The 110,461-nt window shown below is 49.8% G+C and overlaps 3 protein-coding genes across 3 annotated transcripts; all 3 read right to left on the minus strand.

The window, feature by feature from the left end:
* Positions 1-10,740: 10,740 nt before the first annotated feature.
* Positions 10,741-23,859, minus strand: RSKR (ribosomal protein S6 kinase related). Its single transcript, XM_056865005.1, has 12 exons — positions 23,815-23,859; positions 22,682-22,897; positions 21,589-21,672; positions 21,440-21,508; positions 19,744-19,813; positions 19,209-19,316; positions 16,686-16,726; positions 16,382-16,409; positions 14,532-14,621; positions 14,353-14,441; positions 13,227-13,337; positions 10,741-10,975 (listed from the first exon to the last, which is right to left on the minus strand). The coding sequence occupies exons 1-12, from the start codon at positions 23,857-23,859 to the stop codon at positions 10,754-10,756; spliced, it is 1,173 nt and encodes a 390-aa protein (XP_056720983.1). The 3' UTR covers positions 10,741-10,753.
* Positions 23,860-31,512: 7,653 nt separating this feature from the next.
* BLTP2 (bridge-like lipid transfer protein family member 2) lies at positions 31,513-71,073 on the minus strand. Its single transcript, XM_056865115.1, has 37 exons — positions 71,051-71,073; positions 69,577-69,695; positions 67,826-67,886; positions 67,272-67,452; positions 66,131-66,153; positions 65,713-65,819; positions 65,451-65,575; positions 64,127-64,194; positions 63,889-64,021; positions 63,418-63,573; positions 63,089-63,252; positions 60,617-60,884; positions 59,796-60,001; positions 57,919-58,999; positions 56,110-56,301; positions 55,750-55,952; positions 55,198-55,316; positions 53,749-53,969; positions 52,950-53,140; positions 52,231-52,330; positions 51,932-52,134; positions 49,410-49,692; positions 48,150-48,307; positions 45,988-46,194; positions 45,074-45,173; positions 44,772-44,954; positions 42,681-42,802; positions 40,751-40,906; positions 40,514-40,635; positions 39,178-39,358; positions 39,014-39,100; positions 36,878-36,988; positions 36,627-36,762; positions 34,772-34,896; positions 33,975-34,076; positions 32,484-32,618; positions 31,513-31,769 (listed from the first exon to the last, which is right to left on the minus strand). Exons 2-37 carry the CDS (start codon positions 69,660-69,662, stop codon positions 31,587-31,589), a joined length of 6,279 nt encoding a protein of 2,092 aa, XP_056721093.1. The 5' UTR covers positions 69,663-69,695; positions 71,051-71,073; the 3' UTR covers positions 31,513-31,586.
* A 23,393-nt stretch (positions 71,074-94,466) lies between these two features.
* Positions 94,467-98,002, minus strand: SDF2 (stromal cell derived factor 2). Its single transcript, XM_056865284.1, has 3 exons — positions 97,840-98,002; positions 96,039-96,235; positions 94,467-94,768 (listed from the first exon to the last, which is right to left on the minus strand). Exons 1-3 carry the CDS (start codon positions 98,000-98,002, stop codon positions 94,481-94,483), a joined length of 648 nt encoding a protein of 215 aa, XP_056721262.1. The 3' UTR covers positions 94,467-94,480.
* Between the last annotated feature and the right edge of the window lie 12,459 nt (positions 98,003-110,461).

Below are 110,461 nucleotides of genomic sequence, written 5' to 3' on the forward strand. Positions count from 1 at the left end.
CCCACAGATTCCCCCTCCACAAGACCAGCCTGGCCTGAGAATGCCCCAGCTAGCCCCAGACCAGCCTTCATACCAACCATTTCTTCGACGGTGCCCATCATCTGCTTGGCTAGTCTCTCATGGCTCTCGTGGCTCTTCTGCATGGATTGGTGGAGCCTCCTCAACTTCTCGGACGAGTCAGGATACTGAGAAAACCCCAACACAAAAGCCTCTTGAGAAGCCACAACGGGAAGAGAAGAGCCAGCCCTGGAGGCCAGGCCAAGTTTCGCAGTGCTTCGAGCAGGCAGGTTCTTCAGTCATCTTGAATACTGCCCTACACCACTGAAAGGACCTGTCTACCTACCTACACACACACACTTCCCCAAACGTCTCTGCTAATGCAGCCAGGTATTACTGGAAAAGAGGAAGAAGAGTTGGTTTTTATATGCCAACTTTCTCTACCACTTAAGGGAGAATCAAACCGGCTTACGATCTCCTTCCCTTCCCCTCCCCACAACAGACACCCTGTGAGGTAGGTGGGGCTGAGAGAGTTCAGAGAGAACTGTGACTTGCCCAAGGTCACCCAACTGGCTTCATGTGGAGGAGAGGGGAAACCAGCCCAGTTCTCCAGATCAGACCGCACCGCCCCAAACCACCGTTCTTAACCACTACACCATGCTGGTTCATACTAGGAAAAGTCCCTGTATGATGGTCCTAGGGCCAAATTTTTAACAAAAATTTTATCTGTTACTATGGTATATTCGTATGAGGATAAAATCAAATGTCTGCTGCCTGACATCGATGCTTACATAACACAGGGTTTCTTTGTTTGCCCTAGCCACAAAGAAAATAAGATCTACGGTTTCTGAAGGAGCTATTAATTAAGTTTAAAACAGTGAGTACATTTTGCTATCTGTTATATTTTAATCGCTGATTTGTTTTCTTTATATTGCTGTATTACCATGTTTTAGCCAATTGTATGTATGTACGTACTACTGTTTGTTGTATTACTATGTTTTAGTTATTTGTGACGCCGACAGCCATGTACAATTAATTTCCTTGGCTCTTGCTAGGAAAAGTCAAAGGTAGCAAGAAAAGAGGAAGACCCAACAAGAGATGGATTGACTCTATAAAGGAAGCCGCGGCCCTCAGTTCGCAAGACCTGAGCAAGGCTGTTAAGGACAGGATGTTTTGGAGAACATCGATTCAGTCACCGTGAGTCGGAAGTGACTTGACGGCACTTAACACACAGAGTCACGTCACTGTCTAAAGCCAATGGGGAGGTAAAGGTAACAGGGCTGCTTGGGACAGTCCATAACTCAGATTATGGAAATAGGGTTGGTAATGCCATGCTTTAAGAAGGAAAAGGAACAACCGTGAGGCTCCAGTGGTCACGGCACCCAACCTCTCCGACCTATTTGCACAGCTAGCACCCTTTTCTAAAGAAAGGGTCAAAGTCATCCAAGACGGCATTGGGCTGCCAGTGTTTACCCCCTCTAATAAGCTACAGAGAAACACAGCAGAGAGGAAAGAAGGCTCAAGCTGCCGATATCCTGGGAAGGAGAGGCAGGACGGAGCCAGCTTGAGGCAGGCTGTAGCCAGACACACCCCAGCACCCGTCAGCCACAATTCCCCTATCGGAGCTCAGCACTATTAGCTTGAGATCACTTTTAAGATCGCCAAATTTGGTTGGATAGCCTATACAATTAGGAAAACTTGGGTAAGCCATACATAGGCTTTTTAGCAATAACGTTTAGCCTACAAAATTAGGAAACTTGGGTGAGCCATACATAGGTTTTTTAGCTAAAGGTTTTATAAGATATTGCATAATTCTGTGATTCTACAATTGTAAATGTTTTTTCCCCATGAGTTAAATTGCTATTCTGGAAATCTGAATTATTGTATTCATTCTATTTTTATTGGTCTTGGACTGTACATTAAATAAATTTGTATTTGATTTTTATTTATCTTGAAATAATATTCAGATGCATTTAAGCAGCCCTTCCAGCGTTTTAAAGCATTTTAGATATGTTACCGGTTGCATTCTCTGCAACAGTCCTGCAAGGCAAGAGAGAGAGTAATTTGCCCAAAGCCACCTAAGGAGTCTGTAGTAGAGGCGAGATTCTAATTGAGAACTCCCAGATCACAGCTCATTCTCTTGGCCACTACCCTACACCACCCTCCCAGCTCGCCAGTATGCGGTGAAGTGGTTAAGAGCGGTGGACTCTGATCTGGAGAACCGGGTTTGATTTCCCACACTCCTCAACATGAGCGGTGGAGGCTAATCAGGTGAACTCGGTTGGTTTCCCCACTCCTACACACGAAGCCAGCTGGGTTATCTTGGGCTAGTCACAGCTCTCTTAGAGCTCTCTCAGCCCCACCTACCTCACAGGGTGACTGTTGTGGGGAGGGGAAGGCGATTGTAAGCAGGTTTGATTCTTCCTTAAGTTGTAAGAAAGTGGGCATATAAAAACCAACTTCCAAGCCCCCCAGAGAGAGGGCTCAAGCAAAAGCAGATCCCCATGGCTTTCAAAAAAGATCCACCACCAATCCCTCCCAAATTAAGAGTATGCCCTAGCTTCAATTTCATAAACCTTCACCCACTTTTACACATGCTAGCTACATTGGATTTCAGGTATGCTGCACACAAAAGCGGGCAGGTGAAGCCAGTGTATGAGGAAACAACCTCCCCCCCTCAGTGTTGCAGCCAGGACTCCAGAGTGCTGCTGAATTCCTTGCCATTCCCTATGAGCAGAATAAACAATGCCGAAGAGTAAACCATGTTCTATTCTCATAACACAGGTCAGATATGGATTTCTGGGGCACAGAGATCCAGAGCACCTGATTCCAACCATAAGAACATAAGAAACGCCCTGCTGGATCAGACCAATGTCCATCCAATCCTGCAGTCTGTTCACACGATGGCCAACCAGGTGCTTCTAGGAAGCCCACAAACAAGACGACTGCAGTAGCAGCATCCTGCCTGTGTTCTGCCGCATGCGCCTCTGCTACTGGAGAGAATAGGTATGTCTCATGACTAGTAGCCATTTTTACTAGTAGCCATGAATAGCCCACTCCTCCATTCCCCTCTGAAAGCCTTACAGAAGAACATAAGAAAAGCCCTGCTGGATCAGACCAAGGCCCATCAAGTCCAGCAGTCTGTCCACCCAGTGGCCAACCAGGTGCCTCTAGGAAGCCACCAAACAAGACGACCGCAGCAGCCTTCTCCTACCTTCTTAGCCTCTTACCTCTGTGGGGGTCTGGGTAGTCGCATCCCTCTGCTCTGCGGCCGCCAAATGTGCCACCGGCCCCCGAAGTTCCTGGCATGCCCGGAGGTGGTGCGAGAAGGCCTCTATGATGGCAAAGGCACTCTCCAGGCAGCCCTCCAGCGCTGGTCGGGACAGGCCACTCAGCTGATTGCGAGACGGGCTGCAAACAAAACAGGCACGACTCTGATCAAAGGCCCAGGCGGCTCAGCACCCCCTTTCCAGGAGTGGAACGCTCCATGCTTCTGGGAAGCCAAGTGAGGCACAGAGGAGACAGCCTGGTTGTCTGGGCCTAGCACCTGATAATCAGGGCCACATTGAGCTAATGCCACCCTCTAGCCCAGTGGTTCTCAACCTTTTTTGCTCCATTCCCCCCTTTCACCATTGTTCAGAATATAATTCCCTTCCATACCAAGATAGTCTAACTCAAAAGGTGCATTCTAAATACTATGCAGATTTGCTGAATAGTGGTCCCAATTCCTCCCCGGAACCCTAAGATTCCCCCCGGGGGAATTATGAAGACCTCATCTGTGAAAGTAGTAGAAAAAGGCAAGAGTCCAGTAGCACCTTAAAGACTAACAGAAATATTTTCTGGTAGGGTATGAGCTTTCGTGAGCCACAGCTCACTTCTTCAGATACCTGAAGACATCTGAAGAAGTGAGCTGTGGCTCACGAAAGCTCATACCCTACCAGAAAATATTTTTGTTAGACTTTAAGGTGCTACTGGACTCTTGCCCTTTTCTATTACTGCAGACAGACTAACGCGGCTACCCACTGTGACTCATCTGTGAAAGACCTTCATAATGAGAACCCCTTCTCTAGCCAGGATTAGCTAGATTCAGTTTTTTTAAAAGCTTTCTGAATTTATGATCATTACGTCCATCCACGCACCAAATTTCTCAAGCCAACTATGCGCCATGCAAAGACATTTCGCCTCTCTTATCAGTCCTGAATAGAATGCTAGTTTCATAACACTTGGGAGGAGGAGAAAAGGTCTTTCCACCCTAGCTATGATTTTATCAGCCTCTTACATCTGTCCCAGCCATCAGTGTGGTATAGTGGTTAAGAGCGGTGGACTCCAATCTAGAGAACCGGGTTTGATTCGCCACTCTTCCACATGAAGCCAGCTGGGTGATCTTGGGCTCAACACAGCTCTCTTAAGACTTCTCTCAGCCCCACCTACTTCATAGGGTGTCTGTTGTGGGGAGAGGAAGGGAATGGGATTGATTCTTCTTAAAAGGGAGAGAAAGTCTGCATATAAAAACCAACTCTTCTTCATCATCGAATCCCAGAAAGTCCCATACCTGTTTAAGCCTGTTCAGAAGGAAGATACGGAATCTTTTTCACAGATGAGGTCTTCATAATGCCATTTTGGCCTTCACCATCTTCTCCTCAAAAGTAGACTTATCAGGCCAACACACGGCAGCCAGATCTTTGTGAGCTGGCAGCGAAGAAGGTGGCACCCACTGCCCACAGAAGGCCACCCACTATGACAGAAGCAACCTCAGCCAGTCAAAAAGATACACCCAGATGAGGAGCAGAACTTACTGTCCCAGCAGGCAGGCAGTCCCCGTGTTGCTGCCCTCGGTGGACGTTGTCTCCCCTGGGGAGGTGTTCACACCAGCTTCCTGTAGGCTTGGGGGTGTCTTCCAGGTGGCTGCAGATGCTGTAGAGACTGGGGTCATTCCTGTGCCCTTATCTTGAAACAAGGCAGAGAGCCTCTGATGGAGGGCCTCGAACACGGGGGAATCCGGCATACTCTGCTCCAGCCATGCTAGCGAGGTCATCCAGGAGTTGCCACAAGGTGACATGATCCCCGAAAACCCAGAAAAGGAGGTCTCTGGGGTCTGTGGTCAAGCATTGGCCGGGGGGGGGGGAGAAGATATGCCCATTAAACTTACAGTAAGATAGCAAAACAAAACAAAAATTACACAGGACAAAAAGCCCATTCAGTACATGCAATGCAGAAGGCAAACCAGAACAGAAAAAAATGCATTTACACATCCCCAAAGGAAAACTGAAGTCAGTGGGAGTGAGAAACTTATTGATCCATAAACAGGAGCAAAAAACCCAGAACAAAACCCCGTTCTGACTTACCAGGCCCTTGGACAGAGAAGATATTGGTGCATCTTATCCTATTTTAAAAGACACTCGCATCTCTGAATTTATATTCCCCACAATTTATACTCATGAATATTATAGATATACAACAGCATTTAAAATTATGCTATTTGGCACTTTTCTGAGAAGTATAAAGGCCTTCGTTTTCTATGAACAATACTTCTGAGAGACAGGACAGGTGTGCTGCAAACTGCTACAACCTATGCAGCCTTAGCACAAATATCTAATTGTTTGCCATATGACAGGTTGTGAAGAAAAAAAGAAGTTAAGAACAAAACCCACATATTATGCAGTAAAGCTTGCATAATATACAGGGCCCCACAGGATCCATAGGGGCATTATGTATTGTCCAAGTTTGTACAGATTTTACTCTGCAAGGCTGAATACATTGCCAATGAAATGGAATGAGTGTTTTAACAGAGCTTCGTTAATTATATTTATGCTTTTACCCCAGCCTTCCTCCAAGGGAGGTTTTTGAAAAAACAACCACCACCCTGTAAATAGGTTTGAAAGTAAATAGAGGACTCAAACGCACTAAACAGAAATTTGAACCCAGGCCTCCCCAATCCTAACCAGACATCTTTTACGAGTCTGTCACACTGGTTCTCAAAACATTCACGGTACGGCCAGGCGTTCCAGAAGACCTACTTCCTTGCATGCGTATGTTCAGTGTTTCTGACTCACGGCGACCCTATGAATCAACGTCCTCTAAAACGTCCTATCCTTAACAGCCTTGCTCAGGTCTTGCAAACCGAGGACTTCCTTTGTGGGGGTTAAGTGCCGTCAAGTCGCTTCCGACTCATGGCGACCCTATGAATGGAAGTCCTCCAAAATGTCCTAACTTTGACAACCTTGCTCAGATCTTGCAAACTGAAGGCTGTGGCTTCCTTTATTGAGTCAATCCACCTCTTGTCCGGTCTTCCTCTTTTCCTGCTGCCCTCCACTTTTCCCAGCATTACTGTCTTTTCCAGTGGCTTCCTCTATAGTCCATCAATTCATCTCATTTTGGGTCTTCCTTTTTTCCTGCCTTCAACTTTTCCTAGCATGACTGTCTTTTCCAGGGAGACCCAAAATGAGATGAATTGATATAGTCCATCAATTCATCTCATTTTGGGTCTCCCTTTCCCCCCCTGCTGCCTTCAACTTTTCCTAGCGTTATTGCATGCAAGGAAGTGCATGAAAAGTGTGTTAGGGACCACCCTATGATGGGCTGCCAACCTCCCGGTGGGGCCTGGCGATCACCCAGAATTGCAACTGGTCCGCAGGCTACACAAATCGGTTCCTTAAAAAAAAAACCAAAAAAAAAAACCCAGCAGCTTTGAAAGGTGGGGTCTGCGTCGTTATAACCAGAGGTGCCCCCCTCCCCAAACCTCACCCACCCCAAGCTCCAACCTAGGATCTCCAGGATTTTTCCACCCCGGAGTTGGCAACCCTACCCCTAAGGCAAGGGGGGAAGAAAAGAGCATCTCCGCCCGGCTCGTCCTACCTCCTCCAATCTCACTAGAGGCTCCTCCATAGCGTCACCCAAAGGAAACCTTTGCAGGGCTGCGCCACCCGCCGAACAATTTTAAACGAAACCCTTCTGGACGCTCATTGGTCAGGTGAAGACCCGGGCGTGGCCGCCCGCATGACGACAGCGCCCGAACGCGCAAGCGACTGGAGGAAGGGGCGAGAAAGGGGAGGGGCCTCCTCGTGAAGACACGCCCTTTCCCGGAACTCGGCCGCCCATGCGTTGGCCAACGGCGAAACGCCCCCGGTTTAATTGCAGTGGTCACGTTCATTTTTTTTTTATATATATATTTTTTTAATTTTCTTATTAAGTCACACACAATTTCAATATTGTCATCTTCAGAGTTACATAAAATAAAAACAATTTCATCTTCAGAGTTACATAACATAAAAACCATTTCAAACTAATCAGCCTAATCAGTAGTGACTTTTTCTGACTTCCCCTCTCCCCTCCTCTGTCATATTGATATCTATTTAATCCCCTCTGCATTTGTTTTCTAATTCATTATAATTCATTGTATCATTTCTATAAACTACATATTATCATCCTATATGCTTTAATTGTTGAATACTTCATCCTTTCATCATTAATCAATTGAATTAGATTAAGTCATAGCCTTTAACATTTCCCATATTTAATTCGTTTTTACAATATGTTATCCATGCCTCCCATTCTCTCATATATTCTTCATTGTCTTTTTGATTTACTAAAGCAGTGAGTTTAGCCCTTTCTGCTAGTTCAAACATTTTATTTATCCAGTCATTCTTGTCTGGTATCTCAGACGGTCACATTCATTTTTGTAGCCTCCCAGTTGAGCATCTTTTTACACTTATCGCTGCAAATTGCCGTAAACGTGTAAATTGTGTTTATGAACAATTGGTGTCAGAACAATAAGATATAATGATCGGTATTCCAATATGATCATTAATCCTAATGACGACACAATATGTTAGGGTTGCCAATTCACCTGGAGAAAATGATCGCTTTGGCAATTGGACTTTATGGCATTGAAGACCCTCCCCTCCTCAGGCTTCCCCCCAAAAAAACTCTCCAGGTATTTCCCAACCCAGAGCTGGCAACCCTACATATTGTGTTACTCTTATGTGCGTATGTTCAGTGTTTCTGACTCACAGCGACCCATGAATCAACCGCTGTTACCGCACTAGGTATTCCCAGCGATGTATCAAGAGTTTGAAAATATTATAAAAAACATTGCTTTAAAAGGGTTTTTGGATGCCACAGCTAAAAAATGGTTGGAAGACGTCTTCACAGCTAAAGGGGCCAAACAAAGTGCAAACAGTACTTTTTATAACATTTTCAAACTCTTAATACATTGCTGGGAATACCTAGTGCGGTAACAGCTCCTTTTAAAGCGATGTTTTTTATAACATTTCCAAACTCTTGATACATCGCTGGGAATACCTAGTGCGGTAACAGCCGTTGTCCTCCAAAACGTCATATCCTCAACAGCCTTGCTCAGGTCTTGCAAAACGAGGGCTTCCTTTATAGTCAATTCATCTCATGTTGGGTCTTCCTCTTTTCCACTTTTCCTCGCTTTATTGTCTTCTTCAGTGACGCTTGTTTTCTCATAATGTGACCAAAGTACAATAGCCTCAGTTTATTCATTTTAGCTTCTAGGGAGAATTCAAGCTTAAAGGGAGAGACTGTGGCTCAGTGGTAGAGCATCTGCTTGGCATGCAGAAGGTCCCGAGTTCAATCCCCAGCATCTCCAGTTAAAGGGACCAGGCAAGTAGGTGATGTGAAAGACCTCTGTCTGAGACCTTGCCTGTCTGAGTAGACAATACTGACTTTGATGGGCCAAGGGTCTGATTCAGTAGAAGGCAGCTTCATGTGAGTTGATCTTTTTGGTGGTCCATGGTATCCGTAAAACTATTGTTGCAAACAATTCCTGTATAATTGTTCTTTGTTTATGTATTAAACTGTTAAGATTTCCTGACGTTTGCAGCTAGAATTCCCCTTTGAAGGACTAATGCACAAATGGAGATCTCATTTGTTTTATTTAATTCGTTTATGTCCTGCCTTTCTTCCCAATGGGGACCCAAGGCTTCTTTACATCATTCTCCCCTCTTCCATTTTATCCTCACAACAACCCTGTGAGGTAAGTTAGTCCGAGAGAATGTGATTGGCCCACGGTCACCCAGCGAGCTTCCATGGCACGAGTAGGAATTCAAATCTAGGTTCCCTAGATACTAGTGTAATACTCTTAAACCATTATGCCACACTGGCTCACCTGGAATTACAACTGATCTCCAGACTACAGAGATCAGTTCCCTTGGAGAAAAGGGCTGCATTGGAGGGTGGACTCTATGGCGTTATGCCCCACTGAGATCCCTCTCCTCCCCAAACCCTCTCCTCCCTAGGCTGCACCCCCAGATCTACTGAAGTCAGCAACTCTAGACCTGGCCGGACCAGAAAAGCAGTTATTCTGGGCTTAGCAGGTACATGTCAAGAGGAAAGTCTTTTCCCTTCTGGAATTGGGCTCTCCCCCACCCTCCGCGCACACACACACACCCAACTGCAACCTTGGACTGCAACGTGCCCCATGAAAACACTCGGTGGCTGCATATAGATGAAACAGATTTATTGCTTGCTTGCATAAAGGAGAAAAAAAGACAGACAGGCTGCTGAGGCAGCTCCACCATTGTGGTGAACAGGGAGCAGAATCAAACCTGACTCCATCCATTGGGGAACGGGGGGTTGGCACAGAATAACTTAAAGAAGGAAGGAGCCTGTCCTAGGAAACACACTACTTTGTCTCGTACAAAAAGAAGGATGCAAAACAAATACGGCGCATTAGGATAATACAAGAAAATGCAAGCTTCTGGGTTTCACAGGCCTCTTCAGTATTAGACAGAAGTGGCAAGTGGCAAAATACTCCTGCTGTGCCTTTCATTCCACTCACGGAGGGATTCCGTTCAAAGGCCTGTGTGCTCTCCAACCTACGCTCATCCTACCCCGCAATACTGTGTGGCCTCCTTTGAATCTGATTGCCGAGGAGACTCCCTGGGTCCCGAACTTCCAAAAGTGGGGCAAACAGCATCTGTGTTATTGGCAAGGGGCTGGTGGGGGAGCCTAATCCAGCACACCTGCTAGTGCAGGGAGGGTGCCTGGTAGCCATCCCCAAGATGTGGTCCTGGAAAGCAACATGGAAGAAGTACTTCCTGCAAATATGTTGCTGTAACAAAGCAAGAAGAGGCTATCAGCAACTACCACAACCCTTCCTCCACCCACCACTGGTGCAACTGTCTCATTTCTTCCCTTCTCCCGCCCCCAGGCATGTTTAAGCACAGATTCCTAACATGGGAGCCTGAGAAACCACACTGGCCCTTCCCAACTTGACGCAGTGTCTTTAACGATGGCAGCAGAGTGAGAGGAAGAGGAGGAGGAGGAGAAGAGTTGGTTTTTATATGCCGACTTTCTCTACCACTTAAGGGAGACTCAAACCGGCTTGCAATCGCCTTCCCTTCCCCTCCCCACATCAGACATCCTGTGAGGTAGGTGGGGCTGAGAGTGTGTGACTAGCCCAAGGTCACCCAGCTGGCTTCGTGTGGAGGAGTGGGGAAACAAATCCTGTTCACCAGATTAGCCTCCGTCACTCATGTGCAGGAGTGGGGGAAACAAACCCGGTTCTCCAGATCAGAGTCCGCCGCTCCAAACCACCGCTCTTCACCACTACACCACACTGGCTCTCTGTTTTAAAAGAGGCCCTAGCTCAGTTGCCCTGGGCAAAGGAAGGGGGCAGCCAGAGTGGTCTCCCCGGTTGATCCTCCACTGGTTTCCTGAGAACTGGATGCTGCTCGTCAAGACAGCCATGGCCTAACAGAGCCTCCGGCACCCCTTCCCCTACCCAGCAGCCTCAGCCAGGCCAAGGCTGGCTCCCGGGGCTCAAGAAGTCACAGTCAAAATCCGAAAAGGCGGTGGGGTCCAGAACGGGGTCGCTGGCTTGCCGCAGGCGCAGCACAAAATCCACCGGCTGCTTCTGCAAGAGCTCGGCGTCAAAGGTCATTCCGTGGAAGAAGAGGTGGCCCCGGAAGTGGTGGGGGTAGCGCAGGCGTCGCTGCGGATCCTGGCACAGGAGCTGGAAGCAAGAGGACACCGCCGGTTACACAAGGGCCTGCGTGCGAGGGGGCAGCGGCTCATCTTGTCGCTCAGCTGAGTTGCCGAGGGGCATGACCCGCTTGTCAGCAGCCAGCAATCAGCTTAAGCAGAGAAGGTCAGAGGACAGTCGCTCTCAGAAGAGGAATTGAATGACTGAGGCGCTCTTTCAGCTAGCAGCGGGAAGTGCTGGGTCTGGCATCAGGCAGAAGCACAGTCAGGCAGGAGAACTTCAGAGAAGCGGATGCAAGGGGAGCTCCGTCACTGGTGGGGTTGCCAACCTCCAGGTGGTATTCAAAAATCACAGATGTAGGCTAATGATTCACTTATATCAATGTTTATAAATATAATTTCCTCAGATTACACTATTGCTTCATAGTGCCTTTTCAATCAACAAAATTAAATGTACAGTTTTATATATACAACAAGGCAAAATTCATAAAAAATCAAATTCAACAGAAATTAGCAATTGTGGTGTCTTTCTTTCATGAATATATGCATAATTCATGAAAGAAGGACACCACAAGTCAATTGCTAATTTCTGTTGAATTTGATATAAGTGAATCATTAGCCTACATCTGTGATTTTTGAATACTACCAATTTACAGTTGAATTTACATTTTTTTGAAAAAAACCTCCAGGTGGTGGCAGGAGATCTCCTGCTCTTACAACTGATCTCCAGCCGATAGAGTTCAGTTCACCTGGAAAAAATGGCTGCTTTGGCCATTGGACTCTATGGCATTGACGTCCTTCCCTTCCCCAAGCCCTACCCTCCTCAGGCTCCGCCCCAAAAATCTCCCGCTGATGACAGAAGGACCTGGCAACCCCATCTTGCCAACTGTGCAACATCTCAGCTGTGTTTCTGTCCCCTTCCTGTTTCCGCAAATTAAAAACCTGGGCGTGGCCAAAGGGCTTACAGCCGGCAGCCATAGAGCATGCTGACCACTGGAAGTTTTTTTCTGGGTATTGGTTATATTTTGTCTTAATTGTTATTTCAACTAGGTCTTTTTAAGCCACTTCAAGGCCCTATGGGAAAGAAAAGTGGGATAATAAGTTATCTAAATGAGCCCCGTGGCGCAGAGTGGTAAGCTGCAGTACTGCAGTCCAAGCTCTGCTCACGACCTGAGTTCGATCCCAACGGAAGTCGGTTTCAGGTAGCCGGCTCAAGGTTGACTCAGCCTTCCATCCTTCCGAGGTCGGTAAAGTGAGGACCCAGCTTGCTGGGGGTCAAGGGAAGATGACTGGGGAAGGCACTGGCAAACCACCCCATAAACAAAGTCTGCCTAGTAAACGTCGGGATGTGACGTCACCCCATGGGTCAGGAATGACCTGGTGCTTGCACAGGGGACCTTTACCTTTACCTTTAAATTACATAAACGAACTTCTCAGCCTTCAAGGACGTGGACAGTTCTAGGGGATACGAAACGTCCAGTTCTACAAAACTCTCCATCCCGACCCAGCTACACATCTACCAAACTGAAAAAAAATCTTGACTCTGCCCAATAAGAAATACGATCCTAACCTCTTCCGTCCATTAGGACTGCTCACCTAAGGGCATTTTAAGACATTCAGTTTACTGTAGCTGAATAGTGAATTATTTCGTGACACGCTTCATTGTTCACGTCCACTGTGAAATTGACATGGAGTTGACCAGCCAAGACTTCATAGTCGTCGCTACCAGTGCCTCTTCACACCTGGAAACTTCAAACTACATACCACGTTTTCAGCCTTTTGGGGGACTACTTTTGCCTTTTGGCAATCTGTTTGTGAGGCTTCTTGTTGTTGGTTTATTTGTACACCAGCACTTCTATGGTATCTTTTTGCAAGTCTCTACACGGACTATATTATGTTACTTCATACTGGTTACCCTTGTTTAATGTGAACTGTTTATACTGGGACTATCTAATTCCTATACTGATTTTATACAACTATCTACAAGTATAGAGGTGTGATTTTCTAGTTCCAACCTCCAGGTAGTAGCTGGAGATCTCCCGTTATTACAACTGATCTCCAGCCGACAGAGATCAGTTCACCTGGAGAAAATTGCCGCTTTGGCCATTGGACTCTATGGCATTGAAGGCCCTCCCCTCCCCAAACCCCACCCTCCTCAGCCTCCGCCCCAAAAACCCCCAGCCGGTGGCGAAGAGGGACCGGGCAACCCTAGCTGAATGGCAGGGGCAGCCAGACACATGCTAGAGAGGAAAGACGGAGGGAGGGGCAGCAGGAAAACGTACCTCGCTGAGAAGAAGACGCAGGCCCAGGCTGAGAGTGAGTGGAGCGGTGTAGCTGCAGCCTTGCACACTGCGGAGCATGGCCTTGTGGTCTCTCTCCGGAGCAACTGGGAACTGAAGGAGAGGAGAGTGGAGAGCTGGAAAGTTTTCTCCTTTGCTTGACATAAGCTTGAACTAAGGATCAACCCCCTCCCCATCCTCCCTCCCCAAAAACGTAACCAACAGCAGGTGCAGGAGTGACAAGAGAAAGGTTCACACAGCTTACGGAACTCGCTGCCACAAGAGTTGCCCACGCCACTAGTTCAGATGATTTCAAAAAGGGATTACCCAAAGGCCTATTAGTGACCTGTCAACGGCTATTAGCCTTGACAGCTGAATAGAACCTCCATATTCAGAGGCCATCTATCTGCCGCATGCTGGGAAAGGACGAACCCTGCCCTACTCCACTTGTGACTTTTCAGGAGCGTACGGCAGGCTCCCACGCATACATGCAGCTGCCTTATCCTGAATCAGACACTTGGTCCATCACGGCCGCTATTGTCTACTCAGACTGGAAAGGCTCTCCAAAGCCTCAAGCAGAGTTCTTTAAAAACATAAGGACATAAGAAAAGCCCTGCTGGATCAGAACAAGGGCCCATCAAGTCCAGCAGTCTGTTCACACAGTGGCCAACCAGGTGCCTCTAGGAAGCCCACAAACAAGACGGCTGCAGCGGCACCATCCTGCCTGTGTTCGACAGCACCTAATATAACAGGCATGCTCCTCTGATCCTGGAGAGAATAGGTATGCATAATGACTAGTATCTATTTTAACTAGTAGCCATGAATACCCCTCTCCTCCATGAACATGTCCAGTCTCCTCTTAAAGCCTTCCAAGTTGGCAGCCATCACCACATCCTGGGGCAGGGAGTTCCACAATTTAACTATGTGTTGCGTGAAGAAACCACAATGCATTGTGTGAACCTACTGTTTGGTTCTTTTCGATGGAGATTCCAGGGATTGGATCTGGGGACATCTGCATGCCAAGCAGATGTACTACCACTGAGCCACAGCCGCTCCCATCATGCCTCAAGACATTGAAGGGGCACCACCGCCCTTTTCCGTTCCTGCAGGGAAATGCCCATGTGCTCACCTTCCCACTGGCCAGGGCAAACAGCAGCACACCCAGAGACCACCAATCAGCAGCGTGGGCATAGGGACCACCACTCAGTACTTCAGGGGCTGCCAGAAAGAAAGGAGAGGAAGGTCATAACCCCTGCAGTAGCCATGAAGCCCACCCCTCCCCACCAGGGCTACAGCCTTATTACCTACCCATGTACTGGAGGGTCCCGCAGATGGTGTAGGCCCTTTTGCCCCAAGGCAGATGGCGGGAAAGGCCAAAGTCAGTCAGCTTCAAGTGCCCTGGGGGTGAAAAAGATGGCATGACAGTCCTGCCCGGTGGGACCCGCCAATGGAGGAACACAATTCCCAATACCCAATTGGTTTCAGAGCAGTGCATACGAAGTAAGACTGCAACACTACATAATATGGTCTTAATTGACTTTATACCTCACACAACACCTTACATTTACCCCAGAAAGTTAATGCAGTAGCTGCCAAGTGTTTTTATTCACTCTCTTTTGAAAAGAGAATTTAGTTCTTGGCAGGGAGAGAGAAAAGGCCATTTGCTGCCTGTGGAATGTAACCATGTCATGGTTCCCTCTCTCAAAAAAAGCAGGGTGTCATGGGATATTACTATCAGTTCTGCATCTAACATGTACAGCACAACACAGATTGGACCAGGAATGTTACATTAAGTCCTGATGCTTCTTCCTTTTCCTTATTTCCCCCCCCCCCTAACATCCAGCCTGAAGAAGAGTCCTGGAGACCTCAAAAGCTTGCAAGTTGTCATGTGTCATTTGGTTGGTCCTGATAAAAAGGTGTTACAAGGACTTTGTTCTCTGTTTGGGGTTTTTTTCTTTTGGACCAGCACAAATGGCAACAACTTCTCATATCTTTCACTCTGGCGGGGATGCCTTGCCCCGCCGCGACAAACAGAGACTTGGCTCAGGGTTGAGCAAACCCTCAACTCCCAGGAAAGACAAGACTCCAACGTTTAGGATTGGGTTTTATGGCAGCAGAAGTTAGGAAATACGGTTGTTGAAATACAAAGCCCTGCAGTCTGAAAATTAAGCCTGGCTCATAAATTTTGGGGCTTGCCATGCCTGATACATATGAGCTGGTAGTGATTAGACCTCCTGAATGGAGCAGAGGGGATGGGGCACGTGGTAAGGCATGACAACCAAAATGATTAGCATGCGGATCTGCCAATGAGCACGATCATTCCTTCCAAAATGATAAGAAGAAGAGCTGGTTTTTATATGTCAACTTTCTCTACCTTTTAGGAAGAATCAAACTGGTTTAAAATTGCCTTCACTTCCTCTCCCCACAACAGACACCTTGTGAGGTAGGTGGGGCAGAGAGTTCAGAGAGAACTGTGACAAGCCAAGGTCACCCAACAGGCTTCAGGTGGAGGACAGGGAAACCATCCCGGTTCATCAGATTAGAGTCTGCCGCTCATATGGAGGAGTGGGGAATCAAACCCCATTCCCCAGGTTAGAGTCCACTGCTCCTAACCAGTGCACCATGCTGATCCTGTTTGATGATGCAAAACCTCAGCTGGACCAACAGCTATTGCAGGGCTGCTAGCCCCATGTAGAGCTTCAACGGGGGACCCTGGTAAAATTTACCTAAAGATGCAAATGCTCAGGGGGGAAAAAACAAAAAATATGAGGGAAACGTTCTCCAACAAGAACTAAAAAAAAAAGGTTTTTGGCTTTTCCAACAGACGTTTTGAGGAGCTTAAAAAACTTCTAGAAAATATTTTCCTTTGGAATGAATAAAATGCATGCTTTTTAAAACAAGAATTTACTGAAAACAAGCAGTCTGAACATATTTAAGACAATCAGAACCATTAGATAATGCTATTTTAAAGGTATATTCATTGTTTAAATCTGACTAACTTTGTCTGCTATCTGCCTTAATACACACTCTTGATTAATTCAGTGTTTTAATGGTTTTAAACTTGCTTGGCTCAGTTGCACAATGTCTGGCCCTGAAATTGTGCTCTTAATTATAAAATTATGGGGGTTTTTTTTAACCCACCAACTAAGAAAACGTACCTCGTTCATCCAGGAGGATATTTTCCATCTGCAAAGGAGAAATAGCCAAAATAAGGCAGGGCCACCCAGCCTAACCCACTCTGTACCCCCCTTAACTACATGCTGTTCAAATGTAGTCCCACACAGTCTCTCCTCCCTTGGGCAAGAAACAGCCATCCCCTGGAAGAGGAAAAAAGATGGGCGAGGAGGAGGGATACGCGGGCAAATGCCTCCCAGGGGAGAGAACAAATGTATTTGGAATAAAATGCTCTACCCAGATGAGGACAACCACCACCACTCCCTGGGAAAGAAACATGCTTTGTACCTTGACGTCACGGTGCACAATTCCCAGGTTGTGAAGGTATCCTGGGAAGGGGGGGAAGAAAGAAGAAAGAAGCTGGGGACCCACGAGGACTTCCGAGAAGGGGAAATCTCATTCCCACTTCGGGTGGTCCTCACTTCCCCTCCGCTTCCTCCTGCCCCTTTTGGCCTCCACTCCATGCCTGGAGAGAGACTGTTGCTGTCAGGGGCACAGTAGGGTTGCCAACCTCCAGGCACTAGCTGGTGATCTCCTGCTATTACAACTGATCTCTAACCAATAGAGATCCGTTCACCTGGAGAAAACGGTCCCCTCCCCAAACCCCATCCTTCTCTGACTCCGCCATAAAAACTGCCTGCCGGTGGCAAAGAGGGACCTGGCAACCCTAGGGCCCAGCTTTCACCACCTGCTCTGCTCTTTCTCCTCCACTCCTGCAAGCCTAAAGGGAGCTGCCACCTGGAAGGAAAGATGACTGTTGCCATCAGGGACAGCGACTCTGTTCCCTTTTCCTTCTCTGTTTATTAGTTTGTTGCTGCCAGGTAGGTAAGTTGTTCTTCTGAATGTATAAATTTATGGCCTGATGCTTTCTTGTATTGTTTAGCCACTTTTGAGTGGAGAAAAGCAGGGTAAAAGTATCCAAATAAATAAATAATAAAATCTCAGCTTCCTTTCTCCCCTGCGCTGGCCCTCCCCACCATCCACCTTCCCAACTTCTTTTTCTTTTTTCTTCTAGTGCCCTTGCTTAGCTGGCTGCATCGCCTTTTCTGTAGAGTTGCCAGCTCCAGGTTGAGATATACCTGGAGATTTGGGGGGGGGGAAGCCTGAGGAGGGCGGGGTTTGGGAAGGGGCTTCAATGCCACAGAGTCCAATAGCCAAAGCGGACATTTTCTGCAAGGGAACTGATCTCTATCGGCTGGAGATCAGTTGTAATAGTAGTAGATCTCCAGCCATCACTTGGAGGTTGGCAACCCTACTTTTCTGGTACCCCCCAAATGTCCTCTCCACTGCCTGCCCCATATGTTCTCCCCTCTAGTCACCCACCAACCAGTCACCCACCAACCAGCCATTCATCCCATCAGCTCTTTCTCGTTCCCCCTCCCATCCCATTACTTTCTCTTCTCTCCTCTTTCCCCTCCTTCTTCCTTCTGTTGTTAGGCTCCATCTTGAGTTGTTTTATAAAAATGCCCCCCAAAGTTTCTGTTCCACTGCAGCATCTGTGCATGCCTTCTTTCATTTGGGAGAAGGTGATTTTTAAGAAGAAGAAGAAGAGTTGGTTTTTATATGCCAACTTTCTCTGCCACTTAAGGGAGAATCAAACCAGCTTACAATCTCCTTCCCTTCCCCTCCCCACAACAGACACCCTGTGAGGTAGGTGGGGCTGAGAGAGCGTGACTTGCCCAAGACCACCCAGCTGGCTTCGTGTAGGAGTGGGGAAACAAATCTAGTTCACCAGATTAGCCTCCGCCGCTCATGTGGAGGAGTGGGGGAAATCAAACCCACTTCTCCAGATCAGACTCCACCACTCTTAACCACTACGCCACGCTGGCTCTCTCAACTGACGTATCCACCCTAGCACTTGGCGGCCTCCTTTTGCACATTTGTTTTGAACGGCAAGGCAGGATTACACTTGGGAATTAAACTGAATACAAGACAAATCCTTATCCCCGGCCCCCCCTTTCCTCAGCTGACTCAGTCCATATTTAACCAGGAGACTTCAGAATGGCTCCGCTTGCTAAGAGCTCCAAAGATACAAATCAATTGGGGGGGGGGGGCTGGAGATTATCCACACTTGGAATAGACTTTAACACTAGCCTTAAGTTACACCTGCAGGACGAGGAGAGGATAGCTACCCAAACCCCTCCTTGATTTAACAGTCCATGTGCTCCTTTGTCTTGGATTTAGGCCACCGTAGCAACAGGATTACACTGCTCTGCTAAAGCACCCACGTTGGCGGCACACTTTTGAGCAAAACTGGGGCATGGAAAGGAGAAACAGGGCTCGGTCACTTTATTCAAAGTGCATATGAAGATCTTTAGAATAATAGGAGTTATGTCATCAGTAAAATAATCGAGTCCTAAGAATATGCCGGGTTCTGACATAAAGATGTTTACTGATAAAAAATTAGTAGAGAAAGCTTATAGATGACTACAATTTATGTAAAGATCAAAGAAGAAACATGTAATGAGTGAATTAGTTGATCCAGCAAGTGTTGTTCAAGCAAAGGCTCGGAAGGTATAATCTGTAAAATCTTGTCCCTTCCCCTTCTTTCCCTCTTCCTTTCTGTACCCATCGATTTTTCAATAAAATTTTGAAGAAGAAGAAGAAGAAAGAGTAAGGAAGAAAGTTCCCCCCTTCTCTTTGTTTACTGTTTATATGGACTGAGGCTCATCTTCAATAGGAGCTCTGGGCTCCCCAGGGTAGATCGCATGCAGGACTCCACTCAGGCCCAGCTCCAACTAGTCCTAACCCCCAGCCTTCTTCCTCAAGACTCCCTTGGCCGAGGTGGGCAGAGCAGTCACGGGTACCCACCTAGCACCAGAACCAGCTCCGTGGCAAACAAGCGGATGATGCTTTCAGCAAAAGGGCCCACGGACTTCCAGAAGGTGTAAAGGTCTCCGGTACTGCAATAGGTACACACTGTGTTGTGGGAGAGGGAGAAAAGAAGAGACGGGTGTTATTTTTTGGCGCTCGTGCAGATCTTGCTCGTCTCTTGTCTTCCCGGTGTGAGCGGGCAGAATGCTTTGTTCTTTAAGGCGGCCCTGTGTGGTCTCTAGGGCTGGAGAAAATGCAGAAAAGCAGGGGTAGCTGGGATCTGAGGCCTGTCTGCCCGCAGAAGAGAAATCCCTTGATCCTTGTTGACCTGCTCATTGGGGAGAGGGAACAAACTACTCCTAATCCGCAGAGAATGTGGACCAGCAGTGGGGGTGGGTGGGGAGGGCATTCTGGGAGAAGTAAACAGCAGTCACGTGGGTGGACACGGAAAGCACAAGCACGCCACACAGGGGAAGGGGGGGGCGTCTCTAGTCTAAGGCAATGCCCGCAGGGCAGAGAAGAGATCACTCACTAATGAAGAGATGGCGCTGCCCCTGCCAGCTGTCCCCTAAGCAGTGTACAAACGGATGACTCACCTGCTTCTAAGGAACAAAAAAAAAGGCCTTGGTGAGTCGGGGAGGGGGAAGAAAGGGCTCAGTGGCAAGACGGGGATCAAAAAGGCTTCCTCATCCCTCCCTCCATGCCCTCCCCAAAGCAACGTGTCAACCGACCACTACATGGGCAAGAACTCTGATGAAAGGGACGAATCAGAGGAAGCATTTAAACAAAAACCTTTAAGAGGTTTCTTAAATTTCTGGGGGCAAAGGGGGGGGAATGCTACACTCCTAAGCTGTCACCGGATTTTGCCCATGAAGAAATCTATTTATTTATGTTACTTGTAAGAACATATGAAAAGCCATGCTGCATCAGACCAAGGCCCATCAAGTCCAGACTGTTCACACACGGGCCAACCCAGGTGCCTCTAGGAAGCCCACAAACAAGATGACTGCAGCAGCGTTATCCTGCCTGTGTTCAATATTCAATAAGTTGGGGTGGGGGGCACAACAAAGAAGGCTTGTGCATGGGCACTGCGAAATTAAAGCAGAAACTGTCCTCAAGTGGAATGAATATACAAAGACATCAGACCTAAAACAGCACCCATAAGTGATATTTCTTGGGTGTGTATTGCGTTTCCTTTCATCCATCACGTTTTCACTCTGCCCTTTCTCCATGGATCTCCTGTCCTCAATTTCATTATCACAACCAAGTTATGAAAACATGAAGCTGCCTTATACTGAATCAGACCCTTGGTCCATCAGTCAGTATTGTCTACTCAGACCAGCAGAGGCTCTCCAGGGTCTCAGGCAGAGGTCTTTCATATCATCTCCTTGCCTCGTCCCTTTAACTGGAGATGCCGGGGATTGAACCTGAGACCTTCTGCATGCCAAGCAAAGGCTCTACCACTGAACCACGGCCCCTCCCCATATTATGCTGAGAAAGAAAGGGAACAAGTTATGCTGAGAAAGAGAGGGAGGCTGGTCCAAGAGCACCCACTAAGCTTCACTACTGAGCAGAGAATCAAACTAGGGTCTAACCATTATACGACACTGCCTCTCAGCTGACATGACTACACAATTTTGACTCGGGCGCAGTACGCAAAACCTGCAATGCAAGATACTTTCGGGGTCAACCCCAAACACCCGATGAAGGAGCTTGTTCTAGGAAGTTCAGTCCTCTTATTGCTATATCGGCGAAGGAGAAAACCCCCAACTTACAGGTCGAGGCTGGCCAGCCAGCTCAAAGACAGCCTCATAAGGAGCCAAGAAAATGAGGTTAAATTCACAAGGGAGCAGAAATGGCCACAGAGCCACCAATTATAGCCCATGTTTCTTTCCCACTTACTCCTTCCTGCTCCCCACAACGGGGAACAGCAGAACGAAGTCCAAAACCAGCACGAGAACAACTCCCCTGAGAAACAAGGGGACAGGGTCACTGTGGACAGGTTCCCACAGATCAAACAGAAAAAGTTATTAGAAACAGTGGAAGAGATCCTTCAATACAGTCTGGTTAAGGAATGCGTGCAAAGAAAGTCCTGCTCAGCCCATTACAGTGCAGTGTTGCCCTGGGAATATTGGCCTTTTTTTATTTATTATTGCAATTTATAGCCCGCCCTGGCCGGGGCGACTCTGCTTGTGCCAAGAGGCCGTGCCCCACACCAGGACACCCACCTGGATGCTGACCTCCTCCTTACACTGCTTCAGGCTGTCCCGGCGAAGCACCTCCGTTTTGGGCACCACCTGCAGAGGAAAGAACCCGCGTGAGTGAGCGCCAGGGAGAGGGTGGCCGGTGGAGGAGAGCAGGGCAAGATGAGGCTCACCTTGATGGCAAAGAGCCGCTCTTGCCGGCAGTCCAGCACCTTCAGCACCGTCCCGAAGGAGCCCTTGGCCACCAAGCCCAGCACCTGGCAGGGAGAAGGCAAGCGGTGTCAAGGAGAGGCAGGTAGCCAGGTTCCCCCTGGCCACCTAGGGTAGCCAGGTCCCTCTTCACACCCTGCGGTAGGTTTTTATGGCGGAGCCGGAGGAGGGCAGGGTTTGGGGAGGGACTTCAATGCCATGGAGTCCAATTCCCAAAGCGGCCATTTTCTCCAGGTGAACTGATCTCTATCGGCTGGAGATCAGTTGTAATAGCAGGAGATCTCCAGCTAGTACCTGGAAGTTGGAAACCTTATAGCCACTGGAGGGGGCTTGGGGGTAGGTTTACCAGATCCAAGTTGGGAAACTGCTGGAGATTTTGGAAAGGAACCTGGGGAGGACAGGGATCTCAGTGGGGTGTAATGCCATAGAGTTAGGGTTGGCAGGTCCCTTTTTTGGGGGCAGAGACTGAGGAGGGCAGGTTTTGGGGAAGGACTTCAATGCCATAGAGTCCAATTGCCAGAGGGGCATTTTCTCCAGGCGAACTGATCACTGTCGGCTGGAAATCAGTTGTAATAGCAGGAGATCGCCAGCTAGTACACGGAGGCTGGCAACCCCATTCATGGAGATTGGCAACCCTACATAGAGTCCACCATCCAAAGCACCCATTTTCTACAGGGGCACTGATCTCTGTAGTCTGGAAATCAGCTGCAATTCCGGGGGACCCCCAAGTGTAGGGCTGTCAGGTCCCTCTTCGCCACCGGTGGGAGGTTTTTGGGGTGGAGCCTGAGGAGGGCGGGGTTTGGGGAGGGGAAGGACTTCAACGCCATAGAGTCTAATTGCCCAAGCGGCCCTTTTCTCCAGGTGGACTGATCTCTACCGGTTGGAGATCAGTTGTCACAGCAAGAGATCTCCAGCTAGCACCTGGAAGTTGGCGACCCTACCCAGGTGCCACCTGGAGGCCGGCACCCCTGAGAGGCTGGCATCTGGAGGCTGGCATCCCTAAGGGGCTGGCACCCCCCAGCCAGACACCCCCCCTCTCCAGAACGGAGCACCCACCTTGAGCTGGCTCGGCCCCAGCGGTGGCCGGACGGGGAACTCGGGCAAGAAGAGGGCGACGCCCTGGGGCAGAGCCCGCTCCTGCGCTGCCGCCTGGGCCGCCTCCTCCGCCAGGGCCCGCCGTTCGGCCCTGGCACCCAGCAGGGGGGAGCCGGCGTTGGCCAGGACGCTCCTCCAGGCCCGCGCCCACCAGGCGGCGGGCAGCAAGCGGGAGCCCTGCGAGAGAAGGCAGATGTCACGCCGGACGAGCGGGGACAAACAGCGCCCCCCGCCTCTATTGCCTGGCTGGCGCTCCGGGCACGCTCAGAGGCAGGGGCTGTGGCTCAGTGGTTGAGCATCTGCTTGGCATACAGGAGGTCCCAGGTTCAATGCCCGGCATCTCCAGTTAAAGGGACTAGGTGGCTCAGTGGTAGAGCCTCCGCTTGGCATGCAGAAGGTCCCAGGTTCAACCCCCGGCATCTCCAGTTAAAGGGACTAGGTGGCTCAGTGGTAGAGCCTCCGCTTGGCATGCAGAAGGTCCCAGGTTCAAGGCCCGGCATCTCTAGTTAAAGGGACTAGGTGACTCAAAGGTAGAGCCTCTGCTTGGCATGCAGAAGGTCCCAGGTTCAATCCCCGGCATCTCCAGTTAAAGGGAGTAGGTGGCTCAAAGGTAGAGCCTCCGCTTGGCATGCAGAAGGTCCCAGGTTCAATCCCTGGCATCTCTAGTTAAAGGGACCAGGCGGCTCAGTGGTAGAGCCTCCGCTTGGCATGCAGAAGGTCCCAGGTTCAAGGCCCGGCATCTCCAGTTAAAGGGACCAGGCGGCTCAATGGTAGAGCCTCCGCTTGGCATGCAGAAGGTCCCAGGTTCAATCCCCGGCATCTCTAGTTAAAGGGAGTAGGTGGCTCAAAGGTAGAGCCTCCGCTTGGCATGCAGAAGGTCCCAGGTTCGATCCCAGGCATCTCCAGTTAAAGGGACTAGGCAAGTAGGTGATGGGAAAGACCTCTGCCCGAGACCCTGGAGAGCCGCTGCCGGTCTCAACAGACAATACTGACTTGGATAGACCAAGGGTCTGATTCAGTAGACGGCAGCGTCATGTGTGCAATTGAGAAAAGGCATGCAGAAGGCACCGCGGCTCCGGCGCGCAGGACCTTACCTCCAGCTGGCCCGGCTCGCAGCCGCGGCTCCCGGCGGCTCCCATGGCTGGCTGGCCGGCCGGCCTCCCGCATAGTCCCGGCGCGGCCCCGGAGTCCAGCCCGTTATGTAAAGGGCGATAATCCCCGGAGCGCGAGCCGGAGCGCCGCCCCCTCCCCAGCGGCCACGCAAGGTCCGCCTCTGATGCGGAGCGCCCAGTGCGCGCGGGCGGGCGCGGCTCCCGCACGCTTTTGCCGTAGCCGCCCCCGCCACCTCCACGTGCAGGGTTGCCAGGCCCCTCTTGGCCGTCGGCGGGAGGTTTGGGGGGCGGAGCCTGAGGAGGGCGGGGTTTGGGGAGGGGAGGGACTTCAAGGCCATTGAAGCCAATCGCCAAAGGGGCCCATTGGCTCCAGGTGAACTGGTCTCTAACGGATGGAGATCAGTTGTCACAGCAGGAGATCGGCTATTACCTGGAGTAGTCGAAAAGGGCAAGAGTCCAGTAGCACGTTAAAGACTAACACAAATATTTTCTGGTAGTTTATGAGCTTTCTTGAGCCACAGAAAAGGGCAAGAGTCCGGTAGCACCTTAAAGACTAACACAAATATTTTCTCAGTGGGTAGCCGTGTTAGTCTGTTTGCAGTAGTCAAAAAGGGCAAGAGTCCAGTAGCACCTTAAAGACTAACAAAAATATTTTCTGGTAGGGTATGAGCTTTCGTGAGCCACAGCTCACTTCTTCAGATGTATCTGAAGAAGTGAGCTGTGGCTCACAAAAGCTCATACCCTACCAGAAAATATTTTGTTAGTCTTTAAGGTGCTACTGGACTCTTGCCCTTTTTGACAAATATTTTCTGGTAGGGTATGAGCTTTCGTGAGCCACAGAAAAGGGCAAGAGTCCGGTAGCACCTTAAAGACTAACAAAAATATTTTCTGGCAGGGTAGGAGCTTTCGTGAGCCGCAGCTCACTTCTTCAGATTAGATCCATAAATTACCATATAGCATATTCCACAGTGGGTCGCTGTGTTAGTCTGTCTGCAGTAGTAGAAAAGGGCAAGAGTCCAGTAGCACCTTAAAGACGATCAAGAATATTTTCTGGTAGGGTATGAGCTTTCGTGAGCCGCAGCTCACTTCTTCAGGTGCTACTGGACTCTGATCTTTTCTACTACTGCAGACAGGCTAACACGGCGACCCACTGTGTAATACCTGGAGGTTTGCAAACCAGTCATTGCAACTGTAGGTATAGTTGTCATCAAAAACACAGCTGTAGGCTATATAAATAAACCAAATGTAGAAAAGGGCAAGAGCCCAGTAGCAACTTAAAGACTAAAAAATATTTTCTGGTAGGGTATGAGCTTTCGTGAGCCACAGCTCACTTCTTCAGGTGCTACTGGACTCTTGCCCTTTTCTACTACTGCAGACAGACTAACACGGCGACCCACTGTGTATTACCTGGAGGTTTGCAAACCAGTCATTTCAACTGTAGGTATAGTTGTCATCAAAAACACAGCTGTAGGCTATATAAATAAACCAAATGTAGAAAAGGGCAAGAGCCCAGTAGCACCTTAAAGACCAACAAAAATATTTTCTGGCGGGGTATGAGCTTTCGTGAGCCACAGCTCACTTCTTCAGATACCACTGAAAGCTCATACCCTACCAGAAAATAATTTTGTTAGTCTTTAAGGTGCTACTGGACTCTTGCCCTTTTCTACTACTGCAGACAGACTAACACGGCTACCCACTGTGACTTAAACCAAATGTGTTATATTTAACATGTGGCATGAAAAAAGTAAATAGTTTTTGTCATATGTACATTATTATTTCCATAATGTAACATAAGTACACATCATCAACAACAAAAATACCGCAGAGCAGGCGTTAACAGAAATACATATAGATATAGCAAAGTCTTCTTCTTGATATATTGTCGAAGGCTTTCACGGTCAGAGTTCATTGGTTCTCGTAGGTTATCCGGGCTGTGTAACCGTGGTCTTGGTATTTTCTTTCCTGACGTTTCGCCAGCAGCTGTGGCAGGCATCTTCAGAGGAATTCACGGAAGCCTTATTCAATTCAATCCTCTGAAGATGCCTGCCACAGCTGCTGGCGAAACGTCAGGAAAGAAAATACCAAGACCACGGTTACACAGCCCGGATAATCTTCTTCTTGAATTAAGTATTGTAGGCTGTTGTCCGTTTGGTAGTGGTACAGGATGCCGGTAAACGCCTGTTTCAAATCTTCTTCAGCCACCCCAATGATTCACGGAAGCCTTATTCAATTCAATTCACATCTGGATTTGTGTATATACCTCAGAAACGCTTTAGCTGTTAATTACAATGCCAGCATTATTAATTGGAAATTCCTAATAAACAGTTATAGGTTATTTACAATAAAGTTAAGTTTTCATACTCACATGTCCTTATTTATATAGCCTACAACTGGGTTTTTTATTACTTGGAGGTTGGCAACCCTACCCATGTGGGACATGATTCATAGGGTTGCCAGCTCCAGGTTGGGAAATACCTGGAGAATTTGGGGGTGGAGCCTGAGGAGGGCGGGGTTTGAGGAGGGGAAGGACTTCACTGGGGTATAATGCCATAGAGCTCACCTGCCACCTTGCGTTATGCAAAAACCTTGCAGAAGCTGCATCTGCTGTAGGTTCCACTATTACACCTGATCTTAGGGTTGCCACCTCTGGGTTGGAAAATACCTGGAGTTTTTTTTGCAGGGGAGGGGGGGAGCCTGAGGAGGATGGGGTTTGGAGAGGGGAGGGACTTCAATGCCTTAAAGTCCAATTGCCAAAGCGGCCATTTTCTCCAGCAGAACTGATCTCTGTTGCCTGGAGACCAGTTGCAATAGCAGGAGATCTCCAGCCACCTGATCTCCTGGTGACAGAGATCAGCTGCCCTGGAGAAAATGGCCACTTTGGCAATTGGACTCTATGGCAATGAAGTCCCCTCTCCAAACCTCGCCCTCCTTAGGCTCCCCCCCACAAAAAAAATCTCCCCCACAAAAAAAATTTCCCAACCCAGAGCTGGCAACGGTAAGATCAAGTGTAATAGCAAGAGATCTCCAGCCTCCACCTGGAGGTTGGGAACCCTAATGATCCAGAAGAGCATTCCTCCATCGCAGGTCTCCAGTTACCCTGGTGTTCTTTTCCGACATTTCTCGTTCAACCCTGAGAGGCCTTCCACACACACTGACCCACCCCTCAGCAGGATGCGTGGCTTTCCGTGGCTTCTAGCGGCACAAAGCGGATTCAAGGTACCCCGTGAAGGCCTTTTGTGATCTGTGCATCACTCACTGTCGTATGGGGAGGGGCCGTGGCTCAGTGGTGGAGCATCTGCTTGGCATGCAGAAGGTCCCAGGTTCAATCCCCGGCATCTCCAGTTAAAGGGACTAGGCAAGTAGGTGATGTGAAAGACCCCTGCCTGAGACCCTGGAGTGCCGCTGCCGGTCTGAGTAGACAATACTGACTTTGATGGACCCAGGGTCTGATTCAGTAGAAGGCAGTTTCATGTGTTCATGTGTGTAGGGCCAGACAGGCAGCTCACTACAAATTAAAATGTTGGAACGGCCTCGAAGAGTTTACAGTCAGCATCGAGGTAGGCTGGCCTCTCACTACAGAAAGCCTTCAGGAGGATGTAAATAAATGTGACCCAGGAACTGGGCAGGTATTATTCCCCCCATGGAGGAAGCGCTTTGCAGGCAAGGCGTAACTCAGGAATCTGTAGTGGTTAAAGCACTGATTAATCCCCATCCTCCCCCTGCCCCCCCCACCAGTATGCTATTACTAGAGGGATGCCAGTACTACTTAAATCAACAAAGGACTCCTAGGAGGATTATAAGCAAATCTCCTTTGGCCTGGCTACCTTAATACTATGGCATAGCTGAGAGGGAGATAACCGCTTTGTACTCTGATGTCATAGATCTAGATGTCTGTGCAGAATAACAGGGTGAAAGCTCAGGGGCGGTTGCTAGCCCCAATCCTTGCAGCTTCTAAGATTTCTCGGCAGGCCAGTAACTGATAACCAGGGCACGTGGAGATTAGAGATGCCGGTCTACACATTCTCAGTTTAGTCTGGCAAAGCAAGACAAATAGACCAGCTTTGCCAGGGCTCCTCAGATCTTGGGAGCTAAGCAGGTTCAGCCATGGTGAGTACTCGAAAAGACAAGGGTTACTACAGGGAGGAAGGCAATGGCAAACCACCTCGGCTCGTGTCTTGCCTGGAATGCCCACAGATGGGACGGCCATGAGGTGACTTGTGACTTGAGCCAGCGTGGTGTAGTGGTTAAGAGTGGTGGTTTGGAGCGGTGGAGTCTGATCTAGAGAACCGGGTTTGATTCCCCACTCCTCCACATGAGCGGCGGAGGCTAATTTGGTGAACTGGATTTATTTCCCCACTCCTACACATGAAGCCAGCTGGGTGACCTTGGGCTAGTCACAGCTCTCTCAGCCCCACCTGCCTCACAGGGTGTCTGTTGTGGGGTGGGGGAGGGAAGGCAATTGTAAGCCGGTTTGACTCTCCCTTAAAGGGTAGAGAAAGTCGGCATATAAAAACCAACTCTTCTTCTCCTTAACAGCATGTTCTTAAATTTGATAAATAGCCCCTTGCCTTAGAGCTGCATGATTGTGGCTACACAGAAACTATGTGGCGCAATGCCGGGTGGTATGCGGAAGCAGGTATAATACTGCTATCACAGTCTCATCAGGTTAACCAGCACCCCAACCTCCCCAGTGTATTCTTATGCCCACTCCCCATAACTCTGCTGGCTTTGGGGTGCAGCATTGGCAAGATCCATCCCAGCATGCTTAAACCAACCAACTCACTACCCACACTGTGGCCTCCGCAAGAACGGAATCCCAAATTTGGAGATAATGGGAAGGAATCTTACACCAGTGATCTATGATGAAGAATGTAAAATCATACTAATGTCCAGCGGAGACGACTGAAAAGAGACATGATAACCATCTTCAAGTACTTGAAAGGCTGCCATATACAGGATGGCGCAGAGTTGTTTTCTGTTGCCCCAGAAGGTCAGACCAGAATCAGTGGGTTGAAATTAAATCAAGAGTTTTTGGCTAAACATTAGGAAGAACTTTCTGACAGTTAGAGCAGTTCCTCAGTGGAACAGGCTTCCTTGGGAGGTGGTTAAGTGCTCCTTCCCTGGAGGTTTTTAAGCAGATGCTAGATGGCCATCTGTCAGCAATGCTGATTCTATGACCTTAGGCAGATCATGAGAGGGAGGGCAGTAAGGGTTGTGCTAGTGCTTGGCTCTCATAGCCCCTTCTTACATGACCAGGATAATGCTGGCCGCTACTTTGAGGTCCAGAAGCAATTTACCTCCAGGCCAGATTGGCTAGGGATCCTGGGTTGTTTTTTTGCCATCTTCTGGGGGTGGAAAGGAGGCAGTTGCGAATTTCCTGCACTGTGCAGGGGGTTGGACTAGATGACCCTGGTGGTTCCTTCCAACTCTATGATTCTATGAGACCCAGGAATATGGGTCCCACAGCTATGAGCCACCTCAAGCAGGGCTCCAGAGAGGCAGCGTGCACCTTTTCTAAATAATTCATAAGATCATGGCATCTTCTTTCAGGCTGTCCACAGGAGAGGTGCTGATTGCTTTAAAAAAAATTAGCAAATGAAGTGTGGCAGGAGCAACAATCACGCTGCCACCCCCTCCCCAAATTGTACTTTATCAGTGCCACCTCCCTCTCCTACGGTAAATGAAGTATATGAAATCTTGGATGATGCCAGAATACATTTATGCAAGGATTTTGCATAATATGTGAACGGGCTGACACTAGGTCAGATTCTCATGGGCAAGTAGGGCTCCTGTGGTGCCGACCTAACCACATTCAGACACGCAAGCTACACGCATACCCACAGAAGCCGCTTGTCAGTGGCCCCCCCCTTTCCTTTAGCAAGTAGGCACACACACACATTCCAAAGGCTGGAATCTTTCCTCTCACATAAGGGAACAGCCTTCCTCCCACCTATTCCTCCCTTTCTGATACTTTCGCTTCACCCTGCAAGGGAACAACAGAGTTCTATTCACTAATGTAGCAATGCTCACACAGGCGCTGTAGAAACTAATGGCGATGCATTGACAAGCAACATCAAATGTTATTGGAATGTCAAATGTCTATAAAACCTCTTGCATTGCCTCTCCCTCGGTGTGACAGGATCGCGGAGCTCATCGTCTGTATCCTGGCTCACCCGGTTATGATTCCTTGATCAATAAAGCAAGCTGTAAAGCTCAAAACCCAGCCTCCTGTCCTCATTGATCCATTGGACTCTATGTTAATGGGGGGGCAATTCACTCCCTGACCTTCTCGCTTGGCCGGACCAAGAGGCCTAGAAGGAACTCCTATTTCTCCCCCATTATAGGAGGTTGTATGGAGACTGTAACCCTCCTGCCAAGTAGAGAAAAAGACCCAATGAACCACTGAGTACCCACAAGACTGTCCCCAATGAACTGGTACACTTTCCCCACCTGCAATTGCTATTGGACTGTAAAATCCTATTGATGTGCTATGTCATGTGGAGAGAGGTCCCACTATTTGAGAGACAGGCCAGGACCTGCTCCATCTACAGGGGCCTGAAGGCAGGCACTGGTGATAATCTGTGGCTCAGGGGTAGAGCATCTGCTTTGCATGCAGAAGGTCCCAGGTTCAATCCCCAGCATCTCCAGTTAAAGGGACTAGGCAAACAGGTGATGTGAAAGACCTCTGCCAGAGACCCTGAAGAGCCACTGCCGGTCTGAGTCGACAATACTGACTTTGACGGACCAAGGGTCTGATTCAGTAGAGGGCAGCTTCATGTGTTCATGTGTGTCTTAAGAAGTTACACCTGGCCTGGCCTGGCCTGGTGGGGGTTAAGTGTTGCTGCAGCCTGAGGCCATGCCACCAAAGCAATTACGTGATAAAACAAGCCCCTGGGAAGGATTCCCTGGAGAGACCTTTCAAACACCTGCTGCTTCACGCAGATGGTACAACAGTACTGGGGAGGACAACAGTAGCATCGAAGAACAGTGATTGCTGCATGAGTTGCACCAGCCTCCAAGCAGGGTCGAAGGATCAAATTCTGACCAACGCTGGCTCTCTCTGAGAAGGCCCAGAGAGCAGATGAGGCCAGATTGAACCAGGCCACCTGCTGGCCAGTACTGCTTAAAGGTAAAGGTGTAAGCACCGGGTCATTCCTGACCCATAGGGTGACGTCACATACTGACGTTTACTAGGCAGTCTGTGTTTCCGGGGTGGTTTGCCAGTGCCTTCCCCAGTCATCTTCCCTTTACCCCCAGCAAGCTGGGTACTCATTTTACCGACCTCGGAAGGATGGAAGGCTGAGTCAACCTTGAGCTGGCTACCTGAAACCGACTTCCATTGGGATCGAACTCAGGTCGTGAGCAGAGCTTGGACTGCAGTACTGCAGCTTATCACTCTGTGCTGCTTACTCCACTATCAGACAATGAATAAGGACAAGCAACTCCAAATAATAAACTCTCTTATTTAAACTCTTCTGCTCCCCATTTCCCAACCAACAATGCATAAAGCTGCCTGCCGGGCCTGTCGGGAGAAGGCTCTGGCAACGCCAACAGGCCCGTTTGCCGGCCGAGTATGTGCGGCTTCCACCTCCAGGCCCACCCGCTGGAGCCAGGCCAAGCGGGGCCAAGCCGAGCTTCTTTGTCTGAGTGCAGCTGAGAATTTGGCCCTGGGGTGGGGGGAACACAGTCAGTCACTGGACACGTCCATCTCTCCCTCCTTCCCTGGCCAGCCGGGGTGGGATGCGTGTGCAATCTTATTTGTGCCTGCTGAAAATGGACTTCTTGCCAGGATTCTTCTCACCGACGCTCAAGCCGATCAGCAGCCGGGCCTTCTCGTCTTCTTCCTGCTGCTGGATGTGGCCTTCCAGCTTGCTTTCCTGCTTCCCCCGGGAGTCTGAGCCAGTGGCCGGCTTGAGACGCAGCTTCTCTTTGATGACCTACAAAAGAAGAAGAGCTGGTTTTTATATGCCGACTTTCTTTACCACTTAAGGAAGAATCAAACCGGCTTACAATCGCCTTCCCCTCCCCACAACAGACACCCTGTGAGGTAGGTGGGGCTGAGAGAACTGTGACTGGTCCAAGGTCACCCAGCTGGCTTCATGCGTAGGAGTGGGGAATCAAACCCGGATCACCAGATTAGAGTCCGCCACTCGTGTGGAGGAGTGGGGAATCAAACCCGGTTCACCAGATTAGTCTGCCACTCGTGCGGAGGAGTGGGGAATCAAACCCGGATCACCAGAGTAGAGTCTGCCACTCATGCGGAGGAGTGGGGAATCAAACCCGGATCACCAGATTAGAGTCCACCGCTCGTGTGGAGGAGTGGGGAATCAAACCTGGTTCACCAGATTAGTCTGCCGCTCATGCGGAGTGGGGGATCAAACCCGGTTCTCCAGTTTGAGTCCACTGCTCCTAACCCCTACACCACGCTGGCAGCCAGCTAGTGAATTCTGGGCAGTGATGAGATTCTAAGCAGGAACATCCCCCCTGCAAGGCCTGCGATGCCCTGGCTTCTAAGCTGCTCCCTGCCTTTCTTCTATCCAGCTGCTGACCCTTCAGAGATGCTTGCTACTGGCTCCCTCCCACTACACTTGGGCCAATCACCCCCAGGCACTGCGCAGCAAGCCCCGCCCTTCCTCGCCCCTCCATATTACCTGCGCCACCAAGGCCTTGCGGCTGTCCCGCTTCACTGCCATGGCGAAGTCCAGCCACGTCCACGTGTTGTTGTGGTATTCCAAGAACGGCAGCACCAAGTTCAGGTCCCCCCAGTCCACGCTGTTCTTCTCCCCCTGAGGAAGAGATGGGATGCGGCGGTTCAGGCCAGAGCCTGCCAGGACAGCCCCCCCTCCCCACCCATAAGAACATAAAAAAAGCCCTGCTGGATCAGACGAAGGTCCATCAAATCCAGCAGAATGTTCACACCGCGGCCAACCGGGTGCCTCTAGGAAGCCCATAAACAAGGCGACTGCAGAATTGTCCTGCCTGTGTTCCACAGCACCTAATATAACAGGCATGCTCCTGTGATTCCGGAGAGAATAGGTATGCATCATGTCTAGCATCCAATTTAACTAGTAGCCATGAATAGCCCTCTTCTCCATGAACATGTCCATTCCCTCTTAAAGCCTTCCAAGTTGGCAGCTATCACTACATCCTGGGGCAGGGAGTTCCACAATTTAAGGGAGGGGCCTGGAAAGCAAGAAGGGCTGCAGCTCATGCAAGCCGGCTGCTGGAAGCCATTGTTACACAAACAGCCTGACCAGGATGAGTTGCAGGTGGGATCCCCTGCAGCTACGAGCTGAGGAACGGCCCTCAGGCATGGCCTCCCGTTTTGGTGTCCCAAAGCAACTGGGTCCATACAGTGCCAAGCGGCATGCGGAAGCAGCATTCGACACCCAGCCAGGAAAATAAAACCTAGTGCAGGGATCCCCAACACTTTTGAGCTTGTGGGTAGATGTGGAATTCAGACACGAGGTAGTGGGCGCAACCACAAGATGGCCATCATGGGAGGTGGAGCCAAGCACAAAATGGTGGCCATGGGAGGCACAGCCACACACAAAGACGTCCGAGCGCACGGCAAAAGAGGAGTAATTTTTTAAAATGCAGGGAAAGAGCAGCGAGAAAGAGAATAAAACCAACACTGTAGAAGGAAAAGGAGAAGAGCTGGTTTTTATATGCCGACTTTCTCCACCACTTAAGGAAGAATCAAACCGGCTGCCAACTGCCTTCCCCTCCTCTCCCAACAGACACCCTGTGAGGCAGGTGGAGCTGAGAGAGCTCTAAGAGAGCTGTGACTAGCCCAAGGTCACCCAGCTGGCTTCGTGTGGAGGAGTGGGGAAACAAACCCGGTTCTCCAGATCAGAGTCCACCTCTCAAAACCACTGCTCTTAACCACTATGCCACGCTGGCTCTCTGTAGTGGCAGATGCCACTGAAAAGTATTATTTTAATTTGCATAGCCAATTGGACCTCCAGCGGCCCATCGGAAGCCCTGCTAGACAGGAGCCCCACCCACTTTCTAAAAATACTTGGGTGAGCACCAGGAAAGGTGGTGGCAGGTGCCATGGCGCCCACAGGTACCAGTGTCGGGAACCACTGACCTAGTGCACGGACGCCAAGGGCTTCCCCCTCACACATAACTGCACTCACCTTATAGCTGACACACAACGGCACTTGAGGGATTTTGATGTAGATGAAGGAGTTGTTCATGGCAGCTCGCTCTTTCATTTTGTCAATGTCATCCACCGGATGCTGGAAGAGGACAACGACGCAGCTAAATGCTGAGCTAGGGAGGCACCGTCTATGCTGGCTGAGCCGGGCCCCCTCCTGCCCCCGACCCACTGGGCCTCCTTAACTCTCGCAAGAGTCTCGGGCTAGCCGGCCTTAGCATGAGGGAAAGACTGCCTGCGCCTGAACCCCTCTTCAGATGAAAACCATAAGCTTCTGCCTGCTGAGACTTGGTTCATTCTGCGGACTACTGTCTACTCTGGCTGGCAGAAGCTCACCAGGGTCTGAAGGAGAGGACTATTTCCTCTCCTCCTCTCTGAGCTGGAGATACCGGGCATTGAACTTGGGACTTCCTGCAGGCTGAGCAGATGTTCTGCCACAGAGCCAGAAGCCCCTCCTCCCCACTTTTCTGGCCCGACACATGTGCCTGCTTCTCCTCCACCCAGTTCTGCGTGGTTGCCTCTCCTGCCCACACTGCTGCCAATTTTTGGCAGACGCAACGTAGAAAACAGGCATAACAGCAGCTCCGATTTCCCCCTGTTCACTTATAAGATGTACAAACTGTTCCTTTTAGAGTGCGGTGGACACATAAAGAAGTGCTCAAGGTTCAGGTTTCCCTGAAATGTGGATTGTAAGGATCCTCCCCAAACCAGCTCAGCCACACCCAAACTCCGTGCAATTCCCAATCTCTGGCAGCTCAGAATTAACAGGGCAGTTACCTCCGGCGTCTTGCGGAACGAGCGCCTAACCCCCGACGTTCGGTTCAGCCCCTGGGCCATGCCTTTCCCTGGCCCCAACGAGTCTTCGGAGACCATCAGTTGCCGCGGCTTCACCACCGGCATCCCTGCGCAGGGTGGAAAGACACTGGCTGTCAATCCCCAGCAGGTCCTTCCCCCGGAAGCGGCAAGATTTCAAGGTGCCTCCGTGGCACGAGCTGGAACTGCCGCCATAAAGCCACAGGCCCCAGGTGCATGAAGGGAAGTCTCACTGATGAAGCAGGGACTTCAAGAAGGACCAGGGAAATGCCGATCACCACTTTGGGGTCAGGAAGCAACTTTCCTCCAGGCCAGATTGGCCAGGGATCCTGGAGGGGTTTTTTGCCCAACTTCTGGGTGTGGAGTAGGGGTCCCTAGGGTTGTGAGGGGGAGGCAGCTGTGAATTTCCTGCATCGTGCAGGGGGCTGGATTAGATGGCCCTGGCGGTCCCTTCCAACTCTGACGATTCTATAATTCTATTCTATGACCATGCAATCAGAAATGCAGAAGGCAGCGCCCTCTGCCGATGGGTCACGTTTAGGCACATGGAAGCTTTTAATCGACTTCTCTCTGAATTAATTTCTCTCTCTGCTGACACTTCAGAGATGGCTTGCTACCGGCTCCCTCCCACTGTGTTTGGGCCGTTCATTTCCCAGACGAGAGATCCTCCGGCACACGGGGTGAACAGAAGAACGTCACAGGAGCCCAGCTGGGCTGATCCAAATGGGCCATCTTATCCGGCATCCTGGTCTACCCAGTGGCCAAAAGGTGAAGAAAAAATAAACAAACATCCAAGGCCAAAGGTTATACAATCTAAAAGAGATTTAGATTAAGAGCGGTGGTTTGATTCCCCACTCCTCCGCATGAGCAGCGGAGGCTAATCTGGTGAACTGGATTTGTTTCCCCACTCCTCCACATGAAGCCAGCTGGGTGATGTTGGGCTAGTCACAGCTCTCTCAGCCTCGCCTACCTCACAGGGTGTCTGTTGTGGGGAGGGGAAGGGAAGGTGATTGTAAGCCGATTTGATTCTGCCTTAAGCGGTAGAGAAAGTGGGCATATAAAAACCAACTCTTCTTCTTCTTAAAATTATGTAAGTACAAAATATGTGTATGTTTAGTTCAGGATAAAATCTAATACCACACGTAACACATATGGGCCCCTGCAAGAGCCTACCGAATCGACATGTTCATTTAACACAATAAGACATAAAATCACACCATTAGACTCTGACCATACGCCTTTGCAAACACAGGGCATCTCTATGCATGTGGGGAGAGGATGGATCACGCGGTTCGTTGAGTGGTCAGGGAATACCCTTCAGAACATCACATGAACGCATAAAGGTGCCTTACACTGAATCAGACCAGTAGGCTATCAGGATCAATACTGTCTGCTCTGACTGGCAGCCTCTCTCTAAGTATGGTCAGAGTCTTAACGGTGTGATTTTATGTCTTATTGTGTTAAACGAGCATGTCAATCTGGTAGGCTCTTGCAGGGCCCCATCCATATGTGTTATGCGTGGCATTAGATTTTATCCTGAAATAAATAGACACATATTTTGTACTTAGATTTTGTACTTTGTACTTTTTAGATTGTATAACCTTTGACCTTGGATGTTTATTTTTTCTTGACCTTTTGGGAACTTAATTGGGTACTAAATTTAGGGTTAAGTTTTTCCCTCCTTTGTTGTTGGCGTGCCACCCAGTGGCCAACCAGATGCCCCGGAAGGCCTAAACAAGCGGCATTTTGATGCAAGGCGTAGTTTTTCCTCCCAGGGTGGGGAGTAGGGAGGATTCTCTACGTCCCGGCAGCGGCTTACCTGTCGTCACAAGCTTCGACTTGTCCTCCTCGTCCCCCGCCTCCTCCTCTTCCACGTTGCGCCCTGGGAAGAAGAAGCCCATCATCCGCTGGAAGAACTGGTGCGTCAGCTGAATGGTGAGGGGCACCACATTGACCTGCAAGGGCGGCGGAAGCAGCCGTAGTGAGGTCACAGCCATCCTTGGCCAGCTGCGTGTGCTGGAGGACAGGAGGGGCGGGGGCCCAACTCTCCCTCTCCCCCTCCCTGCTCACCTCAAAGTGCTCTTTGATGGAAATGCCTCCCACCGGGGGCCGGACTTTGCTGAAGATGCGCAAGGCCAGCTGACGCCCGGACTGGCAAGCGCTCTGAGGCCGCAACACCACCTGCAAGGCACATGAGCCTGACTTATACTGGATCAGACCCTTGAGCCATCAAAATCAGTATTGTCTACTCAGACCGGCAGCGGCTCTCCAGGGTCTCAGGCAGGGGTCTTTCACATCACCTACTTGCCTAGTTCCTCTAACTGGAGATGCTGGGAATTGAACCTGGGACCTTCTGCAAGCCAAGCAGATGCTCTACCACTGAGCCACAGCCCCTCCCCAACTAGGGCAATGCACGCAGCGTGGACAAGGGGGAGGCTCGCAAAGAAAAAGGCTAGCAAGAGAATTTCAAAGCTGCCGACTTCCTGCAGCCCAGCTAGGCTGGCACGACCTGTGGAATGAAAAGCGCTTTGGGCACACTCAGAGGTACTCTCCTTAGAGGGGTTGAGCATGTGTTTTGCCTGCAGATAGGCAGAGAACCTACTGGCCAATATGCTTTATCGTTGATTGATGATAGACACGTCCTGACGAAATAGAAAATACATTACAATACCTCAGTGTGAGCCAATTTAAATGGTGAAAATTCCAGGCTTGACTCCAATAAGTGACAACAGGCCACACAATATAGAAGACATTTACTTTTCAGCATTCCTTTATATGTACTTCAGGGTGTGTTTTGAAAATGTGGAAATTTATGTTTGACCTCTGAAGAAGGCCTCATAAGCTGAAAAGCGTTTGGTTGTCTATTGGTCATTTACATATATTTATGATCATCAACCATGTTTGTAAATTAGCAATTATCTTTTTGGAGTCTTTTAATCAATGGGCCAAATGTTTAGGCCTAGTGTTTTTAATTGGGTGTACACTTTATAATAAACAATATCAGTATTTTGTATAAATCTGCAGCTCAACTTTTAGGTTCTCTGTCTGCCTTGCAAAGGTTGAGGTTTTTTTCCCACTTTTCATTAATTCCATTGCCTGCAGATAGGCCCAGGTTCGATTCTTGGAATCCTCGACAACCGAGATCACAGCTGTTTGGAAAGGCCTTTCCGTGTTAGAGACCCTGGAGAGACACCACAGGTTCAAGTGGCTCAAGCCCCCAACCCCTTTAGGCCTGTGGGCACATCTGGAATTCTGATGTGTTGTGACAGGCGCAGGAACAAATCTTCACAGCCAATCAATCACATGTAGCTGCCTTATACTGAATCAGACCCTTGGTCCATCAAAGTTAGTATTGTCTACTCAGACTGGCAACGGCTCTCCAGGGTCTCAGGCTGAGGTCTTTCACATCACCTACTTGCCTAGTCCCTTGAACTGGAGACACTGGGGATTGAACCTGGGACCTTTTGCATGCCAAGCAGATGCTCTACCACTGAGCCACGGCCCCTCCCCAATAAACACATGAAGCTGCCTTATGCTGAATCAGACCTTGGTCCATCGAAGTCAGTACTGTTTAGACCAGCAGCGGCTCTCCAGGGTCTCAGGCAGAGGTCTTTCACATCACCTACTTGCCTGGTCCCTTTAACTGGAGATGCCGGGGATTGAACCTGGGACCTTCTGCATGCCAAGCAGATGTTCTACCACTGAGCCATAGCCCCTCTCCTAAAAGGTTAACACATGAACACAGAAAGCTGCCTTATACTGAATCAGACCCTTGGTCCATCAAAGTCAGTACTGTCTACTCAGACCAGCAGCGGCTCTCCAGGGTCTCAGGCAGAGGTCTTTCATATCACCTACTTGCCCGGTCCCTTTAACTGGAGATGCCGGGGATTGAACTTGGGTCCTTCTGCATGCCAAGCAGATGCTTTACCAATGAGTCATAGCCCCTCCTTAATAGTCAATCAGAAGCTCTGCTGGGTAAAAACCCTACTTGGCCCCACCCACTTCCTAAAACAGCATTGCAGGCACCAGAAATGGTATTGGAGGGCAACTTGGGAACCCATGAATTAGAGGCTTAAACTGCATAGAGCATCTTCAGATGTTTCCACATATTCCTTTATCACCCTTCGCTTCTGCCATTCCACAAGACTTCTGGGGCTCAGCTTTTGGCTCACAGACCATCACCCTGACCCCCCCCCCGCAACCAACCTTGTAAATAGCATTGGGCAGGAGATTGTTCATGGTGACCCAGCCCAGTTCCAGGAGGTGCTCGGCGGTGTCGTCCGACTTGTTCACCTGCAAAAGAACGGTCAGGCCAGCTGTGCCCGCCACCCCTTGCCGCTCCGCCCCCGCTCCTTTGTGCCAGGGGCTACCTTGCTGTAGAGAAAGCGCTGGAGCTCCAGCTCGGCAATGCCCAGCTGCCCGTCCTCTTCGGTGAGGCGCCAGCGGGCCTGGGCAAAGTAGAACTCGGTGCGCCGGGCCACGCTGACATCCTCCAGCTGCTTGCGCAGTTCCACCTTGTTGGCACGTTGAAGCTGGAAATCTTTGAAGCACCTGCGACGAGGCCAAAAATACATGCTGGTGTGGAAGCTTGGATTTGGGGGGTGGGGAGGCATGGGTACCCTTGCAGCTGGCCAAGCTTCGCCCAGGCAGTATGCCACTGCCTTCCTGCCCCCTTTTAGCGCAAAGCAATTCGTTATTATTGTATGTGTAGCCCACCCTTCTCTCCAACCGGGACCCAAAGCAGCTTACAACGTTCTCCAGTCCTCCTTTTTAATCTTCACAACAACCCTGTAAAGTAGGCTTGGGCCCATGGTCAACCAGCAAGCTTCCATGGCAGTGAGGAGTCAAGCCAGGGTCTCCCAGATCCTAGTCTGACACAAAGTGGTGTAGTGGTTAGGGGCAGTGGACTCTGATCTGGAGAACCGGGTTTGATTCCCCACTCCTCCACATGAGCGGCGGATGCTAATCTGGTGAACTGGATTTGATTCCCCACTCCTCATGAGTGGCGGAGGCTAAACTGGAGAACCGGGTTTGATTCCCCGCTCCTCATGAGTGCCGGAGGCTAATCTGGAGAACCGGCTTTGATTCCCCACTCCTTCGGATGAAACCTGCTAGGTGACCTTGCGCCAGTCACAGTTCTCTCTCTGAACTCTCAGCCCAACCTGCCTCACAAGGTGCCTGTTGCAGGGAGGGTAAGGGATTGTACACCGCTTGGAGACTCTTTAAAGGTAGAGAACACACATGAACACATGAAGCTGCCTTCTGCTGAATCAGACCCTTGGTCCATCAAGGTCAGTATTGTCTCCAGGGCTCAGGCAGGGGGTCTTTTACATCACCTACTTGCCTAGTCCCTTTAACTGGAGATGCTGGGGATTGAACCTGGGGCCTTCTGCATCCCAAGAAGATGCTCTACCACTGAGCCACGGCCCCTCCCAATGAAGCATAAAAATGGGGTATTAAAAGCAACAACTCTTCTTCTTGTAACTGCTACACCAGACTGTCTCTCCCAGTTAGGTGCCAGGCCGTGTCCCAAATCCTCATGGTGCATGGACATCCGCTGGCCTGGGCTAAACAGATCCGGAGAAGCTCTCACAGCAAAGCCAAGGACCTCCTTCAGCCGCTGCTGGCCACATGGAGGCCGGACTAGGCGGCCTCTCTCTTCTCCCGAGCGAGCCCCAATCTCAGCCATTACTGCTTCCTCCACACCTGATGAGTATGTTCAGCTCCTCGCTCTCCCGCTGCAGTTCGGCTTTCTCCCGGCTCAGCTGCTGCTGCAGCTGCTGATTGGCCTCCAGCAGTGCCTCGTTCCTGCTGTCACCCTGCAGGGACTGCCGAGGGGAGAGGAAGCCGTCACGGGGAGAAGGCCAGCCCGCCTCCTGCCCCTTCCCAAGGACGTGGGGTGGCCGAGGCACCGTGGCCGCGGGGGGGGGGGGGTCCGGGCACCTTCATGTTGGAGTACATCTGCTTCTCCAGATGCCGGATGTGAGCCACGTGCTGGCGGACGGCCTCCTGGAGGTGCAGGATGCTGCTGCGCTGCTCCTCAGGGTTGCTGGAGATCTCCAGTTGGAAGCGGACGCGCTGCTTTTTCTCGCTGTGCTCCTGGGGAGGTGGAGGAGAAGAGGGGCTGGCGTAAGCAGCTGGGGAGCCCAATAGCGCTGCCTGCGTCCACTCGCCTGTCGTCCTCTGCCCAAGCGTCTCAGAGTGGTTGAATGTTCCCCTTCCTGAACATACCCGCGAGGTAGGCTGGGCGACTGGCTCGAGCTCGCCCAGCTACTTGTTACCCAATCTGTGGGTAACAATGGTTTAACATAAGAACATAAGAAAGAACATAAGAAAGGCCCTGCTGGATCAGACCAAGGCCCATCAAGTCCAGCAGTCTGTTCACATCGTGGCCAACCAGGTGCCTCTAGGAAGCCACAAACAAGACGACCGCAGCAGCACCATCCTGCCTGTGTTCCACCACACCCAATATAATAGGCATGCTCCTCTGATACTAGAGAGAATAGGTATGCAGCATGACTAGTATCCATTCTAACTAATAGCCATGAATACCCCTCTCCTCCATGAATATGTCTACTCCCCTCTTAAAGCCCTCAAAGCTGGCAGCCATCACCGCATCCTGGGGCAGGGAGTTCCACAATTTAACTATGCGTTGAGACACCCTGCGAAGAAAGGGTCTGCAGATGTGGCGTGGGATGTCCCGACCCTCTGCCCCACATACTTCTGGACTGCCATCTATATGACACCTCAAGAGAAGACCTTATAAAACCTCTAGTCCCGTACTCTTCCCTAAACAGCAGAAAAACGCTTTACAAACTATTAGCCAATCGTGATTCACAGATCACTGAAAACGTGGCAAGATTCCTGATGATAGGGGCCAATCAATGGGAACTTATTCCGGACCACATCACCAAGGATTGAATTATACTTACTCTATTTTTTTAAAAAAATATTTCTTTTATTCCTTTATTTATTTTTACAAACTATACTATGACAATAAAGGTATTTGAATTTGAATTCAATGGTTTGAGGAAGAGGTCAACCACAAAGGAAGAGTCAAGTGAGTAGAAGGAGGAGGAGGAGGAGAAGAAGAGTTGGTTTTTAGATGCCGACTTTCTCTACCTTTTAAGGAGAATCAAACCGGCTGACGATCTCCTTCCCTTCCCCTCCCCACAACAGACAGCCTGTGAGGCAGGTGGTGCTGAGAGAGTTCGGTGAGAACTGTGACTGGCCCCAGGTCACCTCAGCTGGCTTCATGTGGAGGAGTGGGGAATCAAACCCGGTTCTCATAAGAACATAAGAAAAGCCCTGCTGGATCAGATCAAGGCCCATGAAGTCCAGCAGTCTTTTCACATAGTGGCAAACCAGGTGCCTCTAGGAAGCCACAAACAAGATGGCTGTAGCATCACCATCTTGCCTGTGTTCCCACAGCACCTCATATCATAGGCATGCTCCTCTGATCCTGGAGAGAACAGGTTTGCATCATGCCTAGTAGCCATGAATATCCCTATCCTCCAGGAACATGTCCGCTCCCCTCTTAAAGCTTTCCAAGTTGGCAGCCATCACCACATCCTGGGGCAGGGAGTTCCACAATTTAACTACGCGTTGTGTGAAAAAAGATTTCCTTTTATCTGTTTTAGATGTTATCTGTTGTAGATTTCTCCAGATTAGAGTCCGCCGCTCTCCACCACTACACCACAATGGCTCTCAATGGGGACTGGAACCGGAGTCTACCCCCCCCCGTCCTAAGGCTACAGGCATATTATTGCACGGGCCACACGGTCTCCCTCCCACGCACACTGCCCCTGTCAAAGTGCTGTGGCCTTTGCTGGAATTTTGGGAAAGCGGGGGAAGCACCCCCCCTTAACAGCACCTTGCGCTTGGGCTCCACGTGCAGCAGCAGGTTGTTGACAATGTCGAGGATCATGGCGTACTGCGCAGGGTTGGTGGAGATCTCCAGGTCGTGGTGGATGAGGGTGAAGGTGTCCGCAGCCCCTGGAAACGGCAAGGGGGGAAAGAGTAAAGGGGGCGTCGTCGGAACCGGCCACAGAACTTTCACTGCGGTATCTTCTTAAATTTCCCCTCTAACATAGCAGAGGGTAAGGCTATGCACCAAGCCAAGGTAAAAGCCCTCCTATATTTGTTTATCTCTAAGTAACAGAGATAGGCTGCTGGTGCAAGGAAAAATTTGGAGCGGGGGGGGGGGGAGAGCCATAAATAGGGGCACTCTTGCTAAATCTACTTGTCGCTCGATATCTTTAACCCTTTGGTTTATAGTTGACTTAGCATGATCCCACCCTAACGGTTTTAAGTGATGTATGACTCGGACTGTAAATCTTTCTTTGCGAGATTATTTTAGTCCATGTTTTTTTGTTTTATCTGGTCAAGAGCCGTAAATAAACGATTGATTGATTGATTGATTGAGCGCTCCTGCTCTGTGGGGAAGGGGGAGGTTGGAGCTGGGGGCATCTTGGAAAGAGTCTGGATCAAGGAGGGGCAGGCTCCAGACAGGTTTCAGGGAAGAACCAACTTCCTGACCCTTTTAAACTGGAGTAAGCCACTAACACAGACTCAATATTAAAACCGAAATGAAACCGTAATAGTAATTTTTAAATACTAAAAGGTCTGTTTTAGATGAATACAAAAAATGTAATTGTTGCATGGATGGGAGGAAACCACAACACAATTTAAACTGGGCCCTGGTCTGTAGTTTTACTTCTATCCTTATCTTCTTTACGCAATAACAGTATTTCACTTGCGGAACTCTCTGCCACAGGACATATATAATGGTAGATTGGTCAGCTTTACAAGGGGATCAGCCAAATTGACAGAAAACAGGGCCCTCAATGGCTAGTAAGCCGTGACGGCTGAATGAAATCTCCATGTTTAGACTCAGTATCTCTGAGTGACAGTCGCTGGGGTGGAGAGACAAGAGGGGAGGGCTTTAAAGAAGAAGAAGAGTTGGCTTTTATACCCCGTCTTTTCTCTACCCATAAGGAGTCTCAGAGCGGCTTACAATCCCTTCCCCTCCATTTCTCATCTGTTTTAGGCTTCCATACCAATGAGAAACTAATGAGGAGATGTTATATTTCAGTATTTCAGTAATAAGTATTATCACCTTAATACTTTATAACTACTCCAGACTTTGAGTCATCTTTATGACTATGAGATTTTGACATTTTTATTTATGGATGAAATATAACATCTCCTCATTGATTTAATTCCAACCCGTTGGTTCTGGTCCGACCTTCTGGGGCAACAGAAAACAACTCGGCACCCTCCTCTATATGACAGCTCATCTTCAAGAACTTGAAGGGCTGTCATATAGAGGAGGGTACCAAGTTGTTTTCTGTTGTCCCAGAAGGTCGGACCAGAACCAACGGGTTGAAATTAAATCAAAAGAGTTTGCATCTAGACATTAGGAAGAAATTTCTAACAGTTAGAGCGGTTCCTCAGTGGAACAGGCTTTCTTGGGAGGTAGTAAGTGCTCCTTCCCTGGAGGTTTTTAAGCAGAGACTAGATGGCCATCTGTCAGCAATGCTGATTCTATGACCTTAGACAGTTCATGAGAGGGAGGGCATATTGGCCATCTTCAGGGCATGGAGTGGGGGGTCACTGGGTGTGTGTGGGGGAGGTAGTTGTGAAATTCCTGCATTGGGCAGGGGGTTGGACTAGATAGCCCTGGTGGTCCCTTCCAACTCTATGATTCTAAGAGGGAAACATTATTGATTTTAGCCTGTAACAAATATGTACATATTTTGTATTGACGTAACCTTTATATTGTATAACTTTTGGCCTTGGATGTTGATTTTTTTCTTGACCTTTGGGTACTTAATTCTCAACGTCCTGCACCATCATTTCTCTCCTCTTCCCCCACCCTGCCTGATATAGATCAGGAGGAAAGAGATGCCCAAGTGCCCCAGGGGGCCAAAACCCCTCCTGCCCACCCACCCCACTTCCGCACCCTCCTGCTTCTTGAGCAAGTCGTCCTTGTCCTGGTTCGCGGGCAGCTGGGGTGGCTTGATCTGGGCAGCCAGCTCTGGGTTGATGTCGTGGCTGTAGCTGATGTAGTACATCCGGCAGCTGCACCGCGAGATGATCCGCTGGACTTGCTGCATTGGCTGAACCTCATGGGGCTGGTTCCAGTCTAGGGGGGAGCAAGGCGTGGGTGGAGGGTTATGGCCGGGTGCCCAGGGAGGGCCCCGTGCAAACGAAAGGCTCAAATTCTTCCGCCCGGGTTTGCCCGCTCCCCCTTGGCACACTGACCTGTAGTGGTGCTCACCATCCCACCCACCGCCTGCCCGCTCTCCATCAGTTCCTGCACTGAGTCCAGGCTCCGCTGTCGATGCTCCTCAATGTTCTTGACCTGAGGGCAGAGGAGGAACTAGAGGAGGGCAGCAGCACCTCGTGGGGCAGGGGGAAAGGAGAAGAGAAAGAGGCAGCCGGCAGCTGGCGCAGGGACCTATAACAAAGCCATGCCAGGCTCCCTGGTGTGCCAGGCGGTGGTGTTTGGAGAAGAAAAGAGTTGTTTTTTATACCCCGCTTTTCTCTACCTTTAAGGAGTCTCAAAGCTGCTTGCAATCGCCTTCCCTTCCCCTCCCAACAGACACCTTGTGAGATAGGTGGGGCTGAGAGAGCTCTAAGAGAACTGTGACTGGCCCAAGCTCACCCAGCCGGCTGCATGTGGAGGAGTGAGGAATCAAACCCAGCTCTCCAGATTACAGTCTGCCGCTCTTAACCACAATACCACACCCAAACCATGCAGATAACGTCACAGGCGAGTCTCTATATTAAGAGATTTCTGTCTCCAGGTACACCTCACTTTCTCTTACAACAAGGGCCACATCATTTGCAAGCAGCAAGAAAATCAGATTCCACTGGGGCAAGACCACCTTCTTGGTAGACTTCCAGAGGCCTGGCTGACCCCCCGTTAGAAACTGAATATTGTACTAGATAGGCCTTTGGTTCTGGTCCAGTAGGACTCCTCTTAAGCCCTTGCAACTGTTAACAGAGCTTCCATATTCAGAGGCAGTATACCCCCAAACGCCGTCTACTAGGGACCAGCATCAGCTGCTGCTTTTGTAGTCTGCTTGAGAACCTCAAGAGGTATGAGGTTGGCATCCTTTGAAAATAAAACCAGCCATGAAGCCGCCCCCTGGCCCTCCGTTTCTTTGGCTCACCTCCAGCCAGAGCTGCATGTCCTCGTGCTCCGAAGGGCTGCTTTCGGTGGTGGCAAAGTATTGCATCCCGTCCAGCAGGCACGTCCATGAGGTCTTCTGCTTGAGCGTGTCCCCGTACCAGGCCGGGTGGTGCTGGCACTGGAGCAGCTGGGCCTTGGCGGCCGAGACGATCACGCAGCCTTCTGTCTCCGCCCCACGAAGGACCATCTGGGAAGCAGGAGATGCCAAGAAGAAGAAGAAAAGTTGGTTTTTATATGCTGACTTTCTCTACCACTTAAGGGAGAATCAAACCGGCTTACAATCACCTTCCCTTCTCTCCCCACAACAGACACCCTGGGAGGTAGGTGGGGCTGAGAGAGTATGACTAGCCCAAGGTCCCCCAGCCGGCTTCGTGTGTAGGAGCGGGGAAACAAATCCAGTTCACCAGATTAGCCTCCGCTGCTCAAGTGGAGGAGCGGGGAATCAAACTCGGTTCTCCAAATCAGAGTCTACCGCTCCAAACCACCGCTCTTAACCATTACACCACGCTGGCACTATGAGAGCCTTCCCACAATTGGCTGAGATGTAGCTCACTTCCTCTTGAAGACAGTGGCCCCTGATGGACACAGGGAAGGTGTCCTTCGCACAAGAGATCTCAGGACCAGAAGGTAGGGCAAAGGCAAACGGCACATTGGGGAAAAGGCTGGCCCTGGTTCACCATCTCTCGCATCTTGAGGCCCATCAAACTAGAAGAACTTTCACTCTGGCCAGATGTGAGGCTGTGCCCTCGGCTGTACTTGAAGGCAAATACAAAAAACTCCATCCTTAGAGAGACTCTGCCCGTGTACCATGGGTGAACTGGAGACAATGGTACATGTCTTGTTTCGATGTCCATACTACAGTGGACTGAGAGCTACGTTTGTTTCTCCTTTACTAGCTAAACTCCTCAAATGCCCAGAATGGGTATGGCTGGAAAAGCTATTAATTGATGAAGACCCCGATATTTTATTTTTGACGCAAGTGGCCAAATTTTGTGCTTATGTGGTCAAAGGTCGAAATAAGAAGAGGGTTGCTGGTAATGATAAAAGAATCGTATTAACTACTGATCTGTGCTTTATACTGTTCTATATTATTTTATACAGAATTTTATCTATTTTGCTAGTAATTTTTAAAAACAAGGTTTTTGGCTGTTAGATTTGTAGTAAAGAATTTGTACCTTGATATTTTCTGGTCTATGACTGCAAAAATTTATTATTATTATTTTGGGGGAGAGGGGTTAAAGAAGAAGAAGAAGTAGAGTTGGTTTTTATATACCAACTTCCTTTTCCGCTTAAGGAAGAATCAAACTGGCTTACAATCACCTTCCTTTCCCCTCCCCACAACAGACACCCTGTGAGGTAGGCGGGGCCGAGAGTGTGACTAGCCCAAGGTCACCCAGCTGGCTTCATGTGGAGGAGCGAGGAATTGAGAATAAAACTGCTGATATCATACTGCCCTTGTACAAATCTATGGTGAGACCACACTTGGAATATTGTGTATAGTTCTGGTCACCACGTCTAAAAAAGAATATTACAGAGCTTGAGAAAGTGCAGAAAAGAGCAACCAAAATGATTAGGGGACTAGAGCAACTGTCCTACGGGGAGCGGTTAAGACGCTTAGGGCTGTTTAGCTTGGAAAGGTGGCGGCTAAGGGGAGACATGATAGAGGTCTATAAAATTATGCATGGTTTGGAGAGAGTGGACGGCCCCTCGGTCATTCAAAGTCAGTATTGTCTACTTAGACAGGAAGCGGCTCTCCAGGGTCTCAGGCAGGGGTCTTTCACATCACCTACTTGCCTAGTCCCTTTAACTGGAGATGCCGGGGATTGAACCTGCGACCTTCTGCATGCCAAGCAGAGGCTCTACCACTGAGCCACAGCCTCATGAACCGTGAAGGTAGACCCCTGGATCAAGACTGACCCAGCCACGACAGCCAGAGAACTGATCTTCCACATTCATAATATCTGTTCTGGGCTAAGCATACCCTTTCGGCCTGACAGCTGCCATTCTTCTGGCAACTCAATGCAGAAGAGCAGAAAACGGGAGATCCTGTGCGGGTGAGGAAATGCTTTGCCCTCACCCCAGGGTCCCGGGCCACCCCACTCCAAGAGCAAGCCCCAGCAACGTGCCAACCGTGGTGGGTACCTGGCAGTTGATGAGCTCGATAAGGCAGTTGCGGTTGAAGATGTCGTCCGTCTGGCAGGCAGCGATCCCACAGAGCTGCTCGCTCACCCCGGACTCCTCCTCCGTGAAGACCACAAACTTGTCCGTCTCCTCGATGAGCTTCTGCAGCATGTAGGCACCTGGGTGGGGAAGCGGGGAGAGTCGGACAGCGGCCGGCTCAGTGGGTGGCCTAGAGGCGGAAGGCCACGCAGGAGAGGGGTGGGGGCTTGGCAGTGCCTGATTCAGATGAGGAGAGGCCCCGGGCTATTCCACTTGTGAGGCCCCTCCCAAAGCCCGCTATCATCCTCGGCTTCACTGAATTTTGTTCAAAACATTCTTCCATCTTCCTTTAGCCGTGAGGCTTAGAGGAAGATGGAAGAATGTTTTGAACAAAATTCAGTGAAGCCGAGGATGATAACGGGTGAGTAAAATCCCGCAATTCCCAAGTTCCCCTGTAAAGCAGGGCTTCTTAAACTTTTTCCACTCGCGAGCCCTTTTCGCCCAAGAAGTTTTTACGCGACCCCGGGTATCTTCTTGTATATAAAATAGCTATACAGAAACCTTTTACTGTTGCCAAATTTTTCACAACCCCCACATTCAGTTATATGGGGTTGCGACCCACAGTTTAAGAAGCTTTGCTCTAAAGGATATAAGATGTTATTATTAAATACCACAGTGATTGTGGGGGCGGAAGCATAAATGTTAAAATTCACACTGTGAAAAAGTTTTGCAATAACCAAACTTTGTAAACATTGTATGGAATAAGCAGGAATTTTTAGGAACATGAAATTATTCTGAAATGGAGGGCAAGGAACATTACTGAAGGGTTGATTAGAGACTACAGAGCGTTATGACAGTGTGTAAGAAAGGCCTATGACAGTAAAAATGGATACTAGTCATGATGCATGCCTATTCTCTCCAGGATCAGGGGAGCATGCCTATTATATTAGGTGCTGTGGAACACAGGCAGGATGGTGCTGCTGCAGCCGTCTTGTTTGTGGGCTTCCTAGAGGCACCTGGTTGGCCACTGTGTGAACAAATTGCTGGACTTGATGGACCTTGGTCTGATCCAGCATAGCCTTTCTTATGTTCTTAAGAGAAGTGAGGCTGAAAAGGCATCTACGGAAGGGCTGGCATTCCATGTGGCCCCAAACCCATGGCACTCAAACCCCAAAGAAAAGAGGAGGGGGCTTGCTGTTGTCCCCCCACCCATTGCCAGGAAGGCCCCCTCCCCCTCCTCACCTCCAGAAGGGCTTCGCTCTGTCCGGTTGCTGCTGGCACGCAGTGGAGGCTGAGGGCTGGGGGGCGGCCCCCGCTTGTACTTCTTGGTGAGCAGCTGGATGTCGATCTTGAGGCCTTTCATTGCCTCAGTCGAGAGGTTGCGCTTGAGCACCGCGGCCTTCTTGTAGCCGTCGTAGAGGCCGAAGGCAATGTCTCGGTTGGTGGTGGTCCAGGAGGCACGCAGATCCACCAGCTGCAGCTGATGTGTGTGAAAGGCATCATCGCCATCACGGGAGAGTAACTCCTGGGCGGGGGGAGGGGAAGACACATGAACACATGAAGCTGCCTAATGCTGAATCAGACAATTGGTCCATCGTGGCCAGTATTGTCTACTCAGACTGGCAGCGGCTCTCCAGGGTCTCCGGCTGAAGTCTTTCATGTCACCTACCAGCTGATCCTTCAGTCCGGAAATGTCCAGGGACTGAACCTGGGACCTTCTGCATGCCAAGCAGATGCTCTACCATTGAGCCACAGCTCAGTGAGAGCCATGAGCCACCATGGCAAAGACACCCTGGACAATGTGGCCATCATAATTGAAATCCCTGTCCAAATAAGTTAGAGAAAGCCTACCCCCATAACCCCAGCAGGACATGGATTCAGCCCCCTTCGCCAGTTCTTTCTGCCCCGACAGGAGGTGAAGAATATAGCGATACCCCTCCACACACCAGTCTTGCGCTGTTTTCATTCGTCCAAGTCTGCTGGTGCCCTACCTCTCTCATCCTGATCTAGCCACAGTGATCCACGTGACGCTCACCTCTAGGCTAGACTACTGTAATTTGCTCTACGTAGGGCTGCCCTTGAGACTGATCCAGAAGCTCCAGTTGGTACAGAATGCAGTGAGCGAGGTTCTTCACAGGTGCCTCACCCCGAGAGTATATACAGCCAGTGCTCTGCCCAAGTGCACTGGCTCCAGCTAGAGTATTGGATCAGGTTCAAGGTGCTGGTTTGGACCTTTAAAGCCTTACATGGTCTGGAACCCTTGTATGTCTCTCCTGTATACCCCCCCAAAGATCATTACAACTATCCGATAAATTGCTGGTGGTCCCCAGCCCCAAGAGTGTGCGGGTACCCTCGACAAGAGCCAGGACATTTTCAGGAGAGGGGATAGGAAGGCCAGCCACGGCTGCCCTTGACTATAGGCCTGGCAGGATAGCTCTGACTTGCAGACTCTGCAAAACTCTTTAAGGTCCCGCAGGGCCCTGGCTCCAGCCTGGTGGAATGCTCCACCTGGAAACATCAGGGCCCTGCGGGACCTTAAAGAGGACCGCAGGCCCTGCAAAGCAGAGCTATTCCACCAGGCCTATAGTTGAGGGCAGCTGCGGGTATTATCACTGCTGCCTTCCCTATCCCCCCTCCCTTTTTTGTTGTTATATACAGAGGGGTGGGCCTGCTTGTTTGTCTCAGTCTACATGACGGAAATTGGGGCACCACCTCAGGGTTTTAATGGTTTTAAATTTTTAGGGTTTATTGTTGAATGTCAATTATTGATTTTAATGTTATTGATGTATGGTTTTAAATGATGTTACCCACCCCGAGCCTGGCCCTGGCCAGGGAAGGAGGGCTGGAAATCAAAAAACAAACAAATAAATAAAAATATACAGGCAGGGCCTGGAATGCACAGGCATCAGCCGGAAAACTGCAAGCAAGAGGAGCGGCCGCAGAAGCCGTGGGCACCTCAGTTTGCTCAGCCTCCTCCGCAGATTCAGGCCTGGGAGCTCAGGGCAGAAGGGTCCCCTCTGCCTGGGTCAGTCTGTGGGGAGGGGCAATGGCTCAGGGGTAGAGCCTCTGCTTGGCATGCAGAAGGTCCCAGGTTCAGTCCCTGGCATCTCCAGTTCAAGGGAATAGGCAAGTGGGGGATGTGAAAGACCTCTGCCTGAGACCCTGGAGATCCACTGCTGGTCTAAGTAGGCAATACTGACTTTGACAGAACAGGGCAGGCTTTATTTGCGGTCACAGACCATCAAATATCCTACAAAAATTGAAAATTAAATACATCCAAAATACAAAAGATAAAAATGTAGTGGAGATTAAAAACTGGAATAAAGGGATAAAATCCTCCAAAATACGCATAAAACAGTAGAGATTCTAATCACAGATTGGTTATTCCAGAGCCTTAAGTGCCTTTTGTCTTCTTTTAGTTGCCAACCAGGCAAATCTAGCCATACTAACAGATAAATTTGGTGATGAATCTAGACGATGTTTTCTGAGAGGTCTGGGACAATCCACTAACAAGGGAATCAGAGGGCCTGAGCGTGTATGATTGTACAACGAGCCCTCAAAAAGTACGTCTTCAGGGGTTTCTAATGCGTCCTGGTTGCATAATTGCAATTTTTAAAGGATATTTGATGGTCTGTGACTGCAAATGAAGTCTGTTCTGACTTTGACAGACCAAGGGTTTGGGTCACCATAAGGCAACTTCACGTATTCGCGTGAAGCCGCACTGCCCTAGCATCCCTTTGGCCAGGAAAGCGGGGAAGCAGTACCTCCTCCACCGTGCGGGCACTGTGGCGCTGGTAGGTGAGAGACGAGAGGCTCAGCAGGTGGGTCTTCTTCACCAGCAGGTCGAGGCGGTGGTCTGCGTTCTCGTCGCAGGTGGAGGCCATCAGGTGCACCGTGACCAGGCTCAAGTCGCTCACCATCTGGGTGATGCTCCACTCGGAGATGAGGCGCCGCATCACCGTGCCGGCTGCGGACGGACAAGGCTGTTAAAATGGGGCCGCTACCCGGGGACTCCGTGAGGAGACTGCCGCCGACCCGGCTCCTCCCAGCCCTTCCCACTCACCCTGGGGGATGAGCCGCTGGGTGCCTCGAGTGAAGATGTGCCCTTGAGCGCATTCCAGTTGGATGCCGCGCTGCTGGGCAAAGGAGGCCCAGTAATGCACCTGGGGAAGCAGAGGAAGAGGAGGAGTCACTTGGTTTTGCCTCCAGCCGGTGTGGTGTCGCGGTTTGGAGCGGTGGGGGACTCTGATCTAGAGAACCGGGTTCGATTCCCCACCCTTCCACTTGCAGCCTACTGGGTGACCTTGGGCCAGTCACAGTTCTCCCCGAACACTCTCAGCCCCACCTACCCCACAAGGTGCCTGTTGTGGGTGGGAGGGAAGGGATTGTCAGCTGCTTTGAGACTCCTTTCGGTAGAGAAAAGCTGGGTATAAGAACCAACTCTTCTCCTTGGGTAAGCGGGCAGTTTGTGCAAGGGAGCCCCCTGCTGACTACACCTGGAAATGCAGGTAAGGGCCCCCCTCCCCGGCATCATGTACTAAATGTACTGATGCTACTGCAGGAAAACCACAGAAAAACCCAGCTGATACAGGTGTAGCAGCAGTGGCGGCAGCCGTCTCAGCTGCCCCACACAGGATGGTCCAGCAACAACTTGCCAGGAGCGGCTCCCGGCCAGGGCCGCCTCCCAGGAAAAGGGAGCAACAGCAGCACCCAAGGCAGAGCCTGCTGCCCCCAACCAGGCGATGGGGCGAGGAGGAACACACCTGGCCAATGGAGCCTCACCTGGAGCTTGGGGAAGCGGGCCGTGAAGGAGAGCTGCCGGTAGTGCTGACCCAGCTTCTTCTTGCTGGGCTTCATGTTGTCGAAGAGCTTCCCGCGGCAGATGGGCCGGGTGACACTGGTCCACGTGGCCCAGAAGTTCTGCATCCAGCGGAGGGTGCTGCTGTAGAGGAGGATGCGGGGCTGGGAGGGCTCTGTGGGGCCACAGAAAAGGGGAAGGGGGCTCACTGTCCAGCCCAAGAGGGCACAATGCCCAGGCCCAGGGCCGTCTGATTCAGGATGCCGCTCGGGAACAATTCTTAGCTCAGCTTTTGGCCATGGGTGAAAGACAAGACTGAAGAGCCAGCATGGCAGAGTGGTTAAGAGTGGTGGTTTGGAGCAGAGGACTCTGATCTGGAGAGCGGGTTTGATTCCCCGCTCCTCCACATGAGCAGCGGATGCTAATCTGGTGAACCAGGTTGGTTTCCCCACTCCTACACATGAAAGCCAGCAGGGTGACCTTGGGCTAGTCACAGCTCTCTTAGAGCTCCCTCAGCCCCACCTACATCACAGGGTGCCTATTGTGGGGAGGGGGAGGGAAGGCAATTGTAAGCAGGTTTGATTCTCCCTTAAGTGGTAGAGAAAGTCGGCATATAAAAACCAACTCTTCTTCTTCTTAGCGGACCTTGCCTTCAGACCTCACGGCTCCGAGTCCAGCAGCTCCCAAGTGACGCTAAAAAAAAGGGGGGAGCGTGAACCCAGAAGAAAGCATCCATTGCCGGAAGGGAGAACCGCCCTGTGTCCACAAGGCAGTGGTACGCACCCCCGCTGTGCCGCGTCAAATCCATGCGGATGGAGAGGTTGAGGTTTTCGGAGCGGAAAGCCCGGTAGGAGTCGGGCTGCTGGCCCACGGGCACCTCGGGCAGGAACTCCGGGGAGCGCAGCACCACGCTGTGGTGGTCGTGGGGGTTCCCGTGGCACAACCACGTCAGATCCAGGGTCATGCACAGCTGAGGCAGGTGGAGGAAGCAGCAATCATCATACCTGGGGGAGGAAGGGGACGTCACCTCCTGGGCCAAGTATCCAGGCCGCTGCCCTGCAGTCGCCCCCCTCTGCCCGTTCAAAAATCCTGCTTCATTTATTCAGACTTGAAGACATCTTTACGATTGGGATACCTTGATCAGTGCGCCACAGCAGAACACCACTTTTACTCAGTCAAAGATTTTAACACTGACATATATTTGTGTCTCTGTGTACTGGTATAATTGTATTCTGGAGTTTAATGGATTTAGACCACTGAAGAAGGCCACATGGCCGAAACGCGTTTGGTCTTCGTTTTGGCCTGTCTGGCTGTAATTTTGTGTCTAATTGTGTTTTATGTTCATATTTATAATAGAAATATAGAGGCTATAGTAGGGCTGTATAAAGGTAAAGGTCCCCTGTGCGAGCACCGGGTCATTCCTGACCCATGGGGTGACGTCACATCCCGACGTTTTCTAGGCAGACTTTGTTTGCCAGTGCCTTCCCCAGCCATCTTCCCTTTACCCCCAGCAAGCTGGGTACTTATTTTACCGACCTCGGAAGGATGGAAGGCTGAGTCAACCTTGAGCCGGCTCCTTGAAACCAACTTCCGTCAGGATCGAACTCAGGTCGTGAGCAGAGCTTGGACTGCAGTACTGCAGCTTACCACTCTGCGCCACGGGGCTCTTAGGGCTGTATACAAGCTGTTAATTTTTGTCTGTAATAAATTCATTATATATAATTACAGAAGATCGTTTGCACTTAGTTTTGGCCCTCATGTAGGTTTGTTCTTGACCTTAGGGCACTTAGTTTTTAGGGTTAAGTTTTCTTCCTCCCTTTCGCTGTTGGCGTTCAAAACTCCTGCCAGCTCTTGGAGCTGCCGAGACCCGCTTTGGGTGTGGCAACTGGGCAAAGCAGGGGGCATAAGGGCCTCCTCTGATGGCTCCAGGGGCCAATCAGTCTCTCCTCCTGTTCCCTTTCCCCCCTGACCTTTCCATCACTGACGTCCCCACACTTCTTCCTCCCTGCAGTGGCTGCTGGCACCTCAGTACAGGCTGCAATCGAGTCTGCAGGTGTGTGCTAAACAGGGGCAGGGGCTGGGTCCAGGGCCCCAGCAAGCACTTCCAGAATCAGGTGTGCAGGACAGGTGAGAGCCCTCCGGGAGGCAGGTCAGCAGTGGGCGATCTCACTGTATCGCCGATCTGAACAAGGTCACTGCAAGGCGTACCCCCTTCCCCCGGCCCCCACTCACTTGGAGGCTGTGCGGACGTTCACATCCAGGTCTCCCTTGAAGACGAACTGGCCGGACGTCCAGTGGAAGGACAGGTGGCTCCACTCCCAGTGCATGTTCTCTGTGGTGTTGTAAGGGTCCTGCGGGACAAGGCCAGACACAAGAATGGGGCAGAGGTCAGCCCCCGCCGACACTTTCAAGCCCGTAACTCCCCCCACCATCTTCTCCCTCCGGGCTTCCTAGGGCCCCACTCCAGTCAGCGTGATGCAGGGGTTAACAGCGGTGCTTTGGAGCGGTGGATGCTAATCTGGAGAACCGGGTTTGATTCCCTTCTCCTCCACAAGAGTGGCGCACGCTAATATGGTGAACCAGGTTGGTTTCCCCACTCCAGCACACAAAGCCAGCTGGGTGACCTTGGGCTAGTCACAGCTCTCTTAGAGCTCTCTCAGCCCCACCTACCTCACAAGGTGTCTGTTGAGGGGAGGGGAAGGGAAGGTGATTGTAAGCCGGTTTGATTCTCCCTTAAGTGGTAGAGAAAGCTGGCATATAAAAACCAACTCCTCTTAATCTTACCTCCGTGGCCACCTGATGGAGGTTGGCCTGCTCAATCTCCATGCGCCAGCTGCCATGGAAAAGAAGGCGGCTCTTGTCCCACCAGGGCAGCAGGGGGCTGGGGTCCTCCGAGGGCTTGGCCAGCAGGTCGACGGCTTGCCCAATGAGCGTCCAGGCAGGGTCCCAGCACGGCCCCCAGACGACAGTGTACTGGAAAACCTCCGCTGTGCCGGACGGGAACAGCACAGGTCAGGCGCTGGGGCCAAAAACTCTCCCGTGCTCTCCCCCAGCAAACCGTCACCCATCACACTGCAGAGGTGAGAAAAGCTGACCCCCCCTCCCTGCCCTTTGGCTTACGGCTGCGCCCTCTGGGGGACTTACAGTGGAAGTCGTGGTAGAACTTCAGGGGGGGCATGTTCCTCTCCACAGTCATGTCCCCCCACGGGGCCCCGAGCTGCAGCACCTGCTGCCGGCGAGAACACGGCGGACCCCGTTGCTCGGCCCCCGCAAGCCGCCCGGACAGGCTCCAGTCTCGGATCTCGAACAAGTAGCGGGGGTAATCCCGTATACGCACTGTGGGTCGACGTGGGAAGAAGGGCAAAGGTCACTGAAGGAAAAGCAAAGAGGGGAACAAAGAGCATGCAAGACACCATGCTCTGCCCTTGCCGTCATGACTTGAAAACTTTGAAAAACTAAAAACCAATCATGTTCCATGAGAATGTTAAGATCAGATTTTTAGCCCCCTGCTATTTGGAAACAGCCCTGACCTGGACGGCCGTGGCTAGCCCGATCTCGTCAGATCTTGCAAGCTAAGCAGGCTCAGCCCTGGTTGGTATTTGGAAGGGAGACTTCCCAGTAATACCAGAGTTGCTATGCAAAGGAAGGCACTAGCAAACCACCTCTGTTAGTCTCTTGCCTTGAAAACCCCATCAGGGGTCTCCGTAAGTCGGCTGCAATTTGACAGCACTTTACACACACACATTTTGAAACAAGCCTTTATCTGGATGGCCCAGGCTAGTCTGATCTCATCAGATTTTAGAAGCTAAGCAGGGTCAGCCCTGGGAAGTCCTTGGGTGGAAGACCACCAAGGAAGTCCAGAGTTGCTACGCAGAGGCAGGCACCGGCAAACCACCTCTGTTCATCTCTTGCCTTGAAAATCCCAGGGGGTCACTATAGGCCTGTTGCAACTTGATGGCACTTTCTACCATTTCGAAACAAGCCACTCCCAAACAACGAGGAAGTGACCCTAAAGCCTCTGAGCTGCACTCCTCTCCCCAGCTCCCAGACCAACCAGATAAGACAGCCCATGGAGGCCAATGATCTGTGGCTGCTCCATCCACTTCACAGCAGCCCCCGGATCCAGCCTCCAAATGCTTGACTGCCTACATCTCTCCTTGATGACACCCTGGGACTTACCTATGCTACTATCAGTCCTATATGCATTTTAAATGTAAGGCACCAAAACCCATTGGGCCTGAGTTTATTATTTACCTAAAACACTTATTAGCCTCCTTTCATCCTAACGGAGCTCAAGGTGGCTTAAAAGGGACTGAATTCGCTCCCTTCTCCAAGGAATGTCCAGCCTCATGCAGGGTTTGGTTCCAAAATGTCATAAGAACATAACATAAAGGCCATGATGGATCAGACCAAGGTCCACCAAGTCCAGCAGTGTGTTCACACGTGGCCAACCAGGTGCCTCTAGGAAGCCCACAAGCAAGACAACTGCAGCAGCATCCTGCTTGTGTGCCACAGCACCTAATAGAATAGGCATGCTCCTCTGATCCTGGAGATAATAGGTATACATCATGAATAGTAGCCATTTTGACTAGTAGCCATGGATAGCCCTATCCTGCATGAACTCGTCCACTCCCCTCTTAAAGCCTTACATAAGAACATAAGAAAAGCCCTGCTGGATCAGACCAAGGCCCACCAAGTCCAGCAGTCTGTTCACACAGCGGCCAACCAGGTGCCTCTAGGATGCCCACAAACAAGACGACTGCAGCAGCATTATCCTGCCTGTGTTCCTCAGCACCCAATATAATAGGCATGCTCCTCTGATCCTGGAGAGAACAGGTATGCATCATGACTAGTATCCATATCGCTTTGGGAGACGCTTTTTCTACACAGATGTAATACAACAGAATACATTAGAGCTAGCCGGCAAAGGTAGGACCCCGCCCGAGCACTGACCGAGGAAGGTCTTGACGCTGCCCTTGATCATGCGGCACCAGTGGGTGATAAGCTCCAGGCCTTCGGGAGGGAAGGGGCTGACGCTGTCCAGCTCCCGGACCTGCTGCAGGACACGCTCGGCACCGTGGAAGGACTCGTCAGCCAGGGCCACCAGCTCGAGGTCAGATAAGGTCCAGGTGAGCAGGGCCTTGCGCATGGGCGTGTTGCTGTAGAGGCGGTGGGAGCGCTGGATGTAGATCTCGATGTTCTTCTTCTCCAGCGAGGCGTACAGCTCCTCGATCTTGCGGGCCGGCAGCAGCTCGCCGTGCTGCTTGCGCAGGGCGGCCACCTTGGCATCCAGCAGGCCCAGGCGCTTGGTGCTCTCCTTGCTCTCGTCCTTCATCAGCTCGTAGTTGTCCCGCAGCTTCACTTCGAAGACGTCATCCAGGAAGACCCAGGAGAACTGCTGGACTTTCAGGAGGAGGTCCGGCGGGAGGATCGGCTCGCAGCTGGTGTCCCGGCCGGCGTAGTGGAGGCCCTTCAGCCACTTCTGCACGCCCAGGGCCTCGTCCAGCGTGGCGGAGAAGTCGTACTGGTAGGGGAACTCCACGGCCACGCTGGCGCACGAGAGGACCCAGGCGCGGTTCCGCAGGGAAGCCAACGTGGGGAAGGGTCCGCGGTGCAGAATCATCTCTTCCAGCTCAGGCAAGGCCTGCACTTCCACCTCTTTGAAGGCGAAGATGCCATTGCCGTCGAAGCCTGCGGCCAGGCCGGGGCAGTAGGCGTGAAGGGAGGCGCCGTGCCGGTTCACCTGGACCCGTTCGGCCGCCAGGCTCAGGTAGCGGGTCTCCGAGACGAAGGCCGTCACCTTGAGGGATCCCAGCTCCAGCGTGAGGCCGAGGAGCCTCTTGGGGGGCGAGCACTCTGTCACGGAGGCCCCGTCGGCATCGTCAGGGCCCTGAGGGTCCGGAGCACATGCGGTCTGTGGTGAGAGCATGCCCTGGAGCGTTTTGTAACACTGCAGGGTAGCCAGGAAGTGATGGAACAAGTACATGTGGTCAGGTGGGCTCCACAGGATGCTCAGGCTTTCTCCGCACTGCACCTAAGGAGACAAAGGTCAGCGAAGTGCTCTACCTAGGGAGGTGGTGAGCTCCCCCCTCCCTGGCAGTCTTTAAGAAGAGGCTGGACAAACACTTGTCAGGGATGCTCTAGGCCAGCGGTTCCCAAACTGTGCTCCACAGAGCACTTGGTGCTCCGCGAAACATCTCCCAGTGCTCCACGAAGAGACTGGAAAGAAAAATCAATAAAATAAATGTGACAAGATCTCAAAATTGTGAATTTTTGCGGCCATGAACTGTGTGTAGGTAAGTATCGAGGCGAAATTATTTACCTCCTGCAGTGTGCTGTGAAACAGAAAATATAAAGGGCTAGTCAGCGTTCATTGTGCCAAACTCAAAGTCTGCCGGCCCTGCTTATGTTTTTGTCGTTTTTTGTGTATGTAGTGAAATTGGTGGAGAAAATAAAAATTCTGAATGAAATAAAACTTGACATTTAACATGGCCAAATGCTTAGACCACCTTCCATCATCAATACTACTACCATCATTCGGTTTAGTATGTAGGTGCTAGGTGAAAATAGTGCTCTGTGACAAATTTCTCTCCTGAAAAGTGCTCCATGGCTCAAACGGTTTGGGAACCGCTGCTCTAGGCTGATCCTGCATTGAGCAGGGGGTTGGACTAGACGGCCTGTATGGCCCCCTTCCAACTCTATGATTCCATGATTCATTAACTTGGCCCCAACCATCCACACCCTCCCTCCCCCAAAATACTCTGGCCTGCCATTCCACTGTTTCCTCCTCCCCCAGAAGTGAAAAGGGGGAGGAGCTTCCCGGCAGGTACCTCCAGGGAACAGATGCTGCTACGATAGGTGAGGGACAAGGCGGAGAGGCTGGCCGCGGGGTTCGGGATCGCCGGGGCTTTGCAGCAGGCCTGCATCTTCTCTGCGACACTCTTCACCAGGGCCAGCGCCACCCCCTGGACGCTGACGGTGCAGCTCTCGGCGCTGCCCAGCACAGTCAGGGTATCCACACGAACCTCTGCAGCCCCTGGGGAGAGGGGGGGGAATCACATTCAGCTCAGATGTCTGACAAGGCTATAAGCAGAGCTGCAACTGCAGGACATTTGATTAGTTTAGGGGTTTCCCCCGCCCATTTATTTATTTATTTGTTCAGACTTTCAGCCCGCCCTCAATCCTCAACCAAGGCCGGGCTCAGGGCGGGTTACAACAACTTCATAACAATAGAAGATAAAGAGAGCCAGCGTGTAGTGGCTAAGAGCGGTGGTTTGGAGCGGTGGACTCTGATCTGGAGAACTGGGTTTGATTCCCCCACTCCTCCACATGAGTGGCGGAAGCTAATCTGGTGAGCTGGGTTGGTTTCCCCATTCCTCCACATCAAGCCAGCTGGCTCTCGTGATTATGCTATAAGCTGCCCTGAGCCCAGCTTGCTCGGGAGGGTGGGATATGAGATGAAATAAAATAAACTGTACAGAACACCAACCAATGCTTCAAAACCAAACACAGCTGCATCCTTCTCACGGAACAGATAACATTATCACATCGTTGCGAGCACCTCAGTAATTAAGTGGGAAGACCCCTTAGCATTCTATGGTGGTTCTGCATGTGAGATTCCCCCTCTCCCCCAGCCAACCTGACCACTCACCAGCCAGGGGAGACAAGGTGAATAAATTAACATCCTCCACTTTCAGATCAACCTTCCAGAGGATGCCCAGGTCTTCTGCCAGGGACGGCTGAAGGGCCTCCAGGGACCCCTCGGTCTCCACATCCCTGGGGTGCCACAGCAACAGGACTCTGGAGAGGCACTCAGAACAGGTGTCCGAACACTCCACCTGCAGGCCACGGAGGGTGCAGTCCAAGAAGAGGGTGTTTGCGTGGGCACTGGCGGTGCCCAGGGGTTGGTTGTAGCTGCCCTGCAAAAATATGATGGGAATTTCACCAGAGCGGAAGGCTCACCAAAGCAAACTAGATTGCCTGCTGACGCTCCAGGGTGACCCACAAGAGCTGTTGCCCAATGCTGGGTAAAGGAGACTGTACTAAAATCCACACCTGCCATCCTCCCAATAGCTGTTTGGCAAAAGAGAATTCACTATAGAGAGCCAGCGTGGCATAGTGGTTAAGAGCGGTGGACGCTAATCCAGTGAACCGGGTTGGTTTCCCCACTCCTATGCACAAAGCCAGCTGGGTGACCTTGGGCTAGACACACTTCTCTCCAAACTCCCTCAGCCCCACCGACCTCACAATGTTTCAATTTCTCTTCTCCCTTACGAAAAAAACAATCGTGCTTTTTAAATTTTTGCACCACTTTCTCTTTCCTTATGCTAAATGCATTAATAGGAATACAACTTTGATGTAATTTTTACATCAATGGTGCAAAATGACTCAACAAAAGCAGCAAAACAGAGGGGAACCAAAACAAACAACCGCAGCAAACACATGAAACCAAAACATGACAAAAAAATATCCAAATTGGCCCATCCCTGGATAAGTGTCCTAGGCCTGCACAGGGGGACACATCCAGTCTCTTTTCCTAAATCAAGCACCTGCCACCGTTTATGCCCATTAAGAAAACCCAAGCCTTTTAGCGTTTTTATGGCATTTACCCTTCTTAGGGAACTGGCGGGAGAAAACACCACTCCTCAGTGAATAGGATCCAAAGTGCAGAAGTCCTGCTGGGCAGGAGGGGTCCCCTGCCCCACTCCCCAAATCTACAAAATGTCAGCTCTGATTACTAAAGGATACAAAATGCAATACAAAACTATTCTGAATTTCAAAATGAACTACTTATGACTTGATTTATATAGATTTGGTGTTGATAATCACCATATAAACAACATTTCAACAATTAACAGGTATCTTACTGTTTCAAAACAGTGCACAAGAACCATATGTTGGATACAAATATAATTAATACTTAAATTGTGGAACTCCCTGCCCCAGGATGTGGTGATGGCTGCCAACTTGGAAGGCTTTAAGAGGGGAGTTGACATGTTCATGGAGGAGAGAGGTATTCATGGCTACTAGTTAAAAGGGATACTAGTCATGATGCAAACCTATTCTCTCCAGGAACAGAGGAGCATGCCTATTACACATTAAGTGTTGGGGAACACAGGAAGGACAATGCTGCTGCAGTTGTCTTGTTAGTGGGCTTTCTAGAGGCACCTGGTTGGACACTGTGTGAACAGACTGCTGGACTTGATAGACCTTGGTCTGATCCAGCAGGGCCTTTCTTATGTCCTTATGTTAATCACAGTTGAAGATGTTCAAGGAAATAAAAATGTCCATATATCCATATGTTCTCAATTGTGGGCACAGATGATGCCACTGGATTCCATGAGATGGGCTTCCGGTATCATACCCATTTAACCAATGCAGGTTTCATCAATCAAGAAATCCTTCGAGGCTGTAAGGCAAAGACGCCTTACCAGAAGCCCATCTCATGGAATCCAGTGGCATCATCTTCAACTGTGATTAATTGTATTCGTATCCAACATATGGTTCTTGTGCACTGTTTTGAAACAGTAAGATACCTGTTAATTGTTGAAATATTGTTTATACGGTGATTATCAACATCAAATCTATATAAATCAAGTCAAAAGTAGTTCATTTTGATATCCAGAATAGTTTTGATTTGCATTTTGTATCCTTTAAGTCAGGGGTGGGGAACCTTTTTTCTGCCAAGGGCCATTTGGATATTTATAATATCATTCGCGGGCCATACAAAATTATCATCTTCAAAATTAGCCTGCTATATTTTTGGGCGGTCCTAGCAGCTCCATAGCTAATGACTCCTCTGCAAGGGGGGGAAAAGGTTCCTTTTCTCGGCAAAACAAACTCACATTTGCCTTGAATAGAGGCTATTCCTGTCCGTGGGAGGGGGTGGATCGCCAGTCTTAGATTCTTCTGAGCTAGAGATCTGCCAGGACCCACGAAGGGCCAGACCAAATGATTTCGCAGGCCTTAAATGGCCCCCAGGCCTGACGTTCCCCACCCCTGCTTTAAGTCATCAGTGCTGTCATTTTGTAGTACTATAACCCAATTTAGGACAAGGTCTACTTTGATTCCCCTTCCCCCCAAATCTGGCTGAACTACCCCCTCCAGCCCCGGACTCACTCACTTGCACACTGAAGGAGTCGAGAATGAGGGCCTCTCCCCACACGTGTGTGTTTGGGGGGTGCGGGGCCCGCTGGATGTGCGAGTCAGCCCCCACGCGCCAGCAGAAGTGGTCGACCACCAGCACAGCTCGCTGGTGAACGCTCTGGGGGCGCAGGTGCTGGTAATCTGAGCGGCAGACAAAGAGGGGGGGGAGAAGTCAGCCAGGGAACTTCCGGCAGCTTCCCCTGCCTCTGGCCAAATCCACAAGGGAGGCAGTGGAGAAACACCCCGACCCTGCTTGGACGGGGCCAGCCAGCCAGCAGCACCGGCCAAGGAAGGACCAGGTCTCACCTACGGAAACAGAGTGGAAGCCGAAGGCAAAGGGGAGCATGTCTCCCAGCTGCACAGAGAGGCTGACGTTGGAGACCGAGGCACTGAGGATGATGGTCGCCAGGATCTGAGGCATCCTGAGTGGGAGAAGAGGGTCAGCAGCCCGCCGCTTCTTGACTCGCCGGATGTCCCGTGTCAGCTCGAGCTTCTCCAGCCAAAAGTGCTGGGAAGGAGCGTTTGCTCAACCCGAGGCCCTGCCGCGCAGCTACCAGCCACAGCAGAGACAATGGAGGCTGACGGACTGGCATCGGGCAGCTCCACCTCTGTGCGTGTAGCCTCTCCTCTCCATTTGCCCATCCTAGGCAAGGTTACTGGGAGAACAAGTAAGCCCGGCCCCTCAAGGAGGAAGAGGAGGAGGAAGAGCAGGAGGAAGAGGAGGAAGAAGAAGGCCAGAGAAGCAAAGAGAAACTCACCTCCTGATGCTGCCGCCGCCGCCCGAAGATGGCAACCAGGCTTGCTGCCGGGCTAAAGCAAGCATGGCCAGCCAGTGCGAAAACTCTTGGTGGCGGTAGTGGATGATGCAAGTGTTGAGCGTCACAGCCACCGAGATATCTATGGCCATAACCTGGGGGGGGGGGGGGCAAGGCAGCAAGAGTTGTGACTGGGATTGGGGAGGGCAGGAATGGCAAGTGCCACGCCCCCCTTCAAGTATGGCGTGGTTGTGGCTCACCTGCAAGCTTGCTTGAAGCGTGTTGAGGCACACGATCCGCTGGCGGCTTTGAGAGAGAAGCAGTCCGTCTGTGGGGAGGAGAAAAAGGGCAAAAGCTTACCGGGGAGCGGGGGGAGAGCACTCAACCTCTGTGATTTTCTCCGCTCAACAAGCTCAGGTTGCTCATCATTATAAAAGAGCAAGAGCCCAGTAGCCCCTTAAAGACTACCAAAATTTCTGGCAGGGTATGAGCTTTCATGAGCCACAGCTCACTTCTTCAGATGCAGCTCGAATGTGATTCCATCTTAAGTAGAGAAGAGTGAATTAGACACACGCATACCCTGCCAGAAATTTTGGTAGTCTTTAAGGGGCTACTGGGCCTTGCTCTTTTCTACTGCTATTGACAGACTAACACAGCTACCCATCGTGATCTATCATCATTATAAAGTTAGCCTTCAATATCCACCCTTTTCTGGGCCAAGAACTCCTTCACCAGTCGTTCTGTGACCCGATAAACCAAAAACATCAGCTGTGGATAAGGATATAAGCTTCCTTGGGGGTGACCAACAAAGTCTTACCTCCGGAAAGGGCGTGCATATGAACTTCCCAGAAAAACCTCTAGGCCCCACCTTGTCGAGCATATTTCCCCCCCTCAAGCCTGGGGAGGGACCAAAACCATCTGGGGTGGGCAGAAGGGAGACTGCAATTCTTGAGCCAGCTGATTTCCAGGGGACCCCCAAATGCGTACTGGATTGAGTCAGGATGTGGGCCTGAGCCAACCAAAAAGCACGTGCTTAAGAAAGAGGACATGCCCTTGAAATCACTTTCTTCTGTTTCAAGGAGACTGGGAGATCAGACAGTGGGCTTGGCAGGTCTGATGTGCGACAGTGGACCATGGAAGAAGAAGAAGAGGGTTTTTTTTTATATGCTGACTTTCTCTACCACTCAAGGAAGAATCAAACTGGCTTACAATCGCCTTTCCTTCCCCTCCCCACAGCAGACACCCTGGGAGGGAGGTGGGGCTGAGAGAGCTGTGACTAGCCCAAGGTCACCCAGCTGGCTTCACGTACAGGAGCGGGGAAACAAATCCAGTTCACCACAAGAGTCCACCGCTCATGTGGAGGAGCGGGGAATCAAACCCGGTTCTCCAGATCAGAGTCCACCACTCTAAACCATCACTCTTAACCACTACACCACGCTGGCTGGTAGAGGAGCAGCCACCCAGGAGGAAGGCATCAAGCAGAGAGTACTCCGCAGGAGTAGATGAAAAAGAGCAGGGGAGAGCAGAGGGGTCCCTTCCCTCTCCAGAGCTCCTCTGGATCCAGCCCTCTCCCTCCACACTTGCCTTCTAGCACCACCTCGATGCTCATCTGGGGCAAATCACAGGTGGGCGTGAAGCTGCGGAGAGGCACCTGCTCCCGGTCACACTGGGACCCGAACTGCAGCCGTTTTAAGGTCCAGGTGAGGTGCCTGCAGCCAAGGAGAGCAATGATACAAACACAGCAGCTCTGCAGTGAGAGGGGCTGCCGGTGGCATCCCCCAGTGGCCCACTTGCAGCAAGCGGGGCAGGGCGTGAGGACTCAGAAGCTTCCTCAGTCCCTCCTTACCTCTTTTGACTGTTCATGGAGAGAACCACACTGGTGTTCTCCAGGTCCACCCTCACCCCGGAGGGCACGTACTGCAGGCTGGCCAAACCCATTGGCGACGGCCGCAGCTCAGGATCTTCCGGGGGATCTAGGAATGGGGAACGTGCAGGTGAGGAAGAGGAGGAAGAAGAAGAGGAAGAAGAGTTGGTTTTTATATGCCGGCTTTCTCTACCACTTAAGGGAGAATCATACCGGCTTACAATCACCTTCCCTTCCCCTCCCCACAACAGACACCCTGTGAGGGAGGTGGAGCTGAGAGGGCTCTAAGAGAACTGTGACTAGCCCAAGATTGCCCAGCTGGTTTCATGTGGAGGAGTGGTTAAACCAACCCAGTTCACCACAAGAGTCCACCGCTCACGTGGAGGCATGGGAATCAAACCCAGTTCTCCAAATCAGAGTCCACTGCTCCTAACCACTGCTCTTAACCATTACTCCATGCTAGCTCTCCCACAGGAGCCACAGTTGACCAAAGCCCAAGAAGGAACTCATAGGGAAGGGCAGTAGCTCAGTAGTGGGCCATCTGCTCGACATGCAGAAGGCCCCAGTCTCAATCTCCAGCACCCCCGGGTGAAACCCGTCAGGTCACAGGTGGTGCTTAAGGGCCTCTGCTTTCTGAGACCCTGGAGAGCCGCTGCTGCCGGTCAGAGGAGACGGTATTGATCCTGATGGTTCAACAGTCTGACTCAGTGTAAGGCAGCTTCGTGTGTTCACGTGAACAATGGCGGGAAGCACCCAAGGGCCCAGCTCCATGCAAAGCAGGCGATCCCCAGACGTGGAACTGGATTGCAGAAAAAAGCCACATGGGTGCTGGATTTAACTCTTTGCCCTCCGGCTGGTTCCCTAACCAGAAATGCCTCCCCTCTGGTGGTTTTCACTCCCAAAATAAATAGGAATAAAAATGCTCCTATTATTAGAAAAGAGCAAGAGTCCAGTAGCATCTTAAAGACTAACAAAAATTTCTGGCAGGGTATCAGCTTTCCTGAGCCACAGCTTGCTTCTTCAGATACCCAAAAGCTCATACCCTGCCAGAAATTTTGTTAGTCTTTAAGGTCCTACTGGACTCTTGCTCTTTTCTATTGCCAGTGACAGACTAACACGGCTACCCATCGTGATCTAACTCCTATTATTGTGCATGGCATTCTACTCCCCCTCCAACCATCCTACTGTGCCTCTGTACAATGGGCACCTGCCTGCCCCCTGCTGATTCTCCACCCTTCCCTACTTGCCACCTGTGGGCTTCCCCGGCCGCTCCTGCAGCGGGACTCTCCCGATTGCCCGCCGTGGCCCTTGACAGCCCAGAAAGGGACGTGGCATTGCTCAGCAAACAGGTGAGGCAGATGGCAGACCTTCTCCCCAGGACTCAACGGCCCCAGCTGCCCTTCCTTGCTTCCAAGAGCAGCCAGACTGGATAAGCACCGCAGGCCTTCCCGTCTCCCTGCCCAACGCCAGCAGGCAAGTGGCAATTTGCATCTCAGCCCAGGAGGGTAGGGGCAAGGAGCAGAAGGGGAAAATCTCCTGACCTTCGGCCTCTTCGGGGCTGCCTCCTACTCTCCATAGAACCTCACTGAGAAAGAGCCCCTCGTGCAGCTCAGCGTGGGTGCCCCAGACCCCAATGGCCACACCCTGCAGCTGTCTCTTTCTCATGCAGATATCCAGGGAGACGGTGAGCGCCAGGGACACCTCCGCCAGGCATGCGTCCTCCTGCGGGGAGAGGGGTGCACATGTCAAGGCCCACAGTTGCCAGCCCCTTGGCCTGTCCACACGCATCAGAGTTGGAAGCCCACGTCTCTTCCCCTCTCCCCCCATCCAAAGCCAACAACCCCAGAGGAGAAGCCTTCGAGCAGACAGACTGGAGATCCGGCTTCAGATCTCCACCTGGCCACAAAGCTTTCCAGGCGGCTCTGAACTGGTCACTGTCTCTCCGCCCAGCCGACCTGCCAAGGTTGCTTGCAAGGATAAACCGGGGGTGGGAGTGGTGACTATTGGGGATCGGGAAAGTGTGATTCCAACAGCAGCACCAGCCACCGGAATCTGCCATGGGCTTGCTTTACCCCTCCCCCCGCCCCCGTCTCACCTGCTGGCTGCTCTGGAGCACTTTGCTGTTCACTTGACTGGAGGTCACCTCACAGGCCACACTAGGAGGAGGAGAAGAGAGAAGAGTTGGCTTTTTATATGCCAACTTTCTCTACCATTTAAGGAAGAATCAAACCGGATTACAATCACCTTCCCTTCCCCTCCCCACAACAGACACCTTGTGAGGTAGGTGGGGCTGAGAGAGTTAGGAGAGTTAGGTGAGAGATTCAAAACAGATAAAAGGAAGTATTTTTTCATACAACGCATAGTTAAATTGTGGAACTCCCTGCCCCAGGATGGGGTGATGGCTGCCAGCTTGGAGGGCTTTAAGAAGGGAGTGGACACATTCATGGAGGAGAGGGCTTTCTATGGCTATTAGTTAGAATGGATACTAGTCATGCTGCTTACCTATTCTCTCTATTATCAGCGGAGCATGCCTATTGTATTAGGTGCTGTGGAACACAGGCAGGATGGTGCTGCTGCACTCATCTTGTTTGTGGCTTCCTAGAGGCACCTGGTTGGCCACTGTGTGAACAGACTGCTGTACTTGATTGGCCTTGGTCTGATCCAGCAGCACCTTTCTTATGTTCTTATGAGAGAACTGTGACTAGCCCAAGGTCACCCAGCTGGCTTGATGTGGAGGAGTGGGGAAACCAACCAGTTCACTAGATTAGTGTCCATCGCTCATGTGGAGGAGTGGGGAATCAAACCTGGTTCTCAGGATTAGAGTCCCCCGCTCCAAACCACCGCTCTTAACCACTACACTACGCTGGAAGAAGAAGAGTTGGTTTTGACACCCCACTTTTCTCTACCATAAGGAGTCTCAAAACTGGCTTACAATCGACTTCCCTTTGTCTCCCCACAATAGAAACACTGTGAAATAGGTGGGGCTGAAAGAGTCCGGAGAGAACTGTGACTAGCCCAAGGTCACCCAGCAGGCTTCATGTGGAGGAGTACAGAAACCAACCCGGTTCACCAGATTAGAGTCCGCCGCTCATAACCTGCTTGCCTCCCCTTCTGTAAGTGTATATTGGGAAGCTACTTTTGTTATTTTCATTGCACCTCCTTATTCCTGTCCTATGATTAAGCCTGATCTTATTCTTTAATCTTATAACCCAAAAAGCATGTTGCTTTTATTGGTGTGTTCATGTGTGAGAATCCAAAGCCACTTTCAGTCAAACTATCAGAAGGGGAATTTATTCCAGGGTCCCCGGTCTGAGGGCAGGGGAATCAAATCTTCACTGCACGGACATGGTGAGTTTGAAACCCCAGTCTTTGGCAGGGAACAAGAAGCACTTTGAGTGCAGGTGGGGGAAAAGAACATCAAGAAGTCAAATGCCTTCTCAGCATAGCCCGGAACTTCATCGTAGTGGGCAGCCCATGCCAGACAAAAGCCCCTGCAAGGTTCTCTCCCCCCAAGCCGCTCACAAAGAAGAAGAATAGTTGGTTTTTATATGCCGACTTTCTCTACCACTTAAGGAAGAATCAAACTGGCTTACAATCACCTTTCCTTCCCCTCCCCACAACAGACACCCTGTAAGGTAGGTGGGGCTGAGAGAGCTGACTAACCCGAGGTCACCCAGCTGACTTCAAGTGTAGGAGTGGGGAAACAAATCCTGTTCACCAGATTAGCTTCCGCCTCTCATGTGGAGGAGAGGGGAATCAAACCCGGTTCTCCGGAGCAGAGTCCACTGCTCCAAACCACCGCTCTTAACCACTACACCACACTGCCCCCCCCCAAGCTGGACTCACCACCGGCCATCGCAGCCCAGGAGGAGGGAGGTTCTTGTGATCTGGACGTGCCACAGAGACTCAGACGCTGCCACGTGTAGGACCATGACGTTGACGGAGTCCACGTGAACAGAGAACAGCTGGGGCGGGAGGGAGGACAGAGATATCAGTGAGCAGTGCCTGTATGGAAGGAGGCCAGGCTCCTGCCCCCCCTTGCCCAACAGAGCAATAGATGGGGGGCCCTGACTTTCCACTTGTGGGACCAATACCTCCTGAAGGACCCCACTGGCTTCTGAGTTGCTGTCACTCTCTAGTCACCAAAAGGCATTTTCTGTTTCAACTGACAGCAGACAATGGCAGACCGTCTCTTGCCTTGGAAACCCTACATGGTTACCATACGCTGGCTGTGACTTGATGGCACTTTTCACTACCCAAGATGCACTCATAGTTTTATAAGTAAATCAGTGGAAGAAAAAAGGGGAATAAAACCCAGCCTGAAAACAGAAGCTGGGTACCCTAAAAATATAATTTATTATAAGTGCTAAGTAAAGGTTAAAAATATTTAAAAACATTAAAATAGCACAAAACAGCAAGCTGATGCATCCTGTGCTAGCATATGTACCTTACTTTTTGTTATCTGGTTAGGTAAAGGTAGTCCCCCTGTGCAAGCATTGGGTCATTACTGACCCATGGGGTGACGTCACATCCCGACGTTAGAGAGAGTTCTTGATGACACTTTCAGAGTTTTCCTCAGAGGCTTTGGTGCAGTTTCTGCCCCCACCTCCTTCTGATTGTTCCCCCCCCCCCAGCAAGTTAGGGTAATAAGCTACTTGTTACCCAATCTGTGGGTATATGTGTGAATAGAGGTTTGAGGGGGAGGTGGAAAGGTCAACTATAAAGGAAGAGTCAGGTCAAAAGAATAACAGAAGGCATGCAACATGAAAACGCTGCATGCTCCCCTTGATAGATGTCCTTCTAGCTGCAAAAATGCACCCTGGATGTAAGAGCTGTACATGCCTACAGCATTGCCCCCCTTGTTTTTAAAAGCATTTCACTCATTCTAAAAGAGAAAATATTTCATAGGGGTTTTCTTCGGTGTTCCTCAAAACTTCCACATTTTTCTTTCGGAAAAACTGGGATATTCCTGATTTCCCCCCAGGTTTTTTTCCTGGGCGTTCACATCTCTATCCACACATAAAAAGAAAGGTGACGTTCGCCAGTTCCCCCCTGCCGTGGCAGTCCTCCAACTCCCGCTGCTCTTCCCTGTCCCCCAAGAGCAGCATTTTGGGGGGGGGGGGGTTGAAGGGAGTCAGGGAAGTTGTACTCCTGCACACTGAAGTTACATGGGATCCAGCCTTACAGCCAAACAACTGAACAGCTCTCCTTCCTGCAGTGAGGTTAGGAGATACTTAGGTTTCTTTTGCACTGGCCCCTTAATCTCTGGGGTCTGCGCCCCCTCTCTGAAAGACTAAAGGCAACCACAGGGCTGCATTACCTGGCTAAGCAGCCGCAGCAGAGAGGGCCCGAGGGACAGCAGCTTGCTCTGATCAGCCTCTTCCTGCGTTGGCACCTTGAGTGCGGGTTGCTGAAGCCCAGGCGCATTTTGGAGGTCCATGCGAACGCGCACTTCTCCGAAGCACAATGCCAGGTAGCGCCTGTGCAAGAAGCAGAGGGGAAGAACAGCCACAACCCCTTTTTCTCACCTCATACACAATCGCCCACATCTCAACCACAATCCACAGCTCTTTGCCCCATATTCCTCTAGCTCTTTCACCTCCCACAGTATCCCACAGTCTGTCCTCTCTTCCAAGTTTGTCCATCTGCCCCTCCAATTCTTTTCCTGATGTTATTAGGAATTATCTGGATTTTGAAAGCTGGTTCAGTTTGAATGTCCCCATTTTGATTATGTTTTCCCCTTGTGAGAAACAGAACTGTGACTCTTTAGTTTTGTCTTCCCTTGTGCCTTTTCCCCATTAGAATTGATGCATTTTATGTTGTTTTTTGCATCAATTGCACATGAATGGAATTAGATGTATGCATAGTGCCAAAATGGTGCATATGTATGAGTTGCATAAAATAGCACTACAAATTAAAACAATCATTAATATCAGCAATAAAAAAGGGGGAATCTCCACACAGCAACCCTACTGCCACAACAGTTTCCCCCCCTGCCCACTGCTTCAGCATTTATTTATTTACACTCCATCTGCCTCCCCAAAGGGGAGCCAAAGAGGCTTATGTCATTTGCCTCTCCTCCATCTTATCCTCAAAACAACCCTGTGAGGTAGGTCAGGCCAAGTATGCGCAACTAGCCCAAGGTCACCCAGCAAGCTTCCCTGGCAGAGCAGGGATTTGAACCAGGGTCCCCCCAGACACTAATCTGGCGCTCTAACCTAGTCTGATGTCAAACATAAGGCCGGGGCTGGATCCGGCCCTTTGAGAGCTCTTATCCAGCCCGCGAGGCAGCTATAGCAGCCACCACCACCCCAGTCCCGAGGTGTCAATTATCAAAGACTTTTAAATAAAATACTGTAAGAATGTTATTGTTTTAAGCATGTTTGTAAAAAATAAAGTAAGAAAAATAATGTAATTAATTGGTTTTGCCTGTGTCTTCTACAAAGTTTGTATCTTCAGTACCTGGATTTCAGTCTTATGGTACACAATGCCCGGCCCGACCAAGTGACATTTATGTCATATTCGGCCCTTGTGACAAATGAGTTTGACGCCTCTGCTCCAACCACTACACCACACTACAGGAAAAGGTGGCCCCAGATGTCCCATCAGTTTCCCCCCTTGGGGTTCCAGTGTGACAGGTTGGGTTGATGCCACAGTTTTCAAACTGATCAGGGGGTTCCGTGGAGTCTTGGCAGAAGTATCCTGCCAAGATCAGCAACCACAGGAATACCACTGGTCCAGTTTCCAATATTCCCCTGAAATGCACAACCTCACAGAATCATAGAGTTGGAAGGGACAACCAGGGTCATCTAGTCCAAGGCTTCTTAAACTTTTTCCACTCGCGACCCCTTTTCGCCCGAGACATTTTTACGCGACCCCAGGTATATAGGTATATAAAATAGGTATACAAATCAAACATTAACCGATAACAAATCATAATGAAATTTATACAGTTGCCAAATTTTTCGTGACCCCCACATTCAGTTACGCAACCCCATATGAGGTTGCGACCCACAGTTTAGGCAGCTTTGATTCTAGTCCAACCCCCAGAACAATGCAGGAAATTCACAACTACCTCCCCCCCCCCATTGCACTGAAGATGGAGAATAAAAAACCTCAAGGAATGTTAGTTGTGTTCTCAGGGGGACTGTAGTGTGGTGTAGTGGTTAAGAGCAGTGGTTTGGAGAGGTGGACTCTAATCTGGAGAACCGGGTTTGATTCCCCACTCCTCTACATGAGCGGCAGAGGCTAATCTGGTGGACTGGGTTGGTTTCCCCACTCCTACAAACACGAAGCCAGCTGGGTGACCTTGGGCTAATCACAGCTCTCTCAGCCCCACCTACCTCACAGGGTGCCTGTTGTGGGGAGGGGAAGGGAAGGTGATTGTAAGCCGGTTTGAGTCTCCCTTAAGCGGTGGAGAAAGTCCACATATAAAAATTCTTCTTCTTCTATTCCATGTGGACGTAGCTTGTGCCCCAGATTCACCCCATCACACACTGCAGCATACAGGAGTTCCACAACAAGCAGGTGGACACGGACACTATTCTTTGCAGGTAAAAACTCTCTAACAATCAGGCTAATGCAAACCCCAGCGGGCACACAACCAACCTCCGCATGCTCAGGGCACAAATACTTACGGCACATCGTGGTTCAAGAGCTTACTGGAGACCCAGATACTGTCAATTTCCTAAAACAACATACACAGAGCCGAAAATGAGGGCCAAGAACCCTTCCAGCCCCCTCTTCCCAGCAAGTGCCCTCTGCCCCACAGACTCAGCCTGGCATGCCAGCCACCGCTGGCTCCACAGAAAAGAGTGAAGGGCAGTGGCACCAAAACTCAGGGCTGGGGGAAAAAACATTTCCCGCTTCCCCTGCAGTGGTGTCACATTTTCAGGAGTCGTTCCCCAAGAAGGGGATGTTCAAAACCATCTCTGCGCTTAGTCAGCAGGTCTGCCCTGACCTCAGAGCCAAGGGCACTGTTGCCATCCCTGGCAAGAGAGCAGTTTGAAAGGAGAAGCAACAAAGCAGCTTTAAACCCTCCACCACTGATTCCTCCTTTTACCACCTACGGGGGTCTATCCATCTGTTTGCCCCACTGTAACTCTACATTATAGTGTGTGGAGGGGTGCCGTTGGATATTTTTATGCTATTTAGGATTTTATAGGGCTGTTTTAATTGTTTTTTAAAAATATTTTAAGCTATTTAATACGTGTTGGAATGTTTTGTGAGCCGCTCTGAGCCTGGCGTTCGGCTGGGGAGAGCAGGGTATTAAACAAAATAAATAAATAAATAAAAAAGACTCTCCCTGCAAGAATCGCCTCCTGGCAATTTTTAGGGGAGGGGCCGTGGCTCAGTGGTAGAGCATCTGCTTGGCATGCAGAAGATCCCAGGTTCAATCCCCAGCATCTCCAGTTAAAGGGACTAGGCAGATAGGTGATGTAAAAGACCCCAGCCTGAGACCCTGGAGAGCCGCTGCCGGTCTGAGTAGACAATACTGACTTTGAAGGACTGAGGATCTGATTCAGTATAAGGCAGTTTCCATGTGACCACTCCAAAGATCCCTGGTACCCACCACAGTCTGCTGCTCCTCCTGGAACTTCAGGCTGAGGTTGTGGATCCAAAAAAAACCGAACGAGCCGACCTTCAATTCTGCTTGGAGCCGCCGGCGGCACCAGTTGCTGACCAAAATGTAGAGAAGGCACCTACGGGAAAGACAGAATTTAGTGGCCCGACAGCTGCCCTCCCTTCCTAGTATATTTTTCCCTTTTCATAGAATCATAGAGCTGGAAGGGACCACCAGGGTAATCTAGTCCAACCCCCTACACAATGCAGGAAATTGACAACTATCTCCCCCCCACACCCACAGTGACCCATGCCCAGAAGATGGGGGAGAAAAAAACATCCTTCAAGATCCCTGGCCAAGCTGGCCTGGAGGAAAATTGCTTCCTGACCCCAAAGTGGCAATTGGCACTACCCTGGGCATGTAAGAAAGGGCCATGAGAGCCAAACACTGACGCAGTCCTTCCTGCCCTCCCATTCATGATCTGCTTAAGGTCATAGCATCAGCATTGCTGACAGATGGCCATCTAGCCTCTGCTTAAAAACCTCCAGGGGGGTTTCCAGGGGGTGTTGTGGAAACCAGGTCTGGCTGCACCACGGCTCCCAAGGTAGAATTTCCAAAGAAATCAGAGAAGGGGTCCAGAGAGGCTCATCTTGTAAAACGGAGGAAAGGACAACCAGCCCCACGTGTCACCAGCCACAAATGATTCAGTTTTCCTAAAACAGAAACTCTTCACCAAGGTGACCAAAGCTCTGCACAGTGAAAAGTAGAATTCTGCAGGCTGAATTTAGATAAATTTAGATAAATTCTGCAGGCTGAATTTAGATAAAGTAGAACTGTAGCTGGCTCCTTGTACAGAAAAACAGACCCGTTTACGCCATTCCAGTAAGCTGGTAAAAGGATACTGGAACACAGCGCTCGCTAGAGGTGCAAGAGAAGTTTCAATCGGGTGCAGACTTTTTTGGCCCAAAAGTCTGGGCAGGTTAATGAGAAAGGTATGCAAGGTGCAGAAAGGTACTGGTTAAAACCAGTGCAGAAGCTAGACCAGTCCCGGCTAGGCCGGAGTGAGTTGTACTTCTTCAGTGGTGCAGGAAGGGCGCTCCGTACATGCTCAGAGGATCTCTCACAGGTCAGTTCCATGGTAGAGCTCAGGCATTCCAAAGAGATTGCAAACCGAACTCCCCTCATAGCAATGGGCGAGGGTGGGAGAAGAGGGCCAGGTGCTGCGTTGGGAGTTGGACTGGAACTGCGGTTCCCAAACCTTTTTGGGCCACAACCCCCTTGGTTCCACAGACTCAACCCCAGTGCCCCCTACTCTATCCTACAACACAGTTGAAGGGGCCCACCTCTAGCACTCCCCTGCTGCCCCCTTGCCTCTTAGTGCCCCCCTGGGTAATCCCACCGCCCCCCCAGGGGGTGGTACTGCCCACTTTGGAAACCACTGGACTGGGAGATGCCAGGCAAGAAAGGAGGCTTCCTGCATGCCCCCCCCCCACTTTAAGGAAATGATGCATTCAAATAGCCACTGGAGCCTGTAATTAAGATACTAACGTTAATAAGTAAAGTTTAAGATAATGATAAAGGTGGTTTATTACAATGAATTAAGACACTAAATACAAAGAGAGAAATAAGAATATCAAATGGACAGAGGAGGGGGAGGGGAACAACTATATATATTGCTTTAATGATAAGATAGAAATTGTTTATAGTATATACTATATGAATGGAATGATATAATAGAATGTGAACTAGTTTGAAAAATAATGAATAATAATAATAATAAACAAATAGCCACTGAAGCCTGTAATTAAGATACTAACGTTAATAAGTAGAGTTTAAGATAATGATAAAGGTGGTTTATTACAATGAATTAGACACTAAATACAAAGAGAAATAAGAATATCAAATGGACAGAGGAGGGGGAGGGGAAGTCAACTATATATACTTCTTTAATGATAAGATAGAAATGGTTTATAGTATAGACTATATGAATGGAATGGAATGATATAATAGAATGTGAACTAGTTTGAAAAATAATAAAAAAATAATAAAAAAACCAAATAGCCACTGGAGCCTGTAATTAAGATACTAACGTTAATAAGGAGAGTTTAAGATAATGATAAAGGTGGTTTATTACAATGAATTAGACACTAAATACAAAGAGAGAAGTAAGAATATCAAATGGACAGAGGAGGGGGAGGGGAAGTCAACTATATATATTTCTTTAATGATAAGATAGAAATGGTTTATAGTATAGACTATATGAATGGAATGGAATGATATAATAGAATGTGAACTAGTTTGAAAAATAATAAATAATAAATAATAATAAAAACCAAATAGCCACTGGAGCCTGTAATTAAGATACTAACGTTAATAAGTAGAGTTTAAGATAATGATAAAGGGGGTTTATTACAATGAATTAGACACTAAATACAAAGAGAGAAGTAAGAATATCAAATGGACAGAGGAGGGGGAGGAGAAATCAACTATATATATTTCTGTAATGATAAGATAGACATTGTTTATAGTATTCAAAAAGGGCAAGAGTCCAGTAGTACCTTAAAGACTAACAAAAATATTTTCTGGTAGGGTATGAGCTTTCGTGAGCCACAGCTCACTTCTTCAGATACCTTCACGAAAGCTCCTACCCTACCAGAAAATATTTTTGTTAGTCTTTAAGGTGCTACTGGACTCTTGCCCTTTTTGAATACTATAAACAATGTCTATCTTATCATTACAGAAATATATATAGTTGATTTCTCCCCCCCCTCCTCTGTCCATTTGATATTCTTACTTCTCTCTTTGTATTTAGTGTCTAATTCATTGTAATAAACCCCCTTTATCATTATCTTAAACTCTACTACTTTGTTAGTCTTTAAGGTACTACTGGACTCTTGCCCTTTTCGACTACTGCAAACAGACTAACACGGCTACCCACTGTGAATTGTTTACAGTATATACTATATGATTGGAATGATATAATAGAATGTGAACTAGTTTGAATAATAATAATAAAATAAAAAAAAACAGCCACTGGAGCCTGATGGGGGGGTGACCCATGTAAGGGGCCGGGCCCGCCAGCGCCAACCCCCCCCCCCTGGTGAGCGAGCGGATCTGGGCCACGCCGGGCCTTCAGAGCAGGGAGCTGGACCAGGGCAGGAGCCGGCTGCTACAGGGGGCCTGGGCCTGGAACCCGCCGGGGGGTCGCCGCCGCAGAGGGGCAGCCCCCCTGCAACTCCGAGCAGGCCCAGGAAGAGGGACCTGGGGAGGGGGGGGTGCAGGGGGGGGGCTGCCGCCGCTCACCTGCCCAGGTAGAGGCCGCCCAGCAGCGCCAGCAGCGCCCCCAGCAAGGCGCCCAGCACCGGCGCAGCCATCAGCCGCGCGCCGCCGGCCTCCTCCTCCTCCTCCAACCGCCCGTCGCCGCCAGCGCCTGGGAGGGGCCGGCGGGAGCGCGCGCGGCGGAGGCCGGCCGGGGCGGAGCCCGAGCTAGCCACGCCCCCGAAGGCTGCCGGCCGGCCCCGCCTCCCGCGCGCCGACCAATGGCGCGCGCCGCGGCTGCGCTCCAGCCTCTGGCCCGCCCAGCCGATACCGTAAAGAATGTCAAAGGGGCGCAGTAGTTTTTCTTCTCCCCCCCCCCCGCCCTGGAGAATGTGTCACTGGCCGCCAACATCAAGTTAACTCATGCCATCGTATTCCCTGTGATATGCCTGCATTATTGTATTAATTCCCAATGGCAATAACACAGTAGGAGGTTGAGAGTTCAAAGCAGTTTGTTTATTAGGCCCAATATACAGGTGCCAACTGCCCCAAATGCACAGGACAATTCACACGCCAGAACAAAGGATTATAACACCTTAAAGACTAACACAAATGTTTTCTGGCAGGGTAGGAGCTTTCGTGAGCCACAGCTCACTTCTTCAGATACAGCTTAGAGCTCACGAAAGCTCCTCCCCTGCCAGAAAATATTTGTGTTAGTCTTTAAGGTGCTACTGGACTCTTCCTCTTTTCTATTACTGCAGACTGACTAACACGGCGACCCACTGTGAATTATCTTATTAAGGATTGTTGACTTTTTCTTCTCAAAAGGCTTCTGCCTTTGGATTGTACATGTTATGAATACTTACCTTACTAAGGACTGTTGACTTCCATTTTTCAACAGGCATTTGCCTTTGGATTGTGTATGAACTGGTTTTGTATGCTCTTCTTTGTTTAGTACCTGGAGGCTGGCAACCCTAGTTGCCAGGTCCCTCTTTGCCACCGGCATAGCGGTTAAGGTGTCGGACTGGGACCTGGGAAACCCAGGTTCGAATCCCCACTTGTGCCATGGAAGCTTGCTGGGTGATCTGGGACCAGGCACACACACTCTCAGCCTCGACCCTGGTATGTATTTGGATGGGAGACTTCTAAGGAATACCAGGGGCGAGACACAGAGACAGGCAATGGCAAACCAAACCCTAGGGGGTCGCCATAAATCAGCTCCCTAGGTGATGTTGTAGGTATGCCTGGTGGATAGGGTTGCCAACCTCCAGGTAATGATATAAGGTAGTGCAAAATCCCTAAGGAAAATAATTCTCAGTACACAGCCACTATGAACCTGAGTGTATTCAATAATGTGATTCTACCACATAAACATCAACGTGTACAAGTCTTTACATACGTTACCAACTCTGAAAAATAAGTTCTGAGAATTATTTTCCTTAGGGGTTTTGCACAACCACCAGGTAATAGCAGATCTCCTGCTATTACAACTGATCTCCAGCCGATAGAGATCCTTTCACCTGGAGCAAATGGCTGCTTAGGCAATTGGACTCTATGGCACTGAAGTCCCTCCCCTCCCAAACCCTGCCCTCATCAGGCTCCGCCCCCAAAATCTCCCACTGATGGTGAAGAGGGACCTGGCAACCCTACTAGTAGACTGTGCTGCTTCCTCCTCTGCTGTATGCAGAACTCTTACAACCATTTCTCTTGCCCCCGTGAACCTCTTTCGGCGATTTGTGCAAATAATCCTGACCCCAACAACTGCATAGTAGTGTGTACAAATGAGGTGGGGGGATGCTGGCAGTTACTCTTGTCAGCACGATACTAAGCTGGGGTCACCCATAAACACTGAGCAGTTAATACGCCTAGGTTTACTTGACTAGCCAAACTATGATTATATAACTCACCAGGCTTAATATTTACAGTTGTACATAAAATTGATAACAGAAAAATCCCCCCTCAAAGTTAATCAGTTCATAAGCATCCATCGAAAACAGTACAAAGGTTTATAAGAAAATAAAAACACATTTCATTTTTTAAACAAATCTAAATAAATTTATTAGTCTAATCTTATACAACAGGGAAGATAAAGACAAAAAAACCAAAAACACGCTACAGCAGTTTATATGCATTGCTGAGATATCCAATTAATCAAAGGGACCCATAAGGAGTCTAACTGAAACAAAAAACTTCTTCTTTGTAGGTAAGTAAACAAATTAACGAACATTTCTTTAATTTTCTTTGTATCCATTCTTGGATATTCAGAGCATTGTTCTGTTTCCAATACTTTGCAAAGACACTACCAATCTTTGTACACTTTGAATCAAATATTTCTACTTTGGAACCTAATTGACAGTTGCTGATCTTTTAAATCACAAGTCGTTTTGAGAATTTCTTCTGTTTTCGTTGGTTGCTAGTCTTTCCTCTGAAGAATCTGTTTCTTTCTCTAAAATGTCAATTGTCTTTGCTTTGAAACTTTTGAATTTGTTAGCTCTAAATTCGCTAATCTTCTTTAGAGGAACAGAGGAATCTACAGAAAGTATTAGACATATCTTGAGGAGTTTTCTGTGGCATTTTACTCATCTAGACACCTGCTATAAAATCCCTCCTCTTATAAGTATTGCCTTACTTCTGTTGATGAATGTATGTAACTAGGAGATTACTACTTCTAACAAACCTATGGTTATACTTAGCCTGCCTTCAAGCCTAAACCTATCCTTCATAATATTACATAAATTATCCCCCAGCAATGTTAATAGTCTTCTCTTTAGTTGTTGCTGGATTGCTTTCAGCATTCACACATAGTGAATATCAGGGATGTAGCTGGTAAATTGCACTAAAAAAGAACAGTGGATACTCACAGCCAGAAATTAAACTTACTTCACCTGTGATTTCAAACTTACTGAGCTTAAATACACCCACAAAGTTAAAGTCAATCCAGCATTGACCAACATTTCAATATCAAAGCTTTGCCACTTAGTTTTGCGGGCGCTCTGGTCCAAAGGAACTGTAGAAGGCCCCGCACGGTTCGGGGGTGGGTGGGGAGCCGGAGCTGATCCCCTGTCTCTTGGGGCAAGGCCGGTGTCCACTCTCCAGCCTCTCAGTTGACTTGCCTAGCCCACCCATTATTACCTAAGTTGCTGGGCTCAGTATTTGCTACTGTACATCGAATTTAGGATGAGAGAAAACACCCCCAAAAGTCAATCAGTTCCTAAGAATCCATCAAAAACAGTACGAAGGTTGGCAAGGAAAAAAACAGATCTTTCCAATTAACACAAATTCACCATTGGCACATATAAATTCTACCCTAAAAAACAAATTCAACATATGTACACATTTCCCCGTAATCTCCGGTAGACAGCATGGGCTTCGCTCACAAGTTTTCTTCTTCAGGCACTGGTGGGACCTAGAGATGATAACCAATCAGTGAGGAAACGGTTAATGGGGCAGATGGAAATTAAGGATCCTTCTGCTAATTGGGGGAGGCGGGTAAGAAAGGAACTGAAGAGGGATCCACCTGACTCGCCCACGTTCTGCAACAAAAAACCTGGAGGTCTACTGGCTGCCAATGACCCAGTCCACTTAAGCCCCAAGGGGTTCTTGGTAGGGTTGCCAGCTCTGGGTTGGGAAATACTTGGAGATTTTGGGGGTGGATCCTGTGGAGGGCGGGGTTTGGAGAGAGGAGGGACTTCAATGCCATAGAGTCCAAATGCCAAAGTGGCCATTTTCTCCAGGGGAACCGATCTCTGTCTCCTGGAGATCAGTTGTAATAGCGGGAGATCTCTAGCCACCACCTGGAGGCTGGCAACCCTAGTTCTTGGTGAGATCTTTTTCTGGCTGCATTTCCCAATTGGAACAAGAGAGTGACATTCAGAGGCACTGTTTTCTGGAGGTGGCTTGTCCTGCTGCATCTACGAACCAGGAGTGATTGAGTTTCCACAGCTCAGTCTGACAGGCTAAGGAGGTACTGTGACTCATGCAGAGAGACACCAGGATATATGCTCTGTGCTTCGAGCCCTCACAAGGTTTTCAGGATTTAATTCACTTCCCTCAACACAGGAGCTGTTTTCTCATGGCACCCTGGTGTGCTGGACAGAGTGGGAATGGAGGGATGCTTGTTACTCTGGAGTAATTAAGCGATTCCACCTTCTCTCACCATAGGAAGGGAAAAGAGTACCCTAAGGAGGATTCTAGGAACAGCCACCCGCAAAACCATCAATCAGAGGATGGGGGCAGGTGACAGTGCGTACCTGCCTGCTCTTTCGGTAGGTCCTTCTGAAACACAGCATTGACCTGCAGAAGAATGAAATGTCGGTACGTGCAAGAACCTCTCTCCCATGGTGAGGAGTCAACAGAAGAGAGGAGAAATAGGGAGGCCTCATTGGGTACCCACTGGGGAGAGCGGCATAATATCTTTTTTACTGTTCATATGGCCAGTTCGTCCCTGAACAATGTCACATTGAGACCAAAAGAAAAAAAGGGGGGGGGGGAAGGAACTAACTAAATAACCCATAAAGCAATTCGTATTTTTTAATCTTAATTGACTGGGAAAGAAATTTGGCGACTGCCAATGTAGTATTAACATCCACCCCTGCTAAAAGAACCCTCAGATTATCCAGTTTCGAGACAGATTCCTGAATAAAAGGCTTTATCCATCTCTAGCCTTGTTGAGCAAGGGGGTTACCGCACTTGTATTCCTATCGATGTATTAAGAGTTTGAAAACGTTATAAAAAATACTGTTCGCACTTTGTTTGGCCTCTTTAGCTGTGAAGACATCTTCCAACCATTTATATAAGCCGTGGTATCCAAAAACCCTTTCAAAGCGATGTTTTTTATAACATTTTCAAACTCTTAATACATTGCTGGGAATACAAAGTGCGGTAACCCCCAAGTCAACAACAGGGTATCAATGGTGTCAACAAATCAATCGGGCAAGCCCTGCTGGTTCAACCCAAAGGGGAGTCCATAGTCCTTTTGCCCACAGTGGCCAACCAGACCCCCCAGAAGGGCCACAAGCAGGGCACGGACCAGCCTCCTCGACCCCATGGTTACCCTCAATCACTGGCATTGAAGGGCATGTGGTGGATTCCAAAGAGATGGCAATGGGTACAATGTCGACTAACCAGTTACTCATTTGTGACCACCATGGCTTACTCTCTCATGGAAAGGAGGCAAACTCCTGGAATCCTCCCTGGAAACTCCCTGGTTGCCTTGGGTGTCCAAACTCAGTCAAGCTCCACTCCCTGGCAGGCTGCCCAAAGGCTTGAACACATGACGCTGCCTTATACTGAATCAGACGCTTGGTCCATCAAAATCAGTATTGTCTACTCAGACCGGCAGCAGCTCTCCAGAGTCTCAGGCGGGGGTCTTTCACATCCCCTACTTGCCTAGTCCCTTTAACTGGAAGTGCCGGGGATTGAACCTGGGACCTTCTGCATGTCAAGCAGATGCTCTACCGAGCCACGGCCCCTCTCCTAAAAGGTTAAGAACCCATGACGCTGCCTTATTCTGAATCAGACCCTTGATCCATCCAAGTCAGTATTGTCTGCTCAGACTGGTAGTGGCTCTCCAGGGTCTCAGGCAGGGGTCTTTCACATCACCTACTTGCCTAGTCTTATCCATCACACCTCTTATGGGAGCAGGAGCCTCTCTTAGGAAAGCAGTTGGCAATCTAAGGCAAAGATGCTTCATGAGCAGTAGCCAGGAGAGGGGGATACACCCTGCTCTCTGGGAGACGGCGACGTCTGTCAATATTGAGTTACCTGAAAAACTTCCCCACTCGACGCCAGGCCCCTGTCAGCGAACATGTGCAACAGCCCTGAAGCGAAGACAGAAGAGAAAATATTGCATCGCGAACCAAACCTGCAGCACCCAAAGGGGTCTGCCCCACGCACTCACCAAAGGCTACGAGGGGCAGGCGGGGAACCGACTCTTTGCTCCTCTCTACAAAGGGACCATCTCCCTTCATGGTAAAGAGCGGGTTGCCCCGTCCCCAGAATGCCTCCTCAGGCACACCAGCCGGGCTGGAGCTGGTTTCAGAAGACACATGGAAGGGCTGGCACCCGCCAGGTGGGGTCTCAAGTTCTTTCAAAATGACAACTAATCCCCAGCCCAGAGAGATCACTTCCCCTAGAGCAAATGGCAGCTTTGCAGGGCGGGCTCCAGGGCATTTCACCCCACTGAGGTCCCTCCCCGAACCCTGCCCTCCCAAGGCTGCACCCCCAAACCACACAAGCCCCAAACAACCATGGCCAAAGAAACAGGAGGGAGATTGCACCACACCTTTCTCCCTGTCTTCTCGGCTTGCGTATCCACGCTCGCTGCGAAAGGGAGACAGAAAGCGTCCGTTAAAGTCGGGCCATGACCCTGTGAAGTTGCGAAGGGGAGCTCTTCCTTCCCTCAAAGCTGGCCGGGGAGAGAAGCCCTGCTTTTGACTTTATCTTTGAAACACTGAGGGGAGAAAGAGGTAAGTTCTCTCCTTTCAAGACAACAGTTGGGGAGGTGGGGAATCAGTGGGGCTTCTGAGTGCGTCCCCAGCCCTCCAGACCCAGACACTGGCTGTGTCTCGGCAAACCTGGGAGGCAATCAGTTTTCCAGGATGGGAGTTCTGAAGAATTCCAGAGGGTGGTGTTTCGCACTACTTTCATGCCCTAGTAGGGATGCCAGCCTCCAGGTGGGACCTGGGGATCCCCCGGAATTACCGCCCCTTTCCTGACTATCACCCCTGGAGAAGAAGAAGAGTTGGCTTTTTGTATGCCGACTTTCTCTACCACTTAAGGGAGACTCAAACCAGCTTACAATCACCTTCCCTTCCCACAACAGACACCCTGTGAGGTAGGTGGGGCTCAGAGGGCTCTAAGAGAGCTGTGACTTGCCCAAGGTCACCCAGCTGGCTTCGCGTGTAGGAGTGGGGAAACCAACCCTGTTCACCAGATTAGCCTCCGCCGCTCATGTGGAGGAGCGGGGAATCAAACCCAGTTCTCCAGATCAGAGTCCACAGCTCCAAACCACTGCTCTTAACCGTTACACCACACTGGCTCTCCACTTGCAGCTGATCATCTGGGAGCCTGCCTTGGATTTCCCTTGGATTTCCCCCTCCCGTCCCCTAATTCCCTTCTGGGTACAGAGCAAAAATTTCCCCGTGAGAGATCAGAAGCCAAGAACGCAGTGAGCCCTCAGCAGCTGGACGTTGGCTTGTGACGGCACAAATGCCTTTTGCCCTTTGGCGAGGTTCTTGTCCTCGGAGCTTCCAAAGCTCTCTCCTCTTCCTTGTCTCCTGGCTCTCCTCATGCCATCCTCGCCTTCTGAGATGCCGGCACCCATGCCCCGGTGGGCCCCCCATGTCATTGGCATACTGGGCAGAGTCCCAGGTGTGCTGCAGAGTGCCTGTGACTCCCCTTGGAGCCAGAGGGAGGCAGTATGGGGAAGGGTGCCGGGGGCGGGTGACAATAGGCATTCCTAGAAATGTTCGACCAGAATTCGGAGTCTCCCCGGTGAATGAGGCTAACACCCAAAGAACCTGGGAGCAGATGGTATCTGAAAAAGGGATCTAGAAGTGATTACCATAGAGAAGAAGAAGAGTTGGTTTTTATATGCCGACTTTCTCTACCACTTAAGGGAGACTCAAACCGGCTTACAATCACCTTCCCTTGCCCTCCCCACAACAGATACCCTGGAGGTAGGTGGGATTGAGAGAGCTGTGACTAGCCCAAGGTCACCCAGCTGTCTTCGTGTGCAGGAGTGGGGAAACAAATCCAGTTCACCAGATTAGCCTCCGCCGCTCATGTGGAGGAGTGGGGCTTCAAACCCGGTTCTCCAGATTAGAGTCCACCGCTCTTAATCACTACAGCAGAAGCGTAGAGAAGTTGGGGACCTGGAAAGTACCACAGTGTACACGGGGAGGGAAGAACATAGATCATTGGGAAAGTTCTGCACTCTCCTCTGATGCACCTCTGGAAGATGGGAGGCTTTCTGGGTTGAATGATGATCCTGGTGTTTTGTTATCACCGTGCAGATCTCGCATGTTGCCAGGAACACTGGCCTGGCACATCTGTTCTGCTGACAAAAAGTCTTCAGCCTTTTCTTCCTCTCTCATTTCCTTTGAGGTGTCTCTGGTGTCCCCCTCAAATAAGCTCAGGCTTGAAACGGAGCTTTCTGAAGCACGTAACGATGTTCCTGGCCCAAATATTTCTTCCTCGTCCTCTGTCAATGAGCAGATGGTCAGTTCTGAGGAATCCGTCTGGAAAGCCTTCCGCAATTCGTGTTCAGTGTCAGCTCTTTGGGCTGACATCACCCCAAGCAGATCTCTGAGGATGGTAACTGCGGAGGTGTTCTCTTCCAGAGGCAGGATGTTTTCGGAGTGAAGCTTTGCCCACTCCAGGTCCTCTTGGACGAGTGTCAGAAGAGCACAAGTCATCTTTTCTGAACAGAGCCTTAACACAAGTTGGGTTTTTGGGAGAGCTGTTTTTTCCTCCTGGTGGCAGCTCCCTGCTCCTGCTCCCTGGTGGCAGCTTCCGTCTCCCGCTTCTGCCAGGAATGGCTCTTGCCCCTGACCTGTGAGGACTAACGCCAACTTTAAGGTGTGTTTCATAAACGAAACCAGCTGGATGTCAATGCTGTCAGCTAATTGTCGGGCAGTTCCTTCTGGCAACGAACCCTCCAGGCCCAGAAGCTGTTTGGCCACCAAGTTGTTCCTTTCTCTTTGGCCTGGGATGCTGTGCTTGCCCCTCTCAAAGCCCGCAGTGTGGCTCATGAGCCCTGGCACAGCTGCTGTGCTCCTCCCCGAAGAGCAACCAATGATCCTCTGGGCGAGGATGTCGCAGAGGAGACACTGGAGCTGGGCGGAGAGGAACATCTGGGATGTCATGCCTGCTGCCAGCACAAAGCCCAGATGTTCCAGGACTGTGGCGATGACACCCTCGGAGAAAGGCAGCCATTCTTCACCTGCCACTAAAGGAGCTTGGAAATCTGCTCGCAGTGTCTGGCATGCCTCCGTTAAAATGTTGGCCAGGGTGTCCTGGCTTCGGACTTGAAGATCTCCTTTGTAATCAGGGCTCTTCCTGAGGAGCTTCTCCAAGACACGCTCTCGTGGTCGCAAGAGAGCCGGCAACTCCGACTGGAGCTGGCAGGGGCTGAAAATCGGCAGAACCATGTTCACGAGCTGACTGGCGGCGATGCTCCCCGAAAAGAGAATGGCGAGAGGGGTGCCGTTCTCCACTTGCTCGTCCAAGCTCTCCTTGATGTTCTGCAGGATCATCCCTGCCACTTCTTGGACATATGCTGTCAGCTGGAAGTCCGAGAGCGGGAGCTTGTCATCACCCTTCCTCTCTGGGGTGAGAGAATTTTCATCGGAGACGCTGGGCACACGAGGGCCTGGAACTGCCAAGGACTGCAAAGTGCCAGGTGGAGTTTCTGCAGAATACGGCTGCTCCGGAGTGTTGCCTTTTTCAGCAGCAGACAATGCACATTTGGATAATTTGTGCTGGCTAAGGGTGGCAAACACGGTCAGTTTATCAATTATTGCCTCAACCATTCTCTTTGCGATCCAGTTGGGGGAGGACAAGGGGATCCTCGCTGTCCAGACGGCCAAATTGGACATATCATGTTTTCCGGAGAATTGTATGAAGTGGTTGATTGTTCCTCCAGCGAAGCCCTTCTTTCTGATGGTATCCCGGTAGATATTTTCCGTGATGGCCAGTAGCGTTTTCAGGAAGTTTTCGATTATGTCCTCGGCCATAGAGCTGGCGATCCCCGAGAGGCTTTTGGGGGGGATGCCCGAGAGGGAGCTGCCTAAGAAATCCCCCCAGAAGGATTCTGGGAGATCTTCAGTGGTGATGGAGACAGAGCTAAGATCCAAGTCACCTAAGACCCTCTGGAAAATGTTTCCCAGGAGAATGGCAAGCGTCAGGGTGAGCTGAGGCTTCAGTTGGGCAAAGACACTTTGGAGATCCTCTAGCGCCATGGCTGGGACCAGATGTCCACCTTCCCTGGTGTGCTCAGGGTCCAACTGACACATCCATGCAGGCATTCTAGAACCCTAGACCCTGCTGAGGCAATAATGGCCAGATGGCCAGCCAGGTTAGTCTGTAGCACCAGATGAAAGCAGGAGTTTGGTAGCACCATACATAGAAACAAAATGGCTTTCAGCAGAACCTTCCCTGAGTCAGAGTTCACTTCAGTGGTGCGTGAGGTGGTCCACCGTTCCACAGAAGTATTTCCCCTCCAAGCTGCAGACAGCAGAACTGTTGGGCAAGGGGAGGTGTTCGAAAGAGTGATAAGTTGAAAACAGTCTCCATTTGGAAGAGGAATCGACGCTCTCTTGAGTGGATGAAGACCACCCCCAGCCTTTGTCAGAGGGACAAAGCAGGATTTTTGTTAAAAACGCCAAGTGCGTATTGCACCAAATTGGAAGGGGGGGGGGGAAACCCGCCATCTTTAACACTGCGGAAGCGCAAAACGTGGGATCTGATGGTTATGGAGAAGATCTCTTTAATGGTTAAACCCATGGATTCAGATTCCAAGCTATCTCACTTTCTGGACAAGTGGATGCCTTTGATTTCTTATTTGGAGGGAATGAAAAGTCATAAAGGGTGGGAAATTCCCTCCAAATAAATATAGGTTTCTCTTTTTCATAACTGTTCAATGGATTGTCTCTGAAATAGAGTATTTACCTGCTTGATCTAGTGAGCGTAGGATTTGACATTATGTTCAAAGTCTCCGCTTTGTTGCGTGTGTAGTGTTTTATTTGAATTTATGTCATTGTTACTTCTATAAAATAATTTAAAAATTAAAAAAAAAAAACCAAGGCCAAGTGCAGGGTAGAAATATAGGGGTAGGCCTGAGCTACTAAAGATCGTTCAAAGTGGGATGCGCAAATAAATTTGCACCTACAGTGAGTAAAAAATGCCAAGTCCTTGTCAAGACCTGACAGGGAGATAGTATTGAGCTACTCAATGAATGCTATGAACATACGTACATATATGAACATATGAAGCTGCCTTATACTGAATCAGACCCTTGGTCCATCAGTCAGTATTGTCTACTCAGACCGGCAGCGGCTCTCCAGGGTCTCAGGCAGAGGTCTTTCACATAACCTACTTGCCTAGTCCCTTGAACTGGAGATGCCGGGGATTGAACCTGGGACCTTCTAAATGCCAAGCAGATGCTCTACTACTGAGCCACGGCCCCTCCCAGCAATTTTCCGCTACAGCCTCTTTTGGAAAAACCTTTACAAGAGAACTGTGACTTTCAGATCAGCAAGAGAATGCACTGGAATATTAAATTGTTTGCCAGTGGTTTCTGAATCTTTTGGTTCTTAATGACAGATTAAGGTCCACAGATCTTTTGCATGGGGATGGACCCATTTGTCCAACAGAGAGAGTAGATGGTTAGTGTGGACACTTGGGAGCATCTTTTACATTAGAGACACAGTCCTTTCATTAGCACCATACTTAAACCAGTATAATAAACACAATTTATTATTAATTCAAAGGTACTCAGACAGGATCTGCCCTTGCTCTTCTGGCTCTATTGACTCATTAGCTCATGCCCTTTTGGAATGCCGCTTTTACGAGGAACTTCAATTGCACTATATTTCCCTCCTTTTAACATACAAATCCAATGCCTCTGTGACTGACATAATGCCTTTTCTACTAAGCAATAGGGACCCCAAGGCTACATTGTCAGTGGCAAGATTTGTTTCAGTCCTTATATCCCTCCAACACTAGATATATGCTGCTCAAGATCAATTGATCAAGGAGCATCTAAGGGATAAAAGGAAAGGAAAGGAATTATTAATTCAAAGGACAAAAGTGCCTATCAATCAATGTTAATTCATAAAATAGACTATTGAAGAGAATGAAAAAAAGCACCATTCATATATATATTGTCTTCAATCATCACAATTCTGACACTCTTATTTCAAAGAATTATTTGCGTGAGACTTGGGTGCATGTAGCAATGTTTGGTCCAATTTTTCTCGTCGTATTTTTGTCATCCAACTCAGCTTCAAGGGACATACAATTCGTACGATGCCCATCAGCCAGATATAAAATAGAGGAAAGCTGCCATGTCCTCTCCTTCACACAACTATGTTTAATTTTTCTCCGCTAGACAGGCTTTCTGATTGAAAGGAGGGCAGGTAGGAGGCAAACACAAACCACGCGACTAGACTGCCGAGTCATCTGGGTGGAGGGGAAGGAGCAATTGTTGCTAGAACTTTTGACAATGCATAGGTGTCACTTTGAAGAAAAAGGTCTACGTTCCTGACCAGTCTTGGGAAAGAGTGAACAGGTGGGCAGATTATGAGACTGCAAGAAGGTCTCTTTCCCTCTCTCCCGTTCTGTCAGACCTGTGCTGTCTGCTGCAAGCTGCCAGGTCTCCCAAAAGATCCTGTCTGCAAAGTGGACATTGCCCAGAAGAAGAGGAGTTGGTTTTTTATGTGCCGACTTTCTCTACCACTTAAGGGAGACTCAAACTAGCTTACAATCACCTTCCCTTCCCCTCCCCACAACAGACACCCTGTGGGTAGGTGGGGCTGATAGAGCTGTGACTAGCCCAAGGTCACCCAGCTGGCTTTGTGTGGAGTGGGGAAACAGACCCAGTTCACCAGATTAGCGTCCGCCGCTCATGTGGAGGAGTGGGGAATCGAACCTGGTTCTCCAGATCAGAGTCCACCGCTCCAAACCACCGCTCTTAACCACTACATCACGCTGGCTCCCAACTTGCCCACATTCAAAGGCTGGCAAACGCCACAGCAGGGCAGGAGTTTCAATGGATTGTCACGAGCGCACTCCCTCTGTGCAACAACTACCTTTAGGTGCTGAAAACTGGAATGGGCCTGAAGACCTACTGTAGTATTTTTAAGTGTTCTGGTATCTCACACAAGAGGGCAAAGATGTCTTTCTGCAGCTGCTGAGGGCAAGACAAGATCTAATTGGCGTCATTTGTTATTTACTTCATTTATACTCTGCTTTTCTCCCCCATGGGGACATAAAGTGGCTCACAACATCCTCCCCTCCTGTTTTATTCTCTCAACAACCCTGTGAGGCAGAGTTGGGCTGAGTGTGTGTGACACTGGCCCAAGGTCACCCAGCAAGCTTCCATAGCAGAGTGGGGTTTCGAACCTGGCTCTCCCTGAAACTCTAACCACTACAGGGTACATTTCAATTGAACATTAGGAGAGACTTCCAGTCAGAGGAGCTGTACAATGGAACCCCAATTTAGGGGGCTGGCTGTCACCGGATGGTGCTCTATCTCTGGATTTCCGGCACCGAGCAGAAGGCTGAATGAGATGGCCTACCGCTTGTATGTCTAGAAGCATTTAGTAATGGCTAAAAAGCGCCACAATTCATCAGCTGAAGTTTTGTCCGGTTTCCAAAAGACAATCGCGCGTGAGCTTGAAAGACATGCAGCGGTGTCGTTTCAGAGAATAGCCGTGTTGGTCTGCGGTAGAACAGTTCGATTCGAGACCCGTGGTACCTTAAAGGTAACGGTCCCCTGTGCAAGCACCGGGTCATTCCTGACCCATGGGGTGACGTCACATCCTGACGTTTCCTAGGCAGACTTTGTTTACGGGGTGGTTTGCCAGTTCCCCAGTCGTCTTCCCTTTACCCCCAGCAAGCTGGGTACTCATTTTACCGACCTCGGAAGGATGGAAGGCTGAGTGAACCTGGAGCCGGCTACCTGAAACCAACTTCCGTCGGGACCGAACTCAGGTCATGAGCAGAGCTTGGACTGCAGTCCTGCAACTTACCACTCTGCGCCACGGGGCTCTTAGTAGTACCTTAGAGACCAACAAAGAGTTTTGGGTTATAACCTTTTGAGAGTAAAGCTTATACCCTGAAACTCTTGTTTCTAAGGTGCTACTGAACTCTGATCTAAATGTAGCGGGGGACAGTGCACCTTGTGACAAATAACCAATCCCTATTAGCCCCGTGGCACAGAGTGGTAAGCCGCAGTACTGCAGCCCAAGCTCTGCTCACCTTCAGTCCTTCCAAGGTTGGTCAAATGAGTACCCAGCTCACTGGGGGTAAAAGGAAGACGACTGGGGAAGGCACTGGCAAACCACCCCCTAAACAAAGTCTGCCTAGGAAACGTTGGGATGTGACGGCACCCCATGGGTCAGGAATGACCTGGTGCTTCCACAGGGGACCTTTACCTTTACTAGCAACTAGAATTTACCTTTCAGTTTAGTGCACTTGTTAAACTCATTCTCCCTCCCCCCCAGCAACACATGAACACATGAGGCTGCCTTATACTGAATCAGACCTTTGGTCCATCAAACTCAGTGTTGTCTACTTAGACCGGCAGCGGCTCTCAGGCAGAGGTCTTTCACATCACCTACCTGCCTAGTCCCTTTAACTGGAGATGCCAGGGACTGAACCTGGGACCTTCTGCATGCCGAGAAGATGCTCTACCACTGAGCCACAGCCCCTCCCCAAAACTGGCTTTCTTTTCTCCTGTGACAGGGTCGAGCTATACAAGACAAAGACTCTCCAAATGCAACATTTTCCACCTCAAAAAGTATTTGGCCATTATAGTTCTTTATAGAGTTTGCAGCTGTAATGGAAAGTCGCCTGAATCTACGGAACATGTGTTATTGTTCTGTGAGAAATATAGAGCCAAATGAGAGAAGTTAATTACCCCATGGATAAAAAATAGCGAGGACAGTGAAAGTAAATGGCTAGACCATCGACTATTAAAGGGTCATAACCCTCAGTTTTCTGAAGCAGTTGCTAAATTTCTTACTATTACTTTGGAGCAAGAGTGAGTGTAGTTAATGAACGAAGGCTTCAGGTTATATAATGGTCTTCCTGGTCTCTATAAGGATTATTAAAGCAGGTTGCAGTTACTATTTGTATATGTCTGGCCAAAGAATGGCCATTTTAAAATTGCTCTGCATTTTGTACTGGATGCTCATTTTTGTATTTGATGTTTCAGCTATCATACCAATAAATAAGGTTATGAATAATAATAATTATAGTTCTTTATGGGGTGGAGAAAGTGGATAATGCTAGCACTCAGGGGCACCCAATGAAGTTGGTGGGTGATAGTTTCTGGAAGAGGGTTGCCAACTCTAGGTCAGGACGTTCCTGAAAATTTGGGGGTGAAGCCTGGAGTTTGGGAGGGGAGGGAACAGCAGGGATGTGATGCCTTATAGTCCACTCTCCAAAACTGCCATTTTTCCAGGGGAACAGATTTCTGAAATCTGGAGATCAGTTGTCATTCTGAAAGATCTACAGACTGGCAACCTCAGAATCGGGACAGCCAAAATGAAACACTTCTTTACTACACCAGTAACTAAGTGGTGGAATTCACTGTCAGTGGATGCCATGATAGCTGTTAACATAGACAGCTTTAAAAGGGGGTTAAGATGGATTCAGGGAGGAGAGGCCCATCAGCGGCTACTATCCATGGTGACTATAGGGAACCTCTATATTCAGGGGCAGTAAACCTCTGAATAGCAGTGCTAGGAAGCAACATCAGAGGAAGGTCTTGTCCTCTATGTCCTGTTAGTTCGGCCCTTCTCGGCAAATGGATGGCCGCTGTATGAAAGGGGACGTTGGACAAGATGGACTGCTGGTCTAATCCAGTAGGGCTTTTCTTATGCTCAGATCTTTGTGCAGGTTTTTTTTTTGGGGTGGGGCTCGCATTTTGCCTACTTTTCTGTGGCTCAGGTGTGAAGATTTCCTGAAACCATGCATTTTTAGTAGTTCTATCCCACTCTCTCCCCCAAAAGCACTTGAGGCAAGTGAAAAACAACCAAAGAATGATAAGTTCCAGACTAAAACCATGTATTACAATGGCTTTTTAAAAAAAATCAACAGAAAGCTTTGATAAACACACCCATGTTTGGCAGTCGCCAAGAACCCAGCACACTCATACCTGGGGGAAGGGCTTCCATAATACTTGTGGGGCCTTTTCAATACCCATCAGGCCTGATTAAAAGGTGGTGCTAGACGGAAGCGAAAGCCGCTTCCTTTAAACCAAGCTGTTCTTTGGGGAACTGTGTACCAAGGTGAACGAGGGTTAGGCATGTCACATAGCCACTTTGCATGGGTGGCAGCTTGGGTTTCCAGCACAAGGCTGGGAAATACCTGGAGATTTTGAGGGGTGGAGCCTGAGGGGGGCGGGGTTTGGGGAAGGACTTCAATGGCGTATAATGCCATAGAGTCCACCTTCCAAAGCGTCCATTTCCTCCAGGGGAGCTGATCTCTATCAGCTGGAGATCAGTTGTAACAGCGGGAGATCTCTAGCCATTACCTGGAGGCTGGCTACCTTAGTGGCAGCCTATGTTCAAGGAGATGCTGCGTGTGACTGACTGCCAAGCCCCACAGCTGAGAGTTTTTACCTCAGCAAGCATCACCTTTAAATAAAACCTAAGTAGCCCTGACACCCAGGAAAGAACTTCCAGGTCACAGGGCACAGCTGACAAACAGGCTTGTTTCATATTCAGATTAAGCAGCGCAATTAGGATTCCTGCATGGTCAGTCACTGAACTTGGCAGAGGTCACTCAGACGCTTCTTCCAAGGTCGACAGGAGAAATCAAAGACGCTGTTAACAGCGAGATGGCGACAGCCCTAATTAAGGCCTTTCAGACAAAATCTGCAGTAGGATCTCTGCTCCCACTCTCAGAGTATACGCAACTGGGCTCAAACCCACAGAACAGTCAACATGTGCTTTGACCGCAGGTGTTTGTTTATGGCTGGCTCCTAGGCACGTGGGCACTTGAATATCAGCGACAGAAGAAATGCAGGAGAGGAGGGCAAGGAGAAAGGAAAATACTGTTGTGCAGTGGCAGAAAACCTTCCTCCCATGGCGGGACATTGTCTTGGTGCTTCTGCAGGACTTGCAGAGGAAACTGCAGGCCAAGTCACGCCTGCCATTCAGCGACAGGACAGAGAACTGAGAGAACTCCCTTTTGCCCTCAGAGCTCTGTGCGGTGCAGCTCCATTTTCAGCAGCTCCGTGGGCCTCACAAAGATCCCTTCCATCACCTTCCAGTAGCTGCCTCGGCTAGCGTAAGCCATCCCATGCACCTCTCGCTGGCCGTGGATCGGCCGCCCGTACTGCTCGCCCGTCACTGAGAGGAGTGCGTTGGTGGAGGAGTGCTGAAACTGCACCTCACTGGCCTGATCCCAGAAAGTCCCACTGCACAGCACAATCCAGTCGTCCAGGAAGTCCCCCTCACCATCTTCCCCAAAGGCACTGACCTCCTGGAAGAGAGAGAGAGAGAGAAAGAGGAAGGGTAAAAGAACAGCCCAGCCAGATCAGACCCATGAGGTCAACCAAGCGCCCTAGAAGGCCCACAAGCAGGAACACAGAGGCCAAAGCACCCTCCTCCTGTTACTCTCTCATGGGTAGGCTGTCTTTGAATATGAAGGTTCCTTTTAGCTGTCATGGCTAACAGCCACTGAGAGACCTTCCCTCCTCTCTGGATTCAACTAATTCATCTTTAAAGTCATCTAAGCTAGTGGATATCACTCTTATCTTGGGGCAGCAAGTTCCACAATTTAATCACACAGTGCACGCAGCGTTCTTTGGATCTGTCCTGGATCCGCTGCCTGTCAATGACCCAGAAATGTGTTCCATCAAAACCTTGCAAAGACAACAGCTACTGTGATGGGAATTAAGAGTAAACCTATCCCACTGGCTAGAGTTTAACTGAGAAGGTCAGCCAAGCATGTTCAACTGCCGATCGGCAAGAGACACTTTATAGCATATGGCTAACAGCAAAGACAGTTTGAAAGGTGTGGGAAGAATTCTGGAAAGAGTACCCTAAGCCAACTCAGAGAGTAAAGTAAGTATTCTTCCCTCCGCTGCTGACTTTGAGGGTTCAACATGTGGCTCCAGTTTTGGGGAGCACCATGGAACAAGGAGAGACAGAGACTCACAGAGGAGTATGCTCCCAAGCATGTGCCGTTCCTGGGGAGGGGAGATACTCCTTGTCAACTGCACCCCGGACAGATGGTTGTCCCTTGCTGCTTGGAAGACATGCAGCAGAACAGGTTCCAATCCTTCCTAAGGCATCCTAATCCCATTGCAAAGCAATATGAGCTTTATACTGATAGTCAACTTCTGTTTTATCTGGCATATTAGCCGCAAATAAAAATTTGTTAATTTATTTACTGATAGTCAACTTACCCTCACCATTGATGTGGCAATACAGGGTGGAAATAGTTGCTCTACTAACCAGGGTATGTATTGTGTTGATAAAATTGGCTTCCGTACCAGAGGACTGGAAAGTAGCAAATGTTTTAAAAAGTGACTTGACAGCACTTTACACACACACTAAATACTAGTGCTGGGAGGTATATCAGGGGAAGGCCTTAGCCTCTATGCCCCGTTTGTTAGCCCTCCAGAGCAAATGGCTGACCACTATGTGAAACCAAATGCTGAATTAGATGGACTATTGATGCTGAATTAGATGGACTATTGATCTGATGAGACTCCAGCTGGTGGGTCACACCTGCACTTCAGCCTCACCTGGTTGCCTGAGAGGGGTGACGTGAAGTGATGACTATGCAAGTTACGGCCTGTGTTGATGTGGGTCAGCCTGATTGCCTCTCCACACTTCACAGGGGTACCCCTTTCACACACAGTGGACGTCTTGCCCCGAACACGCCAATAGCTGTTGCTGTCATCCATGGCTACGATCCCTGTCACCGACTGCTGGCCGCTGCCTGTGCAAGACCAGAAAACAGAAGTTAGTTTGGGCCCTCTGCGCAGCACCTTTCTACTGTGCCTAAAGGGGCAGGGAAGCTTATGCTGAAAGTACGTTGAAAGTGCAATATGCATTTTACACTCTTTGAAAAACACGTTTCAGTGTAGTCATGACCATCACACAGATAAAGCAGTAGGCAGGAAATGGGTCTGGGGGGGGGGTTAGAAACAGGAGCCATTAATAATAGTGGGATAGAAGAGCAACAGAAACATAAGAGAAATGTCACCTCTGGCAATCAACATGCCTCTTCATTTTCTGATAATGATAGTAACAGAGTCCAAAGATGTAATCTCCCTCACCCAAAGAGTTAGGGTAGGCCATATCGACCCCATGTAGAAAACAAAATGTGTTTGAATGTTTTTAAATGAATATTGTCGAAGGCTTTCACGGTCAGAGTTCATTGGTTCTCGTAGGTTATCCGGGCTGTGTAACCGTGGTCTTGGTATTTTCTTTCCTGACGTTTCGCCAGCAGCTGTGGCTGGCATCTTCAGAGGAGTAACACTGAAGGACAGTGTCTCTCAGTGTCAAGTGTGTAGGAAGAGTAATATATAGTCAGAAAGGGGTTGGGTTTGAGCTGAATCATTGTCCTGCAAAAAGTAACAAAGGTAATGTGCTAACCATTGTCCTGTAAGTATCAAGATAATGTGCTAATGAGGGTGTGGTATGTTAATATGGAACCATTGTATCCTGAAGTGATCTGTTAATGATTTTTAAATGAAAATTGGTAATCTGATCCCAACTAAACTTCAGGGTACAATAAGCTTAAAGGAAGCGTTCTGCTCAAAAGGGCGGCAGCTCTCATATGTAAAATCACAAGTAAGCCAGTCGGATATCAACCCTGCCCAGTAAAAGCTTTAAATTTGATCATGCTGCCCATTCAAGAAACAATTTAGCTGCTTCACTTTGTTTGTTAATAGTATCTTTTACATGCACACTATACTATGTATAGCCCATAACTGAGAAAAGACTATCATATATTTAAATCTTCAAGGTACACCCAGCTCACACCAAGAAAAGTTTCTGTGAAAAATATTGTCGAAGGCTTTCACGGTCAGAGTTCATTGGTTCTCGTGGGTTATCTGGGCTGTGTAACTGTGGTCTTGGTATTTTCTTTCCTGACGTTTTGCCAGCAGCTGTGAAAAAATTCAGCAGGAGGAGCTGGATGCCCCAGTGAACGCCTGGGATCTGGGTTTTCTTAAAGACTAATTTTATAACAATGGGTAAGAGGTAACTAATATTGCTTTGATTGCGTGACAGATCAGAAGGCGTTAGTGTTGCCACCATCCTCTGGAGAGCTTGGGATGGCGACTAACTGACCTGCTTCTTATAAGCCGCTTCCCCATCGCCCGCCTTTTGAAAGGGAGAGTCACAGCTGACTTATGGCGACCCCGTAGGGTTTTCAAGGCAAGCGACGTTCAGGGGTGGTTTGCCACTGCCTGCCTCGGCGTGTCTTCCTAGCAATCCACAGGCGTCGCTCCGAACAGCTTCAAAGGCTACATCGACGTCCCCGAGCATGTGCAGAGCGCCCCTGCCCATCTCTTCCCCCCGCCCCCGGGCGCCTACCGGATCCGTAGCGGACGTCGTGTGAATGAAGCCGGACTCCGTGGCGCGCGTTCAGCAGCTTCACCACCGAGCCGCACGTCACCCAGCCGCCCCTCGCGGCGCCCGGCCCGAGGAGGAGGAGGAGCAGCGCCGCCAAGAGGCAGCCGGGACTCCGGGACGCCATCTCTCTCTGTCAGGGCCTCCACCACCGCTACGGAAAACGGCACCACTTCCGGGTTAAAGGCCACGACGCCATCCTCACCGGCACGCCGGAAGTAGAACGAGAAAAGCAACTTTTACTAGAGCGGCCAAAATGGATTGAGGCTTCCTGGCTGAAAGCCACCATTTTGGTAGTGGATAAATGACGGGGAAATAAGGGCCTCGGGAGGAGCCGGGAACGGAGGCGGGGAAACGACCCACCCCCCACATCGTCCCAGGAATTTCCGGCAATAGACACGCTTTTCCGGCGGAAGACTGGTTTTCCTCGGGGCCTGGACGCGCGGCGACTTCTGCCTCTATGGTACAGAGATTATGTGGCACTTGTTGGGTTGTCCTTGCCGTACGGAGGCCGCATCCGGGTTTTTTCCCCCCTCACTTCGGATAGAGCGGTGCTCCAGTTACCTTGGGAACCGGAAGTTCGGGTCATTTCCTAAAGCGACTTCGGCTAGAGCGGCGCTCCAGGTGCCTCCAGAACCGGAAGTTCGGGTCGTTTCCTAACTTGTTGGGATGTCCTTGTCGTACGGAGGCCGTATCCGGGTTTTCCCCCCCTCACTTCGGATAGAGCGGTGCTCCAGGTGCCTCGAGAACCGGAAGTTCGGGTCGTTTCCTAAAGAGACTTCGGATAGAGCGGTGCTCCAGGTGCCTCGAGAACTTCCGGTTTCCGAGGCACTTGGAGCACCGCTCTATCCGAAGTCTCTTTAGGAAACGACCCGAACTTCCGGTTCTCGAGGCACCTGGATCGCCGCTCTATCCGAAGTCTCTTTAGGAAACGACCCGAACTTCCGGTTCTCGAGGCACCTGGAACACCGCTCTATCCGAAGTCTCTTTAGGAAACGACCCGAACTTCCGGTTATCGAGGCCCCTGGAACACCGCTCTATCCGAAGTCTCTTTAGGAAACGACCCGAACTTCCGGTTCGGGTCCTTTCCCGAAGAGACTTTTTGCCCGCCCCAGTCAATACGGAAGTATCGCTGACCACATCCAGCCGCAACCGGAAACCGAGTCGGGCCGTTCTGCCCAGCGGGTCCTCCGACGCTCTTCTGCTCCCCCACCCCCGCCGGGGCCGCGCCGCAGCGCCTGTGTGAGCGAGCGAGGCCTCCATTTTGCCTCCGAGAAGCCGGGCGAGCGCCCCGTCCCCGCGGCCGGCTGGGCTTCCCCTTTCCTCCCTCCCCTGTCGGAGGCCGAAGCGCGCCGAGGCCTGAGACGCTCCCTCCCTCTTTCCGTCTGGAGGCTCAACTCCCACCCGGGAGGGAAGAAGCAGGCCGGGGGCGTCGTCACCGCGGCTGGGCTTTGCGTGTCCAGGTTGGTGAGGCCTAAAAGGGGAGGGGGAGGCTGAAACGACCCATCTATGTGTGTGAGGGTATGTGTATGTATTTGGGGGGGGGGTGAGAACCTTTAAAACAACAACAGCAGCCGCCCTGGGAGGGGTGGGGTTGCTGGGGGAATGGGGGAGTCGATAGCTGCCTGCTGCCCCCCCCCATCCGCCCTCCCTTCCCCACAAAGGAGGCCGGGCGGAGGCTGAATCTTTACTTATCGTTAGTTATTTTTCAGATCTGTAGCCCGCCCTCAGTCCCCGGCAAGCCAGGCTCAGGGCGGGTAACCACCGCAAAAAATACACAAAAATCCTCAGTGTCATTAAAACGTCAACCCCAGACTTCTGAAACCTCGAAACTTTAGTAAAACGTAATGCGATCTTAAATAGGGGGTAATGATTTACATTTTAAGAATTGCAACCTGGTTTGTATATGAAGTATTGTATTGAATTAGAAATTAAATGCAGAGGCGACAATGAAGTTATCAAAAAGATCGAGGAGGAGAAAGGGGAAGTCAACGTAAATATATGAATTAATTAGTTATATAGAATAGAGAAATATTGTTTATATCATATAATTATCTTAATGAATGATGGGAACTACTTTAATATAAAAAACAATAAAAAATGTTATAATAATAAAACAATCTTAAATAGGTGGCCTTAAATTTATCTGCTGCCACCGTGTAACCAATTAGCAGGCCCTGCCCTTTCCTTTCTACGTCTGCGAGTGGGGGATCGGGGGCCCAACCAAGGGGAGGCTTGTGTCCTTGCCCCATCCGTGTTGCTGCTTGTGTGTGCCTTCGTGGGGGTGTCTTAGCCCACCCGTCGGATGTGGCCTTGTGTGGGTGGTTCGTTGGCAGCGTCCAGGACGAGGCGGCGTCTGTTTCAGCAGTAATTGATTCTTTTCCTTTTTTGCCTCCTCTCTTTAGAAAGGATTCGTTGCGCCAAACAGGGGCTTTTGTCACGTTTTGCTTCCTGACTGCCCTGCGAGGTAGCTTAAACAGAGGCAGAGAGGCGTGCCTTGGGGTTTTAAATCCCCTGCTCGCAGTCGGGCATGCGGGAGAAGGAGGATGCAGAGTCGATGGGGTAGAATGTGCCCCGTGTGAATACAGAGCCAACACAAAGGGGAGAGAGATTCCCCTGCCTTGTGCTGCGCTGGTTTTCTGTTTGCAGCCCTCCCCCACATAAAGTGGCATTTAAAAACCTGACCCCTCCATACACACACACTCTGAAACAGTGCAGTCTTTTTGACCGCCTCGTTCTCCTACAAGTCTGAATCAGTTCTGAGGATATTTAAACTTGGATCTTCCATATCCAGTGCCGTAACCACTGCGCCCTGTCAACTGCGTATTGATTGGAAGGGCTGCATGTAAGGAGGCTGCAGTCTTCTTTTTTTTACTCCTGGTTGATTAACCAAGAAAAGTTTATGTGAAAAAGGATGCCTCGGTGAAAACCTGGGCTTTCTTAAAGACTAATTTTAACTTTCAGTCAGTAGGGTTCTCTGGTGATCTGAAAAGCACTGCGGGGCTTTGGATACTGCCTGATGCCGGGGTAAAATAATTGAACCGTTATACGAGCTATAATGGTGCTTGATTGGAGCAAAGTGGGGCATAGTTAATTTGTGGAACTCCCTGCCCCAGGATGTGGTGGTGGCTGCCAACTTGGAAGGCTTTAAGAGGGGAGTGGACATACTCATGTTGGAGAGGGCTATCCATGGCTACTAGTCAAAATGGATACTGGTCGTGATGCGTATCTATTTTCTCCAGAATCAGAGGAGAATGCTTATTATATTAGGTGCTTTGGAACACAGGCAGGATAGTGCTGCTACAGTCGTTTTGTTTGTGGGCTTCCTAGAGGCACCTGGTTGTGAACAGACTGCTGGCCTTGATGGGCCTTGGTCTAGTCCAGCAGGACATTTCTTATGTTCTTATCCTATGATGTTAGCCAGTTCCACTATGGCCCACGTACATGTGAGAGTTGAGAAGCTTCTCATCCTGAGCGAGAGGGTCAGAATGCTGCTTCTCTAATCTCCCCCCGACACTAGCTAGGAGCCCCTGCTCTGATCTCTTCCTCACCCAGCACACATCTTGCTATGTGCTAGTGGAGGTGCTGCAAGCAGTTTGCCTGGAAAAAGCGGGATCTGAGGCTTGCTGGTCAGGGGATGGGCGTTGGCATTCTGACTTTCTTCTTCTTACCTCCACACCAGTTAATTGATTGCTGCATTCCTGCTGGTATGCAGCAAAAAAAAAAAAACTTGCCAGGAGGGGTGGGGAGGGTCAAAACAGCAACGCCAGCTGGGAATTGGTATTCTGATCCCTCCCTGCAAAAGCTTTTGTTGTGTCCCTTCTGGGCTGCGGTAGGAAGCTTCAGGGGGTGGGTCAGAATACTGACTCCCCCAGGGGAGGGTGCCACAACATAGCTCTTCCAGGCTGCATGAAGCCTGTGGGATTTATGTCATGTACCCCAGCCTTGTGCATAGAGATGTGATCCTGATTTTAAAAGCCCTTGGAATTGGACCGATGTTCTCCCATCCAGACTGGAGAAGTCACAGCAGCAGAAACAGTGGGAGGCTGAGCCAGCCTTACTCTGAGGCTCCAGCTGTATTTTCAAATCAAACACTGCTTGAATATTTTCTCCAGTCTGAAAATGCCTCATGCAGCATAGATCTGCTCCACTCTTCTCCAGGCAAGGCTCCTAGGAGCTCTGCATAGAGGGTTGCCGGGTTGTGGAAGATCAGGCCGGTGGCAATTTCAAGGCAGCTTTATGTTGTGTGCCTTTTGTGCAATGCACCTGTCGTTGATTTTCCCCATCCTGATCAGCGAGGCACCTTGGATTAGGTGCTTGTGTGAACAGGAGCCGTCATCTCTGACACAAAGAACAGGATATTATTTATAATAACGCTTTCCCTAAATGATTGACAGCAAACGTGCCCAACTTGTATGGGAAAAAGACAGAACTATGATTCCAATTAGTAAATGAAAAAGCAAGGTCGAGGACATGGGATATAAGAGCACATCATTAGTCGTGGGGGGGGGGAGGATTTAGAACAGTGAACACGAGGATTAAGCCTGCGAGAGTTACAGGCAGATAATTTTTTTTTTTTTTGCTGAAGAGACAGTTCAGAGGTGGTTTGCCAGAGCCTGCCTTCGCATCGTGACCCTGGTATTCCTTGGAGGTCTCCCATCCAGGATTTGGATTCATGCCCCCTTTGAAAAGAAAAGTTGTTTTTCCTTAGCCAGTAAATTACACCAAGAATTGCTTCTCTTTTTTCCCCCTTGGGCATTGTGGGGGCAGGGGGGGCATGACTGTTTTGGATCATAGTACTGGAGCTCACTTGGTAAGATGCACAGATCAAAATTTGAAAACTCAGCTGAACCAGGAAGCCTCCAGTTGAACCTAGTCTATCACCTCATTGGTGTGGCTTGTCTTTCCCCTCCAGCTGTCTGCCAGATGGAATAGTACTGGCCTGTACGGAGAATAATGCATGCAAAACTCTGAAGTGTTCTGCAAATACTTTGTATGTGACGAGCTGTTGGTAATCTAACAGACTGAACTGTGAAGTCTCTAGTTCAAATCTCGTCTCTTCCGTGGGCTCACTAGGTCCATAGACCAGTAAGGATCATGATGCTCATGTCCCTTACAGGGTGGTGGCAATTAATAAGATAACATACGTGAATGCTTTGAGAACCTTCAAGTCAAGTACTTACATAAATGTTATCATGGGCTAAGAAGGTAGGCGTTCCTCAATACTGACAAGTCCAAAGTGCTGCTGGTGACCAGAAAGTCTGATCTGGGTCTTGAGGTGTTCTGGATGGGGTCGCACTTCCCTTGAAGGAACAGGTCTGTAGTTTGGGGGTGCTGTCAGACTTAGGCCTACTGCTAGATAAAGAAATGGCAGCTGTGGCCAGGAGTGCCTTTTACCAGCTTTTGACTGGCTAGCCAGCTACGATCTTTCCTGGGCAGAAAAGATCTGGCCACTGTGGTACATGCCCTGGTTACATCTACATTGGACTACTGCAATGTGCTCAACGTGGGGTTGCCTTTGAGAAGTGTTTGGAAAGCTCAGTTGCTGTCGCCAGGTTGTTGACTGGCAAGAGTCATAGGGACTCTTATCACTCCAACCTTGGCTCATCTACCCTGGCTTCTAGGCTGTTTTCAGGGAACAAGTTAAAGTGCTGGCATTCACCTTTAAAACTCTACATGGCTTGGGGCCAGCATACTTAAAGGACCGGCTGCTCCCTTAGGAACCTATCTAATCACTATGGTCATCTTCGGAGGCCCTTCTGATATTAGGTGGGTGGCAACCCAGGAGAGGACCTTCTTGGTTGCGGCATTGAAATTCTGGAGCTCTCTCCCCAAAGAGATCTGCCTGTCCCCTTCTGTTGTCATCTTCTGCCAGTGGGCGAAGTCTTTTTTGTTTCGTTGGCATTCCCTCAGTGATCTCTTATTCTTGCCCAATGTTTTAATTATTGTTTTTATGAACAAGTATTTTATACACACACACACACTTGGTTTTAGTTGTTTGTGTGGTGTGGCTTTGTTTTTAAGATTTTTTTGTGATGTATTTTTATTTATGTTTTAAAGCTGCTAGCTGCTTTGGTGTCACTGATGAGTGCAGAAGGGCAGGGTATGAATTTTGTAAATAAACAAATTACAATTTGGGACAAGCACCAAAGAAGTTATTTGTTTAGGGTTTTGTTGTTTTTAGGAAAGTGGTGGTTTTAATATTGTTACTATATTTTCAGTTTTGTTAACTGCTTTGTGTTCCAAAGAAGTGGGCTATAAACACTTGGATGAATCAAAGCTTTGCATTGCCATCAGTCTTTCCGGTGGTTTCTCCTCTGACCCTTCGCCTGTAGTTCCTATTGAATGAAATGGCCACTTCTCTGCAGCTCCCACCTGCGGTCTGCTTAGTTTCATCATCCTGCTCCGGCAATGCATATATTCCTTTTATTTGTTTAAACTTTATGCGTCTGCCTGTCTCCTGAGCATCCCAGGACCCATGCCCAGTTTTCTCATAGATGTAGGCTTCCTGTTCTCCCTCCCCTACAGGCATGCGTCCGTGTCCAGTGGCACTTGCTTCTTGTTCTTCTGAGTTCTCGGCTCTGTGCCCCCATCTGAGCAAGACTTCTTTGGGGGAGAGGCTATGGCTGAGATCAGTACGGCACACCTTTAGTCCAGGGCTCTGGATTCACCACAGATATTCTCCAGCATCCACTGTTGGGAGAAGGGTGGGATAAAAATACGTTGAGGAAACATGCCGAGTTCGTCTCTCAACGAAGGGAAGCATGTTCTCCTGGCCAGACTGAACATTTTCGGTAATGAAAGACTTGGGGAGACCAGGAAGTGGACGGTCAAAATACACAGCATAATTAAGGCACAGGATGCTTAGGGTTGGACAGGAAATCGGTATAAAGGAATCAGAGGACAGAAACTTTGTGTTGGGTCAGGGCTAGACCAAAAAAACATCAAAATCCCCCTCTACCGGTCTCAAAGTTTGGGGATTTTCAGGCAGGGTTGAGAATTCAGGCTGTGTTTTGGATTCCTATGACTGGCATTGGAAGAAGAACCAAGAGGTGTAAAGGAGCCAGGAAGATGCCATCAATTCGCAGCTAGTTTATGGCAACCCTGTGAGGTTTTCAAGACAAGAGACAAACCGAGATGATTTGCCATTGCCGGCCTCTGCTTAGCAACCCTGGACTTTGTGGTCTCCTATCCAAGTACGAACCAGGGCTGGCCTTGCTTAGCTTCCAAGATCAAATGAGATTGAGCTGGCCTGGGCCATTCAGATCAAGGTGGAGGTTTTCTAGCCCTGACTAAGATGTGTGCGAAGTGCCAGGTATATGAGTAAAAGAAGTGGGAGCACCTACATGCTTTTCCCCTCTGCCCATTGTGCAATCTGTCAGTTACAGTTCTCAGTGATGGGTTGGATTGCCAGCTCTGGGTTGGAAAATACCTGGAGATTTTGAGGGTGGAGCCTGGGGAGGGTGCAGTTTGGGGAGGGATCTCACCATGGTATAATGCCCATAGAGTCCACCCTCCAAAGCTGCCATTTTCTCCAGGGAAACTAATCTCCCTAGTCTGGAATCATAGAACTACAGAGTTGGAAGGGACCACCAGGGTTATCTAGACCAACCCCCTGCACAATGCAGGAAATTCATAGCGACCTCCCCCACTCACAACCCCAGTGACCCCTACTCCATGCCCAGAAGATGGCCAAGGTGCCCTCCCTGTCAGGATCTGCCTACGGTCATAGAATCAGCATTGCTGACAGGTGGCTGTCTAGACTCTGCTTAAAAACCTCCAGGTAAGGAGAGCTCACCACCTCCCGAGGAAGCCTGTTCAGTTGTAATAGCGGGAGATCTCCAGTTGCCACCTGGAGGTTGGCAATCCTAGTGACCTTCTTGTCTGTGTTTAATCTCCCATCTTCTTACAGATTAGTAGGTGTGAGATCTGCAGCAAACCTTCAAAATATTCTTTGAGAAGTGAGGCTTAGGGTTCTAGTAATTCCAGACGAACGAGAGAGAGCGCTTGTTCTGAGTCACAAAGCCTGGTGACAGAGAGAGCAAGGCGCTTGATAATTGGGGTTTGCTTGTGCGGGTGAAACAACACCCTGTCAACAGAATACTATTTGGTAATGGGCCTGGGGCAAGGGTCATGGTTGGGCATAGAGAAATAGCCAAAAGCACAGTTGTGCTTGGATGCCCTGGTCTTGCAGTGTAAAGTTTGCTGCATTTATTATTAATTTATTTACTTCATTTATACCCCACTTTTCTCTCCAGTGGGGTATAAGTGGCTTATATCCTCCTACAACAACCCTGTGATGTAGGCTACTCTGCGTGTGTGTGACTGGCCCAAGGGCACCCAGCAAGCTTCCTTGGTAGGGAGTGGGGGAGAATCAAACCTGGGTCTCCCAGCTCCTAGTCCGACACTGGGACCACGACACCGTGTTTTGCCCACATTTAGGGATGCTCAAAGACCAACCAGTTTAGACCACATCCTGATCGCCAGTTGCAGTCAGGCAGCCGATTTTTTGATGATTGGGTCACCTCCTTGTGTCTTGTTCAGGGATTTCCGAGGAGTTGCTGTACTGATTCTCGGCACAATCAGCTTTCGCAGAAACCCACGGGGCTTCTTCACCCACCCCACCCCCAGTCAAATGCAGCTTTGCTTCAGCGGCCAAAGCAGAGTTAATCATAAACTGCTGGCAAATCAATTGTTTAAAAACCATACTGTTTGCTGTTCCTTTTAGCCATGACAATGACTGCCGGTACATTTGGGATTGATATGTTTGGTTTTCCACATGTGCAGTTTTGCAAAACACCACGGGAGCTGTAGTTCCCTTGCACACATCTGTTGTTTTTTTTTTTTTTTTGGTGTCTCAAAATACTGCGGTTAAGTTTTTAAATGAAATAAAATTGTGCAGCACAACAACAAGCACACAGAAAAGATTAGGGATGTTCTGAAAGCAGTCTGTGCTGCAAAAAATTAGTTGCATGGTCCTGTAATGGAGGACAGACTATTTTGGAAAAGCCCTTTCTTGCGCTTTCTACTAGGCAACCAGGTGTGCCATGAGCAAGGATTGGTCTGATTGGCTGCCTTCACACGCTCAAGCAATTAAAAGCTACCAAGCACACCTACTGCGCAGTGTCAAACCAGCACCAGCATGGTGTAGTGGTTAAGAGCGGTGGTTTGGAGCAGTGGAGTTTGATCTGGAGAACCGGGTTAGGGTTCCCCACTCCTCCACATGACTGGAGGAGGCTAATCTGGTGAACTGGATTTGTTTTCCCACTCCTACACACAAAGCCAGCTGGGTGACCTTGGGCTAGTCTCTCTCTCAGCCTCACCTATCTCACAGGGTGTCTGTTGTGGGGAAGGGAAGGTGATTGTAAGCCTGTTTGAGTGTCCCTTAAGTAGTAGAGGAAGTCGGCATATAAAAACCAACTCTTCTTTGCAAATCTCTCGAGCTGTTTGCCACCAAACAAATCTCTGGATAGGCTTGCCTTGATCACAGCCCTCCAACAATATAAATTCAATGGTTTGTGGTATCCCTACTACATTGCCTCATTCAGCCTTGGGTTCCTGTTTGTGATGATAAACAGAGTCCTGCCTCACAGGGTAGTTGTGAGGAATAACATTACTGGCTGGACATTAGAATTTTTTTTTACAGTATTTCAGTGGTGGAAGCTGCCTAGAGAAGTGGTAAGCTCCCCCTCGCTGGCAGTCTTCAAGCAGCGGCTGGACGAACATATCAGGGATGCTCTAGGTTGATCCTGCATTGAGCAAGAGTTGGACTGAAGGGCCCCTTCCAACTCTATGATTCTATGTTTAGCTGAAACTGCTTGCTTTAGTGGTTTATCCCTATTGTTCTTCTATCTCCAAAAGCATAGTTTGGCTTGAGTTGAGCTCCCATCTTAAAGAATGGGACCGGCTGAGCAGACCTGCAGTGTGTCCCTCCAGACCATCCTATGGGCTTGGATGCTCTTGTAATCCTGTCTGCTTCCTTTTTCACTTCCTCCAGGTTCTGCAGCTGGGATGGGAGAGGTGGGGTTACCGCACTTGTATTCCCAGCGATGTATTAAGAGTTTGAAAATGTTATTAAAAATACTGTTCGCACTTTCTATGTATTCCCACCAATGTATTAAGAATTTGAAAACGTTGTAAAAAATACTGTTCGCACTTTGTTTGGCCCCTTTAGTTGTGAAGACGTCTTCCAACCATTTATAAGCCATTGTATCCAAAAACCCTTTTAAAGCGATGTGTTTTGTAACATTTTCAAACTCTTAATACATCGCTGGGAATACAAAGTGCGGTAACCCCCTCTGTCTTGTGCTCCTTCAGTCTCTTCTTCTTTCTCTGTGAGAGAGCCAGCGGGGTGTAGTGGTTAAGAGTGACGGACTCTTAATCTGGAGAACCGGGTTTGAGTCCCCACTCCTCCGCATGAGTGCAGGACTCTAATCTGGTGAGCCTGTAAGCCACTGGTTCCCAACCGGGGATCCGTGGACCCCCAGCGGTCCGCGAGAACTAAATTAAGGTCCGCGAAACAAAGTTATAAACCCATAATAAATTAATATTTTCAATTAAAAGTTCTCTATTATAAAAATATATATTCAAATATTATTCTAAGTTTAATGTTTAACTAACAGTTATGATTAAAGTTTATTTTCAAATTCTCTGAATTTTTATTTTGAACCTTGGGGTCCCTGCACCGAACAAAAAAGTCCTAGTGGTCCCTGGTCAAAAAAAGGTTGGGAACCACTGCTGTAAGCAGTCGGACGACTCCTCCCAATAAGGGGTGCCACGAAGGCACGGGGGGCCAAAGACTGGTATAAGAACAAGACCCTGCTCCCCAAAAAATGGATGCCTCTCAGAGAGTTTTGGGACCCATCTTTTGTGTCAACTCTGGGCAGGAAGGTGGTTGGCCATTGAACTTTTCCCCTGGCCCTGAAGTGTGCCTGGCTGGACAATGGGGCTAGCTAATCTCCATTGCCCTACCCTAAGGTGATTTAATCAGCGCTCTGAGCAGACCATTACTTAACCCTATCTGCACACATCCCAGCAATCAATCAGCATTCAAGAGAATAGCCCAGGCATTCTCTTGGGTCCTGATGACTCATCAAGCCTCTCCTATCTTTTTGTTTGGACCCAGGTAAAGCAATCAATTCTTTATCTCTGGCTTTCCTGCCAGTTTACCGCGGTCACAGTTCTCTCAGAGCTCTCTCGGACCCACCCTCAGGGTGTCTGTTGTGGGGAAGGGAAAGTGAGTGTAAGCGGCTTTGAGACTCATTTAAGGCAGAGGAAAGTGGGGTGTAAAAACCACCTCTTCTTCTTTCTCTTCTCCAGACAGTTTTTCTGCCACTGCAGCCATGTCTGACTTTGTGGAGAGTGAAGCCGAGGAGTCCGAGGAGGAGTATGATGAGGATGGGGAAGTGGTTCCCAGAGTAACCAAGAAGTTCGTAGAGGAGGATGGTGAGTTTGCTTTTCTTCGGTGGCTTGTGAGTATTCACCCTTAAGTGTTTATGGCACGCTACTAAGAATCTGCCTAAGAAGTCAGGAAGCCATAAAACCCATGCTGTCTCATGACATTTGAAAATGGATTACTGTGTATTTATTTGCATTTTTATTTATTTCATTTTTTATTTATTTACATTTTTATCCTGCTCTTCCTTCAGGGGTCTGGGGGTGGTGTGCATTGTTCTTTCTTCCTCCATTGGGGAGGGGCTTTGGTTCAGAGGTAGAGCATCTGCTTGGCATGCAGAAGGTCCCAGGTTAAATCCCCGGCATCTCCAGTTAAAAGGGACTAGGCAAGTAGGTGATGTGAAAGACCCCTGCCTGAGACCCTGGAGAGCCACTGCCGGTCTGAGTAGACAATACTGACTCTGATGGACCAGGGGTCTGATTCACTATAAGGTAACTTCATGTGTTCATTTTATCATCACAACAATCCTGTGAAGTAGTGCATTCTGAAGGAGAGTGACTAGCCCAAGGTCACCTGAGAAACTTCATAGTCCAGCGGGGATTTAAATTTATGTCCTGTTCAACACCTAGCAAGTTGGGCAGCAAGGCTCAAGGGTTGCAGGCAGGCAAGATCACATGAAGCTGCCTTATACTGAATCAGATCCTTGGTCCATCCTTGTCTACTCAGACTGGCAGCAGCTCTCCAGGGTCTCAGGCAGAGGTCTTTCACATCACCTACTTGCCTAGTCCCTTTAACTGGAGATGATGGGGACTGAACCTTGGGACCTTCTGCATGCCAAGCAGATGCTCTACCACTGAGCCATAGTCCCTCCCCTTCGTCCCTTGACAAGGGCAATCCTTGACGTTTTGTTAAGATTGAGCAGGGCAGGATCCAAGGGTCAAGACCGGTGCCGTAGGCTAGGAATCTCCACTCGAGGCAGCCAAGCTGGAGCTTACCAATAAGCTGCTCTCCAGACTCCAGCACAAACTGGGTGGTGGAAGGTGCTGAACTAGCAAAAGATGAGACAGCTGCAAGATTATATAGGGAAATGAGAGCCCCACCCTTCCCTGTTGCCAGGGCTAGGTCCCTGAACTTACCAAGAGCTAAAGAGCTGCATCTTCCTCCTGAGAGAGGCTGGAGTATGGGAGGCCC

The sequence above is a fragment of the Euleptes europaea genome, chromosome 19, assembly GCF_029931775.1.
Source record: "Euleptes europaea isolate rEulEur1 chromosome 19, rEulEur1.hap1, whole genome shotgun sequence".
Lineage (NCBI taxonomy): Eukaryota > Metazoa > Chordata > Lepidosauria > Squamata > Sphaerodactylidae > Euleptes > Euleptes europaea.

Bases quoted from the DNA above. Each gene is read 5' to 3' on its own strand.
- BLTP2 (XM_056865115.1), bottom strand. From the start codon at position 69,662: ATGGTCCTACACGTGGCAGCGTCTGAGTCTCTGTGGCACGTCCAGATC. The intron at 52,135-52,230 runs GTGAGTGGGAAG...GTCCGTCCGCAG, and splicing joins CCAGCGGCTCATCCCCCAGG to CCGGCACGGTGATGCGGCGC. The intron at 31,770-32,483 runs GTAATATGGAGG...CTTCTTTTGTAG, and splicing joins GCAAGGCCTTGGTGGCGCAG to GTCATCAAAGAGAAGCTGCG.
- RSKR (XM_056865005.1), bottom strand. From the start codon at position 23,859: ATGGGAGCCGCCGGGAGCCGCGGCTGCGAGCCGGGCCAGCTGGAG. The intron at 21,509-21,588 runs GTGAGCCTCATC...TTTCCTCTGCAG, and splicing joins AGCGGCTCTTTGCCATCAAG to GTGGTGCCCAAAACGGAGGT. The intron at 10,976-13,226 runs GTACGTTTTCCT...TCTTGCTTCCAG, and splicing joins TGCGTCTTCTTCTCAGCGAG to CTCCTGTGCCAGGATCCGCA.
- SDF2 (XM_056865284.1), bottom strand. From the start codon at position 98,002: ATGGCGTCCCGGAGTCCCGGCTGCCTCTTGGCGGCGCTGCTCCTCCTC. The intron at 96,236-97,839 runs GTAGGCGCCCGG...GGTCTTGCACAG, and splicing joins CGACGTCCGCTACGGATCCG to GCAGCGGCCAGCAGTCGGTG. The intron at 94,769-96,038 runs GTGAGGCTGAAG...TCTCTCTTCCAG, and splicing joins CACCCCTCTCAGGCAACCAG to GAGGTCAGTGCCTTTGGGGA.